This window comes from Pristiophorus japonicus, chromosome 12, assembly GCF_044704955.1.
Source record: "Pristiophorus japonicus isolate sPriJap1 chromosome 12, sPriJap1.hap1, whole genome shotgun sequence".
In the NCBI taxonomy this organism is placed as follows: domain Eukaryota; kingdom Metazoa; phylum Chordata; class Chondrichthyes; family Pristiophoridae; genus Pristiophorus; species Pristiophorus japonicus.
This window is the reverse complement of record NC_091988.1, coordinates 164,852,386-164,974,281: the sequence shown is the minus strand read 5'-3', so window position 1 is coordinate 164,974,281 and position 121,896 is coordinate 164,852,386. Positions and strand designations below refer to the sequence as shown.

Here is a 121,896-nt window from a genome sequence, read left to right as displayed (position 1 = left end):
TGAGAAGGAATTTCTTCTCCCAGAGGGTTGTGAATTTGTGGAATTCTCTGCCCAAGGAAGCAGTTGAGGCTAGCTCATTGAATGTATTCAAGTCACAGATAGATGGATTTTTAACCAATAAGGGAATTAAGGGTTACGGGGAGCGGGCGGGTAAGTGGAGCTGAGTCCATGGTCAGATCAGCCATGATCTTGCTAAATGGCGGAGCCGGCTCGAGGGGCTAGATGGCCTACTCCTGTTCTTAATTCGTATGTTCATATGCTAAGAGACTGCAGGGTGACTTGGACAGGTTAGGTGAGTGGACAAATGCATGGTCGATGCAGTATAATGTAGATAAGTGGATAAGAGGTTATCCACTTTGGTGGCAAAAACAGGAAGGCAGAATATTATCTGAATGGTGACAGATTAGGAAAAGGGGAAATGCAACGAGACTTGTGTGTCATGGTACATCAGTCATTGAAAGTTGGCATTCAGGTACAGCAGGCAGTAAAGAAGGCAAATGGCATGTTGGCATTCATTGCGAAAGGATTTGAGTTGAGGAGCAGAGAGGTCTTACTGCACTTGTACAGGGCCTTGGTGAGGCCACACCTTGAATATTGTGTACAGTTTTGGTGAGGAAGGACATTCTTGCTATTGAGGGAGTGCAGCGAAGGTTCACCAGACTGATTCCCGGGATGGCAGGACTGACATATGAAGAAAGACTGGATCGACTAGGCTTATATTCACTGGAATTTAGAAGAATGAGAGGGGATCTCATAGAAACATATAAAATTCTGATGGGATTGGACAGGAAGAATATTCCCAATGTTGGGGAAGTCCAGAACCAGTGGTCACAGTCTAAGGATAAGGGTTAAGCCATTTAAGACCGAGATAAGGAGAAACTTCTTCACTCAGAAAATTGTGAACCTGTGGAATTATCTACCACAGAGTTCGTTAGCTGTATTCAAAAGGGAGTTAGATGCGGCCCTTACGGCTAAAGGGATCAAGGGGTATGGAGAGAAAGCAGGAATGGGGTACTGAAGTTGCATGATCAGCCATAATCATATTGAATGGTGGTGTAGGCTCGAAGGGCTGAATAGCCTACTTCTGCACCTATTTTCTATGTTTCTATGTTTGCCCTCATCTGACGTCTACAGCAGGAGTTACTGCATACAGATTGGCTTCTTTTTTTTCCCATCTTTGACTCACAGATACTGATCTGTTAGTTATCAGCAAATGTAACAAAGACCAAAGGTCAAACCAGGGACCTTCCTGGTTGGTATGGCTCACTACTATGCCAGAAAGTGCATTTACATATTAAGCCACCTGACACACAGTCTTGTTTCTTTTCTTAACCACAAAATGTTTTCAGATCTGGTCATGCTTTCTAAAATGTGGATGTTCATGTGCTGTGCTGATCATAGCAATATTTTATCTGCTGGAAGATTCTATCATCTGACTCATCTTGGACTAACTGTTCTTTTCTACTTCATGCATGCATACCTTAAATAACAAAACAACTTATCCTGCCAGACATCTACACCTATAATAAAGCTATGCATACTATTTAAACCCATTGTTATAGAGGTCTATTGTACCATAGATTTTATCTCACACGGTGTAATCGACACTCCAAGATGGTATGTTATCTCCCTGGTGCAAGTGTCAGGGATGTCTTGGAGTGGCTGCAGGGCATTCCCAAGGGGGAAGGTGAACAGCCAGTTGTCATGGTGCATATAGGTAGCAACAACATAGGTAAAAAATGGGATGAGCGCCTACAAGCTGAATTTAGGGAGCTAGGAGTTAAATTAAAAAGTAGGACATCAAAGGTAGTAATCTCAGGATTGTTACCAGTGCCACATGCTAGTCAGAGTAGAAATAGCAGGATAGTTAAGATGAATGCGTAGCTTGAGGAATGGTGCAAGAGGGAGGGATTCAAATTCCTGGGACATTGGAACCGGTTCTGGGGGAGGTGGGACCAGTACAAACCGGATGGCCTGCACCTGGGCAGGACCGGAACCAATGTCCAAGGGGGAGCATTTGCTAGTGCTGTTGGGGAAGGTTTAAACTAATATGGCAGGGGGATGGGAATCTATGCCAGGAGACAGAGGTAAGTAAAATGGGGGCAGAAGCAAAAGGTAGAAAAGAGATAAGGAAAAGCAGAGAAATCAAAGGCAAAAATCAAAAAGGGCCACATTACAACATAATACTAAAAGAACAAAGAGTGTTAAAAAAAAACAAGCCTGAAGGCTCTGTGTCTCAATGCGAGGAGCATTCGTAATAAGTTGGATGAATTAACTGCGCAGATAGCTGTTAACGGATATGATGTAATTGGGATTACGGAGACATGGCTCCAGGGTGATCAAGGCTGGGAACTCAACATCCAGGGGTATTCAATATTCAGGAAGGATAGACAGAAAGGAAAAGGAGGTGGGGTAGCATTGCTGGTTAAAGAGGAGATTAACACAATAGTAAGGAAGGACATTAGCGTGGATGAGGTGGAATGTGTATGCGTAGAGCTGCGGAACACCAAAGGGCAGAAAACGCTAGTGGGAGTTGTGCACAGGCCACCAAACATTGGTAGTGAGGTTGGGGATGGCATCAAACAGAAAATTAGAGATGCGTGCAATAAAGGTACAGCAGTTATCATGGGTGACTTTAATCTACATATAGATTGGGCTAACCAAACTGGTAGCAGTACGGTGGAGGAAGATTTCCTGGAGTGTATTAGGGATGTTTTCTAGACCAATATGTCGAGGAACCAACTAGAGAGCTGGCCATCCTCGACTGGATGCTGTATAATGAGAGAGGATTAATTAGCAACCTTGTTGTGTGAGGCCCCTTGGGGAAGAGTAACCATAATGTGGTAGAATTCTTCATTAATATGGAGAGTGACACAGTTAATTCAGAGACTCGGGTCCTGAACTTAAAGAAAGGTAACTTCGATGGTATGAGACGTGAATTGGCTAGGATAGACTGGCGAATGATACTTAAAGGGTTAACGGTGGATAGGCTTTGGCAGACATTTAAAGATCACATGGATGAACTTCAACAATTGTACATCCCTATCTGGTGTAAAATTAAAACGGGAAAGGTGGCTCAACCGTGGCTAACAAGGGAAATTAGGGATAGTGTTAAATCCAAGGAAGAGGCATATAAATTGGCCAGAAAAAGCAGCAAACCTGAGGACTGGAAGAAATTTAGAATTCAGCAGTGGTGAACAAAGGGTTTAATTAGGGCTGGGGAGTGGGGGGTGGGGGTGAGGGAGCGGGGAATAGAGTATGAGAGTAAGCTTGCAGGGAACATAAAAACTGACTGCAAACGCTTCTAAAGATATGTGAAGAGAAAAAGATTAGTGAAAACAAATGTAGATCCCTTGCAGTCAGAATCAGGTGAATTTATAATGGGGAACAAAGAAATGGCAGACCAATTGAACAAATACTTTGGTTCTGTCTTCACTAAGGAAGACACAAATAACCTTCCGGAAACACTAGGTGACCGAGGGTCTTGCGAGAATGAGGATCTGAAGGAAATCTTTATTAGTCAGGAAATTGTGTTAGGGAAATTGATGGGATTGAAGGCCAATAAATTTCTAGGGCCTGATAGTCTCATCCCAGAGTACTTAAGGAAATGGCCCTAGAAATAGTGGATGCATTGGTGGTCATTTTCCAACATTCTATCGACTCCGAATCAGTTCCTATGGATTGGAGGGTAGCTAATTTAACCCCACTTTTTAAAAAAGGAGGGAGAGAGAAAACAGGGAACTATAGACCGGTCAGCCTGACATTGGTAGTGGGGAACATGTTGGAATCAATTGTTAAAGATATAATAGCAGCGTATTTGGAAAGCAGTGACAGGATCGGTTCAAGTCAGCATGGATTTAGGAAAGTGAAATCATACTTGACAAATCTTCTAGAATTTTTTGAGGATGTAACTAGTAGAGTGGACAAGGAAGAACCAGTGGATGTGGCGTATTTGGACTTACAAAAGGCTTTAGAGAAGGTCCCACACAAGAGATTTGTGTGCAAAATTGACATGGATAGAGAATTGGCTGGCAGACAGGAAGCAAAGAGTCGGAATAAACGGGTCCTTTTCAGAATGGCAGGCAGTGACTAGTGGGGTACCGCAAGGTTCAGTGCTGGGACCCCAGCTATTTACAATATACATTAATAATTTAGACAAAGGAATTGAATGTAATATCTTCAAGTTTGAAGATGACACTAAGCTGGGTGGCAGTGTGAGCTGTGAGGAGGATGCTAAGAGGCTGCAGTGTGACTTGGACAGGTTAGGTGAGTGGGCAAATGCATGGCAGATGCAGTATAATGTGAATAAGTGGATAAGAGGTTATCCACTTTGGTGGCAAAAACAGGAATGCAGAATATTATCTGAATGGTGACAGATTAGGAAAAGGGGAAGTGCAACGAGACTTGTGTGTCATGGTACATCAGTCATTGAAAGTTGGCATGTAGGTACAGCAGGCGGTGAAGAAAGCAAATGGCACGTTGGCCTTCATAGCGAGAGGATTTGAGTATAGGAGCAGGGAGGCCTTACTGCAGTTGTACAGGGCCTTGGTGAGGCCACACCTTGAATATTGTGTACAGTTTTGGTCTTCTAATCTGAGGAAGGACATTCTTGCTATTGAGGGAATGCAGCGAAGGTTCACCAGACTAATTCTCGGGATGGCACGACTGACATATGAAGAAAGCCTGTATCGACTAGGCTTATATTCAGTGGAGTTTAGAAGAATGAGAGAGGATCTCATAGAAACATATAAAATTCTGACGGGATTGGACAGGTTTGATGCAGGAAGAATGTTCCCAATGTTGAGGAAGTCCAGAACCAGGGGTCACAGTCTAAGGATAAGGGGTAAGCCATTTAGCACCTAGATGAGGAGAAACTTCTTCACTCAGAGTGCTGTGAACCTGTGAAATTCTGTTCCACAGAAAGTTGTTGAGGCCAGTTCGTTAGATATATTGAAAAGGGAGTTAGATGTGGCCGTTATGGCTAGAGGGATCAAGGGGTATGGAGAGAAAGCAGGAATGGGGTACTGAAGTTGCATGATCAGCCATGATCATATTGAAAGGTGGTGCAGGCTTGAAGGGCCGTATGGCCTACTCCTGCACCTATTTTCTATGTTTCTATGTATAGGATGTCTCCTAACAACCTGTATGAATTTCAGAACTGTGGGATGTCTTTGTGTCATATAAGCATTCATCAGCAGGATATAACCACAAATATGCATACAACGTAATTAAATTCTACTGGCTGCCACACTACCATTGGTTGTTCCAGTCTATAATATAAAATTCAGCCAGTCCATTACAGTAGATGTATATATTGTTACAAATATTCATCACTTTCTTAGATTATCTTGTAACCCATGTACTATATATATGTAATACCTGCATTATACATGCACACACACACACACACACACACCATGATGTGACAGGTTGGAGGTTGCTGGGTCTCTTCCTGTTTCTGGTTCTGGTGCTGAGGCTGAGGCTGATGCTTTCACCCCTCGTTTCTCGCCCTTTCTTTTCTCTGTCATGGCGTCTCAGAATTCTCCTGCTTCAAACTGCAGCTGGTGGCCGATCTCAACAACAGAAAACGATGGTAAAAACAACGAGGGCGACCAAAGCAGCACCCCAGCTCAAGAACAGGCGGATTTTTTCTCTGATAAAAACGAAAAAGACAGCGATAGCATCGTCTTGTACCATTGGACCCAGTCGTTCAGCTCTCAGAAGGTAAACACTGCAATTCGCTTTAGGTGACCAGAGTGCACAACAATGGCAAATCGAAATGACTCGCAATACCTTTAAGGAGATTTATAAGGTTTTGTTTTGGCATTATTTCATAAACTTTAAAAACGTTTTGAAGACATAAGGAATTTGCTAGCATTTCTGAATGTTTCTAGCGGTGTGCCCTTCTTACAATCTGCAGATTTCGCCTGTTACTTTCATTAGATCCTATTGTTGCTTCATAGGGGACGGCGTGAAGGGTTTTTATTCCAGGCGGTGAAATCAATCAGTGAATTTTAATTGAGGAATGTAATTTCATTGTTGAGGGAAATACCGCAACAACGCCCACAAATATCTCAAAAAATACGGAATAATTTGGAGAGCATGTCATCACACACGGGAGGAATTGTGTACTATCACAGAGCTTCATAATGTAGACATATGTTTATTAATTCCCAAAATGATTTGTGTGTGTCTGTGGCATTTGGATGGTTATGCAAGTGTAACCAACATACGGTTAAAAGTATACGTGAAAAGAACGAGGCAAACACTTCAGTATATTTACTCGCTATAAAAAGGCAGCAGAATATATGGCATTGCACGCATCTCATTCCGTTTCGTTAAGTGACATTAGATCCTCCAGTGCAGGTTGATTCTGAATGTCATTCCATTATTTGAATTAAAGTGCAGAACTGGCAAACCCCCGCCGTGTTCATATCTGCTGTTTATGACATGGATGAGGGTTTCCTACTTCCGCTTGGCTTTTATTGGCTAACTGAAATACATTTAAATACGTCTTCTATAGTATTTGACGTGGTATTATAATATACAGGCAAATTGCTCTGGTGCCCTTGGTACTAGTGTAACTGTCATAAACCAAAACAGCCTGCACCCGTCAGAACTAAAAAGATGTTGTTTAAGATACTGAAATCAAGAATAGTTTCTGATCAGTAATACTGTGTTACAAGTTTTAGGAGGACTTTCATTTCCTTTTGAATGCGGTATGAACAAGTGCTTGTAATGGAGCAGAACCTGCATGATGAATCTAAAGTATCTTCGCGTCCAGTGTTGCAAATCTAATACACCTTCAGGTCCCAGCTAGAAAATTGATAACTCCCTTCGTCTTAAGTCACACGCTATTTCAAAGAGCAATGATGGTGCAAATAGACAAACCACGTGACATTTTCTTCATAAAATAACAATAGAAATTGGCAATCATTATTTCACATACGATTAAAACAATATGAATTAATCCAATTTCATATTCAGATATTGAACATGACCAGTTCTTATGATTTATGAGGTCACCTGAATCCCTTTGATTGGATTTCTGTCTTGTAATTCACAGCGAAGTATCACTGTACACAGTGTTTCCACCATTATGCAGTTCTCCAGCATATACATTAAAATTGTATTCTGCTCTATTGAAATTTGACCAAATATGTAAAAAAGAATTCTTGCCCTTAGTTTTTAATGACTCCCATCAATCAAATGTTGCAATGAATTCCTAGCTGGTAGAAATTCCTATATATAAACATATAAGAACATAAGAAATAGGAACAGGAGTAGGCCATATGGCCCCTCGAGCCTGCTCCACCATTCAATAAGATCATGGCTGATCTGATCACAGACTCAGCTCCACTTTCCTGCCCGCTCTCCATAACCCCTTATCCGCTTATTGTTTCAGAAACTGTCTATTTCTGTCTTAAATTTATTCAGTGTCCCAGCTTCCACAGCTCTCTGAGGCAGTGAATTCCACAGATTTACAACCCACTGAGAGAAGAAATTTCTCCTCATCTCTGTTTTAAATGGGCGGCCCCTTATTCTAAGATCATGCCGTCTAGTTCTAGTCTCCCCCATCAGTGGAAACATCATCTCTGCATCCACCCTGTCAAGCCCCCTCATAATCTTATACGTTTCGATAAGATCACCTCTCATTCTTCTGAATTCCAATGAGTCGAGGCCCAACCTACTCAATTTTTCCTCATAAGTCAACTCCCCCATCTCCGGAATCAACCTAGTGAACCTTCTCTGAACTGCCTCCAAAGCAAGTATATCCTTTCGTAAATATGGAAACCAAAACGGCACGCAGTACTCCAGGAGCAGCCTCACCAACACACTGTACAGCTGGAGCAAGACTTCCCTACTTTTATATTCCATCCCCTTTGCAATAAAGGCCAAGATTCCATTGGCCTTCTTGATCACTTGCTGTACCTGCATACTATCCTTTTGGGTTTCATGCACAAGCACCCCCAGGTCCCGCTGTACTGTAGCACTTTGCAATCTTTCTCCATTTAAATAATAACTTGCTCTTTGATTTATTTTCTGCCAAAGTGCATGACCTCACACTTTCCAACATTATATTCCATCTGCCAAATTTTTGCCCACTCACTTAGCCTGACTATGTCCTTTTGCAGATTTTTGAAACAATATATAAACAAGGTACTTTATCTTCTGCGTTTAAAAGTGCTTAAAACTATACTGTTATGTCAGACCATGGGATCATATTCCTTTAATATTGCACCTTTGTTGTCCAATGCCATTTTCTTATACTGCATCCATATAATTTATCTTCGCCAATGTACCCTTCATCTCTGCAGTCACTTGATCCTCATGCTAGACCTGAATTTTAAATTACTGTCACTTGTGCATGCATTGTCCCAAAACCAACTTGAAATCACACATATATCTCCACATCAAACCGGTCCTTCAATATTCTACATGTAACTTAAAATTAGCCTTATACTAAGTAAATATTTATTTTAGCAAAACTGTAGATTAAAATTGTTTCTCCAACATATTTTTTAACTTTTTAACTATTCATGTGTTTGCTGTATTTAAAAAAATACAACCTATACATAAATATTTTCCTGCTTCTAATATTATTCTGTAGTTGGAACCTTCAATGACCCACCAATTAATATTTTCAATTAACTTTTTGTATATATATATATATTTAATAATTTTCAAAGTTAATTTATCCCTCCTTTATTGGAATCCTGCGCACTCTTCCATTCCCGACTAAGAGGCCACAGTTCTTGCTCCTTTTGCCACCCTCATGACAGCCTCATGTTTTATGCTTTTTGAACTTTAGCATTACAACATACCAGCATGTGCCATTATATGTTTGATATGAGTTGTTAAAAAGTCCCTACTTATCTATTTGTATATTGGTCAGAAAAGTTGAGATGTAACGCCAGTGAGCAGTGTATATTAAGACAAAGATTTAGAGCAGTCTTAAATCAATTTACAGGTTATTAAGATTATGTAGATAGTAGACTTATGCAACAGTCTTATCTATGCTTGCTACTACAAGTTACAACAAAACCTCTGCCTTTCAAGGGTGGACAAGAGTGAGTAGCTTCTGAATCCAAGTGGCATGTTGTACTTTTCCAATCCAAACATGGTGGTAATTTTGAATGGCAATGTTGTCAAGTGTTCAGTTGCAGGTTCCATTTATCTATATTTGTAGCCCTGGAGTATACTTTCCAATGGCAGATAGATGCAAGATCAGTTTTTTGAATAAAATCCTGCTAGACAAACCAGATGCTTAAAATGGGTGACTGCTCAATTAAGGTGAACTGAAAGACATCCGTTATCCTTGAATAATGCTCCTGTCAAGACGTTACGCTGTTTATTTTCTTGAAAAGCTTCTGGAGCTAATTTAGTTGTAAACATTTCTTCCACCTTTATTCCAGCACAAACTGTTCCAGTAATACTATTTGAGGTATTGACCAAATGGGGAGAAATTACAACATGCTGCGGTGCAGAGGGACCTGGGGGTCCTTGTGCATAAATCCCAAAAAGTTAGTTTGCAGGTGCAGCAGGTAATCAGGAAGGCGAATGGAATGTTGGCCTTCATTGCGAGAGGGATGGAGTACAAAAGCAGGGAGGTCCTGCTGCAACTGTACAGGGTATTGGTGAGGTCGCACCTGGAGTACTGCGTGCAGTTTTGGTCACCTTACTTAAGGAAGGATATACTAGCTTTGGAGGGGGTACAGAGATGATTCACTAGGCTGATTCCGGAGATGAGGGGGTTACCTTATGATGATAGATTGAGTAGACTGGGTCTTTACTCGTTGGAGTTCAGAAGGATGAGGGGTGATCTGATAGAAACATTTAAAATAATGAAAGAGATAGACAAGATAGAGGCAGAGAGGTTGTTTCCACTGGTCGGGGAGACTAGAACTAGGGGGCACAGCCTCAAAATATGGGGGAGCCAATTTAAAACCAGTTGAGAAGGAATTTCTTCTCCCAGAGGGTTGTGAATCTGTGGAATTCTCTGCCCAAGGAAACAGTTGAGGCTAGCTCATTGAATGTATTCAAATCACAGATAGATAGATTTTTAACCAATAAGGGAATTAAGGGTTATGGGGAGCGGGCGGGTAAGTGGAGCTGAGTCCACGGCCAGATCAGCCATGATCTTGTTGAATGGCGGCGCCGGCTCGAGGGGCTAGATGGCCTACTCCTGTTCCTAATTCTTATGTTCTTATGTTCTTATGTTCAAACTGATTACTAATTTCCATTTTATCATCATTCTAATATTTGAATACAGAGGTATATACATATCAATAATAACAAGTTATTTCTATAAGCATAAACACTACCTAAGAATGAAGGACATACATTTAATGCTCAAGACATTGGTGGACCCATACGCTGCGCATATCATGGTAGAATGAATCTATGCTTGTGACTTTTAATCATTCTTGTCTATATTCTATCAAACTAGGCACTGATCCAAGTTTTGAGATTCAAAAAAAATTACATTCTAGAAATCTTAAATAAAAACAGAAAATTGCCAAAATATAGAAAAAAACTGATAGCATTTCTATAGCACCCTTCACAACCTCAGGATGCCCCAAAGCACTTTACAGTCAATTAAGTTCTTTCAAAGTGAAGTCACTGTTGTAATGTAGAAAATACGGTAACCAATTTGTGTACAGCAATGTACCGCAAACAGCAATGTGATAATGACCAGACATTCTGCTTTATTGTTGTTAGTTGAGAGATAAATATTGACCAGGACACCAGGGAGAACTCTCCAGCTCTTCTTTGAAATAGAGCCATGGGAGCTGAGAGATGGGGCTTCGGTTTAACATTTCATCTGAAAGACAGTGCAGCATTCTCTCGGTACTGTACTGAGTGTCAGCCTAGATTTTGTGCTCAAGTCTCTCGAGTGGGACTTATACCAACTAGCTTCTAACTCAGAGGCAAGAATTCTACCTACTGAGCCACAGCTGTCATGCTTACAGATGGGAGGATAGATCCTGACTGCTATGTGGCCATTACTGATAGCAGTACCATGATATTTGTAGATCATAACTTAAATATGGATGAGGGAAGCTAGTCATAATCGTAACTCATCCACCTTGTCTGACTAGTAAAAGAACATACAGTTCACCCTTTCCCATCATGTCAACCAAAGTATTTTGAAATAAATTAAGGTTTTCACCATCAATACCCTATCTGAAAGATGATTTTATATATTGATCACTCTTTTTGCAGGAAGAAATTCTTTCTGACATCAATCCTAAATTGTCTTTCCAACAGATTTAGCCTATGCCCATTTGCTGTATTGTCATGGTTTACCTTTAAGAAGTGCTCCTTTTCTATATCATCTAATATATACCCTTGTGATGTCCGCTCTTTGTCTCCTTTAAAGCTAAAGCATCCCAGTTTCCAAGACTCTTCTGCTAGCAATCAGCCTGTGGCTCTTCTTTGATCTGCCTCCAGGGCTTGAGTGCTTCCCTTGCATTTTGGTGACCCAAACTAGACATAGTTCTTGAGATGCTGTCAATACAGTTTTATAATGATTTCCCAGCTTCTACTTTACAACAACAACAACTTGTATTTATATAGCGCCTACTGATTTCGTTCAACAGTTTAATTAAATTAAATGGTTTCTTTATTTCTGCTCCACAGTTCTTTGATGTATCATCCCCAGATCCCTTTCAACTCTACCTTTAGCTAGTTGTACAGTACCTATAGTGTACACAGGACACCCATATTCCTTCAAATAATTAATACCGTACACATCTTGGATTTCAGACAGAAAGTGTCAGTTTGTCTGTCAACATTTAACTTATGTTTAATGAACCATTCTAGCCTTCAGCTTTGCTAAAATAAATAATTACTCTAAACCTAAAGGTCCAGCTGAAATCTGGTAAGGCACATCCTGCCCACAACTATTAGACTCTGGGCTAGTTAAAGAGACTAGTAAGAAATTAAGAATGTCAGCAGATCCAACAAGCCTTTAGATAGATGAACCCTAGCTACTTATCGTTTTACCATATTCTTCACTCCCTTCTCTTCAATGCTGTATTCACTATAATTGAAGTAACGGCAGAGAATACTTTAGGAAAAAGCATTGTAGGTTCACAAGTACTTTTGAAAATGTATCAAATCTGAATTTAAAATAAATACATTAAAATTGCAAGTTTCACTACTGGTTACTGTACTGTAATAGGTAAAACAGCACAATAAAATTGTATTTTAGAATGTACACCATATATATCTGCATAATTCAAAATAATATAGCTTCTTCTATGCAACTATGTTTACAGCTCAGTACATTTTAAATTGCGAATAGTAATTAAAAGATTTCATACGCTCTACATCACTGACTGTTCATTATTTATCATCGCAAATTCTTTTTTCCTGACTATATTAATGTTACATTTTGCACAGGTAATTATCTAGTTAAAATGCTACTGGCTATGTGTAAAACTTTCAAATAAAAGTGTAATGTCCCAAAAATTGGAATAAGTTTCTAATTTAGATTTTCATGAATTTATACCTCCTGCAAATACAACTTTAGTGTTTGTTCTTGAGAGGTGTGGAAGAAAAGTGATGCAAATTAATACAATGACAAACAAAATTGTGCTTTGAAGAAAGTAGATGACACAGTACTAAATGCATTTGGTGGGAATTATATCCACATATAAAAATAAAACTTTGGAACAGATTTTCAGCATAGCTATTAGTGTTGTGCCAATGAGCTAGATGACTATCTGATTAGTAATGAGATACAGGTGTAGAAGAATTTACGATCTAATACCCCAAATGGCACAATGGTTCCTGTGCTCCTGGGCTGGAGGATGGAGGGTGTGATGTCTGCAGAGGGTAGCCAGCCAACGTTGAATAGTAGAGATGTGGAGAGATAGATAATCTGGATTTAACTTCTGGGTCATTTTCCTTCAGGAGAAAAAATAGGCAGGATAGAATCCATAATATGACAACTTCTATATGGTCTACTCGGAACTCCTTCATGGCAAATGAGCCAAAGGTGGGCAGCGGAAACATTACAAAGATGTCCACAAAGCCTCCCTGATAAAGTGCAACATTCCCACTGACACCTGGGAATCCCTGGCCAAAGACTGCCCTAAGTAGTGGAAGTGCATCCGGGAGGGCACTGAGCACCTCGAGTCTCGTCGCCGAGAACATGCAGAAATCAAACGCAGGCAGCGGAAAGAGTATGCGGCAAACCAGTCCCACCCACCCCTTCCCTCAATGACTATCTGTCTCACCTGTGACAGAGACAGTGGTTCTCGTATTGGACTGTACAGCCACCTAAGAACTCATGTTAAGAGTGGAAGCAAGTCTTCCTCGATTCCGAGGGACTGCCTATGATGATGATGAATGTAATAAATTTAATAACATCGTAACATAAAAACAAGCAATGAGGCAATTGACCAGATAATTTGTTTTAGTGGTTTTGATTGAGGGATAACTATTGACCAGCATACTGCAAAAAATCCCCTGCTCTTCTTCAAATAGTACCATAGAATCTTTTAGTTCCACCTGAGAGTAGTTAAGGCTTCAATTTAACATTTCACTGAAAAACGGCACCTTCTATCAATGCAGGACTCCATCAGTACAGCACTGCTCAAGTCTCTGGTATGACCTTCTGATTTATACACAAGAGTGCTACCATTGAGCCAAGACTGGCTCGGATTAAAATACACTGAAGGCCTGAGCTGTGAGCTACCCCATCCTCACCAGTTTGAGTTCCAGTCTAGGTGTGGTCTCACCAGTGATATGTAAAGCTTTAACCATGAGACCATAAGAACATAAGAAATAGGAGCATGAGTAGGCCATTTTGCTCCTCGAGCCTATTCTGCCATTCAATAAGATCATGGCTGATCTGATCTTGGCCTCAACTTCACTTCCTTGCCCACTTCCCATAACCCTTTACTCCCTTTTCATTCAAAAACCTCTCTATCTCCATAACCATAACTTGTGTAAACTTATAAGGGCCAAATTTCAAGTCCAGTCAAAACAGAGCAGTATCTGATGTTATTCCTTGCTCAGGGAGTTGAGAAGAGAATAGAAACACTACGGGGGCAATTTTCAGGCAGGCTTGTAAATGGACAAGCAGCACATCTGTTTGTTTCAGGTGTAGGGCTGCTTAAATATGTTAATTGCAGTCCTACGCTGATTGTGGGACCCTGTCTGCAATTATTAGGTACAAATGGGGAGAACATGTGCTGTGCATGGTCCACCACTTGTACCAGGAAGGAAGTGACCGAACCGCGTTCCTTAAACTCACCACTCGTGGGCACTCAAGAACAGGCCAAGATTGGGGGAGGGGGGTGGCAAGAGGAGCAGGTGTACCATCTTGTACTTTATTTGGATGTAACCAACATAGATGCTTTCTGGGTCCCCTGAACTCTCATGGAGGCTGGTATAGAAAAACTCCTTTTCATGCACTTTCTCAATTCATCTGTTCCAGTACTACTAATGTCCTGTAAGCACTTCACATTCAGTCTGCTTTCCAGTGATTAATGGGAAATATTAGACTATTTTGGGGCGATGCTTAAAAATGAACTTGCTGTAAAAAGTAAATAAAAATTGTCCCTCCAAAAATTATTCCAAAAATATATAATAGATTTAATACAGAAAATCTGTAATAAAACTATGGTACTGGAGTACTAAAAAAACATATACACAGAACTTCCAACTTCGGCAGCAGTGTAAAACAGATGATATCAGATCAGCCACTTGTTGTATATCCCGCGTGATTTTCCTTTCTATTGAAAGGAATATCAAAACGTGTGGATAATGGGCAGCTAATCCGATATTGTCCATTTTGTATCCGGACTGAAGTTGGAAGTTCCACTCATAAAGATTATTCCTCTTCAAGAGCGTCATTGCACATGGAATACCCTGTGTGCCCAGACAATCGGCTTTTAAAAAATTGTTGCATTTATATAGCGCTTTTCACGATCATCAGATGTCTCAAAGCACTGTATAGCCAAATAAGTACTTTTGAAGTGTAGTCACTGTTGTAATGTAGGGCACATTGCAGCAGCTAAATTGCGCACAGCAAGCTCCCAAAAATAGGAATATGATAATGACTAGATAATCTTTATTATATTGTTGATGGATAAATATTGGCCAGGACACCGGGGCTAGTTCTCCTGCTCTTCTTCAAAATAGTGTCATGGGACACCCTCAGTAGTGCACTGGCATGTCAGCCTGGATTTTTGTGCTCAAGTCTCTGGAATGGGACTTGAACCCACAACCTTCTGACTCAGAAGTGAGAGCACTGAGCCACAGCTGACAATAAAGGCAAAAAGCACAGTCCCAATGGAAAAACTAGCAAATTGCACCATGTATTCATCCAAATATTTTTGTATGAAGTCTGGGTCCTAAATGAATCTATGGCATCAAATGTGCATAAGCACTCCAGTACACAAAGTGTAGTCAGGCAGAAAATTACTGACAGAAGGATTTGGACACAAAATGTAATTAAGGTTTGTTTTTCCCACATTTGGAACCGCTGCACCCATTATGTGCTTGCCCAACTGACACAGCTGTTCAGAAAATCTACTGTACACTCTACTGTTTGGGCTTTATATTCCAACATTCTATTAGTTTTTTTTTAATTGCTTGCCAAATTGCCTGGACCTTGAAAGTTAGACAACTATTACTCACAGGTCTTTTCTAAGTCTCCATGTGCTAATGTCATGTTATTAATATGTGCAATTCGAGGATTTAGGTTTGAATTCATAGACTGATGAGAGACAATGTTTGGCTTATGATCTTAAGTGAAGTTAGTTTGAGACCACGGTGCAAAGCTTTTTATAACTTGGCTCCAAATTGTCAGTTCCAATTAAATTGGCATTAAAGGATGCTTGCTGCGGGAAATGGAAATATCACATTAGTGTAGTTGAAGATGCTTTTCTGAGGTTTAGGCTAAGATATGTTGTTAGGGTGATGTAGAGAGAACAAACTTGCTTCACCTGTTTATCAGGCGCACAGCAGGTCCACAAACGGCCAATTTTTGTTGACGATCACACGTGACTGAAACGCACAGGAAATGCATTGGTCACCATGTTAGACCGTCAGCGGCAGGTCGGGGCCATAAAATAAGCGGCGAGCAGCGGCCATGGGCAGCGTGGAGGCCCCGACCTGCGAGAGACCGTCAGCGACAGGTCAGGGCCATAAAAGGAGTGGTGAGCGGCGGCCATGGGCAGCGTGGAGGCACGCCACTACAAGGTACAGCGTGAGCTGGTGCAGGAGGACGACAGCAGCAAAGAGTGACTTCAGCAAGGTCCAGGTCAGTGATTGGAGCGTGGGCAGATACAGCAAGAGGTTGGGGCAAAGGAGCTGTGAGAGACTGTGGAGGGATGTGATCGGGGCTCAGGGGAGGTGTGAGTTCGGGGCCAGGTACCCAGGAGCAGCATGGGCCAGCCCACACTGCGATATGTGTGTGCACTAGGTCCATGCAGCAGAGCAGATCTCCAGTTGTCTTGGTTAATCCTTGCCACTGGACCAAGAACTAGCTCTGTCAAGCCTGTGTGGTGGCTGGTGTGCAACGGCCACCACACATGAAAAAAATCCATGCACAGGCATCTTCCATCCTTGAGGATGTAGTTTGGGTTCTTTATTCGAAATACCTGTGAACTCATCCTTTTTTTGGCGTGGAAGCAAGTCATCCTCGTTTCGAGGGACCGCCTGTGACTGAGATAGGGCTTTCCTTAATTGTCCCAGGCTTCTACCTGAAACAAGCATTGGCCTATCTCCCAGTTCAGGCCCCTTTACCAAATTTACCAAGTGTTTGACCACAGTTTGCGTTGTGCATGCATTAGTCTTCTCAGGCCTCAAATCAGCCAAAACAACTGTTTTTAAAGGGACCGCTGTAGGCTGCTTCCAAAAAAATAAGCAAACTTAACTGAATGTGGAGCCAGGAGGAGCTGGTGTGACCAAGGTAATAACTGGTCAAACTAATTACATAAATCCCAAAACTCAGTAGTAGAATGTAGCAACATGCCCACTTGACTATTCAACTAGCGAGATATGGTAAAGATCTCTTGATTTTCAGAGTACTGTGAAACAATTTATTTTTACTTGACTTTACTTTCACAAATGTAGTGTGTCTATCTGTCTCAAAAAAAAAGCCCAAATGAATTGTGCCAGTAATAATCTTCCTGTGATGCACGCACTAGGTGCACAAATTAAAATGTGCAAAATTAAAAATGAGCTGCTTCCTACAAAAATTAACTCTGTGCATTGTTCCCAACGTATTATTTATCTCACAGTGAAATATGAAGAAGAATTTATGTCTGACACGTGTATTCTTTATTGGAATCAATGATGTGATAAGGAATTAGAGGTGGAAGCTGTACCCACAGAGGGACTGTAGTTCTGGAGGTCAAATCGAATCATTGGAACTACAAGTAGAAACGCTGAGATAAATCATACAGAGGTCATTGCATGGTCTCAAAAAACTTCAGTGGTTGCAGTCCTTTAAAAGCGTATATGCAAACCATAATGCTTCCCCCTCTCCCAAACCATTATCTCAGTATTGATTTACATTTGTTTGATATAATTGAAAAGTCATTTGAAAAGTGTTTCTTTATTGCAGGTCCGTCTACTGATTGCAGAGAAAGGTGTGCAATGTGATGAACGAGATGTTAGTTTACCATTAACTGAACACAAAGAGCCATGGTTTATGCGGCTGAACCTCGGTGAAGAAGTGCCAGTGCTGATCCATGGGGACAATATCATCAGTGATTACAACCAAATTATTGATTACCTAGAGAAGACCTTTGTAGGAGGTAATGTTTTATTATATCTCATATTACAAGAGTGTTTACATTTTAATTTTAGCCGTCGATAATATAAAATGCACAAGGAATCACCCATTGACTGTTGTTTACCTCTTCAATAGTATACATTTGAGAGCAATGGGAGAATTCATTTTTTGTTTATAATTTTATTTATGATCCCTTTTCTCCCAAACAAACTACTAACACCAGTAATGCTTGAATGGTTGTCCCCAACGATAGAACAATTCTTCTTTTAATTTATGTACAACAGAAAGTCAACCAGAATCTGTGAACTCATGGAATATAAATAAGCACAGATTCTATTTTTAAATTTTTGGGGTCCAATGTGAAGGGAAAATAGGCAAGCAGATTATTGTTATTATCAACGTGACCCAATGTACATAACATGCTTCCTTCGACAAGGTTTGTTTTTGGAAAGTAGGTCAGGATTGCAGTACTCTGACACTACCTGTGCCACTACAACTGGTATTTGTCTGAGATGGAGACTTTTACCCACTGCGTTTTAATCTACTACAACAACTTGCATTTACACAGCGCCTTTCGTATAGAAAATTGTCTCAAAGTACTTCACAGAGGCGTAAGGAAAATATGAACGGCAAGGTAAAGGAGGAGATATTAAGATGGGTGATTACAAGCTTGGTCGAAGATGTGAGGATTAAGGAGGGTCTCAAAAGCATAGTTAGAAATCATTAAGCTTTAAACACACAAATACTGTTAAGTGTCCTAGTGCTGTTTCCAAACATTCATGTTTTTTTATTCATTCCTGGGATGTGGGCATCGCCGACAAGGCCAGCATTTATTGCCCATCCCTAATTGCCCTCGAGAAGGTGGTGGTAGTAAGCCATTTTCTTGAACCACTGCAGTCCGCAGAACGGCAATATATTTCCAAGTCAGGATGGTGTGTAACGTGGAGCACTAGTACAAGTGATGGTGTTTCCGTGCATCTGCTGCCCTTGTGAAGAAAATAATGGCACGAAAGCGTGACAAATCCCCAGGGCCAGATGGTTTCCATCGCAGGATATTAAAGGAAGTAGGTGAGCACATTGCAGATGCCCTAACTATACTCTTCCAAAGTTCTCTAGATTCAGGAACTGTCCCATTAAATTGGAGAATTGTGCATGTCATGCTGCTTTTTAAGAATGGCGACAGGGGGAAACCAGGGCATTTTAGACCAGTTAGCCTAATATCTGTTGTCTGGAAATTGCCAGAGTCTATAATTAAGGATAGGGTGACTGAACACCTCAAAAATGTTAAGTTGATCAGAGAGAGCCAGCATGGTTTTGTGAAATGTAGGTCATGCCTGACAAATCTGATTGAATTTTTTGAAGAGGTGTCTAAAGTAGTGGACAGGGGAATATCTATGAATGTTATTTATATGGACTTTCAGAAGGCATTTGATAAAAGTCCCACATAAGAGATTGTTATCTAAGGTAGAAGCCCATGGAATTGAGGGCAGATTATTGACCTGGTTAGGAAATGGGCTGAGCGGCAGGAGACAGAGAGTAGGAATAATGGGTAGGTACTCAAATTGGCAGGATGTGACTAGTGGTGTCCCACAGGGATCTGTGTTAGGGCCTTAATTATTCACAATATTTATTAACAACTTAGATGATGTCATGGAAAGTCATATATCCAAATTTGCCAATGACACAAAGATAGGCAGCATTATAGGCAGTCTAGATGAAAGCATAAAATTACTAAGAGATATTGATAGATTAAGTGAATGGGCAAAACTGTGGCAAAAGGATTTCATTGTAAGCAAATGTGAGGTTATCCACTTTGGACCTAAAAAGGATAGAACAGGGTACTTTCTAAATGGTGAAAAGCTAAAAACAGTGGATGTCCATAGAGACTTGGGTGTTCAGGTACATAGATCATTAAAATGTCATGAACAGATGCAGAAAATAATCAAAAAGGCTAATGAAATGTTGGCCTTTATATCTAGAGGACTAGAGTGTAAGGTGGTAGAAGTTATGCTGCAGCTGTACAAAACCCTGGTTAGACCACACCTGGAGTACTGTGAGCAGTTCAGGGCATGATATATTGACCTTGGAGGGAGTGCAGCGTAGGTTTACCAGAATGATACCTGGACTTCAAAGGTTAAGTTACGAGGACAGATTACACAAATTCGGGTTGTATTCCCTCGAATTTAGAAGATTAAGGGGTGATGTGATTGAAGTTTTCAGCATATTAAGGGGAACAGATAGGTTAGATAGAGAAAAACTATTTCTGCTGGTTGGGGATTCTAGGACTAGGGAGCATAGTCTAAAAATTAGAGCCAGACTTTTGAGGAGTGAAATTAGGAATCATTTCTACACACAAAGGGTGGTAGAAGTTTGAAACTCTCCTCCGCAAAGGCAATTGATGCTAGATCAATTGTTAATTTTAAATTGGAGATTGATAGCTTTTTGTTAACCAAAGGTGTTAAGTGATATGGAGTTAGATCGCAGATCAGCCATGATCTCATTGAATTATAGGCCATTCAGCCCCACGAGTCTGTTCTATGCCTGTTCCTATGTTCTTCTAGGTGCTGGAGGTTGAGGGTTTGGGAAGTGCTGCTGAAGAAGCCTTGGCGAGTTGCTGTAGAGCCTCTTGTAGATAGTACACACTGCAGCCACAATGCGCCGGTGATGGAGGGAGTGAATGTTAAAGGTGGTAGATAGGGTGCCAATCAAGTAGGCTGCTTTATTCTGGATGGTGTCGAGCTTTTTGTGCGTTGTTGGAGCTGCACTCATCCAGGCAAGTGGAGAGTATCCCATCACACTCCTGACTTGTGCCTTTTAGATGGTAGCTTGGGCTAACCAAACTGGTAGCAATACAGTGGAGGAGGATTTCCTGGACTGTATTAGGGATGGTTTTCTAGACCAATATGTCAAGGAACTAACGAGAGGGCTGGCCATCCTAGACTAGGTGATGTGTAATGAGAAAGGACTAATTAGCAATCTTGTTGTACGAGGTTCCTTGGGGAAGAGTGACCATAATATGGTAGAATTCTTTATTAAGATGGAGAGTGACACAGTTAATTCAGAGACTAGGGTCCTGAACTTAAGGAAAGGTAACTTTGATGGTATGAGAAGTGAATTGGCTAGAATAGACTTGCGAATGATACTTAAAGGGTTGACGGTGGATAGGCAATGGCAAACATTTAAAGATCACATGGATGAACTTCAACAATTGTACATCCCTGTGGAGTAAAAATAAAACGGGAAAGGTGGCTCAACCATGGCTAACAAGGGAAATTAGGGATAGTGTTAAATCCAAGGACGAGGCATACAAATTGGCCAGAAAAAGCAGCAAATCTGAGGACTGGGAGGAATTTACAATTCAGCAGAGGAGGACAAAGGGTTTAATTAGGAGGGGGAAAATAGTGTACGAGAGGAAGCTTGCTGGGAACATAAAAACTGACTGCAAAAGCTTCTATAGATATGTGAAAAGAAAAAGATTAATGAAAACAAAAGTAGGTCCCTTGCAGTCAGAATCAGGTGAATTTATAATGGAGAACAATGAAATGGCAGACCAATTGAACAAATACTTTGCTTCTGGCTTCATGAAGGAAGACACAAATAACCTTCCGGAAATACTAGGGGACCGAGGTCTAGCGAGAAGGAGGAACTGAAGGAAATTCTTATTAGTCAGGAAATTGTGTTAGGGAAATTGATGGGATTGAAGGCCGATAAATCCCCAGGGCCTGAAATTCTGCATCCCAGAGTACTTAAGGAAGTGGCCCTAGAAATAGTGGATGCATTGGTGATCATTTTCCAACAGTCTATCGACTCTGGATCAGTTCCTTTGGACTGGAGGGTAACACCACTTTTTAAAAAAGGAGGGAGAGAGAATTATAGACCGGATAGCCTGACATCAGTAATTGGGAAAATGTTGGAATCAATTATTAAAGATGAAATAGCAGCGCATTTGGAAAGCAGGGACAGGATCAGTCCAAGTCAGCATGGGTTTATGAAAGGGAAATCATGCTTGACAAATCTTCTGGAATTTTTTGAGGGTGTAACCAGTAGAGTTGACAAGGGAGAACCAGTGGATGTGGTGTATTTGGACTTTCAAAAGGCTTTTGACAAGGTCCCACACAAGAGATTGGTGTGCAAAATCAAAGCACATGGTATTTGGGGTAATCTATTGAAAAGGATAGAGAACTGGCTGGCAGACAGGAAGCAGAGGGTCAGGATAAACGGGTCCTTTTCAGAATGGCACCCAATAGGGTGCCGCAGGGCTCAGTGCTGGGACTCCAGCTATTTACAATATACATCAATAATTTATATGAAGGAACTGAGTGTAATATCTCCAAGTTTGCAGATGACACTAAGCTGGGTGGCGTTGAGCTGTGAGGAGGATGCTAAGAGGCTGCAGGGTGACTTGGACAGGTTAGGTGAGTGGGCAAATGCATGGAATGCAGTATAATGTGGAAAAATGTGAGGTTATCCACTTTGGTGGCAAAAACATGAAAGCAGATTATCTGAATGGTGGCAGATTAGGAAAACGAGAGGTGGAACGAGACCTGGGTGTCATGGTACATCAGTCATTGAAAGTTGGCATGCAGGTACAGCAGGTGGTGAAGAGTACAGGAGCATAGGAGCATAGGAGCAGGGAGGTCTTACTGCAATTGTACAGGCCTTGGTGAGGCCTCACTTGGAATATTGTGTTCAGTTTTGGTCTCCTAATCTGAGGAAAGACGTTCTTGCTATTGAGAGAGTGCAGCGAAGGTTCACCAGACTGATTACCGGGATGGCATTTTTGACATATGAGGAGAGACTGGATCGATTGGGCCTGTTTTCACTGGAGTTTAGAAGAATGAGAGGGGATCTCATAGAAACATATAAAATTCTGACAGGACCGGACAGGTTAGATGCAGGAAGAATATTCCCGATGTTGGGGAAGTCTAGAACCAGGGGTCACAGTCTAAGGATAAGGGGTAAGCCATTTAGAACCAAGTTGAGGAGAAACTTCTTCACTCAGAGAGTTGTTAACCTGTGGAATTCTCTACCGCAGAGAGTTGTTGATGCCAGTTTATTAGATATCTTCAAGAGGGAGTTAGATATGACCCTTATGGCTAAAGGGATCAAGGGGTATGGAGAGAAAGCGGGAAAGGGAATACAGAGGTGAATGATCAACCATGATCTTATTGAATGGTGGTGCAGGCTCGAAAGGCCGAAGGGCCTACTCCTGCACCTATTTTCTATGTTTCTATGAAAGGCTTTGGGGAGTATTTATGTGGCCCATGCAGTTAAGTTTTTGGTTAATAGTGACCCTCAGGATGTTGATGGTGGAGGATTCAGCGATGGTAACACCCTTGAATGTCAAGGGGCGTTGGTTAGACTCTTGCTTGTTGGAGACTGTCACTACCTGGCACTTGTGTGATGAGAATGTTACTTGCCACTTATCAGCCCAAGCCTGAATGTTATTTAGGTTTGCTTCATGCGGGCATGGACTGCTCCATTATCTGAGGAGTTGCGAATGGAACTGAACACTGCAATCATCAGTGAACATCCCTACTTCCGACCTTGTGATGGAGGGAAGGTCATTGATGAAGCAGCTGAAGATGGTTGGGCCTAGGACACTGCCTTGAGGAACTCCAACAACCAACTGTTAAAACATCTGGGAATCAAACATTGGAGCCTTTCCATAACTCCAACAGAAGTGTGGTGGAATTACCATAAATTAGGCCAAGACCTGGCTACACCAGACCACTGCCTTTCCCGATGTTCCTCTATGCCTAATAAGGACTGGAATCTCTACCCCCATCCAAACAAGGTCATCAGTGTAGGAAGGGTTATGGCCGGGCGCAGGAATTCGCAGACTGAGAGTTCCCTTTTCCCGGCTTGGCATACATTTTGGCCCCCTCATGAGCTCTAAGGAGGTACTTGTTGATTTTTCCAGTGGCGGCAGGAGAGTGGGGGGGTTTCAACCTGGATCCAGACTGTTCGTTCCCAACATTTACATAAGGGTATTGCACCCTCACCCCCCTCCCCACACATCGATTTTCAAACACTTGATTTAGGGTATTCCAGTTCTTTGTGACTTTTGAAGTGGAAAAACAAACTCAAATACATTTGCTTGATAAAAACAAATGTAAATAACCTTCCAATATTAGAGTTCTCAAGAAACTTTTCATAAATCAAAACTACTTACTCATTTATTTTTAAATAGACAATATGAGAGGTCATTTTTCCGACTTCACATTGCTGGCGGTAAGGCTTGCCTGGGAGTGCATGTCGGAAATTTGAACCCACGTATTTCTGATATTCGCTCCTGCCAGTGAGGCTCACTGCCAGCTGTGTGACGTTGGCAATTTACTCCTATGGTATATGGTCAAAAAAAAACAAGGGACAGGGACTGTTTAAGGCCACAATGGAGTTTAATATCTTGTTGAATCACTAACTCAGTTCCTCAAATCACTTTTGAATTTTGAAACTGCTAAAGCTTTAGGTTCTAATCCTGATGTCTATTAAGAGCTCTGCCAGTAAGACTATCATAAAACAAACTACCCTCTCATCACCTTTAAATGGCTTATACAATGCAGCCCCCCTATAGGTGATCCTATTAACATCTTGTTTCAGGGAATACAGAAAAACAAAGTGGAGAAAAAAAGAACTGAACCACCTTTGAAACTGCAACATTTCACAGTTCAGTTCTTTACTATTTCTATTAGGCGAGCCAGGGCCACTGGCTGACTTGACCTCCTGAAGAACATTACTGTAGGATTTCTTTCACTTGAGTCCTTGAAAAATAAAAATCAATAGTTAGGAAGATGATTCTAACAAAAGCACGAAATGCCATCAGATATATGAATAGTATCACAGAACAAATAAATATTTTGTTTAAAGGACACAATTCTGTACGTACTTTAATTTAAATTGTTCAATCTTTGATGTGTCTGAGAAATGTTTTATTCAGTATAAAACTGGTCTTTGAACGTCTGCAGAGTTCAAGAGATATTCATCCAACAGGATAAAGAAAATAATTTAAAAATAACCAACCAGAACATATCAAAGTGTAAATACTTTTCAGTTAAATTATTTAGACGCACTTATCACTTATCATCATCTCCTGGAATAATTGTCTCACATTAATGGAGGTTAGGAATTAGGGTGTTGCAAAGGATGAGACATACTTTGTTAGGAAAGTTAAAGGATGATCTAATAGAGGTCCTCAGGGTATAGTGATAAAAGAAATAGTGATAGATTGTTTTCACTAAGATGGTAATAAGAGAGCATAAATTTAAGATAATGCCTGATTCCAGGCATTTTTTTTTAATTGTTCATGGGATGTGGGCGTTGATGGCGAGGCTAGCATTTATTGCCCATCCCTAATTGCCCCCGAGAAGGTGGTGGTGAGCCGATGCAGTCCGCGTGGTGAAGGTACTCCCACAGTGCTGTTAGGGAGTTCCAGGACTTTGATCCAGCGACGATGAAGGAACAGTGATACATTTCCAAGTCAGGATGGTGTGTGACTGGAGGGGAATTTGCAGGTGACGGTGCTCCCATGCGCTTAATGCCCTGGTCCTTCTAGGTGGTAGAGGTCGCGGGTTTGGGAGCTGCTGCCGAAGAAGCCGTGGCAAGTTGCTGCAATGCCTCCTCTCCCAATTTCCGGCTTCTTATTCCTGTCCATCCGGCCTCCTCTCTCGATCACTGATCCCCAGAACCCGCCCCCTCAATCCCTGGCCTCGCAATTCCTGAACCCAATCCCAACACTGATCCCAGGGACTCCAGGTCCTGATCCGACCCCCAGATCTGCACGTCTCTTTGCCGGCTGGCCCAATATTGGGTGCACCTCAGGCCTCACCATTCAAGCGCAGGGCACGCATCCTGTGCCGCTGCGCACCCAAAGGTGGAATTTCTAGGGCAATATTTTTTCTTCACTAGGTGCAATTTTACCTTTTATTGCCAGGTGAAAAACAGATGATCGTGAATCAGTAGCCTAACTTATACTTTGTATAATTTTCTTTTCCATTGATATCAATAATGCGTGTCAGCATTGAGACTTTAATTTTGAGAAACATGTCACCTTTACTTTGCCCTCTCGTTCTCCTTTCATAGAAACATAGAAAATAGGTGCAGGAGTAGGTCATTCAGCCCTTTGAGGTTGATCATGCAAGTTCAGTACCCCATTCCTGCTTTTTCTCCATACCCCTTGATCCCTTTAGCCGTATGGGCCACATTGAACTCCCTTTTGAATATATCTAATGAACCGGCCTCAACAAATTTCTGTGGCAGAGAATTCCACAGGTTCACAATTCTCTGAGTGAAGATGTTTCTCCTCATCTCAGTCCTAAATGGTTTACCCCTTATTCTTAGATTGTGACCCCTGGTTCTGGACTTCCCCAACATCGGGAACATTCTTCCTGCATCTAACCTGTCCAATCCCGTCAGAATTTTATGTTTCTATGAGGTCCCCTCTCATTCTTCTAAATTCCAGTGAATACAAGCCTAGTTGATCCAGTCTTTCTTCATATGTCAGTCCTGCCATCCCGGGAATCAGTCTGATGAACCTTCGCTGCATTCCCTCAATGGCAAGAATGTCCTTCCTCAGATTAGGAGACCAAAACTGTACACAATATTCAAGGTGTGGCCTCACCAAGGCCCTGTACAACTGCAATAAGACCTCCCTGCTCCTATACTCAAATCCTCTTGCTATGAAGGCCAACATGCCATTTGCCTTCTTCACCGCCTGCTGTACCTGCATGCCAACTTTCAATGACTGATGTACCATGACACCCAGGTCTCATTGCACCTCTCCTTTTCCTAATCTGTCACCATTCAGATAATTTTCTGCCTTCCTGTTTTTGCCACCAAAGTGGATAACCTCACATTTATCCACATTATACTGTATCTGCCATGCATTTGCCCACTCACCTAACCTGTCCAAGTCACCCTGCAGCCTCTTAGCATCCTCCTCAGAGCTCACACTGCCACCCAGCTTAGTGTCATCTGCAAACTTGGAGATATTACATTCAATTCCTTTGTCTAAATCACTAATGTATATTGTAAATAGCTGGGGTCCCAGCACTAAACCTTGCAGCACCCCACTAGTCACTGACTGCCATTCTGAAAAGGACCCATTTATTCCTACTCTTTGCTTCCTGTCTGCCAACCAGTTCTCTATCCACGTCAATACATTACCCCCAATACCATGTACTTTAAATTTGCACACTAATCTCTTATGTGGGACCTTGTCAAAAGCCTTTTGAAAGTCCAAATACACCAATCCACTGGTTCCATGGGGAAGGGATGCAAGTTTCCCCGGCAAACAAGGTTTCCATTACTTATCTGATGTGATGCATCAGTGCACAGAAGTTCTTGGAATCCCTTTCGGTTACGAAACACCTCCGGGTTTTGTAAAGGGGATTTCATGGCGATGTGCGTGCAGTCTATAGCTCCCTGCACCTTGGGGAAGTTTGCTATTCTCGAGAAACCCAAAGCCCTCCCGGTCTGTGCCTCCTTGGTCATAGGGAAGTTTATAAAGTCCATCGTGCGAGCGTAAAGGGCTTCAGTCACCTGTCGAATGGAGCAGTGTGTGGCGTGCTGAGATATACCACAAATGTCGCCAACCGAAGCCTGAAAGGATCCAGATGCGTAGAAGGATAGTGCCGCAGTAACCTTTACCTCAATGGGCAGTGCGGTCCTGATGCTGCTGGTAGGCTGCAGATCCCCCTTGATGAGTTGGCATATCTCATCAATGACCTCCTTCCGGAAGCACAGCTTCCCAAGACACGTGTTTTCAGAGAAGTTGAAGTAAGATTGCTTTTCCTTGTACCTTCGTTGGTTGTACATTCGCCTCCTCATTACTCTGCCACCTCTTCGATTGGTTCTTTCAGACGTTACACTCAATCCTTTCTTCCAAGTCGTTAATATTGAATGTAAACAGTTGGGATCCCAGTATTGATCCCCACTAGTTACTGATTGCCAACCTGAGAATGAACCTTTTATCCCGACTCTCTGTTTTCTGTTAGTTTAATAGTTTAAACAAATCTTTTTATTCATGAAGGTGAGTGATGTCAGTACTAAACACTCTGGGGGCCAATATAACATGGCTAGTACATCTCTTTATTCTACCTAATAACATCACTTAACAATAAACTCAGAAGAGTGCTCTGTGCAGTGGGAATTTTTCCACTTCCTGCACCAGCTATCCTTATTTCCTTTCTCGGTACATTCATATTTTTGTGCTGACTTTAGGAGAGGGACACTATAACCAGCTTTTCCCCACTTACACTTCCAGCTGATGCCATTCCAAATCAGGCACTGGGAAAAAGCAGAGTCCTCAAGTGTGGTAAAGCAGGCAGCAGCTTCTAAAACCCAAAAAGTAGTGGCTCTACATTGCAGTTAGAAGAGGGTAAGCTGTCAAGTTTATTATACCAACCACAGCTGATAGCAAATACATGGTTCAGTTGCTATCAGTCGCAATTTGTAAATGTAAAATCGTCTTCTGCTAATTGAAAGCAATCTATGGGCTGTTGTGTGCCCACTAGGTAATAGGTTGAGATTGACCAAAACATTTCACTTAGAGCCCTTCCAGCCATGCAGCACATCAGTCTGGACTGTGATTGAACCTAGATCTCAGAAGTGAACCCATATCACCAACCAACCCCCTGTCCCAGTATTTTTAAACATTTGAAAATATGGAACTGCACATCGTCAAAGTACTGCTGACTGCCAGACTTATGACTGGAATTGTTTTAGTTTGGATTCCAGGAAACCTATGAGCCTTCTCTTGGCATTTATACTACTAAATCCAGCTTCCTTCTACCAATGCCAGGCTCAAGCAACCTGGTCAGCAAGTCTGCCACTGGGAAAAGGGGGTTAGAGTTAGTGTAAACAATGGGACTACTCACAAATGGTGAAATCTGAAAACAGCACCAGGATAAAATCTGCTTTAAAAGGGTAAAAAATTTGCTACTGCTGCATTTGGGGATGGTAACACTCGCGAGGCATTGCGCTAGGCGCAGAAGTCTCTCCACGCACGAAAAACACCCCCGAAAAGAGTGCTAAAGGAAGCGTTCCACTCCCTTTCTGGGGCGTTAGCGAGGCGGACGTGTCGGGAGCGGGGCACAGCGCCATGCACTGGGCCGCGTAGCTCTGCCGTATAGGAGGGGTTCTTCCCTTAATTAAAGGGATGGGCCCAATCTGCAAACTCTGCAGCTAAAAAAGGGTCCTACTTGGACCACCGAGGAGCTGTGGTGCCATGCCAACAGCTCGGCGCTCAAGCAGAGTGCCGGGCTGACCGATCGTGGCACGGACCCTACATTCAAAGCGCCAACGGGGCGCAGGAAAAAGTCACATGAATTTTTTTCTAACTGCATCAGTCCTCCCCTTTAAATTGCACCCGGTGAGCGGCCGGCCACCCGGTTCGTGTCCCCTGACATTGTCGCTGTCATCGCCTGGCGCAGCTTTAGGGAACGATACCCAATTTAGGTTCCGGGGCGCTAACGTGGCATTGCGCACGGTGATGACATCACCATGCAGCGGAACGGGGCACTACGAGCTAGCGGGAGTTGTTAGCGGCGCAGTGCCCGGTTGCAAAGTTGTTTGCTCCCAGTTAGCACCTCCCACGGGAGGCACCAATAATCCAAATTTCTAGGCCAAAATGTTTTTTCAGTGTCAAATAATTTGTGCAATTTCTGTACAAAATTGCATTGTGTCTCATTACATAATTTGAGGAATGTTTTGTCATGTAATTATATTATACGGCCATGAAAAAAAAACATTTTTCAGTCTGCCCTTATACCTTGATTGGAAAATAGCTGTGGTAATGGTGGGGGAGGGTAAATCTGGCTTATTTCTGGGAACGGGAAGGCTACATACACAGCCAACTCAATAGAGGTCACATCAGGTCACATGATAACAAAATATTTAAATATATTCAGAATATGCATAACAAAGAATAACTAAGTTTAGGTAGTTCATTAACTGTTCAATAAAAAGGAAAATCCAGTTTCTAGTCTTCATGCTTTGATTTGCAATATTAATGGCAGTCATCGGTGGCTCTAAAGTAAAGGATTTTCTACCATGTGTCATGTTCATGAATAATATATCATTTTAATGACTACTCATAGTAGCTATCTCAGTACCAAGTGGCACATTCAGTACATTAGGAGAATTAGCCGTTTCTGTTAAAAATAATTACAGGCAACTCTCGATTATCCGGGGCCCTCGGGGATCGGGCTATTCCGGGTGAACGATTTTGTCGCTAGGGCGAGTGCAACTTGCCGAGAATGTTTGGGTCCCAAATTTATACAGTACTTTGATGCTTTTCTGCTTCTGTGCACTCCAGGATGGGATTGTCCACCTATTCATTTTAATATAAAGTGAAGAGACCCATGTTATACTGTGTCTACTTTTTCTTAAAATGGCCAGTCTTAAAGCTTCAACCGCTGGAGGTCGAATGAAACTCGGCTTTACTTACCCCCGAGGCGGCACTCTCAGTGATACTCCAGACTGCACATTCACCAAGATCAGAAAGCGGAAAGACGGCAGGGAAGGGAGGAAGAGTTGGATAAATCTTTTGCCCCTCTGAACTTGCTTCCAGTGTGATGATCTGGATAGTGCCCTAAAAGAGCGGGGTTGGGAACAATGCCTTCGATCTGATAACGTGAGGATGGGTCGCAGTATGAGCGGACAGACTGTCCAGGTCCAAGTTAATTTGATTGCTCTACAAGGATTCCTTTAAGGTCGAGACAGCATTATTATAAAATAAAGCCCTTCCTCTGTGTGTAGTGATAATGCTGTGTGTGTGTCAGCGCAGGACTGTGTGTGGGGTGGGTTTAATGGTCGTGTGCAGCCGTGCACGGGACAGAATCACAGTTTTTAAAAGTGCCGTTGCAGCGGGTTCTCCGTTAGATCCGTGTACGGACCATCGAGCGTTGCCTGTACTTAAAGAAGGAAAATCCAGTGGCAGCTTTTTTCCCTGTTTACCAAAAATGTCAATATTCTTACTGGCTGAGATTGTCGATTTCCCAGCCAGCTGAAGTGAGAGTCACTCTAGATCAGTGACTCTTATTTCAGTTTGAAGTCACAGCCCTTCATTTGTGTATGGAATCACTCCAGGATGCATGAAGGCATCAGCAGAGTAGAACAGGGAGACCTTAGTTGAAGATTTTCATGCTGTTAAGCACTTTGATGTTTTTACTAATATATCGGACAAAATTGTGCTGAGTATTATTTTCCTCTGTGAAATGGGGCAGTACTTTGAACAAAAGATACTTTCTGGGATATTATTAACCTTTCATTAGTTGCTTCCTGGTGGAAATTTGGGAAGAGAAAAATAGTTTTGTTCATTTTTAATTTCCAAAGCAATCACGCTAATTTGTGCACTAACCGTACTAATTTTCTGTTTTAAGTAGTGGATAGTACAGTAGGCTCCACTAATGACTTTTCATCATTGGACTCTGTGACTGGTTTCAGCCAAAAGGGATGAGTAGAATATCTGCTATTGTGAAAAAAATCTGAGGTAGTTTCAACCAAAGAATATAGATTCGCAGTACAAAACAGCTGAAGTCTAAAGCCACAGTCTCACTCAGTAAGGACACGTGGTTAATTAGTCTAAAAAATGGAATGATTCACACTGATGCAGTGATGCTTTTCTGAATTTCAGGTTAAGGGCCACATTGGAATAGAGTAGAAGGAACTGAATCTAAATCTAGCTGTGCAGCCTGATCTGGGAATCATAGAAACTTATAGGACAGAGGGAGGCTATTTGACCCGTCGTGCCTGTACTGGCGCTATGAAAGAGCAGTCGCGCTTAGTCCCATATCCCCGCTTTTTGTCCATAACCCTGTACATTTCTCATCCTCAAGTACCTGCCCCTTTTAAAATTATTTCTGGAAGCAGCTTCAACCACCTTTTCAGGTAGAGCATCCCAGATCACAACTCTCCGACTGAAAAGAATTCTCATCTCTCCTCTCGATCTTTTTCCAATGATTTTGAATCTAAGACCTCTGGAATGGTAGAATTCAGCTGAAGGTCATGCCCACAATTCCCTAAAATATGAGTTCATGATCTAAGCTAGGCTACAGGAACCACCAAAGAGACTCGAGTCATTTTTCTCCACACACGGGAAAAAAATAGGACAAATTAACCTACGTTACTTTTGGACACTTTCTAGGAGACAGTTAGAGGTTTTGACTGGAGCCTAGGAGCAGATCATCTGCAGACCTTCTTTGTGGAGAATGTGTATGGCACAAGGTTGTCACTCCTGATCACGATCCAACCACCCTTCTGAAAGTGCATGTATATGTTGGACGAGGTCAGGGTTAGCTTTGGCTCAAATAGAAATATTGGCCACCGGGATATGGTCCTGGAGGGCGATTGGTACCTGAGGAACAGTATCCCAACAAGAAACCATATCCCTTCAGGAGAGCAGAGAAGAAAATTGGTGAGGAGCATAGAAAATCTATACTATTACTTACATCAGAGCTATGTTGTTGGGAACCGCAGTGTTATTGAAGCTAAGGTTCTTCCTCAACATTGCAAGCATGTGTATGAGTTATCGCCACTAACTGAGTCTGATTTGTGGTAGTTCAGCAAGATGATGATCTGTGAAATTAATTTACATGCTTCCAGTTCTGCGTCGATTACTGTTTCTTTGTTGAAAAATGGTCTGGCAATCTCAAAAGCTTGTAAAAATGTTATTCATCTTAAGGTCAGTTGACTGCAAGGTATCAGGAAAGATATTATTTAAATAAAAGAATATAACTAACAAGCACCATGTAAAAAAGAACGAACTTGCATTTATATAGCACCTTTGACGACTTAAAGCGTTGTACAGCCAATTAAGTACTTTTGGAGGGCAGTCACTGTTGTAATGTGGGAAACCCGGCAGCCAATGTGCGCACAGCAAGCTCCCACAAACAGCAATGTGATAATGACCAGATAAACTGTTTTTAGTGATGTTGATTACAGGATACATATGTAATTTGACGAGAAGGAAGTTCTAAACTACATAGCCTTCAATGCACTGTCTGTTTTTAACTTAAAAAACGGGACACGCTGGTCAGCACAAGGCAGTAATGGCTGAAAGAACGGCTTTTGTGGAATGGGGGGATCACTTTATCCACCAGGCACAATAGCAGAGCAAGCGCTCCATCTCTGGGACTGAATTGTACACAACTATAAACCAGAGATAGGGTGCTTTCTCGGCTGCTATGGATGCTAGGTAATTAATTCTCCATTCCACAAAATCCGGGAACTGCACCGGTCATAGGATTCCCCACCATCCAGGAATGACCGATATTCTCACCAAATGGGGCGTGGGTCACCAGGGCGCTGCCTCCAGCAGCCCGGGAAATGGGAACTGGGGGAAAGATGGGGAATGGAGGCTCGGGAGAGATTGGGGCTGAGTGAAAGATGCATACTGGGAAACGGGGTCTCCGGGAGCGAAGGAGAAAAGGAAGAGAAGGGGATTAGGAGTCAGAAGATTGGGCTCAAGCGGGGGGTGGGGGTGGGCACCATCATTGTTTGCAGAGCCAGAAGCAGCAGCAACAACATAGAGTGGGAGCAGCACAGAGAAGAGCAGCTAGTAAAATGGAAGAACCAAGGGGGATGGGAGGAGGAAGGTTCTTAAACTGAGGGCTATCAGACCGTCGCATCCATCATCACATGTGGCGATTGAGGAAGAGACTAATAATTAATAACAACACAACTTGTATTTATATAGCGCCTTTAACGCAGTAAAAATGTCCCAAGGCACTTCACAGGAGCATTATAAAACAAAATTTGAAAGGGAAAGAAAGACTTGGATTTACATGGTGCCTTTCATGACCACCGGACGTCTCAAAGCGCTTTACAGCCAATGAAGTACTTTTGGAGTGTAGTCACTTATGTAGGGAAGAGGATCAATATCTAAAAAGGAGGAATATAAAAGGATCTGGAAGTTACAGGTGCTGTAATTTCTCGCTTTCCCCTCTTTGCCTGCTCATGGGTGACATCCTGGTTCTTGGAACTTCTTGCACAACAGCTACTGGTGAAAAACCACGAGCAAAAAATAGTGAAGTGCAGGGGGCCCAACCTTTGGAGGATAAATGCAATAACTTTTGTAATAGTCATGTGATCAGATGTCACATGATCATGCATCGCATGGTCAAATGTCATGTAGTGAGAACAGCACATGATCAAACCTCCAGGAATGCCTTCAACCAAAGTTGGTAACTCTAACCGGGCAGTCCTTCAAACTTCAGTCTGTCGAGCAGTACTGCATCTGACTTGAGGTGGTGGAATCCATTTTTCTCCATTCTTGTCAAATATTATCAGGAATTTCTCAGTTAAAATGCTAATTAGTGCACAGCAGAGGAGCTCAGATGCCGAGTGAATGCAACCACGCAGGAGGAAAAGCTCTGGTCAGACTGAGATCAACAGGCGCATCACGTGAGCCGAGCACTCAAGTCCCAACCAAACACATGTGAGAGCGGGGGAAAAGTAAAGCTGCGATTTGAGGGTCAAATCTCATGATGGTACTGATGAGCTGCTAACCTCCCCCTACCCACCCCTCCAGTACTTCAAACATTAGCAGCTGCAGCTCTCGGAGGGAGGGGGTCCAGACAGGGGTCTATGGAACATTAATCCCACCCAATTTGGCTGGGATCTCCCAGGCACTTCGACCCTACAGCAGGCGCCTCTCCCCATGCAGACTGCAAACATAGCAGATCCCAGGATCAGGACATCCTTTCAATGGAAAAGGATCCCAAGGTGGGAAGGAACTGAGAAACCCAAGGAACAGAAAATAAAACAAATCAAATCCCGCTGGCCGGGCTTCAGAATTAGGCACAATCCAGGTGGGTGGGAAAAAAGGAACACTGCAGGAGATGTAGACAATCCCTTGATATTTGGCTCATCCGGTTTACTGTACATACTGAGAATAAGGACATCTGCAAATAAAGGGCACCTGATGCAAGTCCCTTAGGTGTCCCTAATTTACAGATTCCACTGTAGTTGCATATATTTTGCTTTTGTTTTGACAAATGCATATTAAGTTTGTGTTTGGTCTCATCTCCTATATTGGGTAGTCAGTTAGCCCATCGATAAAAACAGAAAATGCTGGAAATCTCAGTGGGTCAGGCAGCATCTGTGGAGAAAAAAAAGAGTTAGTGTTTTAGATTCGACACAAAACATTAACTCTGTTTCTCTCTCCACAGATCTGCCTGATCCACTGAGATTTCCAGCATTTTCTGTTTTTATTTCAGATTCTAGCATCCGCAGTATTTTGCTTTATAATAGCAGAGAACTGCTTACAATACCCAACCTGAGGTTTGAGATCTGGACTTCACAGATAATGCAACACAATTACAACATCCTTACCAGTAGAATGAAAGAAGCCACACATTTTTTTAAATCAGCAAGTACAACAGAGTTTAATATAATAAAACTGTAAGGAATGAAGTAACCACTTACTCCCACGATGAATGATCTTTGAGGCATATTTGCCAATGGTCAGCCGACTGAAATACATTGAAGGATAGAGAAACGTTTCAGAAACTGATGGGATAATAGTATAGATCAGGTCTGCTGTATCTCAATCTACCGAGACATTCATGAGGTTCTAGTGATAACAATACCAATGTAAAATAAGCAAAAGTCTAAAGGGACAAAGTGTGTTAAAAAGACAAGCCTGAAGGCTCTGTGCCTCAATGCGAGGAGTATTCATAATAAGGTGGACAAATTAATTGCACAGGCAGCTATTAACGAATATGATATAATTGGGATTATGGAGACATGGCTAGAGGGTGACCAAGGCTGGGAACTCAACATCCAGGGGTATTCAATATTCAGGAAGGAGAGACAGAAAGGAAAAGGAGGTGAGGTAGCGTTGCTGGTTAAAGAAAAAATTAAGGCAATAGTAAGGAAGGACATTAGTTTGGATGATGTGGAATCTGTATGGGTAGAGCTGCGGAATACCAAAGGGCAGAAAACGCTAGTGGGAGTTGTGTACAGACCACCAAACAGTACTAGTGAGGTTGGGGACAGCATCAAACAAGAAATTAGGGATGCATGCAAGAAAGGTACAGCAGTTATCATGGGTGGCTTTAATCTACATATAGATTGGGCTAACCAAACTGGTAGCAATACGGTGGAGGAGGATTTCCTGGAGTATATTAGGGATAGTTTTCTAGAGCAATATGTTGAGGAACCAACTAGAGGGCTGGCCATCCTAGACTGCGTGTTGTGTAACAAGAAAGGACTAATTAGCAATCTTGTTGTGCGAGGCCCCTTGGGGAACAGTGAACATAATATGGTAGAATTCTTTATTAAGGTGGAGAGTGACAGAGTTAATTCAGAGACTAGGATCCTGAACTTAAGGAAAGGTAACTTCGATGGAATGAAACATGAATTGGCTAGAATAGACTGGCAAATGATACTTAAAGGGTTGATGGTGGATAGGCAATGGCAAACATTTAAAGATCACATGGATGAACTTCAACAATTGTACATCCCGGTCTGGAGTAAAAATAAAACGGGGAAGGTGGCTCAACCATGGCTAACAAGGGAAATTAGGGATAGTGTTAAATCCAAGGAAGAGGCATATAATTTGGCCAGAAAAAGCAGCAAACCTGAGAACTAGGAGAAATTTAGAATTCAGCAGAGGAGAACAAAGGGTTTATTAAGGAGGAGGAAAACAGAATATGAGAGGAGACTTGCTGGGAACATAAAAACTGACTGCAAAAGCTTCTATAGATATGTGAAGAGAAAAAGATTAGTGAAGACAAACATAGGTCCCTTGCAGTCAGAATCAGGTGAATTTAAAATGGGGAACAAAGAAATAGCAGACCAATTGAACAAATACTTTGGTTCTGTCTTCACGAAGGAAGACACAAATAACCTTCCGGAAGTACTAGGGGACTGAGGGTCTAGCGAGAAGGAGGAACTGAAGGAAATCCTTATTAGTCAGGAAATTGTATTAGGGAAATTGATGGGATTGAAGGCTGATAAATCCCCAGGGCCTGATAGTCTGCATCCCAGAGTATTTAAGGAAGTGGCCCTAGAAATAGTGGATGCATTGGTGATCATTTTCCAACAGTTTATCGACTTTGGATCAGTTCCTATGGACTGGAAGGTAGTTAATTTAACACCACCTTTTTAAAAAGGAGGGAGAGAGAAAACGGGGAATTATAGACCGGTGAGCCTGACATCAGTAGTGGGAAAAATGTTGGAATCAATTATTAAAGATGAAATAGCAGTGCATTTGGAAAGCAGTGACAGGATCGGTCCAAGTCAGCATGGATTTATGAAAGGGAAATCATGCTTGACAAGTCTTCTAGAATTTTTTGAGGATGTAACTAGTAGAATGGAGAAGGGAGAACAGTGGATGTGGAGTATTTGGATTTTCAAAAGGCTTTCGACAAGGTCCCACAGAAGAGATTGATGTGCAAAATTAAAGCACATGGTATTGGGGGTAATGTATTGACATGGATAGAGAACTAGTTGGCAGACAGGAAGTAGAGAGTCAGGATAAACGGGTCCTTTTCAGAATGGCAGGCAGTGACTAGTGGGGTGCTGCAGGACTCAGTGCTGGGACCCCAGCTATTAACAATATACATCAATGATTTAGATGAAGGAATTGAGAGTAATATCTCCAAGTTTGCAGATGACACTAAGCTGGGTGGCAGTGTGAGCTGTGAGAAGGATGCTAAGAGGCTTCAGTGTGACTTGGACAGGTTAGGTGAGTGGGTAAATGCATGGCAGATGCAGTATAATGTGGATAAATGTGAGGTTATCCACTTTGGTTGCAAAAACATGAAGGCAGAATATTATCTGAATGGCAGCAGATTAGGAAAAGGGGAGGTGCAATGAGACCTGGGTGTTATGGTACATCAGTCATTGAAGGTTGGCATGCAGGTGCAGCAGGCAGTGAAGAAGGCAAATGGCATGTTGGCCTTCATAGCTAGGGGATTTGAGCATAGGGGCAGCGAGGTCTTGCTGCAGCTGTACAGGAGTTTGGTGAGGCCTCACCTGGAATATTGTGTTAAATTTTGGTCTCCTAATCTGAGGAAGGACATTCTTGCTATTGAGGGAGTGCAGCGAAGGTTCACCAGACTGATTTCAGGGATGGCAGGACTGACATATGAGGAGAGACTGGATCGACTGGGTCTGTATTCACTGGAGTTTGGAAGAATGAGAGGGGATCTCATAGAAACATATAAAATTCTGACGGAACTGGACAAGTTAGATGCAGGAAGAATGTTCTCGATGTTGAGGGAGGCCAGAACCAGAGGACACAGTCTAAGGATAAGGGGTAAGCCATTTAGGACCGAGATGAGGAGAAACATCTTCACTCAGAGAGTTGTTAACCTGTGGAATTCTCTTCCGCAGAGAGTTGTTGATGCCAGTTCGTTAGATATATTCAAGAGGGAGTTGGACATGGCCCTTACGGCTAAAGGGATCAAGGGGTATGGAGAGAAACTAGGAAAGGGGTACTGAGGTGAATGATCAGTTCTGATGTTATTGAATGGCAGTGCAGGCTTGAAGGGCTAAATGGCCTACTCTTGCACCTATTTTCTATGTTTCTATGATGCAGAAAATTGGGAATCAATGCAGATTGAAGAGAAAGAAATGGGTACTTAAATAAAATAACAAGGACAAGGATTAACATAACACAGATAGAATAAAAGCAACAACTTATATTTATATAGCGCCTTTAAATGTAATAAAACATCACAAGGTGCTTCATAGGAGCATTATCAAAAAAAAGCACAAAAATGACTATTTGCAATGATGGCTTATGAATAAGTTATGCATTCACATGGCATTCCGCTTCCTTTTCTTTAGTAAAGACATTAACCCATTTAAAATCATATTAATGCCACTATTAAAATACAGGAATCTTACTGGAATGCAGTAAGCATTTGTACATTATTATAATGAGCAGGAATTTCTAGGCTCTAAACTAAATTTAGTATTAATAGCTACCCAATTGAAGAGGCTACAGTGATTGAGGACTGGCAGTGAGGACTCTTGCCAAAACAGGCAGATGCCTCATTAATATAATTAAATAGGGTGTGTATGACGCTAATATAATTTTAATGTCCACACAAGCGGTGACTGCGCAGAGCAAAGCACGCCCACTCGCACTGAATGGAACATGAGAAAGCAACAGCCCTCAAAGGGATCGCTGGAGGCTGCTCAGATAAGAATGCTCTTCCTGTGCCTCCACAAAAATCTTACCAGCCATTTTTATTTTCAGCCTCCTCCCGCTGATCATTCTGGACTGCTCTTTCAGGGTAAATACCGTATTTACCAGCCCCTCTCCTCCGAATGTGAACTGCATATCAACTTGTTTAGCGTGGGTCGCTTTCTGATTCAATATAAATGAGGCCCAATCATGAAAATGGCTTGAGCCTCCGGTGAGCTTTGTCAGGTGAACTCTCCCTGCTCATTGCACCGTCCAATGAATCGGGCCACTTGAAAATTGCGCCCAATTATTCAGGATGCCATTTGCTTTAAAAACATCATAGCTATTTCAAACAATGGCCTTTTTAGTGGGAATAACATATTTTTGTGGATAATTATTTATATTCTTAATTAGAAGATTGAATGGGTCTAGTTTAGTGGCAAATGTCAAATTTCCGATTCACAATTACTTTTCATAGGATGGCAACATCCTTTAGTGACATTTAAGTGAACTTGTTCTATTCAAGATTTGACACATGAATTTGAATTAGCCAGAAGTTGAAAATGGACCTGAATCCATTTCTTTGTTATCACTAATATTCCACTTGCATTTGATATGGACGTCATTCTCCATTTATAGTATTACAATTCCCAGTTTGCTCATGTTGCATGTATTTAGCTCCTTTTTATATTTTATCTCTCATTGTATGTTTTGGTCTAGCCCTTTTCCCATTGAGCTGACTGATCATTTTCTGTCCCTCTGTTCATTTTTTGTATGATTTGCCTTTGTTGTTAATAAATTCAATAGTTATTTAACAACTAAAGCCTATTGATGAATTCTTCTCAGATTGTGTACTTACTCTCTTCAAAGTGGAGTTTACCAACAAGATCAGAGTACAATGAAATGATTCAATGGATTTATATCATTATAAATTGGTGGATGGTTGCATTGTTTTACTTTATCACAGATGACAGTAGGTGAGTTAAATGAGTTGCGATAATACCATAAATGTTGTGAGAAACATTCAAATAGTTTATAGTCATCAGAAGCTCAAGAATGTTATCCCTGCTACATTTACAGTCTTTTTTTTCTTTTTGTGAATGTGCAATATCAACTTATACTGAATATTCTTGAATTTTACAGCTTGTTATTCATTGCTAAGTTTGGGTTCATTTTATGTTACGATTAAATAGTAACATAACTATTGGAACACAATCACATGAAACGAAGGGCAAGAAATAAATGTTCTGACACTACCATGCATGTTATTATTTTATATTTTGATGCAACTCAATACTACTGTTTACTCTACTTTATTGTAAGCTGGTTAATCAAGATTTCTGCTAAATTAATTGCTCATGTTCATTTAGGGACGGTCTTGTTCTCAAAACTTTGCTGTGTTCTGATTGTATCAGCTGTTGCTCAGTAGGTAGTACACTTGCCTCTGAGTCAGAAGATTGTGGGTTCAAGTCCCACTCCAGGGACTTGAGCACAAAAATGTAGGCTGACACTCCAGTCGGAGGTGCTGTCTTTCAGATGAGATGTTAAACCGAGGCCCCATCTGCTCTCTCAGATGGACATAAAAGATCCCATGGCACTATTTCGAAGAAGAGCAGGGGAGTTATCCCCAGTGTCCTGGCCAATATTTATCCCTCAATCGCCACAACAAAAAAACAGATTATCTGGTCATTATCACATTGCTGTTTGTGGGAGTTTGCTGTGTGTAATTGGCTGCCGCGTTTCCTACATTGAGACATGCGGTGGTTGTGAAAGGCGCTATATAAATGTAAGTCTTTCTTTCTTTCTAAACTTATTTACATGAAATTACTGATTATCATCCAGATCCCCACAACCCTCTGTATAAAGAAGCTCCACCCCCTCAAATCCCCTCTAAACCTTCCATCAACCACCTTAAAACTATGCCCCCTTGTTATAGACCCCTCCAGCAATGGAAATAGGACCTTACTGTCCACTATGTCCAGGCCCCTCAATATTTTGTACACCTCAATGAGGTCTCCTCTCAACCTCCTCTTTTCCAATGAGAATCAACCCAGCCTATCCAATCTGCCCTCATAACTAAAATTGTCCATTCCAGGCAGCATCCTAGTAAATCTCCTTTGCACCGTCTATAGTGCAATAAGGTCCTTCCTATAATACGGCGACTAGAACTGCATGCAGTACTCCAGCTGTGGCTTAACCAAAGTATTATACAATTTAAGCATAACCTCCCTGCTCTTATATTCCATGCCTCAGCCAATAAAGGCAAGCATTTCGTTTGCCTTCTTAACCACCTTATCCACCTGGCCTGCTACTTTCAGGGATCTGTGGACAAGCACTCCAAGGTCATAGAAACATAGAAGCATAGAAAATAGGTGCAGGAGTAGGCCATTCGGCCCTTCAAGCCTGCACGGCCATTCAATAAGATCATGGCTGATCATTCCCTCAGTACTCCTTTTCTGCTTTCTCTCCATACCCCTTGATCTCTTTAGCCGTAAGGGACATATCTAACTCCCTCTTGAATATATCCAATGAACTGACATCAATAACTCTCTGCAGCAGGGAATTCCACAGGTTAACAACTCTCTGAGTGAAGAAGTTTCTCCTCATCTCAGTCCTAAATGGCCTACCCCTTATCCTAAGACTATGTCCCCTGGTTCTGGACTTCCCCAACATCGGGAACAATCTTCCCGCATCTAACCTGTCCAGTCCCGTCAGAATTTTATGCGTTTCTATGAAATCCCCTCTCATCTTTCTAAACTCCAGTGAATAAAAGCCCAGTTGATCCAGTCACTCCTCATATGTCAGTCCAGCCATTTCTGGAATCAGTCTGGTGAATCTTCGCTGCACTCCCTGAATAGCAAGAACGTCCTTCTTCAGATTAGGAGACCAAAACTGAACACAATATTCCAGGTATGGCCCCACCAAGGCCCTATACAACTGCAGAAAGAACTCTCTGCTCCTATATTCAAATCCCCTAGCTATGAAGGCCAACATACCATTTGCCTTCTTCACCGCCTGCTGTACCTGCATGCCAACTTTCAATGACTGATGAACCATGACATCCAGGTCTCGTTGCACCTCCCCTTTTCCTAATCTGCCGCCATTCAGATAATATTCTGCCTTCATGTTTTTGCCCCCAAAATGCATCTGCCATGCATTTGCCCACTCACCTAATCTGTCCAAGTCACCCTGCAGCCTCTTAGCGTCCTCCTCACAGCTCACACCGCCACCCAGTTTAGTGTCATCTGCAAACTTGGAGATATTACACTCAATTCCTTCATCTAAATCGTTAATGTATATTACAAAGAGCCGGGGTCCCAGCACTGAACCCTGCGGCACTCCACTAGTCACTGCCTGCCATTCTGAAAAGGACTCGTGTATCCCGACTCTCTGCTTCCTATCTGCCAGCCAGTTCTCTATCCACATCAGTATATTACCCCCAATACCATGTGCTTTGATTTTGCACACCAATCTCTTGTGCGGGACCGTGTCAAAAGCCTTTTGAAAGTCCAAATACGCCACATCCACTGGTTCTCCCTTGTCCACTCTGCTAGTTATATCCTCAAAAAATTCCAGAAGATTCGTCAAGCATGATTTCCTTTTCATAAATCCATGCTGACTTGGATCGATCCTGTCACTGCTTTCCAAATGCGCTGCTATTTCATCCTTAATGATTGATTCCAACATTTTCCCCACAACTGATGTCAGGCTAACCGGTCTATAATTACCCGTTTTCTCTCTCCATTTTTTATAAAGTGGTGTTACATTAGCTACCCGCCAATCTGTAGGAACTGAGCCAGAATCGATAGACTGTTGGAAAATGATCACCATTGCATCCATTATTTCTAGGGCCACTTCCTTAAGTACTCTGGAATGCAGACTATCAGGCCCTGGGGATTTATCGGCCTTCAATCCCATCAATGTCCCTAACACAATTTCCTGCCTAATAAGGATATCCTTCAGTCCCTCCTTCTCACTAGACCCACTGTCACCTAGAACATTCGGAAGGTTATTTGTGTCTTCCTTCGTGAAGACAGAACTGAAGTATTTGTTCAATTGGTCTGCCATTTCTTTGTTCCCCATTATAAATTCACGTGAATCCGATTGCAAGGAACCTACGTTTGTCTCCACTAATCTTTTTCTCTTCACATATTTATAGAAGCTTTTGCAGTCAGTTTTTATGTTCCCTGCAAGCTTCCTCTCATACTCTATTTTCCTCTTCCTAATTAAACCCTTTGTTCTCCTCTGCTGAATTGTAAATTTTCCCAGTTCTCAGGTTTGCTGCTTTTTCTGGCCAATTTATATGCCTCTTCCTTGGATTTAACACTATCCCTAATTTCCCTTGTTAGCCATGGTTGAGCCACCTTCCCCGTTTTACTTTTACTCCAGACCGGGATGTACAATTGTTGAAGTTCATCCATATGATATTTAAATGTTTGCCATTGCTTGTCCAACGTCAACCCTTTAAGTATCATTTGCCAGTCTATTCGAGCCAATTCACGCCTCATACATCGAAGTTACCTTTCCTTAAGTTCAGGACCCTGGTTTCCGAATTAACGGTCACTCTCCATCTTAATAAAGAATTCTACCATATTATGGTCACTCTTCCCAAGGGGCCTCGCACAACAAGATTGCTAATTAGTCCCTTCTCATTACACATCACTCAGTCTTGGATGGCCAGCTCTCCAGTTGGTTCCTTGACATATTGGTCTAGAAAACCATCCCTAATATACTCTAGGAAATCCTCCTCCACCGTTTTGCTACCAGTTTGGTTAGCCCGATCAATATGTAGATTAAAGTCGTCCATGATAACTGCTGTACCTTTATTGCACACATCCCTTATTTCTTGTTTGATGCTGTCCCCAACCTCACTAGTACTGTTTGGTGGTCTGTACACAACTCCCACTAGCGTTTTCTGCCCTTTGGTATTCTGCAGCTCCACCCATACCGATTCCACATCATCCAGGCTAATGTCCCTCCTTACTATTGCATTAATTTCCTCTTTAACCAGCAACGCCACCCCGCCTCCTTTTCCTCTCTGTCTATCCTTCCTAAATGTTGAATACCCCTGGATGTTGAGATCCCAGCCTTGGTCACCCTGGAGCCATCTCTCCGTGATGCCAATTACATCATATCCGTTAACTGCTATCTCCGCAGTTAATTCGTCCACCTTATTCCGAATACTCCTCGCATTGAGGCACAAAGCCTTCAAGCTTGTCTTTTTAACACACTTTGCCCCTTTAGAATTTTGCTGTAATGTGGCCATTTTTGTTTTTTGCCTTGGGTTTCTCTGCCCTCCACTTTTACTATTCTCCTTTCTATCTTTTGCTTCTGCCTCCATTTTATTTCCCTCTGTCTCCCTGCATAGGTTCCCATCCCCCTGCCATGTTAGTTTAACTGCTCCCCAACAGCACTAGAAAACACTCCCCCGAGGACATTGGTTCCGGTCCTGCCAAGGTGCAGACCGTCCAGTTTGTACTGGTCCCACCTCCCCCAGATCCGGTTCCAATGTCCCATGAATTTGAATCCCTCCCTTCTGCACCACTCCTCATGCCACGTATTCATCTGAGCTATCCTGCAATTCCTACTCTGATTAGCACGTGGCACCTCATCCCGTTTTTTTACCTATAACGTTGGTACCTATATGCACCACGACAACTGGCTGTTCACCCTCCCTTTTCAGAATGTCCTGCACCCGCTCCGAATCATCCTTGACCCTTGCACCAGCGAGGCAACATACCATCCTGGAGTCTTGGTTGCGGCTGCAGAAACGCCTATCTATTCCCCTTACAATTGAATCCCCTATCAATATAGCTCTCCCACTCTATTTCCTGCCCTCCTGTGCAGCAGAGCCACTCACGGTGCCATGAACTTCGCTGCTGATGCCCTCCCCTGATGAGTCATCCCCCCCAGCAGTACCCAAAACGGTGTATCTGTTTTGCAGGGGGATGACCGCAGGGGACCCCTGCACTATATTCCTTGCAGTGCTCTTCCTGTTGGTCACCCATCCCCTATCTGGCTGTGTACCTTTAACCTGCGGTAAGACCAACTCCCTAAACGTGCTATTCACGTCATTCTCAGCATCGTGGATGCTCCCTTTGTTCATCTATATTATTAAGTGGCTTGCCGCCTAATGTGTATACTCTTTCCTTATTAGCCCTCCCAAAGTGCATCACCTCACACTTCTCTGAATTAAATTCCATTTGCCACTGCTCTGCCCACCTGACCAGTAGATTGATATCCTCCTGCAGTCCAATGACTTTCCTCTTCATTATCAACCACACAACCAATATTCAAATCTAAATCGTTGATATGTGCCATAGAAAGCAAGGGACCCAGTACTGAGCCCTGTGGCACCCCACTGGAAACATCCTTCCAGTCACAAAAACATCCATCAATCATTACCCTTTGCTTCCGACCTCCAAGCCAATTTTAGATCCAACTTGCCACTTTGCCCTGTATCCCATGGCCTTTAACCTTCATGACCAGTCTACCATCTGGGACCTTATCAAAAGCCTTGCTAAAGTCCATATATACTACATCGTATGCACTACCCTCATCGATCCTCTTGGTTACCTCCTCAAAAAATTCAATCAGGTTAATCAAACACGATCTTCCTTTAACAAATCTACACTGACTGTCCCTAATTTATCCTTGCCTTTCCAAGTGCAGATTTATCCTGTCTTTCAGGATTTTTTCCAATAATTTTCCCACCACTGAGGTTAGGCTATAATCGTTGTGCATCACTGCGCTAGCACCCTGGGCAGAACATTCGAGCATTTTGGCGGATTTAGCATCCGCCCGAAGACCCGTCTAGAAAAACCAGATGGACCCAGGCTCGAAAGGCGCCATGTTGAAAGCGAAGGAGAAAGCTGCACTTGTGAGTGATTAAAAGGATTGGGAGAAGAACGCTGCATTACAACATACTTTTGATTGTGAAGTTTGTGAGTTTCTAGGTTGTTTTATAACAGACATTTAAGGAAACTTTAAAAGATGGGGGCTATGCTAGGTCGGGAGCCATTCATCCTAGCTGCTATTGCCATATGTATGGCTTCAAGCTGGAAGAAGGCTTATTGTTGATTATTTGCAACGTAATTGAAGAGATCACAGACGTATGGGGAGGAGGCCTTACCCCCCCAAGAGTTTACAGGAACATCTCTCATACCTCCAGCTCTCTGAGGCACAGTGCGTTAGGAGGCTGCGCTTCCGAAAAAAAGTGCTGATAGAGATATGCCAGCTCATACGGACAGACCGACTGCCTACCAGTGGCAACAGGACTGCACTGCCCGAGGAGGTGAAAGTGACTGTGGCACTTGCCTTCTCTGCCTCCGGCTCCTTCCAGGCATCAGTGGGTGACATATGTTCCATCTTGCAGCATGCTACACTTTGCTGCATTCAGCAGGTACATACATAGGATGGACATCATAAAGCTCCCAATGACCAAGGAGACCCAAACTGAGAGGGCAATTTGCTGGCTTCCCCAAGGTTCAGGGTGCCATTGACTGTATGCATATCGCCCTGCAAGCATCTTTACGGAATGCAGAGGTTTTCCGAAACTGAAGGGGATTCCACTCCATGAACGTACAGATCATCTGTGACCATACTCAGCGCATCATGGCAATGAATGCCCAATATCCAGGAAGCATCCAAGATGCTTTCATCTTGCGTGAGAGCAGTGTCTCATGCATGTTCCAACGTTAACCAGGCCAGAGCTGGCTTTTCGGGGACAAAGGTTATGGCCTTCCCACCTGGCTAATGACCCACCTCCGGAACCCTCAGACAGAAGCTGAGCATCGCTATGATGAAAGCCATGCAGCCACACACAACATCGTCGAACAGACAATTGGAGTGCTCAAGCAGCGCTTCTGATGTCTGGACCACTCTGGAGGCTGCTTATAATACTCCCCTCAGCAGGTCTCTGAATTCATTGTGGTGTGCTGCATGCAACACAACTTAGCCATCATGAGGGGACAGGAATTGCCAATGGAGATTGCAGGATCACCTCAGGAGAAAGAGTAGGAGTGGGAGGAGGAAGACGAAGGAGGAGGAGCCTGGCAAGGAACCCATTCTACCACCACCACAACCACGTGGAGGCATCATGGAGATTTCGCTGCTGCAAAAGCTTTATGTCGGCAGCTCATAATTGAACACTTTGCTTGAAGAGTGAACGGCAGGTTTGAGTGTTGCCTGGCCACGCTATCCCACCATGTTGACTATTCCTCCTCTGATTCTGCAAATGAGACATTACACAGGAATGATTAAGGTGAACAAAAACATTTATTAAACATTGTAAACTTTGTAATCTTCATTATAAAACTTAAATAAAATAAAGGAGCTGCATCCAATAGTGTGATAATTCAAGAATATCAGAACATAATCCAGCATCAACAACATAATCCAGCAGTGTGATACTATAACATCAATTCCTGCCCCACTATTTTTCCCACTGTCTTTTGCCCCCCTTTCCTGCCTGCTGCTCCTAATCAAAGTGGCACCAAGACATACAGTAAGGTTGCCAGAGCGCTGCTGTGTTGGGGCAGGGGTGGTGGGGGGGGGGGAGGCGGGGGGGAAGAGAAGACAATGGAGACGCCATCTGGAGAAGCACTGGACCAGCTCATGGCTTGGAAGGCCTGGCTTTTGACTGGCTAGCCTTTTCATCGGCGTCGCCAGTCACAGGTGGTTTGGGTGACAACCATCGCTGATGTCTGGTTGCCGACTGAGTGGGGGGAGACGGAATGCGGTCATCCGGAGGAATGACACTACATCCCATATCCCTGGAGCCACTCATTCCTCAATCGCCGACAGGGCTGGCCCCTAGCAACCAGAGCACGATGTAAACGAACACCTTGCTGGCCTGCTTCGGAACCGTCACTTTCCCGTATGACAGTGGGGGACACAGAGTATGGCGGCAGACATGCACTGCATCACCTGCCCAAGCTGAAGCAGAGTTTGTGCCTGTGATGCACCATGTTCTGCAAGGATTCGCACCACACTCTCCGGGACTCCACCATCACTGCTGGAGGCCATCAGCCTTGTGTGGGCGTTGATGACCTCACTGACATCACGGCTTGCACTGATAATCTGCAACACTACCTCTGTAATCATCACTTTCAGACTGTCAATGCTCGCAGGAATCCTTCCCAAGACATCAAGGAGCTGATGGCTAATCTGGATGCTCTCCCTGGACATTCCCATCATGTCCAGTTCCAGACCGACTATGCTGACTCACCCTTCGGAGAGATGGCCTGCGGGATTCAACCCCAGCACTGCATTGCTGCACGCCACTGGTCCCAGGAGCCTCTATTTCATCGAACCCCAAGAACATCACGTCGTCCTTAGTGGAGCTGAGTGCCGGTGGCGGAGCAGGGGTCAATTGATGCTGCGCCGGAGTTGGCTCATCAGTATCCTCCTCTTTCTCCAGACAATGGCCTGATGTGGAGGGGTCCCTTGAGGGATGCGGCGCCTGTGTCTGGTCATCTGGAAGTAGAAAACAACAGATGAGTGGTTAGCTGCAGGGGAAGGTACAGGGTGACATGAGGAAGGTCACATAGCACAGGCTCATTTGAAAGACTGCCGCTACTCCATTAAATCTAGTCCAGAGACACTGCATCACATTGCCCCAACCTATCTTAGGGAGTGTGCGGGACTTACCCTCAGTATCTGAGCGGGGATCAACACTCCCAGTGGCAGCTGCCCAACCTGTGACGCCAATGATGTCTGCCACTCTGTCTTCAACGTCTGTGAGTGGCAGGGTCTGAAGCGGACCACCGCCTGTCCGCACCTGCTCGCAGTGATTATGAGATTTTTTCTGCAAAGATGAAAATGCGAATGGTTACAAAAGGGTCCATCTGCTCTTGTGGCACAGATAGCCACCAAAGCACTTCTGCCATACTGTCTGAATGTAATAAGAGTCCTCTGTTTAATGGCCTTGGAAGTTGCACATGGTTCATCAGGAGGACATCGAAGTGCGGAGCCATCTTATGAGATCTCAGAAAGCAATCTTAATAATGTGTAAAGATCATTCATGGCAAATAGGGTGCCGAACTAAGCCTACCTATGTATCATGCATTTTAGGAGGCAACCCACAGAGTGTTGAGAGACAGCAACAGCATGAGAACAAATAGTGCATCAGATTTATCCATGAAGTAATGAAGGAGTGCATGAATTAAAATGGTACTCACTCTGATGACACTGGTGAGATCGTTAAATTTCTTTCGGCACTGTATGCCAGTTCTGACCTCTGTCCGAGGCAGAGATCTCCTCAGCTATTTCTCTCCAAATCCTCTTAAATATGCATGGCAGTGGTCTAGAACCACTCCGAAGATGCAACTCCTGCCATTTCCATTCCACAGCCCCCACTAAAGCTTCATTAGCCTTGTTGCTAAATCGCCTGGCACGCTGACTGCAATCTTCCTCCTCCATCATCAATTTCAAAATGTGAAATGGCTGATTCAGCCCCGGGTGTACTGCCTGCGCAGGAAGTTACCGCGCCCTGCATTAGCGTTTGCGACAGGAAACCAGAAGGTGAAAGCACGCGGGAAAAAAAAGCACATGCGCAAGACGCAAATTGCGCCAAATTCGGAACTTTCGGCTCCGATGCACAGAATCTGTGGTGTAATGCCGGAGTTTACACTAACGCTCTTTGTAAACTTTCATTTGGCGAAAGCTGCTTGCTCTGACGTTAACGTTATCCCGGTGCTAAATTTTTCGCTCCGCCGCGAATTGCGCCCGGAAATGGTCAAAAACGCAAAAAAACGAAAATCCAGCCCAAGGAGTTTATTCATGTTATATTGGCCATGGGAAAAAGCCATAAACTGTAAAAATAGGCCAAAATGTAGTGAGCGCTTAGATAGCCAATTGTGTTTCATAGTGCACCTGACTGTTTCTATATGAAGATAGGATCCACATCTGAGAAACACTCTTGGCACTGGACTTCCTGAAAAATGAGCAAGTCAAAAAAACACAAAAATCATTTCAACATAATAGCCTAGAAATGACTAGATAATAGCAGACAAAGTAATGTCATTTAAGATGTTAGGCATCCATGCGCTAATATTTTACACAATAATTTCGAGATCAATGTGTAATTGAGTACAATCATATCTGTACAGGCTACGATAGGTCATGTTGCTTTACAAGTAAAAAGCATTAGGAAACAGCCGTAGTAAAAATCTACACTGAAGTCTCAATAGACTGTTGGTAATTGCATTTGACAACGAATTGCAATTTGATTTCTCATCCAAGGTAATTATAATTAATAGAAACAGATTATATTTGTAGTTTGATTGATTAGTGCAGTTATAAAGTAGGAAACAGTTTTATTTTGGTGTAGGTAAATATAGACTAAAGAAAATTTTCATTCAATGCATATATTCGGCAGTCATAATAAACAGGTAGCATGTATATTGTATCAATACACCTGAATATAAACATTGCAGTACATTGATATACATACCTTATATAATTTACATCAGTATGGAATGCAAAAGAATGATAGTTTTAATTTACAGTACTTTATTTGGAAATGTAACCTATTTAAATTAACATTGTGCCTTTAATGCAGTGTGCCTTTAAGTATAGCATACAAGCATGCATTAAATTTCACGGAGTGACTCCTGCCAATGAACAGCAAGTTACCGGAAACTACCGGAAGCTGCACAGAAGACATTCTGCTCATAACTGTGCTCCAGAATTAGCCACGCATCTAGCCAAGCTGTTCCAGTACAGCTACAACATTGGCATCTACCCGACAATGTGGAAAACTGCCCAGGTATGTCCTGTTCACAAAAAGCAGGACAAATTCAATCCAGCCAATTACCACCCCATCAGTCTCAATCATCAGCAAAGTGATGGAAGGCGTCATCGACAGTGCTATCAAGCGACACTTACTCACCAATAACCTGCTCACCAATGCTCAGTTTGAGTTCCACCAGAACCAGCTCCAGACCTCATTTCAGCCTTTGTCCAAACATGGACAAAAGCTGAATTCCAGAAGTGAAGTGAGAGTGACTGCCCTTGATATCAAGACAGCACTTGACCAAGTGCAGAGTTTTGTATGCAATACAGGTTCAAACTGAGTACTGTTTAACTAAGCAAGGTACAACCTTGGCTCTGCTTTATTTAGGCCCAAAAAGTGCCTGCATCTCAAAATGCCTGGCCTTTCATACCTGAGCAGCACCATGTGCGTGCTGCTCAGTGGCCTCCAACAATGACTCCATCTGGTGGCTACAAACAGAATGTACATACATGACATGTGACATCAAGGAGCCTTAGTAAAATTGAAGTTGATGGGAACCAGGGGGAAAACTCTCCACTGGTCGGAGTCATACATAGTACAAAGGAAAATGACTGTGGTTGTTGGAGATCAATCATCCCAACCCCAGGACATCGCTGCAGGAGTTCCTCAGGGCAGTGTCTTATGCCCAACCATCCTCAGCTGCTTCATCAATGATCTTCCCTCCATCATAAGGTCAGAAGTGAGGATGTTAGCTAATGATTGCACAGTGTTCAGTTCCATTCGCAACTCCTCAGAAAATGAAACAGTCCATGTCCACATGCAGCAAGACCTGGACGACATTCAGGTTTGGGCTGATAAGTGGAAAGTAACATTCGCGCTACACAAGTGTCAGGCAATGATTATCTCCAACAAGCAAGTCTAACCACCTCCCCTTGATATTCAACAGCATTATCATCACTGAATCTTTCACCATCAACATCCTGGTGGTTACCATTGACCAGAAACTTAACTGGACCACATAAATACTGTGGCAACAAGAGCAGGTTAGAGGCTGGGTATTCTGCTATGGGTGGCTCATCTCCTGACTCCCCAAAACCTATCCATCTACAAGGCACACGTCAGGAGTATGATGGAACACTGTCCACTTGCCTGGATGAGTGCAGCTCCAACAACACACAAAAAGCTTGACACCATCCAGGATAAAGCAGCCCACTTGATTGGCACCCTATCTGCCACCTTTAACATTCACTCCCTCCACCACTGGCATACCGTGGCTGTATTGTGCACCATCTACAAGATGCACTGCAGCAACGCGCCACGGCTTCTTTGGCAGCACCTCCCAAACCCGCGACCTCTAGCACCTAGAAGGACAAGAGCAGTAGACACATGGAAACATCACCACCTGCAAGCTCCCCTCCAAGTTACACGCCATCCTGACTTGCAAGAATATCGTCATTCCTTCATCGTCGCTGGGTCAAAATCCTGGAAATCCTTCCTTAACAGCACTGTGGAAGTACCATCATCACACGGACTGCAGCGGTTCAAGAAGGCGTGTTCAACACTATATTCTCAAGGGCAATTAGGGATGGGCAATAAATGCTGGCTTTGCCAGTGCTGCCTGCATCCCATAACGAATAAAAAACAAATAACTGTTGGTCACAAATTTTAAAAATATTGGCCCTGAAATTCCGTTTTGGCTTTCCCCCGGGCATTTTAGAGAAAAAATACACACCTACCTTAAGCTGGTGCCTATGTTGGACTTTCCGATGCTGAGGCCTCCTTCGACTGCGATTCGCAGTGCGTACACGTCGGCGCATGCGCAGGCCTCGAGCTGGAGTCACATGGCTCTGGGCAGCCAATCAGGTAAAATACCATAGTAATAGGAGTTCCGCAGGGTCCTAAACTCCTATTACTATGATTGTGATAGAGCCCGAAACACCCAAAATATTAAAAAAAAGAAAATAATTACATTACATTCATTTAAATTAAAGTTATTGACGTCTTAAAAAAAATAATTTCCTGATTTTTAGAAATTTTTTTTAAAATAAACTTTCCGTTTTGGGGAAGGTTTTTAAATGATAAAATATGTTTTCGTAACTTTATTTTTATATGTTTGTGTTTTTTTAAAAACACTTGCACCTGTAAAAGTAGGCTATGCGCCCTTGAGGACATTTGTATGCGTAACTATCGGAAATTTCCACTTACAAGTGTCCTCGCTCCCGAGATGCAGCCATCTGCCAAGCCAGAAACTTGACAGATCGGAAATGCGGTTTCCAGCGCATGCGCATTGCGCGCTGGAAACCGGCAATTCTGATGCCTTCCCGGGTCCGTAGGAACTCTGTACGGATCCGGTATCTCAGGGTCAATGTTGATGACAACAGATGGAGGATCTGAGAAGTGCTGAAGCACATCACGAATAAAGTTTTATTAATGTTACTAGGTTGGCTTAATGTTACTGGTGATTTTTCAGTTTAAGAACCGCTTAAACAACAAGGACAAACAACTTTTAAAAATAACCTCACAGTTCAAATTTTATTTAAAATTAACGGTTTTAACAGAATTCTCTAAATTCGCTTCTTTATTTCTCATTTTGGGAAATCTGGCGACAACAAATAAAAAAAACCCATTGGAACTGCGCATGTGCAACTTTGTCCGGTTCATTGGCAGCAGTTGCGTTTTAAATTTTAAAGCTGGGGAATTGTGGGACATCGATCTGAATTTCAGGCCCAGAGGCTTCTTTCGGACGAACGCCTCCGACCTGAGAATTTTACGAAATTACCTGATGGTCCCGGAGGCGCCTGCAATTCCCTTCTCTTCCTGCGCTTTGAAGCGTGCACCCGTCCTCAAGGTTCGAATGCAGACGGTGCAGTCACATGTGACTGCACAACCAGTTACAGTATTCTCATTAACAGCAATGAGAATTCCGTATCTATGAATTCTCATTGCTATGAGAAAAAAACTGAAACACATTAAACACAACATAAAAAATAAAAACACACCTCACATAATTAAATTTAATTGAAATTAAAGTTAATAAATGTGTTACAAAAAAATATATATTTTTCCGATTTAAAAAAAAAGTTTTGTAATTAGGGTTTAAAATAAACTTACTTTAGTGGGCAGGGTTTTTAAACATAAAAATGTGTTTTTAAATTTTATTTTTATATGTTTTTTATATAAACTCTTACGCTGGTAAAAGTAGGCTTTGCACCTGCTTTTACCAAGCGCAAGAGTTTTAAGGACATTCGCTGGGCAAGAAATGGGAAAATAGTGCAATCTTGCCCATACGAATGTCCTTGCTGCCGAGATACGTGCGATCTGTTAAGCCAGAATTTGACAGATCAGAAAAACTGGTATTTGGCACATGCGCATCGCGCGCAGGAAACTGGCTTTTGCAATGCCTTTCCGGGTCCGTACACACTCCGTACGAACCCGGGGAGGCCAGAATTTCAGGCCCATTGACTTTTCATAGAATCAAAGAAATTTATAGCATGGAAGGAGGCCCCTTCGGCCCATCGTGCCCACGCCGGCCGACCAAGAGCTATCCAGCCTAATCCCACTTTCCAGCCCTTGGTCCGTAGCCCTATAGGTTACAACATTTTAAGTGCACATCCAAGTATCTTTTAAATGTGGTGAGGGTTTCTGCCTCTACCACCCTTACAGGCAGTGAGTCCCAAATCCCCACCACCCTCTGGGTGAAGACATTTTCCCTCATATCTCCTTTATACATCCCCCCAATTACGTTAAATCTATGCCCCCTGGTTGTTGACCCCTCTGCCAAGGGAAACAGATCCTTCCAATCCACTCTATCCAGGTCCCTCATAATTCTATACACGGTAATCAGGTCTCCCCAAAGAAAACAGACCCAGCATCTCCAATCTTTCCTCATAGCCAAAATTCTCCAGTCCAGGCAACATTCTTGTAAATGTCCTCTGCACCCTTTCCAGGGCAATTACATCTTTCCTGTAATGCGGTAACCAGACTGCACACAGTACTCCAGCTGCGGCCTAACCAGTGTTTTATACAGTTCAAACATAATGTCCTTGCTCTTGTATTCCATGCCTCAACTAATAAAGGCAAGTATTCCATATGTCTTCTTAACCACCTTATTTACCTGGCCTACTACCTTCAGGGATCTGTGGACCTGCACTCCAAGGTCCAAGGTCCCTTTGTTCCTCGACACATTTCAGTGTCATACCATTTAATGTGTATTCCCCTTGCCTTGTTAGACCTCCCCAAATGCATTACCTCACACTTATCCGGATAAATTCCATTTGCCACTGTTCTTCCCACTTGACCAGTACATTATTTTTCTGCAGCCTGCAGTTTTCTTCTTCATTATCAATCACACAGTCTATTTTAGTGTCATCTGCAAACTTCTTAATCATATCCCCAACATTCAAGTCCAAGTCATTGATATATACCACAAAAAACAAGGGACCCAGCACTGAGCCCTGTGGAACCCCACTGGATACAGCCTTCCAGTCACAAAAATACCCATCAACCATTAGCCTTTGCTTCTTACCTCTAAGCCAATTTTGGATCCAACTTGCCACTTTGCCCTGGATCCCATGGGCTATTATTTTCGTGACCAGTCTGCTATATGGGACCTTATCAAAAGCTTTGCTAAAATCTATATACACTACATCATATGCACTGTCCTCATCGACCCTCCTTGTTACCTCCTCGAAAAATCCAATCAAGTTAGTCAAACACGTCCTTCCCTTAACAAATCCATGCTGATTTTCTTTGATTAATTCATGTCTTTCCAAATGAAGAATTTTACCTTTGTTATGTGTAGGTGTTTATTACATGAAATCTTTGTAGCTGTAATTCATTAGGCTCGTTAGGCTAGGCGGAGTGTTCTTATGTATGGGTGCATTGTCAAATTGCTATTAAATTGCTTTATGTTAAATAAGTTGTTTGATTGAAAGGATCATATTGTAACTACAAAGATACAATATACAATCCTGGATAAATTGAAGAGCCCAGGTTTTTTTTGGCTATGTCTGACATAAATTATTATTTCATCTGCAGAAAACTTCCCAAGATTAATTCCAGAAGCAGGGAGCCTTATTTATTCCAGAATGCAGCACTTTAAAGACCTGCTGGACTCACTCCCCATGGACGCCTATACTCACGGCTGCATTCTACATCCAGAATTGACCACAGAATCCATGATCCCAAAGTACGCCACAGCTGAAATCCGCAGTAAGTTGATGCACAAGCGCAAAGTGTGTAACACACTTTAGAACGGGGTTGACATTGTAACATCCAGGAACAGCAGCTGAGTAATGATGGCACTAGATTGGCAACTCAACTATCATTAGTTCAAATACCAATGGAGAAAGTTGTGAAATTGAATTCAATAAATTTGGTAATTAGTGGGCTAGCACCAGAAAATGACCATGAAAATGACCAAATTGTTGTAAAACCAACTGGTTCATTGCTATCCATCAGGGAAAGGAATCTGCCACCTTTTCCTGGTCTGACCTACATGCGCCTCAGTCCCACCATATATTGTTGACTCTTAATGCCCTCAAAGCAACAAAGGATCGGGAATAAATACTGTCTTGCCAGTATCTCCCACATCCCAAGAAAAAAATTAAAAAAACAAGAGTTCTTGCTATTATTAAATACTCTGATCAGCACAAAGCATCATTTAAGCCCACAATATCCTGGGAGCTGCTTCTGTTTCACCACTGCAAATTTGCCGGAAGTGCAGAGGAAACCTCATTTACATGTTTAAACAGAGTTTCCGCCAAAGCTATGGCAGCAGCTTTTAGAAAATTCCTAGCCTTGGAAACCAAAACACTTCTTGCGCAATGCCAAGACAAGTAAACACATTTGAGCATGCCATTTCTTATGTGGTGCTAGCTTATGTTAAAATACAGTGAACTACATCTAGAATAAATTTGAAATAGTCTTCATTTTAATTCTTTCATTACATATATTTAAGCACTGAATTGTCAAATTATGCTTCCTTAATGGATGTAGAAGGTTGACTTCAGGTCATTGAGTCATCTTTGATTATGATGTATCAATAATATTCATGCTGATGATTTGAGAGTCCTGAAGTTAACCTTCAACAAAAACTGAAAATAGGAATAACCCAGAAATAATAATGGCACATTGTACAAAAAACACTTACGTACGCATACACGCACATATTCTCAATAACTGTGAGGAGAAACTATCGGCTTCCTGCATGTTTTCCACAGCTTGAATACAAAGTAGTTTGACAAAGACAAAACAAAGTCACTGAACAGCATTTTGTTCTCAATACAATATGGTCAAGCTTTGAACTGTGGTTCTGGTACAATGTTCTGCACTTATTATAAATAAAGCAGTAGAATAGCTTATGCAGTTATCCCATCACAAACCATTTATTAATGTAGTGTACAATTTTTTTAGTTATCCCATTTCATTGGGAAAAAAATTAAAAACTAACATTGTTTCTTCTCCTTGTAACAGCCGGCCATCCTGGAAGTGATCCAGTTCAGGAAGTTGCAACTATAGTTTTGCTTCTCTCTCCTTCCACTCCCCTACTACTTAATGGTGGTTCTAGTTTACTATATGTTGATAATTGTGAAATTTTCAGCCTCTATACTTGTCCCTGTGTCCGGCCTTTGGAGGTACTAAAACTGTAAGACTAACCATTAAAGGATGGGCAGTCCTTATTCAGTTTATTTTGACAGTTTTACTACTCTCTAACTTTCATAGAGTTTTCTCTCCTTCCTAGACTCACTGGAGTGAGTAAGTATCTGGGCCCCACAAGGAAACCTTGGGCCTCTCCTATCCTGGGCTTCCCGCCCCCGATTGCGATGTCTGCCGAAACCCGCTCCACCCCTCACAAATCAACCTAATTTAGTGCCAGGTCTGTTCCTGCGAGTCTCTGGCGGTGGCCTTCTGTCGCCCAAAATCCCATGACACCAAACCCCCACCACCAATCTGGCATGAGTTAAAATGGACCCTGCCATTAGACATTAAACCAAAGTCCCACATGCTTGTTCAGAAGAACATAACAGATCCCATAGCACTATTCAAAGATGAGTAGGGAAGTTCTCCCATGTGTCCTTGGTAACATTTATTCCTGAATGAACATCAACAATAACAGATTAACCAGCCATTATCTCATTGTTATCTGTGGATCTTTGCTGTGTGAAAATTGGCTGCCTCATTCACCTACATAACAACTGTCAATACACTTCAAAAGTAATTAATTGACTGTAAAGCGCTTGGGGATTGTCTGAGGCTGTGAAAGTACTATATCAGTGCAGCTTCTCTCTTTTCTTTGTATGACTCATGCATAATTTTGTTTCAGACTAATTCTGAACACCATACACATTTAGAAGTCATCATTGGGCATCAGTTCTACAGATTTCTCAAATATTAAAGCTAAGCTTATAACACGACTGGAGTAAATACAATTATGCCAACAGACTCGTGTATAAACATCGGCCCCTACAAGTGATGTATAGTTACAGTATACAATAAATACACAAATATCACATGTAAACCACTGGAAATAAATCTTACAACATCAAGCACAACTGAAAATTGCACCATTACCTTCCAAGGATTTATCCTTGGCTCCCTTTTCCTCTTCACCTAAATGCTACCTCTTTCATAGAATCATAGAAGTTTACAACACAGAAGGAGGCCATTTCAGCCCATGTTGGCCGGCCAACAAGAGGCTATCCAGCCTAAACCCACTTTCCAGCCCTAGGTCCATAACCCTGCAGGTTACGGCACTTCAAATGCACATCCAAGTATTTTTTAAATGTGGTGAGGGTTTCTGCCTCTACCACCCTTTCAGCCAGTGAGTTCCAGATCCCCACCACCCTCTGGATGAAAACATTTCCCCTCAAAACCTTCTACAAATTACTTTAAATCTATGCCCCCTGGTTATTGACCCCTCTGCTAAGGGAAATAGGTCCTTCCTATTCACGCTATCTAGGCTCCTCATAATTTTATACACCTCAATGAGGTCTCCCCTCAGCCCCCTCTGTTCCAAGAAAAACAAACCCAGCCTATCCAATCTGTTCTCATAGCTAAGATTCTCCACTCCTCGCAAATCTCCTCTGTACCCTCTCTAATGCAATCACGTCTTTCCTATAATACAGCGACCAGAACAGCACGCGATATTCCAACTGTGGCCTAACCAATGTTTTATACAGTTCAAACATAATCCCCTGCTCTTTTATTCTATGCCTCGGCTAATAAAGGCAAGCATTCCGTATGCCTTCTCAACAACCTGATCAACCTAGCCTGCTACCTTCAGGAATGTGTGGACATGCACTCCAAGATCCCTTTGTTCCTCTATACTTATCAGTGTCCTACCATTTAATGTGTATTCCCTTTCCTTGTTAGCCCTTCCCAAATGCATTACTTCACACTTTTCCGGAGTAAATTCCATTTGCCACTGTTCTGCCCAGCTGATCAGTTGATATCTTCCTGCACTCCGCAGCTTTCTTCTTCATTATCAACCATATGGCCAATTTTTGTATCATCTGCAAATTTCTTAATCATACTCTCTACATTCAAATCTAAATCCTTGATATATACCAGAAAAAGCAAGGGACCTAGCACTGAGCCCTGTGGAACCCCACTGGATATAGCCAGCCTTCCAGTCACAAAAACACCCATTAATCATTACCCTTTGCTTCCTGCCTCTGAGCCAATTTTGGATCCAACTTGCCACTTTGCTTTGGATCCCATGGGCTTTTACTTTCGTAACCAGTCTGCCATTTGGGATCTTATTGAAAGCTTTACTAAAATCCATACACACTACACACTGCCTTCATCGACCCTCTTGGTTACCTCATTGAAAAATTTAATCAAGTTAGTCAGACATGACCTTCCCTTAACAAATCCGTGCTGACTGTCCTTGATTAATCCATGTCTTTCTAAATGAAGATTTATCCTGTCCTTTAGGATTTTTTCCAATAATTTTCCCAACACTGAAGTTAAGCTGATTGGCCTGTAATTACTTGGTCTTTCCCTTTCTCCCTTCTAAAACAAAGATACCACATTAGCAGTCCTCTGGCACCACACCTAAAGCCAGAGAGCATTGGAAAATGATGGTCAAAGCCTCTGCTATTACCACTTTTGCTTCGCTTAACATTTCATCCGGGCCTGGGGACTTATCCACTTTCAAAGCTGCTAAAACCCCTTTATACCTCTGTTTATTTCATGTAATATTTCACACTCCTCCTTCTTGATAGCAGTGTCTGCATCGCCCTTCTCTTTGTGACATCATCTGAAGATATGGGGTCAGCTTTCACACGTATACTGATAAAATCCAGCTCTAACTCCAGCAACTGTCTTGATCCAAACCTCCCTCCCACAGCTTCTGTGTTGTCAGACTGCTTGCCTGATATCCAATGTTGGATGCTCTGCAATTTCCTCCAGCTACACATTGGTAAGTTCAAAGCCATTGGGGGCAAAATTCAGCCTCCCGAAAAGGCCTCTTACCGTTGAAATGCGGCGGTCACGCAGCGGGGTCGAATGACCGCCACTAGCGAAATTCACCGAGGGTTTTTCTCCGCCCCACTGCTGCCGACCTGTCCTAAGTGCGTAATCAAAGCACGCACCGCTGATCTCCTGCACTTCCAGCCAAATTCACCATGAAAAATCTTTGATCCGCCGCGCAGTGACCCCGACAGATTTTTCTGTCGGTGCACCTTGTTGGAAGTGTGCGCAACATGGCAGCATGGCGGTTATTCAAGGAGAGGGCACAGTGCCATTTTTTTTTTGTCAGCCGACTGCCAGGTTGGGCCAACAATTATGCCCTCTGGTTCGGCCGGGTCGCCAACAGGCAGCCTGGCACCCCCACTTAGGTGCCAGTCCATTGGCCCAGCCAACCGAAGATTTAAAATGGCAAAGACTCTCCCCTTTAAGTGAAGGGTAGAGCCATGGTGATGCACGTGTCATGACGTCATCACCACTCCGCTGATGATTGACAGGGGCGGTGACTCCATCCCGCCTCCTATTCCGCCCCTCTTGTTGTCAATCTTCTGCTCACTGCCCCACTTCCGTCCCCATTATGACCGACTTCTGGTCTGCCTGAAAAAAAATGACAAAGAGCTAAATTTCGGAAAAGAGGCCACCTCATCCAGCGCGGTGGAAAAAGCATTTTAAAAATGGTAAATGTGCCAGGTTTCCGGTGGGTCTGAATTTCTACCCCATTGTCTTTGGCTTCCACCACAAATTCATACCCTTGCCACTGATTGCATCCGTCCTCCCCTGGTCACTTTCTCAGGTTGAACGCGACTGTTTGCAACCTCGGCCTCTTGTTCAAACCGGAGCCGATCTTCCAAACCTATAGCCTCTCCAGCAGTAAGGCTGCCAACTTCCATCTCTGTAGCAATGCATAGTTACACATATACCTTTGTTGCGAAAAGCCTCATCCATGCCTGTCACACTCGACTCAACTATTCCAATGCTCGCCTGGCCGGCCTTCCATCCAGCACTCTTCGTAAACTTCAGCTCATCCGAAACGCTCTGCTGCCCATAACCTATTCCGTGCTAAGTCCTGCTCGCCCATCACCCCTGTGTTTACCGACCTCCTGGTCTCCCAAAGTCTCAAATTTAAAATTCTCATTCTCATGTTTAAATCCATTCAAGGCTTTCCCTTTCCCTATCTCTGTAACCTTTTCCAGCACCACAACTTATCAAAACTCTCTAGGGGTGCATACGTCCTGCACCCCGATTGGGGGCGGTAACCAGCTGGCACCGGGACTGTGTGTCCGGCACAGAAGTCCCGCCGCTGAGTTCGGCTTACCACCGCTCAAAGGAACTGGAGCGCAATCTCGCTTGCTCCATGTCTTTGGGGGAGGTTACCAGGACACAACTGGGATGGTGAGGGAAGTGCTACGCAGATGCAACGAGTTCAATGCCCCTCCCCTTTGTTTAAAGGCGAGGGCTGCTGCGAATTTGCAAGGCCTCTGATGGCTCCCACTAGGCAACCAGGGTAGCGTGCGACTAGGCCTGCAGCCCGGCACTCAAAACAGAGTGCCGGGCTGCACGATGGCAGCCCGGACCACACTAGGGCCGCCATCATAGAGCCAACCCAAGAGTCAGCAATAAAAAAATGACAGCCTGGGGCACTGGCGCCCTCCCCTTTAAGGAGCTACGCGAGAGTGGATGTCAGCCAGCTTCGTGACCCATGAAGCTGGTGTTGACATCCGCTCATGCCAGCCTCGCAGCCTGTGGGGCAATTTCTCCCATGGGGCGTTAAGGCATCGGCACAGGGCGCTGAGGGGTCGCGGCGCATATTGATGACGTCATCGCCGGTTGTGCGGTGGCCTGGGGTTCTAACTGTATGGCACGGCGCTGCTGCAGTAATGTCTCTGCAAAGTCCCGGGAGCCGGTAGCGCCCCACCCTGGGCGAAAAGTCTCCTCCGCCCCATTTGCGCCCCCCGCAGGCATTAACGGGTCTATAAAAAGGGGCAATTTACTCCCTCTGTTCTTTAGATTCTGGCCTCCTGTGTATTTCCTCTCCCTTTGACCCACCATTGCCAGTCGTACTTTCAGAAGTCTAGGCAACCGCTCTGAGTTTCCCTCTCCAGTGCCCATTCCCCTTTTGTAACGTATTTGCTTCATGAGTTCTTTGCTTAAGAATTCATAGCAATACTTTGCTTTTAAGAACTAGTTGGTTTATTAGCAAAGATTTAATAATCACACTACACATTATCAGTTCATTCACCTGGCTCACCACCACCTGCCTCATTGTGGATTCCCTAAACCCAACTGGTTGGGTATTATTGAGTCTTGTGATCATATAACTGGCTCAGCCACTTCCAACTCAACAGTTCTACAAACTAGTGAGCCATACTCACAGGTGCATACATTATACCTCTCTACCTCCATCGCCTCCTTTCAGACCATCTTAAAAACACTTCGATCAAGTCTTTGCTCAGTGCCCATTTTTGTCTGATTCAGCTGTTTAGGACATTTTTTACGTTAAAGTTGCAATATAAATGCAAGTTGTTGTTAAAGGACACATAAGCCTCCACTGCTGTGGTCTCCTTAGCTTGCAATCTTTCATCATACAATCAGCAATGTGCGTTGCCAAGTTGGAACAGTGCACAGCTGAATAGTTAGCTCGAAACTAAGTGATTTGCGAGCGAACCAAGAGAAAAAGAGAGACAGCGAGAGAAAGAGAGGATGCACAAATAAGAGCTGTGAAAACACAATTTAATCCCCGAGTGAGGACTAGAGATGAGCAACATTATACAGGTCTCCATTTTGTGTAGCACGAGAGACACAAACTGTTAAAAATGGTTCTGTTTTTAAATTTTTATAATCCTTTGTCACAGGATTGATTATGGGTGCAGAGCACTTTAATACATCCTGTAATGGGAGTTTTTGCATTCAATCACAGGATGCAGTTAATGGAATCAATACGCTTTTGACTGCATGTTGTGTTGCAAGTTGAAAATAAATAGTTCCCCTTGTGGCTCAGTTGGTAAATGGCACTGCTTCAGGTGGAATAAAGCCACGCAGAACAACCAATCTCTGGTTCAAATCCTCATCCATATTGAGTTAGTTGCTCTCAACTGGGTCGGCAGTATGGATACAATTGGCCTCAGCACCTTGGGCTAGGGTAGGGAAGGGAAGAGAATAATCAGGCAGGGTTCCTAGTCACTATGTAGCAATTGCTATTGCAAAGTGCACATATTGGAGTAGGACATTTTTTATGCTTGATTTTGGAGCTTCCACTTGCATAGTTGAGTAATCTACTGCTAAATGTTACCTGGGCTCACACATGAGAATGGTCAGCAGCAGTTCAACTACACCCCATATGAGTCAGCAGATTCCGTCGAAGAGGGTAAAAAAAAACCCTGAGCTATAGGATTGCTTACTAAGTACATTTTTTTTTTGAGTCTCAATGATGGCTTGCGCTGGCCATCAGTACTGCCCCGCAAATGCATTTTTCTACCTTGCCAAGAATTAGGCTGCTCGTCTACTTGCCCAAATTCAAAATCCGTGCTCCTGACCACTGAGACTCCGCATTGCCAATGGAGCCTTGGTAAATTGGCCCTGTGAAATCTTCGGTACTGAAGATTTTTAGAGGAGATTTGAGGAGAATTTATTTCACTCGGAGGGTGGTGGGGGTCTGGGACCCACTGCCTGAAAGGTGGTAGAGGCAGAAACACTCATAGCATTTAAAAAGTACTTGGATATACACATGAAGGTCTGAAACCTGCAAGGCAATGGACCAAGAGCTGGAAAGTGGGATTAGGCTGGATAGCTCTTTGTCGGCCCGCACGGACACAATGGGCCAAATGGCCTACTTGTGTGCTGTAAATTTCTATGATGCTAAGATTCTATGAAATGAGCAATTCAGTAATCCTATGATGAAAGATTGACCTTGAAGTTGCCAACTCACCTCTACTCGATAAGTATAGAAAAATCTATGTTACAAACATTTGCCTCTTTGTGCTTGGGCAAGCAAAGAGAAAGAATGTGTGGTAAATCTCATGCAGCAATGAGCATCCTTAATAAGCATATTGAGTACCAGATATTTTTCTTATGATGCTTTTGAACTCTTGATTCTACAGAAGTATTCTAAAAATATCTGCATAAATCTAGTTGAATCTGTTAATGACATAACTCTTATTACTCTCCAAACTACCCGCAGGATATGTTCCCTAATTGAGACAGCCAACAGCTGTGGGATTGGGTTCTGCTGTTTTATATACACATCGCAAAATTCACAGCAAGTCCAGGTTGAGCTCTAATTATCACAGCCATCGAACGATATTTTGCTTGTCTATTACAGGTTGAACCTCTCCTATTCGAGACTCCCTTATCTGGCACCACCCCTCGTCCTGGACCATTCCCGGCTACCAGGTGGCGCATGCTCAGAATGCACTCCTACTCACCAATATAATTTCTCCTCAATCAGCTGCCTCCTCCTTGCCCTGCTGGAACTTCTGCTGCCACAGTCCTCGGGCCAGCCGCTCCTCCGCACAGCGCTCCCTCCAGGGAGTGGGGCCGATTCTTCTCAGCCCACCGACTCTTCTGGGCTCGCTGACTCTAAGGTTTGCCGACTCTTCGAGGCCTCCCAGGGCCCACCAACTCTTCCGAGGCTCGCCGGCTCTTCAGCGCCCCCTGCACACTGATTGTCTGTCAGACAGTCGGTCCAGCCAATCGGTGCACACACACACTTACCCCAGCAACTGCACTTAAAGGCGCAGTCCACCTAAACACGTGATCTCCCCTCATCCGGCAAAATCTCTCGTTCGGGACAGGCCAGTTCCCGAGGGTGCCGGATAAGAGAGGTTCAACCTGTACTATGCACCCTCCTGCCACTAGCATTCTAAAAATCTGTACGCTATTCCTCCTTATCAAAATGTATAAGATTATGAGGGGGCTTGACAAGGTGGATGCAGAGAGGATGTTTCCATTGATGGGGGAGACTAGAACTAGAGAGCATGATCTTAGAATAAGAGGCCGCCCATTTAAAACAGAGATGAGGAGAAATTTCTTCTCTCAGAGGATTGTAAATCTGTGGAATTCGCTGCCTCAGAGAGCTGTGAAAGCTGGAACATTGAATAAATTTAAGACAGAAATAAACAGTTTCTTAAATGATAAGGGGATAATGGGATATGGGGAATGGGCAGGGAAGTGGCATTATCAGATCAGCCATGATCTTATTGAATGGCGGAGCAGCCTCAAGGGGCCATATGGCCTACTCCTGTTCCTATTTCTTATGTTCTTATGTTCATAGTTATCAGAATTTTCCAATTTTATAAAGATTTGTCATTCTATTTTTGGAGAGGAGCTCTTTGTTTGTTTAACATGAATATCATCTCATTCCTTGCCAAGTTCATTCCTCTAGGCAGGTTATGTGTTCACATGCTTCATGGCATTCGGAAAGACCATGATTTCTCATTCATCTCTTTCAATGTGATGGTGGCTTTAACCAAAAATGGTCTCATTTTTATTTGTTTTTCTTCCATGCATATTTGGGAACAGTAATTGCTGTAGTTTACATTTTTGTCATGACTAAAAAGGCAATGGTTTAGATCCAGTGACACCTCTACTTGATTGTCTGATCGTATTTTTTGCATGGTTTTGTCATCATTTCTGGAGGGATTCTTTCCCTTCGAGTTTGGTTTTGCATTGGAAAATATTGTTGCCAAATTCCTCAGTGTTCCATAGACTCCTACTGAAACTCTCATGGGAGTCCATGGGATAGACTTTCCACTATGGTTGCTATCGCCCAAAAATGGGTGATATTTCCAGCCTTAGTGCTTTTTTTATTTTTCAGGATCGCTGGAATATCGCCCATTTTAAAAACTGCTAGTTTCACCTTTTTAATTTTAGCGATAGCCTTAGTAATGTGAAATGGGCCTTAGTGATATGTTGAGTCGTACAAGGCTGGTTTCCATAGCAACAGCCGTTCTGCGCATGTGCGTTTTTTTCAGGCAAAGAACTTTTCCCACAGAGGTTGACAGAGAGAACAGGGGACCTGGTCCCCATCAATAACATTACAGAACCTTTCTTTTATTCTAGCCCCTGTTGCTTTATAAAATAAAATCTGTCAGCCAACTGAGGTGAACTCCATTTCCTTCCTCATGGGATGACATACCTTTGTTCTGCTTCTACTTGTACAATGGACCAGAGGGGGAAAAGATACATGATTTATTAACAGCAAGTACTTGTATGTAACTTTTCTCATTTTATTCTCCCATCTCTATTCTGCAGCATGTGATTATTGATCAATACTAGTTGAGAAATTACAGGCCCCATCACTATAATTGTCCTTCATTTGTCCTCAACAAATACAAATGTGATTAGATTGGCAAGAGTCAAAAAGTCCCTTAAAATCACTCACAAATTGATTCTCCTGACAGATTTTTACGACAGATCCTCCCCGTAGTGCCGAGTAGTGCAGAGCTATTGCAGCTTTTCTTCAGTGTCTTTTTGGGCCAGCGATCATTTGGGCGAATTGTGGGTGAAATGCCGAAAATAGCGCTCGCCGATAATCTGGGCCATAATCGGGCGCACGTTTCCATTATAAGCACTATTCTCGACCTTGCACAAAGATGACGTCATTTTTTTAAAAAAAGTAGGCTGGACGATGCAGCTCATTCAGCATGCCGAAAGTTGGGCTGGCATTAAATGGGCCATAATCGGGCGCTCGTTTCCACTTTTTCAGCCAATATGGGTGATAGCCTGCATTTCAGCTCTTATATGGGTGCTAAATGGGCGATAAATGAGCCGAAAGTCTAGCCAGAGAATCATAGAATGGTTACAGCACAGAAGGCGGCCATTCGGCCTGTCAAGCCCATGCCGGCTCTCTACAAAAACCCTTCAGCCAGTCCCACTCCCCCGCTCTTTCCCCGTAGCCCAGCAATTTTTTTCTTTCAGGTACTTATCCAATTCCCTTTTGAAAACCACAAATGAGTCTGCCTCCATCACCCTTTCAGGCAGTGCATTCCAGATCCTAACCACTCGCTATATAAAAAGTTTTTCCTCATGTTTCTTTGGTTCTTTTGCCAATCACCTTAAATTTGTGTCCTCTGGTTCTTGACCCCTCTGCCAATGGGAACAGTTTTTCTCTCTATCTACTGTATCCAGACTCCTTGATTTTGAACACCTCTATCAAATCTCCTCTCAACCTTCTCTTCTCTAAAGAGAACAGCCCCAGCTTCTCCAGTCTATCCACATAACTGAAGTCCCTTATTCCTGGAATCATTCTCAAATATTTTCTGCACCCTCTCTAAGACTTTGGAAAAAGGCCAAGACTGATCCTGACCTTAGTTGGGAAATCCAGTTAACCTTATAAGGGGCAGAGCCTCTTCCCGTAAGACCAGCCATGTCAAAAGGAGCAGGACAGGGTGGGGTCTCTCTACACTGTGATTTCCTACTTTCCTGGCCATTAAGGGATCCATGTAAGCTTAAAATCTGGTATACCTGGTGAGTTGAGCCATACTGTCCTCTGTTGGGGGAAGGGTAGCCAGATTAGGGAAGTAGGCTGGATGCCCGATATGGGAACTAAAAGGGGGTCTGGGATGTGGGAGACTAGGCATGAGGGTAGTAGGCAGCAGAATTTTAGGCAGCATGTGGTAGTAGTGCTCAAGAGGCATGGGCACCAGTTGGTCCATGCATGGGAGGTGCTCTCCCACTTACCACACAAACTCTTTCAGGATCAGTGTTGCAGGGCATTGGTAGGCGCAATCCTGGTATTACTACTAAGATTGTGGGTTGATTGAGTTCATCTCAATCTCTGATTTCTCTCTGACCGATCTTACTTGCTTGTTCCAGGACTTTTCTTTTCCAAAGGATTCAACCAAGTAACATCTGCAGTACTTCCAGCTTAACAGCCTTACAAGTGAGTGCCATCAATGGTAGTCAATTTAAAGGAAAACCTCAAGATAATGATCTATAATAAGCCTTGCATTGGGGCTGCTTATGAAAACCGTAGTCCTGTAATAAAAGGATTATTTTATAGATTGTGCATTAACAAAGATTCATCTCCCTTGGCTCGCTTCCAGAGGCTCAAAGCTGATGTTGCTGTCTTCAGCTAAACACTCACATCTTCTCAACCTTTTGCATGGAGCTTACTTCTGCCACAATTAAGTTATCCATTCAGGACAGCTTTCAGAGCTATGTGTATATTTCAAAAAGTTTCATGATTTGTAAGGATCTCTCCAAGTTGGGAATTTTCTATTAGGTATATAATTTTTTTTACACGTTATTTTGTGACTAAACAGGACTTAAAATGTATTTTTTGCAGCTGAATATGTTCAGATCCAGTTGAATTTGATTGGATCTGACTGATTACCATGCATGAACATGGGTAAGGCCACCTTAGAGCCGTATCTTTATTATTTCCAATTATCATCTAGCTTCCATGACAAGTATGCATCTATCTGATTTTCTGGTTTGGTGGGGAGAAGGTAGTTTATGGAGAGATATCTAAACCTAGGTTGGACAGTGACAATTCTGCATACACTTTCTTGCTGGTGTAATAGAGGGCTTTGATCTGTGCTTTGATATGGGGAATATTTATACATTTTCTCCAGCACTATTTGTGGACTGATCGATCCGAATCTGGGAACTGAATCCCATCCCTGATAGCACAAGAATTAATATTTATCAGTTGTCCTTCAAAGTATTTATATTCTTTGGTGGAACATTTATGCATGTGTTTGAATATGGGGACAGATATTGTTTCAACCTTTATAAAGGTTCAAAATAGGTTTAAAACATTTATCAGCCTTTGCCAAAGCTGTAGGGGGGGGGGGGGTGTTGGAGGGAACAGTTAGGCTCAATAATCTGTACAAATACATGAGTGACACCTATGATGCTCTGTACTTGAGAACCTTGCCACTTGTAAACCCGATGCCCATTTTCCAGAGAGAAAATTATGAGCATGTGGGCCCTTTGCAAACTAGTTTGGTGCACCGGGGGACAGCTGACTGACTGAGATGGCATCTGTCACTAGTGGTAGCTTGGAAGGATCCTACAGCAAAGTTATCTAATTCAGTAGTGACCTTCACACCCATGGGAAGAGCCATTTCTATCATACAAGTTGTCTGCAGCTCAGCAGGAGAAGGCATAGCTAAGTGGCAGCCTCCTTTGGCAAGCAGAGATTAGGAGACAGATCTCCTCTGAGATGCCCAGGAAGGACTGTCTGGGCCCATTATTGTGAGTGACGGTACTGACAATACACATGTAATGTCAGACCTAAATTTGGTGTACTCTCACAAACCTGTCTTCCTCATCTAAAATTTGAATAACTTGTAATCCCCCCCCCCCCCCCCCCCCCAAACAATTGCTGTCTTTAGTACTTTGATTGCTGGACCTTCAAATGCAGAAGCAACTAGTAATATTGTTAAAAAAAGGGAAAATTAATCTTAAAAAGCAAAATTGGTGTCCTCCAAATTAAGAAAACGAATGTAAGGAATAAAATTTAACTGAGTATCAGTTCTTATTGAAACAAATATAAGGTTTGTAGCAACTTTTCCAAACCAATACCAGCTTTAAAAATCCAACTTTTTTGCAGGCCAGGCCTGTTAATTAGTCATCTGCCTACTCTGCATAGAATAAGTATGTGTCTTGGGTAGGGCTTGCCAAAAGAACGTGAAATTCAGCATGAGGCCTGATCTGCACATTACTATTCCAATTCATCATCATCATTGGCAGTCCCTCGGAATCGAGGAAGACTTGCTTCCACTCTAAACATGAGTCCTTAGGTAGCTGAACAGTCCAATACGAGAACCACAGTCCCTGTCACAGGTGGGGCAGTCATTGAGGCTCGTACCAGCCATTACCTCATTTTTTCTTTCCCTGCTCACTTTTTCCTACTGTCCTACCAATCTAGCACATGGGCCTGCGTGTCCAAACTCTCAAACCCCACTCACTACCAGCAGGGCTCTAAAATGTGGCTTTATTGCCATATTCCTGTGAAATCATGTGACTTTAAAAAAGGTACTAGTTCCTGTCAGTGTTCTAGGTAATCAAAGATATAAGAGCAGAAAATGCTCAGCAATCTGAAGTTCATGCTTCTTACAGTAATATTTATTTGAATACAAATATTTTATACAAACTCGAGTTTAACCCAAATTGTATGGCGAGAATATTATCCACTGACACGATCAGTTCTGCTTGATTTACAAAATTTCCAAGTCTAGCATTTTAAAAATGGATGAATTCTTGGTTTATTTAGAACCGTTCTGTATCCCTAAAGATTTTGGTTGAATTCTTGCCATTGCTGCACCTTTTATCAATACGTATTCAAACACCTGTCACTCCAGAGCAAAATAAACCAGGGCGCATTTCTGTGTCTCCTTTATAATTTCTTAATAATGAAACTGGAACTCAGCTTTATGGCATATTATGCCATTTCTGAGGCTCAATTCAAGGTGACAAAAAAAAAATGAAAAACAATCTTTAATCATTGATCTCAATCCATAATATGGATTGAAGGAAACATTAGGACAGGTGACCAAACGTTTAGTCAGAAATAGGTTTTAGCAGCAGCTTAAAAGATGAAAGAGAGGGAGAGGCAAATGGGTTTGGGAAGGGAATTCCAGAGCTTGGGGCCTAGACAGCTGGTGGCACAGCCACCAATGATGGGGGCGAAGGAACTGGGGGATGGAAAAGAGGCCAAGTTAGAGAAATGTAGAGATATCCAAGAGCTGCAGAGCTGAAGGCAGTTAGAGATATGGAGGGGTGAGGTTATGGAGGGATTTGGTCACAAGGATAAAATTTTTTAAATTGAGCTGTTGATGGACTGGGAGCACAAAGGTAATGTGTGACCGGGTCTTGGTGAGAGAGTTAGAATAATCCAAAACTCCACTGCCCATATTCTATCAACTACTTAACTGGAATTCACTGCCTGAAAGGGTGGTGGAGGCAGATTCAATTGGGGAGTTTAAAAGGGAATTGGCCAAGTACCTAAAGGAAGAAAAAATGCTGGGCTACGGGGAAAGGACAGGGGCGTGAGATTAGCTGAAGTGCTCTTGCAGAGAGCTGGCACAGACTTGATGGGCTGAATGGTTACAGGACAGAAGGAAGCCATTCTTTGGGCCCGAATTTGGTCAACCTACCACCCACTGCCGGCGAGTTTACTCGGCGCTCTCCCCTCCGAGCGAGTTTAGTGAGGCCCTCACGCTGGCGGTGTGAGAAGACCGCTGGTGAGCGTCTGCTGGTATGCGCCTGCGTGCAACACTGAAAAAAGTCCTCCCGCCCGAGATTCATCCGAGCGGTCCTCTGCTCCAGCAGGAGAAAAGACCGCCGCGCGGAAGCAGGTCTTACCTGAATGGTAGGTATGAAGACCTGCAAGAAAAGGTTAGTGATACGGTTTTGCTTTATTTCTTTTGCAGCAATTTTGTTTGATAGGCTCCTCTGAAGGATTTGTCATGTTTTGTTTTTTTGTTGAAGATTTATTTTTGCGCTCTCCCGTCCCTGGACCCGACTCTAGCCTCAGCGTTACTTTGCCGAGAATTGCATTTGCCGCCCAGAATCCGACCTATCACCGGTGCTGTCCAGAATCGGCATGTAACGCCTATTTTTTCCGCCGGTGTTTTTTTTCCGTTTTTTTCACCAAACTTCCATCCAAAGTACCGTCAGGATCTTAGCAGTCTTTTCGATGGTAAATGGGCGGAACTCAGGTTTGACCAAACTCGGGCCCAATGATTCTAACCAGAGCACTTGCAGCTTTGTGCTGCGTAAGATGCTTTTCAATGGTATGATGAAGGGATAGGAGGTAATGTGAAAGCAACATTAGTTGAACAAACTGGAATAGCACCAAATTCTGCAGCCTTTATGATTCTGCTCTGTTCTCATTTTGCATAAATTGATATTAGTCATTCATATTGTACAATATGGATGAGTATTCAAATTGCAACTGCAAATTCAATTCACACAGAATAATGCACATTTCATTTGAACATTACATAGTCAAATAAACTTCACTTAAATTATCTCTATTGCTTTTGAAAAAATTGCTAGAAGATTTTGCTTAAAAGCACAGCACTTGATATGATCCACTTAAAAAAGAAATGACGATAATGCAATCATTTAAGTTTGGTTGTTACAGTTTTCCGCAGAACAGTTACGATTTCAAACCTCGGCAGAACCTTCCTAATAAAATAGTAATGAAGAACCTGTTTTACTAGACCAAAAGCTGTACCTGCTAAGGGAATAATTTCTGATGCTTCAGTGTTCGGTTAAAACTTTTACTGCACTGTACAAGATATAATAGTTTGAAATCATATTTCTTTGTATTTCCTTCACACAGGACATTTAGTAAACACTGCTGCAGAACTGATGAAGCTTGACCAAGAACAACCTCAACTCACAGAGCCATATCTTTCGAAACAAAAAAAACTAATGGTAATACAAATTCAGTTTCCTTTCAACATGTTTCTAGAAACGAACCTGTCTTTTTTCACTAAGTTAAATACTTTTGGAGACAAGTTGCTGTAAGTCCCGAAATGGAATACTGTACTGTTTGAGCTCTGAACTTTGTGAAGACAAAACTATATTCCAGTAAGAGATTAAGGATTCCCCATCTTGTTTTTCTCCACAATTGAATCATCGTTGGGTGACCAGTTCTCTGAAAGTAAATGGGATATCTAGAAACCAGTAAAAATGAGGGAATTTCAGGTTATCTTCCAGTGTGTGTCAATTAGTAATACAAAATTACCTCACCTTTATCCAGAAACCTAAAATACATTATAGAGAATATAAATTTCAAACATCTGCAAGACAGACACATTATTACAACACATTGTTAAAACAATGACATAAAAACAGAAAGAGTTGGAAGCAGATCAGTCAGTATTTGAAACTAAAAGATGGGTGAAGGATTTGGTTGGGAAACTGGACCAATTCTGATGAAGGTTGCCACTTGAATTGTTAATCTATCTTTCTATTTCAGATGCTGCTTGTCCTATGGTGCTTTTCCAACATTTTCTGTTTTTATTTCTGATTTCCAGCATGTGAATATAGGAGAGTCACAATTGGAAGTGGCCCTAGAAATAATGGATGCATTGGTGATCATTTTCCAACAGTCTATCGACTTTGGATCAGTTCCTATGGACTGGAGGGTAGCTAATGTAACACCACTTTTTAAAAAAGGAGGGAGAGAGAAAATGGGTAATTATTGACCGGTTAGTTTGACATCAGTTGTGGATAGGAAGCAGAGAGTCAGGATAAATAGGTCCTCTTCAGAATGGCAGACAGTGACTAATGGAGTGCCGCAGGGATCAGTGCTGGGACCCCAGCTCTTTACAATATACATTAATGATTTAGATGAAGGAATTGAGTGTAATATCTCCAAGTTTGCAGATGACACTAAACTGGGTGGCAGTGTGAACTGTGAGGAGGGTGCTAAAAGGCTGCAGAGTGACTTGGACAGGTTAGGTGAGTGGGCAAATGCATGGCAGATGCAGTATAATGTGGATAAATGTGAGGTTATCCACTTTGGGGGCAAAAACACGAAGGCAGAATATTATCTGAATGGCGGCAGATTAGGAAAGGGGAAGGTGCAACGAGACCTGGGTGTCATGGTTCATCAGTCATTGAAAGTTGGTATGCAGGTACAGCAGGCGGTGAAGGCGGCAAATGGTATGTTGGCCTTCATAGCTAAGGGATTTGAGTATAGGAGCAGGGAGGTCTTACTGCAGTTGTACAAGGCCTTGGTGAGGCCTCACCTGGAATATTGTGTTCAGTTTTGGTCTCCTAATCTGAGGAAAGACGTTCTTGCTATTGAGAGAGTGCAGTGAAGGTTCACCAGACTGATTCCAGGGATGGCTGGACTGACATATGAGGAGAGACTGGATCAACTGAGCCTTTATATTCTGGAGTTTAGAAGGATGAGAGGAGATCTCATAGAAACTTACAAGATTCTGACGGAACTGGACAGGTTAGATGCGGGAAGAATGTTCCCCATGATGGGGAAGTCCAGAACCAGGGGATAGAGTCTTAGGATAAGGAGTAGGCTATTTAGGACTGAGATGAGGAGAAACTTCTTCACTCAGAAAGTTATTAACCTGTGGAATTCCCTGCCGCAGAGAGTTGTTGATGCCAGTTCATTGGATGTGTTCAAGAGGGAGTTAGATATGGCCCTTATGGCTAAAGGGATCAAGGGGTATGGAGAGAAAGCAGGAAAGGGGTACTGAGGGAATGATCAGTCATGATCTTATTGAATGGTGATGCAGGCTCGAAGGGCCGAATGGCCTACTCCTGCACCTATTTTCTATGCTTCTATGTTTCTATGAACCCAATGAGAAACTATTCCATTCTCCAGCACAGCCATTGATCCCTTTAATCACCAGTAAATTTACTTTGGTTCATTCCCACGTTTTTGTTTCGTTACTGCCTTGAGAATTTTGTCCCATATCTAGAACAACAAGATATGGTGGGGCCGAAATTGCCCCTCCCAATAAGGCCTCTGGCCGCCTGAAAGCGGCAGCCACAAGCAGCATGGAATGGCCGATGACTCTCCACGGAGGGGCCGCAAATTTGTAAATTGCCCTCGAGTTTTGGAGCGGTGCCCGGGATTCCTCCGCCCATTTTCCCGCTGTAGCGTGCACGCGCCAACCCCTTACCGACCGGCGGGGACCTCCTCATGAAATTGCCCCTCAGGAAATGGCCCCTTTCCCAGGATTCCCCCGCGGGAGCAGCCCCGCCACCAATTGGTGCCCCCGACAGCTTTTTGTGTCGGTGCACTCTGTGGTATGGCGGCTCGGCCGCCCTTAAAGGGAAAGGTGCACTGCGTGGCCGTGTTATTTTTTCTTGTCAGTCGACTGCCAGGTCGGCCTAACAATTATGCCCCTGGGTTCAGCCGGGCCGCCAACAGGGCTACCCTCCCTGGTAGCCCAGTGGACCTAACTTAAAAATATGCAGAGCTCGCAGCGTGAAGGGGACACACGTTGTGACACATCAGCGACATGTTGACACCATCAGCGCAGCGCCGATGACTGGTCGGGGCAGCGGACGCGATGCAAGGGCCCCCAGCCCAAAAAAACTTCAAAGTGTTGAATATCGACATGTTGCGGTGGAGAAAAACTTTAAAAAACAGAGGGTGCGCCCTGTTTTGGGCGGAGGGCAATTTCTGCCCCTATTAGTCAAGCATTATCTATTGCAAGGTAATCTGAGACAATGCATCATTACAAACGCATAAAAAATGATCATCCTAGTTTGTATTGAGGCTCAATCTTATTAACAATTTGATCATCTCTCCCAACCTTCAATAAGACCTACAGAAAAATTAGTTTCAGTGAAAGGTTATTGAAAGGAGAACAGTCATGATGAGATATCTAGAAGCCAGGAAGCCATGCTATATTTTGCAACTATTTTAAAAGTCATTTAAAGCTTTCTAAAAAATATTTAAAACTATAGGTATGTTCCAGAAAACAAATATGGAAAACTGAGCTCTCTCAGCTTAACTCAGATTAAGATCACTTCAGATTGGCTGCTGGTGCAATTTTTAAGACAGGATCACAAGCTTGCAGTCTTACTAACTACTATATTGTATATGGTAGAAGTCTGGTTTATCTACCTAGTGGAACAATGTGGAGTCTCTCTGAGACAGCAGGCCATTTCTCAACCTGTCACAAGATCAACACAAGGTGAAATGGCCATATCTCAACAAAATGGCATTGTACTCTGATAAATTACAATGGCCAAAACACATTAGAGTCTAGAAACTACTGTCACTAATGTTATCATGCAAGGTTTTTCATGTACATGCTGCCCCTTGGCGACATCAGCTGAAAACACAGCTTCAATTTCCACATGAACGCTGATGATGCCCAGCTCTACCTCACCTCCACTTCTCTCGACCCCTCCTCGGTCTCTAAATTGTCAGGCTGCTTGTCCGACATCCAGTTCTGGATGAGCAGAAATTTTCTCCAATTGAATATTGAGAAGACCGAAGCCATTGTTTTCAGTCCCCGCCATGAACTCCTTTCCCTAGTCACTGATTCCATCCCTCTCCCCAACTTGTCTGAGGCTGAAGCACACTGTTCGCAACCTTGGTGTCATATTTGACCCTGAAATGAACTTTCAACTACATATCCGCAGCGTTACAAAGACCGCCTATTTTCACTTCCGTGACATCGCCCATCTCCGCCCTTTCCTCAGCTCATCCGCTGCTGAAACCTGTTGTGCATCTGTAAAGCATGCACTCCCATGTTCCACCACCAGGGAGCTCATCCCCTGAAGTCCCAAGGGATCCCAGCATCCCTTGGGAGCACTGTATATAAGCCGGCCCCTAAGGCCTGTTCCTCACTCTGGAGTGTCTTATTAAAGACTGAGGTCACTGTTACTTTAACCTCTCTGTGTGCAGTCTCATCTGTGTTCGGAACACAATAAAACCCTCATCCATGCCTTTGTTACCTCTAGACTTGACTATTCCAATGCACTCCTGGCTGGCCTCCCACATTCTACCCTACGTAAAGTTGAGGTGATCCATAACTTGGCTGCCTGTGTCCTAACTCCCACCAAGTCCCGCTCACCCATCACTCCTGTGCTTGTTGACCTACATTGGCTCCCAGTTAAGCAGTGCCACAATTTCAAAATTTTCATCCTGGTTTTCAAATCCCTCCATGGCCTTTTGCCCCTCCCTAGCTCTAATCTCCTCCAGTCCCACAACCCCCGAGATGTCTGCGCTCCTCTAATTCTGCCCTGATTATAATCGCTGAACCATTGGTGGTCGTGCCTCCTGTTACCTATGCTCTAAGCTCTGGAATTCCCTGACGAAACCTCTCTGCCTCTCTTTCCTCCTTCAAGACGCATCTTAAAACCTACCTCTTTGACCAAGCTATTGGTCACCTGCCTTAATTTCTCCTTATGTGGCTTGGTGTCAAATTTTTTGTCTCATAATACTCCAATGAAGCACCTTGGGTCATTTCACTACGTTAAAGGTGCTATATAAATAAAGTTGTTGTTGTATCAAATTCCTTGCTGTGTTATTGTACAGTAAAATCCAGGCTTTTGTTACTGTTATGTGCTGTTCCTGTTAGGCCTTTGTGAAAAAGGATTGAATGGCGTGTCTTGACTTAAGGCATGACACATCTCTTGGGATTCTCAAGTCTGAATATCACTTATGAGTGGGCTGTTTATTTTTTTAAAGCTGCATAAGACTAATGAACAAAATTACTTGAAGATCCCATCTCATACAGTTAGAAGCTCTTACTTTGTCTAACATTACATAGTACATTTCATGAACATATGCATCGCTGACGTACTGATTTTATAACGTGAAGCTGGCATGTTGAGTTTTTTTTTAAAGTTTTAAAAAAAAAAAAAATTATTATTTATTTCTCCTGCTTTTAGTACTTTTCTTTTCTTCCCAGTGTCGTGCACTATTTTCCAGCTTCGAGAATAGGCGGGTGACCTCTTCCCCGCTGGCTGCCAATGTTACTAGTAAAATAGACTCGAGGAGGTACATTAAGAGCAATGTAGGTAGAGATATGTTGCTCTTTCTGACAAGGCAGCTTCCCTACTGATTGGTTGAGGTATGGAATTCAGAGAGAGTAGATCCAATTTGTGCATAAACCCAACTCTTTTAATGGCACACTTACGGTTTTTAAACCATTCAAACCACGATACAGCGGTCAAGGGTACTCACTAACTTTTGATCAAGTCCCAATCCCAAGTGTCCAGTTTAAGAACAACTCTAACTAACCCATAATAAAGCAACAATAGTTGCTTATTTTAAGCTTTGCATTTGTGCTATATTTTCAATCTTAAAAAGATAATACTTTAAAGTCCATGAATAGATCATTTTCTTGTTGTCATCTTTTCTGTTGTAACACTGAAGTTCCCATTAAACTGAACATTTAGAAACCTGAGGGTTGAAGATTTGAGTTGCTCTTTATGTGAAGGTCATTCAATAGACTGGTATATTGCTGACTCCATTCATAACACAAATCATTATCAGAAAAATCAGTGACAAGCAGGTACAATTTACTGGAATATGTCCTTTCAGTGGTCAGGGGGAGGGAAAGAGGGAGGTTAGGAAAGAGAGGGACCAAAATGTGTATTTGCTGCTTCTTATGGCACAAGAGTGATTTAATTTTGGATACTACTGCACAAAATAATCATAATTAATTTGACATTTTGATTGAAAGAATAAGGGGAAAAGGGAAAAAAACAAAAAAGATGGGGAATAATGTTTGGGCAAGACTAGTATTTGACTTTTTGTCTGCATCGGAGTGTGTTTCTTGTTCTGTATCTTTATCCATGTCTATGTGTAGCTGCCACAATGTGTAGAGATTTGTTTCTCTTGGATAATGACATTTAAAAAGAGAGAGATGCACTTTACTCTTTTTAAATCTATTGACAACATAAAACCTCCTTAAATCAGATAGGGAACAGATTAATGAAAGTTAATCAATAATTATTGGGTGTTACAAACACTGGAGAAACTTAAGATCTATGATTATTTCATATTGTCTGTATACTCAGAATACGCCCAATAGGTAGGTAAGCCCTCAGTTACAACTAATATTAAAATGTTCACCCCGGGGCCTGGCCTAAGTACTGCCTGTAAATAACACTTTACTGTCACTAAAAAACAGTTGAATATTCCATTATTCAACACTGAAATGGTATTTGACTGCACCAAACAATAGCTGAACATTCAACAACATTCAGAAGGTCCAAATATGTTAAAAATGGTAAGAAAAAGGAGTCAGCAGACGCATCATAAACCATTTTAACAAGATTTGACAACCGGACAGGAGAGCCAAATAATAAATTCTGTTTAAATATGAAGTGATAAACAAACATCAACCAGGAATGAAGCTAGAGATTTAACAGTTTTTAAGCAAGTATTGTGCCAGGAAAAAAAGGGGGAGGGGAGGAAAGAACCAGAGAGAAGGTCTGTAATAGTGTGGAGGGAAGGAGTGATTATATGACAAAGGGGATGATAGTGCAAGGCAAAAAGGGGTAGTAATGGGACAGATGAAAAAGATGGGTGTAGAGGAGCTCCGCTGTCCGGTAAAATGGGAGCTGTGGATATGATCTGAAGTTGTTGAAATCAATTTTGAATCCGGAAAGTTGTAAAGTGCCCAATTGAAAAATGAGGTGCTGTTCCTCGAGCTTCCTTTAACCTTCATTGAAGCAGTGCAGAAGGGTCAGAGCGGGAGTGGGACAAAGAATTAAAGGGGGCAAAATTTCCCTGCGTCCCGATTGGGGGTGGTAACCTTCTGAGCCAGGGACTTTTAGTGTCCGGCAGAGGTCCCACCCATTGCTGCCCCTCAAAAGAAACTGAGTGCAATCTTCCACGCTCCACTTCCTTTGGGGACGGTAACCGAAGTGCTACTTGGGCACTGAAGGAAGCGCTACACGGATGCTCCAGGTAGTGCTGATGCGCTTCAATGCCCCTCCCCTTGGATTAAAGGGGAGGGCCACTGCGCACTCTGCAAGGCCACTGATGGCCTCCACTAGGCCACCACAGGGCATCATGCGACTGGGCCAGCAGCCCGCCACCCAAGACAGAGTGCCAGGCTGCACGATGGCAGCCCAGACCACGCTAGGGCTGACATCTTTGAGCTGATCGAAAAGTCAGCCCACTAAAATAGTGGCAGCCTCAGGCGCTGGCGCCCTCCCCTTGAAGCACTGCCCTGAGAGCAGATGTCGGCCAGCTCAGCTTTGTGACCCACGGGGAAATTTCCCCCATAGGGCGTTAAGGGGTCAGCGTGGAGCCGTGAGGGGTTGCCACCCATGGCAATTTCCTGGGAGGCGGTAGCGCCCCCCTCCTCCGGGCAAAAAGTGTCTTAGCGTCCCCCGAAGGTGCTAACGGGGCTATAAAAAGGGGCAATTTCGCCCCATAACGTCAAGTACTGGAAGCTCAGGGTCACGCTTGCGGAGTGAACGGAGTTGTTCAGCAAAATGATCATCTAATCTGCGTTTGGTCTCCCCCATGTGAGCAGAGAATACATGGTCATTTGTGAGGTATAATAATACTGTACACTGCTCATTTATATTACCAGTTTCTGAATGCTAGATAATTGCTTGGACCTTGAACTCCAGATTTAGCAGCATCTATCAATATAAAGTTCAAACAAACTCTTTCGTAATATTAATATTTAATATGTTAAATCGGGATTAGCAGTGGCAGCAATATCAGGGGCAGGAAGGTATGTTACTGACTTAGGGTCCCAAAAGTGACTCGCAAAGACTCCATTTGGCCCATATTATAAATACGGTTGATACTGGCTCATAAATTTAGAAAGGTAAGTTTCTGTAACATTTATTCAGACACATAATTAGCAGTAATAGGAACTCATGGGATTAAAGTAACCCCATCTGCACTGTAAATTAATAATTGGATATAATGTGCAAGAAATTGTTTAAAATCAAGTCACTTAGGATCATTAAGGACTAGGAATTCCCTCTGGGGTTCTCCTGATTTACTGCCATACATTTAACAATTCCAGGCATCAATTCAGGTTTCTGCTGAAGTTAGGACGGCCAATCGGGAGAACCCCAAAGGAAATCCTCGGCCTTAGCGTACTTAGGGGGTGAATTTCTTCAGGGCTGCTCCTGCTCTATTGGTGTAACTTCATTAGAAATTGCATTTCCACCCATAAACAGGATTTCTGCTAAAGTTATGGTGGTACAGTGGGAATATCTCCAAGGAAATTCCTGGTGTTTATCTCTATGTGTCACTCTAATTGTTGTTAATTCCTAAAAGTGATGGTTTCTGAATGTAGTTTTTACAGTAGCTTTCTAATATAAATATCGGACCACATATTTGAACCACGTAATTTACAAACAAGTTGTACATTGAGTTTTGTAAGAGTTTTAATATATGTAGAGCAATATGGAGAGGTGAGAATAGCTGCCCTCAATATCAAAACAGCATCTCATCAAGTATGACACTAAGAGGCTATAATAAAACTAAGGTCAATAGCGGTCAAACGGTGTCCTCACTGTGAAGATGGGACTTCATCTCCACAATGACTGTGCAGTGGTCACTACTACCAATGCTGTCATGGACAGATGCATCTGCGATAGGTATATTGGTGAGGACAAAGTCAAGCAGGTTTTTTCCTTGTGTTGGTTCTCTCACCAACTGCTGCAGGCCCAGTCTGGCAGTTATATCCTTCAGAACTTGGCCAGCTCGGTCAGTAGTGGTGCTACCGAGCCACACTTGGTGATGGACATTAAAGTCCTCCACCCAGAGTACAGTCTGTGCCCTTGCTACTCTCAGTGTTTCTTCCAAATAGTGTTCAACATGGAGGAGTACTGATTCATCAGCTGAGGGAAGGCGATAGGTGGTAAATCAGAAGGAGGTTTCCTTGCCCATGCTTGACCTGAAGCCATGATACTTCATGGGTCCGGAGTCCAAAGGACTCCCAGGGCCACTCCCTCCCGACTGTATACCACTGTACCACCACCTCTGGTGGGAATGTCCTGCATTGGAACAGGACATAGCTAGGGATGGTGATGGAGGATTCAGTGACTATGACTGTCAGGCTGAGGAGGAATTTCTTCACTCAGAGGGTTGTGAATCTTTGGAATTCTCTGTCCCAGAGGGCTGTGGATGCGGAGTCACTAAATATATTCAAGGCTGAGATAAATGGATTTTTGGAGTCTAGGGGAATCAAGGGATATGGAGATCTGGCAGGAAAGTGGAGTTGAAGTCGATGATCAGCCATGATCTTATTGAATGGCGGAGCAGGTTTGAGGTGTCGTATAGCCTACTCCTGCGCTTATTTCTTATGTTCTTATATTGTTAGGACGTTGCTTGACTAGTCTGTGGGACAGCTCTCCCAATTTTGGCACGTCCCCAGATGTTCGTGAGGAAGACTTTGCAGGGTCAACTGGGCTAAGTATGCCATTGTCATGTCCATAGCGGTGCCGAATTCGATGCCGGGTGGTCTGTCTGGTTTTATTCTTATTATTCTTTTTTGTAGTGATTTGTTACAACTGAGTGACTTTCAGAGGACAGTTAAGAGTAAACCACATTGATGTGGGCTAGTCCAGTTCAGGACGGCAAATTTCCTTCCCCAAAGGGCATTAGTGAACCAAATGTATTTTTACAATCGTATAATTACTGATACTAGCTTTTTATTCCAGATTTATTTATTTAACTGAATTTAAATTCCCAGCTGCTGTAGTGGGATTGAACGCGCATCTCTGGATTACTAGTCCAGTAACATAACCACTATGCTACCTTTCCCGTTCCTGTATTTCTCTCCTTTACAATTTCTGCCACTAAGAAAGATCACAGCAGAAATGCCATAATTACACCATCACCTCCAAGTTCTCCTCTAAGTTGCATTTTCAATGTTGACATATATCACCATTCTTCATAGATTAAGAATTTCAGGAATTCCAGTAACAAACACCATTGTGGGAGCACCATCTCAGCACTGCAACAGTTCTAGAAGGCGGCCTACCACCACCTTCTCGGGGCAATTAGGGATGGCAATAAATGCAGCCTTGCTAGCATCATCCACACCGTGGGAACAAAAAAAAAAGCAAAAACTGCACATTTTGTTTAAAATACTTGGAAAGGTGGCCTGTGCAGATTACAAGTGATTATGATCTGGTCTCACTTTGCCAAGTCATTACTCAAGAATTTTCCACTGTGTGATACAGTGGTGAATCATATATTTAGGAATTTGTTTGCATCGTGCTACATGACATGCCTAATAAATGATCGTTGTTTAATCCAAGTATCAAGTTGTCCAAATATGTGCAAACTGTTGGAAAATGTTTCCTTCAAAAATATGATTCAATTTATTTTGCTATGAACTTGAACATAAACGACTTTGTATTTGAACCTTCCTTGTTGCTAATTTTGTGAAAGACAATTACTTCTTCTGTAATTGGAGAAGTTAAAGGTTACTTTACAGGAATCCAGTCTATTTCTAAATGACTGAGACCACCAGACAGAGGTGATGCCACATTATTTGTGCTGTGTAGTGGCTGCAGTATTACTGCAAGCAGTGCCAAGCTAAACTTTGAAACTTTTAACATTAAAATTTGAAAAGAACTCAGGAATTTCCCTGAAACACCAATACACTTCTAATAATAGAAAATAGCTCACTGTACCATTGGCAATTTCCAATGATAAAAACATCACCAGCAGTTTGAGGCCAGCAAGCAAAACTTCTTGTTGGTATGTATGGGTAGAGTGCCACTTTTCCCAGTTCAATAGCCACATCAGTTTGCAGGATAATTCCATACTGCCCACTCACTCCACTGACCACAATGACCACTATGAACAGTTCAGTTTTTACTAAATAAGGTTGAATCACAGTAACATCCTTTTTTTCCAAATTCTTCCTAGGCCAAGATATTGGACCATGATGATGTGAACAATCTGAAGAAAATTCTTAGTGAGTTAGGGAAAGTTTTAGATCAAGTGGAAGCAGAGCTTGAAGAGCGGAAACACGAACTTGCAGGTATGGAGGTGTCAAAAGGAAAATGTTTGCAGTGATACAGTAATATGTATTTGTGCAAAATAAAGTTTAAAATACATCTAGAATGGAAAATTGTAAAAGTTGTTACAAATTTACAAACAGCAGTGCTTCACTGAAATGTACTGTGGTATTCTGGCTGGTAATTATTTCACTGGTAAGACACTGTTTGCTTTCATTTCAACCAGACACCGCCACCACCCCCCCCCCCCCCACCCCCGCCGCCCCACAAACACACACATACACACACCTCATTTTGTAACCTGTTAAAAATACAATAAAAACATGCGTGTTCTTACAAACATACGACCAATGACAGACAGGAAAAGACGCACTGGTACATCCAGCTTGTCCCACACAACTGCGATGCCTTGCGCATCATTGTGGCCCGGATATTTCGGGGCCTATGATCGTGTATGTGGCGAGTACGCGGCCGTAAGTGCCCTACAAGTTCCGGGTTTCCGCCTGTGCTTGACAGATCCTCCGCATCCCCAAGAAATGGAGATTTGCTGGCGGAGAGTTGGGCATCCATAAAGTGGGATCCCCATAAGCATAATGGGGGTCCCCTTTCTAATTGGTTGGCTGGCCTACGTGATCCCAGGGGTGCTTGCGAATCGCGTGGGCCTTTACGCATGCGTACATGTAGAGACCCAGGAGCCACAAGTCTATAAACCTCTGGGACCATCAGGTAGGTTCGTATTTTTCTTGAAGTTCGGAGGCATTCGCCCACAGGAAACCTCCAATTGCAAATTGCAGGCCCATTATAGACACTCCCCACCCCACCTAAAAGCCATGTAATCTCCTGGGAGATCCTATGAGTGGAAATATACTCACTGCATCCGCCTTGTCGAGCCCTCTCATTATCTTATATGTTTCGATAAGATCATCCCTCATTCTTCTGAACGCCAATGAGTATAGACCCAACCTACCTTTGTAAGTCAATACCCTCATCTCCAGAATCAACCTAGTGAACTTTCTCTGAACTGCCTCCAATGCAAGTATATCCTTTCTTAAATACGGAGACAAAAACTGTGCACAGTACTCTAGGTGTGGCCTCACCAATACAGTTATAGCAGGACTTCTCTGCTTTTATACTAAATCTCCCTTGCAATAAAGGTCAACATTCCATTTGCCTTCCTAATTATTTGTTGTATGTGCATAACTTTTCGTGCTTCATGCACAAGGACACTGAGGTCCCTCTGTACTGCAGCGCTTTGCAATTTTTCTCCATTTAAAAAAATAATTTGCTTTTCTATTCTTTCTGCCAAAGTGCATAACCTCACATTTTCCCACATTATAGTCCATCTGCCAATTTTTTGCCCACTCACTTAGCCTGTCTACATCCATTTGCAGATTTTTTGTGACCTCACAATTTGCTTTCCCACCGATCTTTGTATCATCAGCAAACTTGTCTACATTTCACTCGGTCCCTTCATCCAAGTCATTAATGTAGATTGTAAATAGATGAGGCTCCAGCACCGATTCCTGTGGCACCCCACTATTTACTGTTTGCCACCGGAAAATGACCCATTTATCCTGACTCTCTGTTTTCTGTTAGTTAGCCATTCCTCAATTGATGCTAATATAGTGCCCCAACCCCATGAACTTTTAGCTTGTGCAGTAACCTTTTTTGTGGCATCTTATCGAATGCCTTCTGGAAATCCAAATACACCACATCCACTGGTTCCCCCTTATCCATCCACGTGTAGGCTGAGATTGGTCCAATAGATTATCGAAAGAAGTTGCGAGAGTTGGAAAGGACACAGACCTCTGGAGAGGTGTGATTGGCAGGGAAGGGGTAGGAATAATCAACTCCAATGGTACCCTCCACCTGACAAAATGCTTAGGACATGGTCTTCTCATAACCAACACCTTGTTTCATCAGAGACACAAGTACAAGGCCTCATGGAAACACCCCCATTCCAGGCACTGGCATCTGTTAGACTATGTCATCTATGACCGCAAGGATGCCCGCATCACCCACGCTATGACAGGAGCCGTTGACTGATGGACTGACCACTGCCTAATCCGCTCTGTTATTTCCATCAAAATAGCCTTAAAATGGCAACGGCAACAGAAACATTGCCACAGAAAAATCAATGCTGAAGCATTCAAAGACCTTGTAAAGAAAGCCCTATTCAGTCAACGCCTCACAACCAACCTGACGACTCCCAATGAACCGGAGCTGCAGAGTGTCCGTAGTGTCTGGTCTGCTCTTAAGTCCACCATAATTAGCACATGTGAAGAGACTCTTGGTCGAAAACCCGAAAACATCAAGACTGGTTCAATCAGAACAACCAGGAGATCCAGGAGCTAATAAACCGTAAACGCAAAGCATTCTTGAATTGGAAATATCATCACAACTCGAGGGAAAGAAAACAGATCACAGACAACTGAAGGCAGAGGTCCAACGAAAAAATCATGACCTAAAGAACAGACGGTGGTGCAAAGAGCACAGGAGATCCAGCAACTAGCCGACAATCATGACGTGCATAGATTTTTTAGCGGTCAAGCCCACTTACGGCCCAAGCACTCAAGGTCCTATCCCACTGAGAGCCAAGAACAGAGAGGTGCTCATCAAGGACAGAGAGGCAGTCAACTCCCGCTGGAAGGAGCACTTCAAAGATATCTTTAACCAAGACTCTGTCTTTGACACGAGTGTCCTCGACTCCATCTCACAGCATGCTCCACGCCACCATCTTGGCGCAATACCAGCCTGGCATAAAGTTGAAGAGGCCATCCGACACAGCTGAAAAACAAGGCCTCAAGAGAAGATGGAATCCCCGCCCAAGTACTAAACCATGGCGGAGAAGTACTCTTGGCACGAATCCATGACCTCATCTCTTTTATCTGGAAGGAGGCGAGTATGCCATAATCGTGACCATCTTCAAGAAAGGTGACAAGTCCGATTGTGGTAATTAGAGGAGTTTCCCTGCTGTCAGAGGGAAAATTATCGCAAGAATCCTCCTCAATTGTCTCCTCCCAGTGGCTGAAAAACTCCTCTCAGAGTCACAATGCAGATATGATTTTCACCGCGCGACAAATCCAAGAAAATGTAGGGAGCAGCATCAACCTCTGTACATAGCCTTCTTTGACCTCACAAAGGCCTTCGACTCTGTCAACCGAGAGGGATTATGGAGTGTCTTTCTCAAATTCAGCTGTCCTCAAAAATTTGTTACCATCCTCCGCCTATTTCACGATGACATGCAAGCCGTGATCCTTACCAATGGATCCATCACAGACCCAATACAAGTGCAGACTGGGGTCAAGCAAGGCTGTGTCATCGCACTAACGCTCTTCTCAATCTTGCTTGCTGCAATGCTTCATCTCACTTTTAACAAGCTCCCCATTGGAGAGGATTGAATCTATAGGACGAACGGTAAATTGTTCAACCTCCATCACCTCCAGTCGAGTACCAAAGTTGTTCCAACCTGTCATTGAGTATGCAGACAACGCTTGCATTTGTGCACACTCAAGAGGCCGAACTCCAAACCATCGTTGACATCTTCACTGAAGCGTACAGGACTGGGCCTTACATTAAACATCCGTAAGACAAAGGTTCTCTACCAACCTGCTCCCACCACACAGTACTGCCCATGATTATCAAGATCCATGACGTGGCCTTGGAGAGCGTGGACCACTTTCCATACCTTGGAAGCCTTTGGTCAGCGAGGACAGACATCGATGACGAAATCCAACACCACCTTCAGTGTGCCAGTGCAGCCTTCGGTTGCCTGAGGAAAAGAGTGTTTGAAGATCAAGATCTCAAACCTGGCATGAAGCTCATGGTCATTAAGATTTATGCTTTGAGACTTTTACTTTCACACCCAACTGACATTCATTTTGATTTAATCAAATCTGTCAGTGAAACGGTGATATTAAAGAGGTAGTGATACCCGCCCTCCTATATGCTTCAGAGACATGGACAACGTCATCTTCTTAGGCAGTCCCTCAGAGTCGAGGCACCTCAAAGCACTGGAGAAGTACCACCAATGCTGCCTCCGCAAAATCCTGCAAATCCATTGGCAGGATAGGCGTACCAACCTCAGTGTTCTATCTCAGGCCGACATCCCCAGCATCAAGGCATTGATCACGCTTAACCAGCTCCGATGGACGGGCCACGGACAGACTCTCGAAGCAAGCACTTTACTCTGGAGTTCCGCCACGGCAAGCGACCGTAGGAGGGCAGAGAAAAAGCTTCAAAGACACCCTCAAAGCTTCCTTGAAAAAATGTAACATCCCCACCCACTCTTGGGAATCCCTGGCCTAAGGCCTCTCAAAGTGGAGGAGAAGCATCCAAGAAGGTGAACACTTTTGAGTCTCTTCGTCGGGAGTATGCAGAAGCCAAGTACAAACAGCGGAAGGAGCATACGACAAATCAAACACCACACCCATCCATCACTTCTACCACCTTCTGCCCCACCTGTGACAGAGTTTGTAGATCCCGCATTGGACTCATCAGTCACCTTAGGACTCATGTTAATGTGGAAGCAAGTCATCCTCGGATCCGGGGGACTGCCTAAGAAGAGGAGATTAGCCAAATTCACAGGGTCAGTGCTCAGGGATGGGATGGGGAGGAGTTGATGGTAGGACTGGAAGAGATTACAGATATGGAGAGAATTAAACACAAAGCTGACATTTTGGGACAGAGCACCAACTTAGATCAGCAGCAATAGGTGAGCGGAACTTGATGTGGGTTAGAATATGGTCAGCAGAGTTTTTGATGAGTTGAAGTATAGGAGGCCAGCCAGGAGAGTGTTGGAATAGTTTAATTTGGAGGTGACAACACATGGATGAGTGCTTCAGACACAGATCAACTGAGGTAGGGGGTGAAGGTGTGTGATTTTAAAGAGGTGAAAGTAGACAGTCATTGTAATTGAGAGAAAAACTGTGTTTTCAGCTTATCTTAAGCTCAAAGAGGATGCCAAGTTTATCTGGTTCAGGTTGGGACTGTGGTCGGGAAAGGAATGGAGTTGGTAGCGAGGGTAGAGTTTGTAGTGAAGCCAAAAATGATGGCTTTGGTCTTCCCAATGTTTAGCTGGCAAAAACTACATCTCATCTAAGACTGGATGTTGGACAAGCAGTTTGAGAGATTAGAGGTAGCAGAGAGATTGAGGAAGGTAGTACTGAGCAATATTCCCTATAAACTGGAGCCCGTGCAACCGACTTTTCAATACAAAAAGCAAGCATGCACCGTATTTTGAATGGCCCGCAGCTGCAGGGCCAAACAAAATTAGAGGGAACACTGGTACTGAGGTAAATCTCATCATCATAGGCAGTCCCTCGAAGCAAGGATGACTTGCTTCCACACCAAAAAGGGATGAGTTCACAGGTGTTTCAATGAAGGACCTAATATTCCTTGTCCCGAACTACATCCTGAAGGGTGGAAGATGCCTGTGCGTGGTTTTTGTTAACGTCTGGTGGCCGTTGCACACCAGCCACCACACGGACTCGACAGAGCTAGGTCTTGGTCCAGCGGCAAGGATTACCCAAGATGACTGGAGACCGGCTCTGCTGCACAGACCTAGCATGCACACATATCGCAGTATGGGCTGGCCCATGCGGCCCCTGAGCCCTTGTCTCTTCTGGGCCCCAAACTCACGCCACTCCTGGGCCACAGTCACTTCTCGCTACAAACTCTTGCCGCTCTTTCACCCCTCCTGCTGTGCCTGCATTGCAATCTGCGACCTAGCTTCGCAGCAGTCGCCCTCCTGCAGCAGCACATGCTGCTCCCTGCTCGGAAATCGGCACAGTCCTAGCCTGCAAGACCATCAGCAGGCCGAGGCCATTGGAGAGAGCAGCGTGTGGCGGCATACCACTGCAGGTAAATCTAATCATCATGTGTAAGTTAACCCCATATCTGCAGATCATGACAAAGTGCAGCATGTATGTGACAAAGAGGGGGTCAGGGATGGATCCTTGGGGGACCCCGGAGGTGACAGGTGCAGGAGCAGTAAGAGAGGCCATTGCTAAAGCTGCCCTAGCTATGATTGGATGGAGAAGAGTTGAAACAACCGAGACATTCTTACCAAGCAGAATGATGGAGGAGGATGTGGCAGCCAATTAGGTTAAAGGTTGAAGAGATCAACAAGGATAAGGATGGGTAATGCACAACAACCGCAGAGAATGTCTAAAATGGAAATGTATTAGTGCTGCTGTTCCCACTCTTTTAAGGTGGAAAGAAATTCCACAAGAGATGTAGATCACCTCTGTATTACATTTGATCCAAGACAGAAGCCAGAGGGCTAACTTTGCAGCACTTGATAAACTAGGCACAAGAGCAGAAAAGTAACAAGTTCATGATTATGTATGTTTGATAACTAAAATATAAACTGCTTTTTGATTCATCAGCTGTACTGTAAATGCAGTTCATTATGGTTTAAAAGTGCCTTTTGCATTGAAACAGTATATAATAAATCACAACCCTGACAAATGAGTAAGCTCCAATCTACCACTGAGCATCTCATTCCCAATCCCTGGTTTTGGAATTAAGATTTGTTCTTTGAGACTTTTACTTTCACACCGAACTGACATTCATTTTGATTTAATCAAGTCTGTCGGTGACAGGAGTGTCATTTTCTTTTTAAACTTGGATGAGATTGACACCAAATTTGTTGAGAATTGAACACATCAGTTATTATTTAGGTTCATAAGAACATAAGAAATAGAAACAGGAGTAGACTATACAGCCACTCGAGCTTGCTCAGCCATTCAATATCATGGCTGATCTGATCATGGACTCAGCTCCACTTCCCGGCCCGCTCCCCATAACCCCTTATCGTTTAAGAAACTGTCTATTTCTATCTTAAATTTATTCAATGTCCCAGCTTCCACAGCTCTCTGTGGCAGCAAATTCCACAGATTTACAACAGAGAGAATAAATTTCTCATCTCAGTTTTAAATGGACGGCCCCTTATTCTAAGATCGTGCTCTCTAGTTCTAGTCTCCCCCATCAGTGGAAACATCCTCTCTGCATCCACCTTGTCAAGCCCCCTCATAATCTTATACATTTCGATAAGATCACCTCTCATTCTTCTGAATTCCAATGAGTAGAGGCCCAACGTACTCAACCTTTCCTCATAAGTCAAACCCCTCATCTCCAGAATCAACCTAGTGAACCTTCTCTGAACTGCCTCCAAAGCAAGTATATCCTTTCGTAAATATGGAAACCAAAGCTGCACGCAGTATTCCAGGTGTGGCCTCACCAATACTCTGTATGGCTGTAGCAAGCCTTCCCTGCTTTTATACTCCATCCCCTTTGCAATAAAGGCCAAGATTCCATTGGCCTTCCTGATCATCTGCTGTACTTGCATACTATCCTTTTGTGTTTCATGCACAAGTACCCCCAAGTCCCGCTGTACTGCGGCACTTTGCAATCTGTCTCCATTTAAATAATAACTTGCTCTTTGATTTTTTCACACTTTCCAACATTATACTCCATCTGCCAAATTTTTGCCCACTCACTTAGCCTATGTCCTTTTGCAGATTTATGATGTCCTCCTCACACATTCATCGTCAAAGAATATAGTTTATGCCTTTACATATTATCATTTCATTAAAAATTATTAAAAAGTTAAGCATTTTACAAGACTGTAATATTGAAAGTTGCAGTGCAAGATCTCATGCAAGACTTTGCATTCCTTTGTTTTCTAGGCAAAAATTGTGAAGCGTGGCTGTGCGGATCAGTTTTTACCTTAGCCGATATCTCCCTTGGAGCAACGTTACATCGCCTCAAGTTCTTGGGGCTCGCTAAAAAGTACTGGGGAAATGCAGACCGACCCAATTTGGAAGCATATTTTGAAAGAGTGCAGAAACGTACTGCATTTCGAAAGGTTTTAGGAGACATACACACCACATTGCTGTCAGCTGTTCTGCCCAATGCATTCCGCCTTGTGAAAAGAAAACCACCTTCTTTCTTTGGCGCCTCATTTTTAATGGGAACCCTAGGTGGAATGGGATATTTTGCTTACTGGTATCTCAAGAAAAAATATATGTAATAAGAGTAAATGTAATTCTGTGGTCTGTGTAATGTGTGATATTATGGAATGTTTAAAAAAATGTGAATAATTTCACTAGGTGAATTCTGTAGTACCGTTAACATTCCATGCCATAGGATGGTATATTATACAGCACATATACTTTAACTGTTGTTTCTTTTTTTAAATACATAGGTTTAGATTTCCCATACAAACTTCAGGCCAGAACTTCACTAAGCTGCATAAATACCACCAGAGTGTAAAGTGAATCAAGTGAGAGTTAGGAAATTGCATTGTATATTACATTCTAAAAGCTGACAATCCAGCAAAACCCCATCCTGTTGATAGAATTTTGAAATAAACAGGCTCTGGCGAGTTGGATTGACAGATTTAAAGCTAATTTTCATTAGACACATTACTGACTTCCACCAAGTCACTCTGCTCAATTCATTTTGTGATCAGATTTATACAAAACCACTCAAACAATCACGCAACCATTTTCTCTTGTTTTGCTCATTTAAAGTCTCAATACTGCTTTTGAGGCGTGCAAGTGGATCATTTTCAATCATATTTTAGACCAATACATTTTATTAAACCATTGAATGAATTGTGAACTCAATTCATACTGGAAGTGGATGAAGTTAACATTCATTATTGAGTAAACAAATTAAAGTGCACTTACTTGACGAAGAAATGCAAATTTATTTTGGAAAAATTGTCCACAGTCCTCATTTAGGGTTTCTTTTCGTCACTCTCTAGCTCAGAGGGAAGCTACACAATCTGCTCTCAGGCTTCTCCCAGTCTGTATTCAGTGATTTAAGAGATGGGCGATAATCGTCCATGTGAACTTTCCAGTTTTTCCTTTCTGTGGGGCCTACCTCCAGTTGCCAGTTCCACCCTACATCCCAGCTAAATTCAGGAGTTGACCACGTTGGGAGTTACATGTGTTGGTTTACTTTCCTTTGCTTACTTCTTGGTGCCATAATTTGCTAGATCAGTGTGCTGTTTCTTCAAGCCACTTTCCGGACATTTTCTTTCTCTCTCCCAGCCTTCCCCCATATATATCTGCTTCGCTCTCCTTCTGAAAGCAGCAACTCATGCTGGGGTATGGTTCTACATGCATCAGTGTCCCTCCATTGCCTCACCTGAATGGCCATTCTTAATGTGCAAGCGAAATAGCAAGTGTTGCAAGAATATTCAACCATGGGTTCATCACAGCCAAGTTTGATCTTGCATTCACTTGATGTCCACATATAATTATTAGGAGCAGAAACCCTGACTAAATAAGTCCAGAGATGCGGAGGCCAAACATGGTATCTGACCACTGCCCCAGAAAATAAAATCAGCTGCCAGCACAGATCATGGTTTAGACCTGGCAGCTTCCTGGTTTGCACAATGATGTACCACACCACACAATGCATTTACTTGATAAGCCATTGGGAGAGCTTAAGCCAAATGTCTCGATTTTTTTTTTAAGTTAAAAAATTACCAAGAATTATATCCAATCCCTGCCCACTTGGTATAGTGTACTTAATAAGGTGATTGCTTATAAGGCCACTCATAATGTCAAAGTCTAATTGGTGCAATATCTGTTTACTTGACATATAAAGGCAAGAAAGAAAGAATTGGATTATATAGCACCTTTCACAACCACCAGACATCTCAAAGTGCTTTACAGACAATGAAGTACATTGAAGCATCTACTGGTTCCATCTCCATTCTAATGTATTAAGTACAAAAACTAATGACCAATATGCAAAACTAACAGGCCAGCACACAAATTAAGTTGAAACAAGCCTGAATCAACTAATACAAAGCTGGTTAATGATAACTTATGTTTTAATAATCTCTATTACTTAATCAACATACATGCCCAGATTTAGGTAGTAAAAGTGTTGAACGTGTAGCTTCAGCAGCAATGAGACTAGAACTAGAGAATTTTTACAACTATTTCATGTTAGGTTAGTATCTTTCATAGCACCTCTAGATAAGAATCTTAAACTATTCCAGTTTTGTCCGTGATTTGTTTGTACAATCTGAAATCTGTCAACCTATGAATTAGTTTCATCCACAACAGCTGAGCATTCGCATCAGAGAAAAATGGTACATTCTTGAAATTTCTCAATGAGAAAAGAACATAGTGACGCACTGTGTAAGATAATGCTGATTAGTATTGTAACACTTATGTTCCCTTTGCAACACTACAGTTGTGGGCACAAGTGCTTGGATTATCACATTCATGTCAACAATCACAATTGCGATAGCTGTATTCATTCTCACCTAGACCACTGCTGGTCACATCACACCGACTAATAAGTCATCAGTGGGTGGATTGTCATTAGATGTGGAGGGATCAATTATTGTTTTCCCAGTTACTCAGCTGAGATGGTTATATAAAAAGGAAAAAGTTCTTGAGATTGAATAGTTAAGTCCTGATTAGAATCACAACATACCCAACCCTGATCAGTTCTTGAGATTTCAAATTATCACTTGAAAACATTATGTTGTGGTCTATTTTCTTATTCGGAAACCAAGAAAATCTTGGTGGAAGTACGGTCCTAGCCTTGTACATGACAGAAGCAGATCAATTCTGTATAGGTTTTAGAATATTGAATAATTTAAGCTAGCCCAATACCGTGATCTCCATATAAATTTGCCTCTGATAAAGATCCCAAGCAAGATGCTTTGGAAAACAAGTCATAGTATCTGCAAAGTTTGACTTTAATATAGATATCACTATACAATGGAGGAACAAGGACCTCGTCTTCAATGTTTACATCAGGAATGCAGCCTTCCTGACCACATAGCAGCCTTAAGATGTACACCATTAAACTGGATACCACTTTGAACCTTTATTAAATACCATATGCTCTACTGGATGGCAAATTTAATTTAAAAAATTGAACGTAATGAATCATCAATGTTTCAATTTGCTGGTAATTTCTCTTTCCATGGGGCAAAGCAGCAATGTTTAGGATCAAACAATGTAATTGCGTACTCAACAGGATAGTACTCAAACCACTTACCTAGTCAACAGATCTGCCATGAACACGCACTACTTTGTTAATAAAAATCTTTTTTGAATGGAAAGGTAGCAATTCAGTTTCAACTATTTTGCCCTGGAAGAAATATGTCTTTTATTAAAACAAAATACAAAGCAAGGGTAGAAGAGGAACGACATATGCCTCAGGAAAGAATATCAGGTTTAGAAGGTCAGAAATACATCTTAAAACTTGGTGCAAACTCAAAATATTCCTTATGGAGATAACTCTCTTCCAGCCTGCAAATGACTATGATTCTGGGTGTTAAAAAGTGAAATGGGGTAAGAGAGGAACATCCAGCAACATAAAATACTAGACAACAATCCTCAGTAGTTACTCTGGCAGATGCACTAGAGTTATCCATAGTTTAATAGTTGTAGTCTGTAATTTGTGGGATATTTTGCAAGTTCCAGGTGACAGCTTCAGTAATGTAAATGATCAGGTGTATTACATACATAACTTTTAAATATTAATGCTATGCATTAATACATTAAATATTAATGCAATGTAATTCTGCAACTGTAGAGTCAATGCATAACGACTAATACTTAATGTGTGCAAATATTAAAAAAGAGACTGTGATATTACTATCTTTCCTCCCACCCAAAAACCTTGAGATTCTGAATGGCAAACATGGTATCACAGTTTAACTTTGTACACAACTGGTTCTGAGAATAGCCATATTTTTAGCTTATGTGTTGCACGCAATTTGCATGTATCTAGGATTTAGATATTAATCCACGGAAAGTCACTGCAGGTAAATTCCATACCAACAATTTCACAATAGTAAAGGAATACTCAAATTAATTAAAACCATTTAAAAAGGTGCTCTGCTTTGGTTGAAATTTTTAATAATGCACCAAAATTCTCCAGTCAATTCCAAAACGTACATGCTACAAAAAAGTTTTAGGACCCCTACAATTGGAAAATACAGCTGCATTTTTCTTTAAAAAAAAAACACATTTAAGTTAATTGAGCATTTTTTTTAACATTTTACCTGTATATAGTAATGTACATTAACTAAATTCACATGTTAAGCATGCTTATTTTTTGCTTTGTGTAACCACAATTGCAATGGGTTTGGCAAATTCTCTGTCAGTTAAATCTGCCAAAAATCATTTTTAAAGTAGTAAGAGTAATAGTAACAGTTTCTAATATAGTCCTTAGCTTAAAAGTATTCAGAGTAACAGAATTACACATTTCAATCAATCTGCCATTAGTAAGTAACATGAGAAATATTTTCGCAAACTCTGCAGTTGATGGTCAGTACAAATATGAAGAAAAGGTGGAAACATCAAAGGAAAATTGCTGATTTACACTACAGATTATTTTGTGGGACTATCAGACTGGAATTTGCTACATTAATTTATAGAAATTGCATCCGTATTCATAGAGGAATTTATACTTAGGAAGTCTGGCCTGTGGTCATTGATTGAAGGACTTTTTTTTGTAATTATTGAAAAAGCTGAAATATAACAAACTAGCACTTGTTATTTATGATTGTTTATAGAATCCCGTGCCCATTCTCAGTTCCCCAACACAGGCCAGTGGATGTGAAACAATTATCAACATACCTGCAGTGCCAGTTTTCCTGCCAAATGTCCTTCATTACAACACAAAAAGAGGGTCATTCACAAAAAGCCCAGGATTGTAAGTCATGTCTAATTACCTGATCATGAAACCAGCAAGGTTTGGCCTAGATCTTGAACAAATGTTTTGATGATCGATATCAAGCATGACTAATTGCTAAAAGTTTCACTGAATGTACTGTACTACTAATGATATTCACCTTGCAAACATACTTCACTTCTGTTCAGGTACTGAATCGCAAATGATTTATAATAATATACTATGTATGGCAATATTATCGTTTGACTTTTTTTGATGACACGGTGAATAAATGAAAGGCCACCATATTTTGATAACTTCTAGGCATCAGCATTTATTAGCTTCCCACAATCCTTTTAGTTTCTTGCAATTGGTCAAATGATAATGATGTTAAGTGTTGTCATTTTTATTTCTGTCTTCCACCAGCACTGCTGCCTTATTTTATATTGTTCACTTAAGATAAAACATTTAATTAGCAGTAAGGCCTTAAATTAATATTTTACTCAATTCTCAGTTCCTTTCCATACAATATTATTCCAAACATATCTTCTTGTGCAGACTAATTTGGTAAAGGAAATGAGCTGAGGAGCAAAATGTTATATAAAATTCACTGTTTAAAAACTTGTATTTTGGTACTGTGGATTTTTAATATTAAAGCCGACCTGTATTTGCTCATTAGGCAAGTATCAAACCACAGCAATTGTATATACATGTCAAGCTACATAAGTGATCAGAAACTGCCATTTATGTTACTACAAAAACCTTGTGTGCAACTTGCAGTGACTAGACTTCAATTTCGCTCCACACACACACCAGAGTACATTGTGACAAATGCATAATGCCACTTTATCAAGCTGCACAGAAAGATATATTCATATTTAGAAAAATAAAATACATACCAATGCAGAGAATCAAATGCAAGCCAATATAGTTTTTTTTATGTCAGTTCCCTTTAAATTGGGAGGGAGGGGAATAGTACCTACAAAATTTTGTGATATCAGACAATCTCCTCTAGGTTAATTATAATTAGATTTTTCAAAACTATTTTAAGATGCAATCCCTTATATTTCCTCCAGCCATGCATATTTATCATTGTACTAGCCAGTTAGATGTCACAATTCTTACATAACCAAAAATGTACCTCAATATCTACTGTTAAAAACCTTTGAAAATGTGATACAATTGCTGCATTTCTGCAAAGCTAATGAGACTACCACAAACACTGTTTTAACAAAATAGATATGTATAAACAAAATAAATTCCATTCAAAACAGATTTCTTCTCTGTTAATAGATATAGGATTACTTGGCTGCTTTAATCTCCAATCCTTTTGCTTGATTGACCCCTGCCCTGAATTCACATCACTCTGCAACTTCTCCCTCATCCCTACCTTGCACCTGACTAATTTTCTACACGACAGCCACCTCCTTGTCCCTATACTTGCAAACATTGTGAACAGTTTCCATTTGTCCAACAGTGTTCCCCTCATCTTTCAAAATTGGTATCATCCCTCTCCTCAAAATGATCCTTTACATGATCCCTGATTCACTGTTAGTTTTTTTTATACTAAGTTTGAATTTTGAATTTCATCGGTCATTGTGGCTTCAGTGCCATTATATACATTTGGAGCAGAGACTGGATTTTTTTGAATAAGGTTTAGCTTCTTTCTAGAGCTAGGCCCTCAAGAATGTATTGCAAATTAGCTGTGTATTATAAATATAAGTGTGTGAAATTGTTTTTAATTCTTCATTCGAGTTAGTTGTTTGACCGATTTGACAGGAGTGGGACCGAGCTGGGAACTGGGGGATGCCGGTATAAGAAGTCGAAACGCCAAGCTGGGAACCAAACATGCAGGCCGAACCTGGAGATTGAAGATAGGTGACAAGAGTTCCAAGCGAGCAAATTATTGGCGGTTCACAAAGCTATGCTGGGCTATACGAATGGGTGCTAATGGAAGTTCAAGCTAACGCTGTCCAGGCTTTTAAGTTGGACAGACACAGAGGAATGGCAGCACAGGGAAACCTCATGGTGTGTGGAGTGCAATATGTTGGCCATGTTGGATCTTCAAAAATGGAGTCTCTGGAGTTGATGATTTCTGTGTTCAACAGCAACTTGAATTTATATAGCACCTTCAACATAGTAAAACGTCCCAGGGCGCTTCACAAGAACGATCAAACAAAATTTGATAGCAAGCCATATAAGGAAATATTTGGACAGGTGAATAAAAGCTTGGTGAAAGAGGTAGGTTTTAAGGAAGTGCCTGAAAAGGAGGAGAGAGATAGAGAGGCAGAGGGAAGGAATTCCAGATCTTAGGGCCTATGTACATAGAAACATAGAAAATAGGTGCAGGAGTAGGCCATTCGGCCCTTCGAGCCTGCATCACCATTCAATGAGTTCATGGCTGAACATGCAACTTCAGTACCCCATTCCTGCTTTCTCGCCATACCCCTTGATCCCCCTAGTAATAAGGACTACATCTAACTCCTTTTTGAATATATTTAGTGAATTGGCCTCAACAACTTTCTGTGGTAGAGAATTCCGCAGGTTCACCACTCTCTGGGTGAAGAAGTTTTTCCTCATCTCGGTCCTAAATGGCTTACCCCTTATCCTTAGACTGTGACCCCTGGTTCTGGACTTCCCCAACATTGGGAACATTCTTCCTGCATCTAACCTGTCTAAACCCATCAGAATTTTGTACGTTTCTATGAGATCCCCTTTCATTCTTCTGAACTCCAGTGAATACAAGCCCAGTTGATCCAATCTTTCTTGATATGTCAGTCCCGCCATCCCAGGAATCAGTCTGGTGAACCTTCGTTGCACTCCCTCAATAGCAAGAATGTCCTTCCTCAGGCTAGGAGACCAAAACTGTACACAATACTCCAGGTGTGGCCTCACCAAGGCCCTGTACAACTGTAGCAACACCTCCCTGTCCCTGTACTCAAATCCCCTCGCTATGAAGGCCAACATGCCATTTGCTTTCTTAATCACCTGCTGTACCTGCATGCCAACCTTCAATGACAGATGTACCATAACATCCATGTCTCGTTCCACCTCCCCTTTTCCTAATCTGTCACCATTCAGATAATAGTCTGTCTCTCTGTTTTTACCACCAAAGTGGATAACCTCACATTTATCCACATTATACTTCATCTGCCATGCATTTGCACACTCACCTAACCTGTCCAAGTCGCTCTGCAGCCTCATAGCATCCTCCTCGCAGCTCACACTGCCACTCAACTTAAGTGTCATCCGCAAATTTGGAGATACTACATTTAATCCCCTCGTCTAAATCATTAATGTACAATGTAAACAGCTGGGGCCCCAGCACAGAACCTTGCGGTACCCCACTAGTCACTGCCTGCCATTCTGAAAAGTACCCATTTACTCCTACTCTTTGCTTCCTGTCTGACAACCAGTTCTCAATTCATGTCAGTACACTACCCCCAATCCCATGTGCTTTAACTTTGCACATTAATCTCTTGTGTGGGACCTTGTCGAAAGCCTTCTGAAAGTCCAAATATACCACATCAACTGGTTCTCCCTTGTCCACTCTACTGGAAACATCCTCAAAAAATTCCAGAAGATTTGTCAAGCATGATTTCCCTTTCACAAATCCATGCTGACTTGGACCTATCATGTCACCTCTTTCCAAATGCGCTGCTATGACATCCTTAAGAATTGATTCCATCATTTTACCCACTACCGACGTCAGGCTGACCAGTCTATAATAACGTGTTTTCTCTCTCCTTTTTTAAAAAGTGGGGTTACATTGGCTACCCTCTACTCTAAAGGAATTGATCCAGAGTCTATGGAATGTTGGAAAATGACTGTCAATGCATCCGCTATTTCCAAGGCCACCTCCTTAAGTACTCTGGGATGCAATCCATCAGGGCCTGGGGATTTATCGGCCTTCAATCCCATCAATTTCCCCAACACAATTTCCTGACTAATAAGGATTTCCCTCAGTTCCTCCTTCTTGCTAGACCCTCTGACCTCTTTTATATCCGGAAGGTTGTTTGCGTCCTCCTTAGTGAATACCGAACCAAAATACTTGTTCAATTGGTCTGTCATTTCTTTGTTCCCCGTTATGACTTCCCGACTCTGACTGCAGAGGACCTACGTTTGTCTTCAGTAACCTTTTTCTCTTTACATATCTATAGAAACTTTTGCAGTCCGTCTTAATGTTCCCTGCAAGCTTCCTCTCATACTCTATTTTCCCTGCCCTAATCAAACCCTTTGTCCTCCTCTGCTGAGTTCTAAATTTCTCCAAGTCCCCGGGTTAACTGCTATTTCTGGCCAATTTGTATGCCACTTCCTTGGCTTTAATACTATCCCTGATTTCCCTTGATAGCCATGGTTGAGCCACCTTCCCTTTTTTATTTTTACACCAGACAGGGATGTACAATTGTTGTAATTCATCCATGTGGTCTCTAAATGTCTGCCATTGCCCATCCACTGTCAACCCCTTCAGTATCATTCGCCAATCTATCCCAGCCAATTCGCGCCTCATACCTTCAAAGTTACCCTTCTTTAAGTTCTGACCATGGTCTCTGAATTAACTGTATCATTCTCCATCCTAATGTAGAATTCCACCATATTATGGTCGCTCTTTCCCAAGGGGCCGCGCACAACGAGATTGCTAATTAATCCTCTCTCATTACACAACACCCAGTCTAAGATGGCCTCCCCCCTAGTTGGTTCCTCGACACATTGGTCTAAAAACCATCCCTTATGCACTCCAGGAAATCCTCCTCCACCGTATTGCTTCCAGTTTGGTTAGCCCAATCGATATGCATATTAAAGTCACCCATGATAACTGCTGCACCTTTATTGCATGCACCCCTAATTTCCTGTTTGATGCCCTCCCCAACATCACTACTACTGTTTGGAGGTCTGCACACAACTCCCACTAACGTTTTTTGCCCTTTGGTGTTCTGCAGCTCTACCCATATAGATTCCACATCATCCAAGCTAATGTCCTTCCTAACGAATGCATTAATCTCCTCTTTAACCAGCAATGCTACTCCACCTGCTTTTCCTTTTATTCTCTCCTGAAGGCACAACCACCAACAGTGGAGCAAAGAAAATTGGAGAATGCACAAGAGGCCAGAATTGGAGGAACGCAGATATCTCAGCTTGTTGCAGGGCTGGAGGAGGTTACAGAGATAGGGAGGGCCAAGGCCTTGGAAGAATTTGAAAACAAGGATGCGAATGTTAAAATTCAGACATTGCCAATGTAAGTCAGCGAGTACAGGGATGATAAATGAACGGGACTTGGCATGAACAAATTGGTCACAGCTCATATCAACAGGATAAAAGGTTTCTGGATTGCACTCTCCAAAATGAGCCGCTGGAATTGTCCAAAAGGCACATATTGGACAACTTATAAGGTGGATAGTGACACGGAAGAGGATGATCTTAAACAACATTGTGGCACCATGAAGCAAGCGACTGCCCAGGAGGAAACAAAGGCTGGTAGACTATACGAATGGAGTAGTTGTAACACATTCTAGTCAGGGGAACGGGCAACCTTTTTTATAGCTGTGACCGAATCCCATATGGTATATTGGTTCCCTTGTGCTGTGGTGAAGGAAATCACTGAACTGGTGGAAAAGCTTCTAAGAGAGGGAAAATAGCCAAAAGTCATGGACCAGGTTACAACCAATGACAGAGTTTGAACATTCTGAGGGAGTTTCCGGAATTAGCCACTAGATTGAAAAGCAAGATCGCAAGGGTGGTAATTTCTAAATTGCTTCCTGTGCCAAGCGCAAGTTAAGGAGAGGCAGATTAGGAAGGTTAACACATGGCTGCAAGGTTGCAGCAGGTGGGAAGGGTTCACATTGTTGCAGCATTGGAATAATTTATGAAACAAGTAAAGACTTTTCTTCTGGAGAGGGTAAATAGAGCAGAGCAAGGGAGGGGTGAAAAGTCTATTTTGAGATTAGAGATAGAGAGCAAGATTAATAAAGCTGTTATAGATAGAGGCAGAAGACTGAGAATGGGAGAGAGCTGGACCAATAAGGTAGGGAGAGCCAAAAGTACTGTTGTGGAAAAGGCAAGGTATATATTGTGATAGATGTAGCACACAAATCACTGACTCCACATGGTCTGGTGTTAATCTAACTGCTGTGACCTTAGTCCTTTATTGAACAGCTCAAGAGTGCTCTTCAGGTGTGGTGGGTAGCCTTTTATACTGCCTCGTGCAGGTACTTTCAGGTCTCTGACCACAGCGCCCTCTGTGGTGCACCATTGTACTTATCATACATTTAATGTACCAGAGCAATACACAACATCACTGCTCCCTCCCCCACCCAGTTCAAAAAGCCGTTACTAGAATCCCCTAAATCGAAAAACGCATTAGCCCATTGGTAATGTTGGTCGCGGATCCATGTCGCTGAATTTAAACACAGTGACCATTGAAATGTTACTTCTTGTCATAAATCCATCATCCTACATTCACATGGCACACTTAGGCTCGCTCTAGCTTTACGAAAGTCCAAAAGTCTTTGTGGGGACCGCAGTGGTGTGAGGCCCTTTTTAAGACGCCCGGGAGCATTTCCTTTTTAAGATGCCATCTTGTGGCTCCCACGAGGCTTCCGTTGGGCGCTGCCATCTTAGGTGTTCAGCTGGCCTAGAAAGAAGAAAAAAACACGGACGGAGGGAAAGGAAATTTTGGGGGAAAGGTTTCATGCATTTGTCCACAATCCTCTTCCTCTGGCGCTGATGCTGGACTTATTCGATGCTGGCGCTCTCAAACTCGGCGCGGAGTTTCGTTACAGCTCCCGCCGTGGCCGCCTCTCCCGCTGCCTCCGTGGCCGCCACCATCATGGCCGCTGCGTGGGTCCCCCGGCCACCGATGGACCGCAGCGCCCCGCCTGCCCACACCCCAGCAATGGGCCCGCACCTGTAGCCTTGTGGAGGCTGAGGCTGCAGGATTGCTTGGGGCCAGGGGTTCTGGGCGGCTGCTGCTGCAGCTCCAGCTCGGTTGCCGCTGCCCTTTGGAAACCCAGGGAGCAGCAGTCTGTGGGGGAGTGCAGAAGTCTTCCCAGCTCCCACGGACCTTTCTCATCCATCTTCTGCCGAGGAGCATCGGCCCATCGCCTGCAATGACCCATAAAGGTAAACCGTGCGTCTCGCCCCCGTGAGATACCTGTACATCTGCTCTGCCGAGAACAGGTATCAGCTCCTTGGTGTAAGTACGCAGCATTGCCTTAACCGGGACCAGCTTGGGTCGTGCAGCTGGGTTACCCCATAGTTTATCCGATCCCATATCCACTGCCATACTCACTGGGACTCCGTCAATTTTTACTTCCATTATCCATTATCACTGGGGGCGAATTGTCGGTGCACGTAAACAGTCCCAACACCTCATCTTCTTCTGCCTGCTCCTCACTGAACAGTGGATCATCCCCCATCCCCTCAGCCACATGGCGAGTCCCATTTCTTTTACACATACACTTTGAAGGTGGCCTTTAGTGAGGCAGGTATTGCACGTGTACTCCGCAAACCTGCACCGGTGAGCCCCACGGCTTCCTCCGCAGCGCCAGCATGGTGCTGCTTGATTGGCCCCCCTCAGCGGACTCTGAGTTCCAGGATCCCGAGGTCCGTGCTCTCTGCCCCGGGCAGAGCCACTTTCTGCAGTTTTGTCCATGGTGGCCTCTATCCTGTGAACAGTGCCTGCCGGGTTCGAGACTGTGTGGATCATTTGCTTTGTGCTGCACGTCGAGGCCCGGCTGATGGTGATGGCCTTTGTCAGGGTGACTGTGGGTTCTGTGGCTAGCAGCTTGTGAAGGAGGCCCTTATGGCCGATCCCCATGACGAAAACTTCCCGCAGCACCTCGTCCAGGTGTGTCCCAAAATCACACGGCGCCGTGAGTCTCCTGAGGTCCGCAGCATATTTGGTGACATCCTGACCCTCTGGTCTGCAGTGATGGTAAAATTTGTATTTGGCCATGAGGATGCTCTCCTTTGGTTTCAACTGGTCATGAATGAGTTCAATCAGCTCCTCATATGACTAGTCCCTGGCGCTCCCGGGTGCCAGCAAATCCCTGACAAGACAGTAAACCTCATCGCCATAACTGGAAAGCAATATCGCCTTACGCTTCTCTCTCAGTGCGTTAGTGTCCTCCGTCAGATCGTTTACTGTGAAGTAGTACTCGAGCCTTTCCGTAAAGGCCTCCCAATCAATGCCCATGGTAAAATCCTTTCGCGAGCCCAGAGCCATGGTTGCGTGGAATTCGTCTGCTTGCTTGTCACCAATGTGATGTATGTAGCACACAAATCGCTGACTCCACACGGTCTGGTGTTAATCTAACATCTGTGACCATAGTCCTTTATTGAACAGCTCCAGAGTGCTCTGCAGGTGTGGTGGGCAGCCTTTTATACTGCCTCGTGCAGGTACTTTCAGGTCTCCCACCACAGCGCCCGCTGTGGTGCACCATTGTACTTATCATACATTTAACGTACCAGAGCAATACACAACATATATAAAATAAAATTTAATGAAAAAATTCCCTGAGAGTGCAAGTGCAGGTAGACAAAATATTTTAAACAGACCTATAGCGTTTTATAAATAGGAGCATAGAGTATGAGAGTAAAGAACAATACATTTGTACAAAATATTGGTTAGTTAGATGACTGGGTGCAGTTTTTAATGCCCCAATATAGATAGGAAATTATAGTGTTGATTCACCAGGGATAGTAAAATATAGTTCTGAGGAGAGATGCGAGATCCTGGGACTATTTCCGCTGGAGCAAGGAAGGTAAAGAGGAAATTAAAGAGGTATTCAAAATTACAGTTTTGATGGAGTGAATAAGGCATGATTTCCTATGGTTACGGAGTCAGAAACATAGAAAATAGGTGCAGGAGTAGGCCATTCGGCCCTTCGAGCCTGCATCGTCATTCAATGAGTTCATGGCTGAACATGCAACTTCAGTACCCCGTTCCTGCTTTCTCGCCATACCCCTTGATCCCCCTAGTAATAAGGACTACATCTAACTCCTTTTTGAATATATTTAGTGAATTGGCCTCAACAACTTTCTGTGGTAAAGAATTCTGCAGGTTCACCACTCTCTGGGTGAAGAAGTTTTTCCTCATCTCGGTCCTAAATGGCTTACCCCTTATCCTTAGACTGTGACCCCTGGTTCTGGACTTCCCCAACATTGGGAACATTCTTCCTGCATCTAACCTGTCTAAACCCATCAGAATTTTGTACGTTTCTATGAGATCCCCTTTCATTCTTCTGAACTCCAGTGAATACAAGCCAGTTGATCCAATCTTTCTTGATATGTCAGTCCAAACATCCCGGGAATCAGTCTGGTGAACCTTCGCTGCACTCGCTCAATAGCAAGAATGTCCTTCCTCAGGTTAGGAGACCAAAACTGTACACAATACTCCAGGTGTGGCCTCACCAAGGCCCTGTACAACTGTAGCAACACCTCCCTGTCCCTGTACTCAAATCCCCTCGCTATGAAGGCCAACATGCCATTTGCTTTCTTAATCGCCTGCTGTACCTGCATGCCAACCTTCAATGACAGATGTACCATGACATCCATGTCTCGTTGCACCTCCCCTTTTCCTAATCTGTCACCATTCAGATAATAGTCTGTCTCTCTGTTTTTACCACCAAAGTGGATAACCTCACATTTATCCACATTATACTTCATCTGCCATGCATTTGCACACTCACCTAACCTGTCCAAGTCGCTCTGCAGCCTCATAGCATCCTCCTCGCAGCTCACACTGCCACCCAACTTAAGTGTCATCCGCAAATTTGGAGATACATTTAATCCCCTCGTCTAAATCATTAATGTACAATGTAAACAGCTGGGGCCCCAGCACAGAACCTTGCGGTACCCCACTAGTCACTGCCTGCCATTCTGAAAAGTACCCATTTACTCCTACTCTTTGCTTCCTGTCTGACAACCAGTTCTCAATTCATGTCAGTACACTACTCCCAATCCCATGTGCTTTAACTTTGCACATTAATCTCTTGTGTGGGATCTTGTCGAAAGCCTTCTGAAAGTCCAAATATACCACATCAACTGGTTCTCCCTTGTCCACTCTACTGGAAACATCCTCAAAAAATTCCAGAAGATTTGTCAAGCATGATTTCCCTTTCACAAATCCATGCTGACTTGGACCTATCATGTCACCTCTTTCCAAATGCGCTGCTATGACATCCTTAATAATTGATTCCATCATTTTACCCACTACCGATGTCAGGCTGACCGGTCCATAATTTCCTGTTTTCTCTCCCTCCTTTTTTAAAAAGTGGGGTTACATTGGCTACCCTCCACTCCATAGGAACTGATCCAGAGTCTATTGGAAAATGACTGTCAATGCATCCGCTATTTCCAAGGCCACCTCCTTAAGTACTCTGGGATGCAGGCCATCAGGCCCTGGCGATTTATCGGCCTTCAATCCCATCAATTTCCCCAACACAATTTCCCGAGTAATAAGGATTTCCCTTAGTTCCTCCTCCTTACTAGACCCTCTGACCCCTTTTATATCCTGAAGGTTGTTTGTGTCCTCCTTAGTGAATACGAACCAAAGTACTTGTTCAATTGGTCTGCCATTTCTTTGTTCCCCGTTAGGACTTCCCCTGATTCTGACTGCAGGGGACCTACGTTTGTCTTTACTAACCTTTTTCTCTTTACATATCTGTAGAAACTTTTGCAATCCGTCTTAATGTTCCCTGCAAGCTTCTTCTCGTACTCCATTTTTCCTGCCCTAATCAATCCCTTTGTCGTCCTCTGCTGAGTTCTAAATTTCTCCCAGTCCACGGGTTCGCTGCTATTTCTGGTCAATTTGTATGCCACTTCCTTGGCTTTAATACTATCCCTGATTTCCCTTGATAGCCACGGTTGAGCCAACTTCCCTTTTTTATTTTTACGCCAGACAGGAATGTACAATTGTTGTAGTTCATCCATGCGGTCTCTAAATGTCTGCCATTGCCCATCCACAGTCAACCCCTTTAGTATAATTCGCCAATCTATCCTAGCCAATTCACGCCTCATACCTTCAAAGTTACCCTTCTTTAAGTTCTGGACCATGGTCTCTGAATTAACTGTTTCATTCTCCATCCTAATGCAGAATTCCACCATATTATGGTCACTCTTCCCCAAGGGGCCTCACACAATAAGATTGCTAATTAATCCTCTCTCATTACACAACACCCAGTCTAAGATGGCCTCCCCCCTAGTTGATTCCTCGACATATTGGTCTAGAAAACCATCCCTTATGCACTCCAGAAAATCCTCCTCCACCGTATTGCTTCCAGTTTGGTTAGCCTAATCTATGTGCATATTAAAGTCACCCATTATAACTGCTGCACCCTTATTGCATGCACCCCTAATTTACTGTTTGATGCCCTCCCCAACATTACTACTACTGTTTGGAGGTCTGTACACAACTCCCACTAACGTTTTTTGCCCTTTGGTGTTCTGCAGATCTACCCATATAGATTCCACATCATCCAAGCTAATGTCCTTCCTAACTATTGCATTAATCTCCTCTTTAACCAGCAATGCTACCCCACCTCCTTTTCCTTTTATTCTATCCTTCCTGAATGTTGAATACCCCTGGATGTTGAGTTCCCAGCCCTGATCATCCTGGAGCCACGTCTCTGTAATCCCAATCACATCATATTTGTTAACATCTATTTGCACAGTTAAGTCATACACCTTATTATGGATACTCCTTGCATTAAGACACAAAGCCGTCAGGCTTGTTTTTTTAACACCCTTTGTCCTTTTAGAATTTTGCTGTACAGTGGCCCTTTTTGTTCTTTGCCTTGGGTTTCTCTGCCCTCCACTTTTCCTCATCTCCTTTCTGTCTTTTGCTTTTGTCTCCTTTTTGTTTCCCTCTGTCTCCCTGCATTGGTTCCCATCCCCCTGCCATATTACTTTAACTCCTCCCCAACAGCACTAGCAAACACTCCCCTAAGACATTGGTTCCGGTCCTGCCCAGGTGCAGACCGTCCGGTTTGTACTGGTCCCACCTCCCCCAGAACCGATTCCAATGCCCCAGGAATTTGATTCCCTCCCTGCTGCACCACTGCTCAAGCCACGTAGTCATCTGTGCTATCCTGCGATTCCTACTCTGACTAGCACGTGGCACTAGTAGCAATCCCGAGATTACTACTTTTGAGGTCCTACTTTTTAATTTAGCTCCTAAAATTCGTTTGAAGATTCATTAATTTAAATCACTAAAAATGAGAAGGGTTAAGAAAAATTTATTTTTGCAGAGTTTAAGCATGAATGCTCTGAAACGAGGAATGGTTGAAGTAGAGATCTATCAGAGATTTTGACAGACATAATGGGCTGAATTGTCTCCTCTGTGCTGCAAACATTTATGCCTCTATCACTCCCATGTCTAACCTTCCTTCCTCCCCAAAGTCCTTGTCCATGAGAATATAGATTTTGATGTGAGTCTGTCCAGGGTTTGGGGGCATATTTTTATTTGTTCCTGGGATGTGGGCGACACTGGCAAGGCCAGCATTTATTGCCCATCCCTAACTGCCCTGGAGAAGGTGATGGTGAGCCACTTCCTTGAACCACTGCAGTCTGAGTGGTGAGGGTACTTCAATGCTGTTAGGGAGGGAGTTCCAGGAATTTGACCCAGCGACGATGAAGAAACGGCACTATATTTCCAAGTTAGAATGATGCGTAACTTGGAGGGAAACTTGCAGATGATGGTGTTCCCATGTGCCTACTGCCCTTGTCCTTGTCCTTCTAGGTGGTAGAGGTCACAGGTTTGGGAGGTGCTGCTGAAGAAGCCTTGGAGAGTTGCTGCAGTGCATCTTGTAGATCATATACACTGCAGGAACCTGTGGTGGAGGGAATGAATCTTTAACGTGGTGCATGGATGGGATGCCGATGAAGCGGACTGCTTTGTCCTGGATGGTGTTGAGCTTCTTGAATCCCAGATATAAAACATTTTTAAAATACTCTAAATAAAAAGTGCAAAATTATGCATTGAGTGTTTAAGAGCAGATTAGCCTTTCAGTCGCTATGTACTGCTTTGCGCGGCCTTGGACACCGTGGACCACAATCCATATCTCGGGAGCCTACTATCAACAAGAGCAGGCATCGACGAAGAGATCCAACACCGTCTCCAGAGCACCAGTGCAGCCTTCGGCCGCCTGAGAAAAAGTGTTTTTGAAGATCAGGCCCTCAAAACTGCCACCAAGCTCATGGTTTACAGGGCTGTAGTAATACGTGCCCTCCTGTATGGCTCAGAGACATGGACCATGTACAGCAGACACCTCAAGTTGCTGGAGAAATATCACCAACGATGTCTCCGCAAGATCCTACAAATCCCCTGGGAGGGTAGGCACACCAACATCAGCGTCCTCATCCAGGCTAACATCCCCAGCATTGAAGCACTGACCACACTCGATCAGCTCCGCTGGGCAGGCCACATAGTTCGCATGAGGCTCCCAAAGCAAGTGCTCTACTCAGAGCTGCTTCATGGCAAACAAGCCAAAAGGTGCAACGGAAATGCTACAAGGACACCCTCAAAGCCTCCCTGATAAAGTGCGACATCCCCACTGACACCTGGGAGTGCCTGGCCCAGGACCACCCTAATTAGAGGAAGTCCATCCGGGAGGGCGCTGAGCTCGAGTCTCAATGCCGAGAGCATGCAGAAATCAAGCGCAGGCAGTGGAAATCGCGTGCTGTAAACCAGTGCCACCCACCCCTTCCCTCAACCTGTGAGAGTCTGTGGCTCTTGTATTGGACTGTTCAGCCACCAAAGAACTCACTTCAGGAGTGGAGGCAAGTCTTCCTCGAGGGACTGCCTATTATGATGATAATGACGACTGCTTTGCAATTTACAGTAATAGCTGCCACTTAACACCTAGATCCAACATCTGTCTTTTCACCTAGCTAGCTGTTAAGTGGAAACCGAGTGTTTAGTAGTTCTAAAATGAAATGGTGTCATCTGACACCAATTTTCTAATCCCCATACATTTCACACCATGCACAAATAGCAGATGTAAACTGCAAATTGTGAAATGCTTTAAAATTAATGAGCTGCGTATCAATGGGGATTAGAAAATTGGTATCACCTTACAGCACTGGACTCTGGACACCAGGCATCAGTACACCATGCATTAGTTCCAATACAGTTACAATGGGAAAACTGGAGAAAGAAAAGAAGAAAATGGCCAGCAAGAAATTGAGATACTGAATTCCAGTTTCCACAGCCATAGAGGACTAAGGGGCCTGAATAAAACCTGCGATCAACTCACCATAGACCATTCATGCATATCGGACAGCTCAACGACGGCATTTAAAAGTGGTGATGGGGAAGCAGATCTTCTGCATCCCTGTACTCGCATACCCAAAGCAAGGTGGTGGCTGTGAAGAAATAAAGATACATAATACTAACATTGACTAATAATTGTCTGCATCAACATTCAGCCATCCTGTGCATAGATTGGATGTTAGACTATTAATTCCATAAGTCTTTCCACTTTTCATACCTATAAAAGCTTATGCAGCATACCTTTTCAGATAGTGACCTCATCAAGAATTCTTTATTTTGTTAACGTTTCATTCTTACAGTATCAGCTGACGGGCAACTACTTAGTAAAATATCCCAAGGCGCGCCACACAGGAGTGTAAAAGACAATACCTTACATTAAGTCAAAGGAAGAGATATTAGGATGGGCGACTAAAAGCTTGGTCAAAGAGGAAGGTTTTAAATGGGTCTTAAAAGGAGGAGAGGGGGAGGAGTTTACGAAGGGAATGCTAGAGCTTAGGAACTAGATGGCTGAAAGCACAGCCACCAATGGTTGGGTGAAAGGAGTGGTGTATACACGAGGCTAGAGCTGGAGGAACAGAGTTCTTGGGAGGAGGTTACAGAACTAGGGTAAGAAATCCTCTTTTGATGCAACTGAAAAGACAGCAAAAAACACAATTAAAAATGTTAAATATTTTAATGGAAAAACACTTATGTACTGAATTCTGAACATGCAAAACTAAGATTTTGTGTCACAATTGCATGCTGTTGCTCTTCCTAGTGTTTCAAACTAGAAACCAAGTAGGTCAAAGACTTTCTCTAGATTCTGGGAGAAGCTTAAACAAGACATGGTATAATGTTAAAATTTAACTTGCATTAAAAACTGGTAATTTAAAGTATTACTTTTGCAATAAAAAGCAATGTCAAATTCTCAAACCATTATGTACATCTACTGTACTCAATTCAATTCACTAAATTCCTTTTCTTAAGCAGATTATACATTTCATTATGTACAGCTGAAACATTTCAGGATCTTTTCTTAATTCTATACACAAGTTGGTTAACAGCACCAATTTACAAAAAAAATCGTTCATTGTATTCAAAGCATTGAACAAACTGAATCAGATAAGATTTTATATTAAAAGTGTGTTTGATGTGAATAACATTGGCAAAAAAAGTGGTTGACGGAACAAATTGTGTGAACACTTTGGTTTAAATGCTGTATTTTCACTTTATAACATTACTCCAATCAATATAACAGTTCTTGATTGTTTCCCTCACCTGTCCACAGTGCTGTCAATAACTGCAACCATGCAACATATCTCTCTTAAAAATACAATACATACAGTTTGAGAGACAGATACACTACTGTCCTGGCAATTTGCTCGCAACATCTCAAAATAAAATTGCAGCACACCACACTTGGTTATAACATTATAAATTTCAACACTTTAGACACAAGAGGATCACTTCCTAAACCCACTAAACAATAGAAATATTGGGACACAAACAAGTTGCCAGTAGTCATCTCCAGAAACACTTGAAGGATGACTGCCTATCAACGTATTCTTAAGGTCAAATATTTGTAGCAATAGCATCACCAAGTATTTTAAGAGAGCCACAATAAAGGTAACAGTTTAAGCATCGTCTCAGCTGCTGAAAAACAGCTCCAGTTGCAGGAACAGATGCAGGCACTGTACAACAAATATTACTCCTCAACTCTGATTATACCATTACATAATTTAGTATTTATTTATAAATACAGAGCTGCTTTTAAAACAAAGGGAAGACTGAAAAATACAACCATCACACTTTAAGCAGCTGGTAAATGCTTCATTGAATTTTTATTAGCATGTTGGACCAATTTGCTTGACTTAAAAGTTTGAAAGCCAAGGCTAACTAAATGAAAGCATTATATTTTTGTTGAAAGTTACAATTAGCAGGCCTATGTACTGAAACTAAGTAATAGCAATTGCAACCAAAAGCAATTTGTCTGAATTCTTCTACTAATTGCCACCACTGAATAATCTTTCCCTGTACGTATTTGTATACAATTTTTTTTTAAATATCCAAAAAGCGTTGGAGCAATATAAAATTGTCAATGGAATTATTGATTACAGCTATTGCATGCACAGGATTATTTATTAAACTTCTATCACATGACAGAGCCAAAAGTTGAATTAAAGGATGCACGTATATTTTGCTAAAGATTATGCAACTGAGATAATGAAGGATGGGTTAAAAAAGATTTAAGATAAAAACTATGAAAAATAGGCAAATGAATATAATAGCAACCACCTTAATAATGAACTATTTGATTCTAAATAACAAATAAATATTGTGACGATCAAAACTTAAGCACTTGCCGATAGATGTTTAAACTTTGTGGGTGATAGAAGAACATTATATAATCAAGATCAAGGGAAGCACAATAATGGCCAGCATCTTCTGCAACAAAGATTCTAAATGCTACCAATTATTATTCCACAATTACACTTGGGCTACTATATGGCAACATATGCAGATATACTGTGAACTGCAGGTGCAATTTTTCCTTATTTAAAATATTGTTGCTTGAAAATCCTATTTGTTCCAGCAATCAAAATTCAAACTGATTTAGCAGGACACAGAAATTGAAATGTAATATTCTGCAAGCCATGAAACTCAACTTAAGTATCCACCCCCAGTATGGCACACAAAAAAGGCAAAGCGAGGAACAACTGAAAAGAAAATCCAATATAAAAAGTTCCTAACACAAGAACATTTTTTACCCCTATTCAGTTTATCCATTATTAGCATTCTCATGTGGAAACGGATTACATTACACTTCATCGCTGACGTTCAATATCAGCCCTTGCCTCTGCTCTCAGGCTGCACACCAAATGACCCAGGTCCATGTATGGAGAATACTGATTATTTGCATACACATTGTATTGCCAAACTACAAATCATAATCCTTACACTTAGAACTTGTAGACTTGATAGGTATTTTTCTTATTTGCCTGTAGTCAATATAAATTCTGCTCTTCATATTTGGAATATCTCTGATTACTATTCATTTTTGTTCCCAATTTCAAGTGGCAGTCCAGGAGAAAATGGCTTCTTGTACCAAAACCTGTATGTTCCATACCAGGCAGAAATTCCAAAAGCAGTTCCGATTATTTTATGAGGCATATCATGAAAATATACTGCAGTACATAAAAACATCCAAACCCATAACAGAAGCAAGGCATTTAACGCAATAAACAGTGACTTAATGATTGTAGCGGTAGCCTTTCCTGGCTTTTGCTCCACTCTGTGAAGTTCATTCATGACTGCTATTTCTTCTGTTATCATCAGTACACAGTATGACAATAAGAAGGAGTGTCCGGAGATATCGAAGCCAAGCCACAAATGGCCTTGTTTCCTGCAAGCATATCGGTTTTCAAATTTGTGGAGAACGGTCATGTTTTGGGATTCGTAGCACTCACCCGTGAAATTTTCAACAATGAGGAAGGTCCTCGTGCTAATAAACCAAACAGCAGTTCCTACCACACATGAAGTTATGCGACGTACTGCAAACAGAACATCCATTTGAACAAAGTAGTTTGAGATGAAAATAAAAGGAAGCAGCAGGCCCATGGTCCAACCCCATGAAAATTTGACAAAATACCTACAAAAAAAAATTAAAATAACTTTATTCCCAAGATAGTTCCTGAATTATCTTTCAAATATTTTCAATTCAGGGGCTACTGCAGCAGTAAATATCAAATTACTGATTTTCCTCATTGTACACCAACACTTAATATATAGCTCCATCAATTATAATTGAAAAATAGCAGGAGGTTACATAGATAGGGAGGGGCAAGGCCTGAAGAGATCTAAACACAAGGATAAAAATTTTAAATTTGAGGTGATGGGAGGCAGAAGCCAATGCAGGTCAGCAAGGACATGAGTGATGGGCGAGCAGGACTTGATGCAATAACGGCTGCAGACTTTTGGATGGGCACATGTTCATTGAGGGTGGAGGATGGGAAGCCATCCATGAGAGCATTGGAATAATCAAGTCTGGAGGTGACAAAAGCATGGGTGAGAGAGTGTCAGCAGCAGCTGAGCTGATTCAGGGGCAGAAATCGGCAATGTTACGTAGCTGGAAGAAGTTGGTCTTTGCGATGGAGAGGATAATGGATGGGAAACACAGCTCGGAGTCGAACAGCACTCTGAGGTCCTGAACAGTCTCATTCAGTAGTTGGGGAGGGGGATGGAATCAGTGGCATAGGTAGAGAGTGTGTGCAGAGGTCGAAGAAGATTGCTTCGGTCTTAACTACATTTAACTCAGAAAACTGCTGCTCATCGGAAGCAGGTCGGTTGGTCGGTCAAGCAATCTGACAAAAGAGGCAATGGAGGGGTCGAGATAGGTGGGGTAGAGGGAGTGCTGTGTGGCATCAGCATACACGTGGAAGCTGATCCCAAGTCTGCAGATGACGTTGCCAAGGGGCAACATGTAGATGAGGAAGAGGAAGTGGCCAAGGATAGATCCTTGGGGGGGGGGGGGGGGGGGGGGGGCTCCTGAGGTAACAATCCAGAGATGGGAATAGAAGCAATTGTTGGAGATGCTGTGCCTACAATCAGATAGGCAAGAGTGGAACCATGTGAGAGCAGTGTCACTGAGGAGGATGTTATAGTCGATCATGTCAAAGGTTGCAGAGAAGTCACCGACAACAGGGGATAATGCATCATGTTCATAATCACTGAGGATGTCATTTGAGACTTTGCTTAGGGCCAATTCAGCACTGTGTAGAGGCAGAAACCTGAATGCAGATGCTAAAGATGGGCATAGATTTGGGAGGCAACAAATAGTCAAGGATTTTGGAGTAGATTGCAAGGACTGTTGGGTGAAGGATAGCTTTTTTTCCTGAGAAGGTGCAATAACTATGGTTTTGAAAGGGAGGGGGTTAGGAGAGGGCACCATTTACAATGCGAGCTAGCATGAGAGCTGGAAAGGGAAGCTGGGTGATCAACAGTTTTAGTCTAGTTATTCTCCCCTGAAAACTCTCCACCTCACTCTCCTTCTTTAAGACACTCCTTAAAACTTACCTCTTTGACCAAGCTTTTGGTCATCTATCCTAATATATCCTTCTTTGGCTCAGTATCAATTTATGTCTGATTGCACTCCTGTGAAGTGCCTTGTGACATTTTACTACGTTAAAAGCACTATATGATTGCAAGTTGTTGTTAAATACACATGCACTATGCAACTACTCAAGTCAGGGAAAACAAATTGTTATTAACTTTGTGTGTAGATTTTCTTGGGAGTAGTGAAGCGAGGCAGAACCAGTTATTTGACAACGCATACCCAGCACTTTCTGCAACAAAAATCTTTCCGCAGGCACTGAAGACTCCAATAAGAAGAAACTTTCAACGGAGGTTTGAAACAGCGGTGCCCCACAGTTGTTGCTATATTCCCCCCTCTATTTTATATCAAATTAATATATTTTCTTTCAAGCACTATCTACCATGAATATATATTTATATTTTTACAGTGGAGATAAATTTCAGGAGCAATGTATGTGCCCACTCCACTATCCTCCACACTAATTCAGAGAGCAGTCCCTGTGGAATCTGTACGATCAGATGAATGTTCTTTAGATTGCTTTCCACCCAAACTAGGATTGTGGATAGTGCAAGTATGGATACTTGCTCCTCTCCTCAAGGCAAGGACTCATGCTGGGTGGCCATCTAACAGGTGCCAGCAGTAGTCCAAAACCTCACTCCTGGTTACAGATCCGAAACGTTAACTCTGTTTCTCTCCACAGATGCTGCCTGACCTGCTGAGATTTCCAGCATTTTCTGTTTTTACCTCACTCCTATAGCTGTCCTTCCCATGTGACCCGAGATAGTAATCATCAGTAGGCTATTCAATCATCGGGGCGAAGGAGCGGCGAGAGTTTTGTAGAGGGACGTGATCGGGGCCAAGAGGCTAGGGCCCTGGAGCAGCACGAGCCAGCTCACACTGCGATGTGTGCGCACACTAGGTCCGTGCAGCAGAGCAGGTCTCCAGTCGTTTTGGTTAACCCTTGCCACTGGACCAAGACCTAGCTCTGTCAAGCCCATATGGTGGCTGATGTGCAACGGTCACCACACGTAAAAAAAAAATCCAAGCACAGGCATCCTCCACCCTTCAAGATTTAGTTTGGGATCTGGAATATTAGGTCCTTCATTGAAACACCTGTGAACTTTTTGACGTAGAAGCAAGTCATCCTCGACTCGAGGGACTGCCTATGGTGATTCAATCATTGAGGGCATCACAGCTCAGCCTAATGTTCTCCTCTCCCGACAGCAAGTCAGGAGCAGGAACTCAGAAAATCACTTTGCAGGAACGTTAAAATGTAGTGTAAATGCTACAACCAGAACATTTTCTCCCACCAAGACCAGTTTAAAAACATTTGTAAGCGATTTCTGCCTGGCATCCACCCTGAACTTTTGTAAACTCCCATCTGCTTCGCGCTGGCGTCAGCTTGCTCCCTATTTCGGCTGCATTTGCTGCATAACTGGTTGTCAGCCTGCAGCACAGGCGGGGAAGCAAACTAGCGCGGCTGCAGCTTTAATGGGCCGGAGGCCTCTCTCTCTCTCTCTCTCTCTGTGTGTGCCCAGACATCCCGAGGCCTGTCAGTACTCACACGTTCAGCACATTGCGCCGGTTAGAGAAGTAGGACTCGGCCAGGGGCTGGGTGGCCTTGAGGAGGGAGCCGCCCAAGGTGATGAGGGCGAGCAGCAGCGCCAGGTGGCGGCGCAGCCAGGCCCCGTGAAGGGCACTCGCCAACCGCACACAGCTGTCCAACGACATCTTCATCCCGTCCGCTCGCACCCTCACCGGCCAGCCCCGCCCCCCGCACCGCATTGGTGGGAAATGCGCTGCCGGCGTGATGGACAGCTGAAGACCACGCCTCCTTAAAGGGGAAATAACAACAACTTGTAACAGACAACAACTACTTGTACTTATAGACAACAACAACTTGTATTTATATACAATAACAAGTATTTATATACAACAGCATAGTGAAACATCTCAAGACGCTTCACAGGAGTATTATGAGACAAAAAATTTGACACCATGTCACATAAGGAGAAATTAGGACAGGTGACCAAAAGTTTGGTCAAAGAGGTAGGTTTTAAGAAGCATCTTAAAGGAGGAAAGAGAGGCGGATAGGTTTAGACAGGGAATTCCAGAGCTTGGGGCCTAGACAGCAGAAGACACGGCCACTAATGGTGGGGCGATTAAAATCAAGGATGTTCAAAAGGCCAGAATAGACAGAACGCAGAGATCTAGGGGGATTATAGGGCTGGAGGAGATTAAAGAGATAAGGAGGGACGAGGCCATGGAGGGGTTTGAAAACAAGGATGAGAATTTTAAAATTGAGGCGTTGCTTAATTTAAAATACATGCAAAGTCATTGCTGCAACACACATCTCAACCAAGTGTTAGTCATGAACCTTCGAATACAATTTAGTGAAGATATTTGGACTGTACAGTGGACAGAGGAGGAGCTAAGGTCTTTTAAATAAACATATCTGCCAATGGGGAAAAAAGAAAGTTCTCCAAACAGACCTGAAATCAGCCAGGCAAGGCACTTAACAAAGTGACAGATAGGTAGGAAGACTTGGGATTCAATCAAATGCCCTCTTACAGGTTCTCTAGGTTTGGTCTGGAGCATCAGGCCCTGCCCACCACCCTACTACCCACCACTCACTGTGCAGGTGACATGTGATTCCAGGAATATTATCTTGTGTGCGTGTGTTAATCTAGATTGCACCAATTCAGGAGAACTTTACTGCTGGATTGCTGCTAAGGAATAATTACATTGTTCATAACTCTTGCATTTTGATGATGGGTATGTATCTGAAACGCTAACATTTGTTTTCTCTTATCAGATGCTGAAAAACCTGCTGTTTATTTCCAGCATTTCTGTTTTTATTTCTGGTAATACTGGTATCTTTTTCTGTGGTTCCAAACATTATTCTTTCTGCCTTCAGTCATGGGAATCTATTTGCTGAAGCTTTGATTCATGACTCCAATGACTAATTTCTAAAATAAAAAATATATAAGGAGGCTCTATTCTATGTGACCAGGAACAGGGTGCATAATTAAGAAGTAGAATTAAGTTTTAGATGAGTAGATTTTGCAGAAAAAAGAATTTAAAATAGGCTAATATGATGCTTATTTTCAAAAAGTCTGACAATATATACACAGGCGACTACAGACCTATAAAAAGATGGCTGCTTTAACACCCAAACCATTAAGGTCAATGTTACCCCCATGGTATTCATGCAGATTCTCGTTCCGACTATACAGCTTTTTGTTCTTTCAAACTTTAGCAACATTTATTTTCAATTTTGAACCATTAAATAGATTTTATAGGCTGTCACATTCACAATGACTGGAATCATCCATTTTGTCTCCATTGTATTTTCTGGGTTTGCAAATGGTTCTCCACATTTGTTGTGCTACAGGTATAATTACAGTAAAGTAGGTAGAATTAAGAACTTGAAAATAGATAGAACAGCCGGGCAGGATGATATCCACCCGAGGGTCACGGGGAGTTGGGACACATGCTATGCAAGCCCCTTGCCCATATTTTTAATAGCTCATTGCATTCTGGGATGGTTCCTGTAAACTGGAAGGAGACTAATGTAGTCCCCACCTTTACGAAAGGTGACAAGACGGGCCTGCGTCACTATGGGCCCATTAGTAATAGGAAAGATGCTTGAGGGAATCATCAGCAATGCAATATATGATTGCTTGGATAGAAAGGAACATATTAGGGACATCCAACATGGCTTCATAAAAAAGAGGTCACGTTTTACAAATCTGATTGTATTTTTTGAAGAATTCATGAAGATGGTGACCAAGGAAAGTCCAGTAGACATTGTCTACTTAGACTTTCAAAAAACTTGTGATAAGGTACTGTACAAGAGGCCTCTCCACAAGATCGAAGCCACTGGTATTACCAGTAATTTATTGAGCTAGATTGAGAACTGGCTGGAAGGATGTAGGCAAAAAATAGGTACAGATGGATTTGGATCTGTTTGGAGACCAGTGGTGTTCCGCAGGAATCGGTATTGGGACTGTTGCACTTTACTATTTTTATTAATGATCTAGATGTAGGTGTAGAGGGCACGATCTGCATGTGCAGATGATACTAAGATATGTGCGAGTGTTAGGGCTGTAGACGATGCTCGAAGGCTTCAGGCAGATCTTAATGTGCTTGAAATTAAGGTCGGAGGCTTCCTTCGTACGAACGCCTCCGACCTGAAAAAAATCTACGAAGCTACGTGTTGGTCTTGGAGAAATGTAAGATCCCAGTCGGAGGCCTAGATTCACTACGCAGCGCATGCGGACATGTCTTCGAGGGACGTAAGTCTAAGCTGGAGTCACGTAGACCTGGACAACCAATTACGATGCAGTATTCTCATTGATAATAATGGGAACTCCATTTGTATGAGTTCCCATTACTATCAATGAGAAAAAAACCCTAAAACACCCAAACACAGCATAATAAATAAATAAAACACCTCACATATTTAAAATTAATTGAAATTAACTATAATTAAATGTTTTAGAAAAATATATATTTTTTTGAATTTTTTTAAATGTGTTTTAATAGTGTTAAAAATAAACTTACCTTAATGGACAGGGTTTTCACTATACAAATATGTATTTAAATTTAATTTTTATATGTTTTAAAACCGTTACGCTGGTAAAAGTAGACTACATGCCTGCTTTCACCTGACATAAAAGTTTGAAGGACATTTGCTGGGCATGAGTTGGGCAAATAGCCCAATCTCTCCTGCGCGAATGTCCTTCTCCTGGGGATGCGGAGAATCTGTCAAGAGAAATCTTGTCAGATCGGAAAAGTCAGTTTTTGGCACATGCACATTGTACCCCGAAAACCGGCTTTTACATGGCCTCACCGGGTCCTAGCGCACTTTGTATGGACCCGGCGAAGCCGGAGTGTTAGCCCCAATGTGTTGGGAGATTGGGCTCTTGTCTGGCAAATTATGTTTAATTGGGAAAAGTGCAGTGTTATGCATGTGGACAGGTTGTATTCTCAACATAAATATACCTTTCAGGGATAAAAGAAGACGGAGAAAGAAAGAGATCTGGGCATTCTAGTGTAAACATCTCTAATGAGCAATGGTGTGAAACGATAGTTAGAATGAATAGAGTGTTGCGGTGCATTCATAGGACAACTGATTATAAGACAAGGCTGTTATGTTCAGAATAACTCCTGGGTGGGGTGGCTTGACCCATCCACCTCCACGGAGGTGTGTGGGGGACCTGACCCATCCACCTCCATAGCACGAACCTGGTATTGCAGTACTTCCAGGAACGGTGCAGTGGCTCTAGGCCTTTTGGCTAAGAGCATTGGCGCAGAGTGATCCTTGGCGTGTGCAAGGTGACCTCTGGCGTTTGTGATTTGACAAAGAATTGGAACGATTGGCTACGAATTTAAAAAAAAACTCCACAAGACTGTATATTGTAAGCTCAAACTGTTGTGACCTTGGACTCTTTAATGTAACTCCAGAGTGAGGAAGCAGCATGGTGGATTGCTTTTTATACCTGCTTGCCCAGGGTGTGCAGGTGACCCTTGGGTCTCCCACAGGTGTGCCTCCCGGTGGCAAATCTTAAACATTGAGAATGTTTACATATATAACATAATTCCCCCCAAAGTCTTAGGTACAAGTTGAGGCGATCTGGGGCTCTGGGTTCCCGGGTTGATCGCCAGAGTTGAAGTCCTGGCATGGGTCGGATCATTGCTGCACTTCAGTGTGGCTGGTTTAATCGGACTGTTGGGCATGGTAGGTTCACCCTTGTGGTTGACCGCGAGGTCGATTGCTGGTTGGGTGTGTGTGGGTGGATCATTGATGGTAATGTCCTCTTCAAACTGTTCTTGGTTGTCAGTGAACCGCAATTTGGTCTGATCCAAGTGCTTTCTGCACGTTTTTCCATTCAAAAGTTTGACAACAAACACTCTATTCCCCTCCTTGGCCAACACAGTGCCAGCAACCCATTTGGGACCATGACCGTATTTAAAAACAAACACAGGGTCATTAACCTCAATGTCATGCGTTACACATTATGCCGGTGACGCCGGGTTTCTACATGATCATTGAGATCTGGGTGGACTAAGGAGAGCCTGGTTTTGCGTGCTCTCTTCATTAGCAATTCTTCAGGGGGATCCCCGGGAAGCGAGTGGGGTCGCGTGCGGTAGTTGAGCAGAATCCGAGATAACCGGGTCTGCAGGGAACCGTTCGTCACGCGTTTCAAGTTCTCTTGGTGGTTTGGACTGTCCGTTCTGCTTGACCATTGGATGCGAGCTTAAACAATGCAGACCTGACATGCTTGATGCCATTGCAGGTCATGAACTCATTGAATTCCGAGCTGGTGAAACATGGTCCAATAGTCACTAACAAGGGCATCGAGCAAAC

General features: G+C 42.8%; 2 protein-coding genes across 6 annotated transcripts; one reads left to right on the top strand and one right to left on the bottom strand.

The window, feature by feature from the left end:
- Positions 1-5,526: 5,526 nt before the first annotated feature.
- Positions 5,527-91,552, top strand: gdap1l1 (ganglioside induced differentiation associated protein 1-like 1). Of its 5 annotated transcripts, XM_070896096.1 has the most exons (8): positions 5,527-5,724; positions 17,591-17,783; positions 25,317-25,332; positions 44,474-44,518; positions 55,691-55,851; positions 72,407-72,501; positions 83,426-83,540; positions 91,209-91,552. In XM_070896096.1, the coding sequence occupies exons 1-8, from the start codon at positions 5,527-5,529 to the stop codon at positions 91,550-91,552; spliced, it is 1,167 nt and encodes a 388-aa protein (XP_070752197.1). The 5 variants fall into 5 exon arrangements, with proteins under 5 accessions (XP_070752197.1, XP_070752199.1, XP_070752198.1 ...); XM_070896098.1 differs by lacking the exons at positions 25,317-25,332; positions 44,474-44,518 and adding an exon at positions 17,330-17,338 and having other exon boundaries at positions 55,678-55,851; XM_070896097.1 differs by lacking the exons at positions 25,317-25,332; positions 44,474-44,518 and having other exon boundaries at positions 55,678-55,851.
- A 20,082-nt stretch (positions 91,553-111,634) lies between these two features.
- fitm2 (fat storage inducing transmembrane protein 2) lies at positions 111,635-117,273 on the bottom strand. The gene is made up of 2 exons (XM_070896102.1): positions 117,088-117,273; positions 111,635-114,080 (listed from the first exon to the last, which is right to left on the bottom strand). The coding sequence occupies exons 1-2, from the start codon at positions 117,258-117,260 to the stop codon at positions 113,480-113,482; spliced, it is 774 nt and encodes a 257-aa protein (XP_070752203.1). The 5' UTR covers positions 117,261-117,273; the 3' UTR covers positions 111,635-113,479.
- Between the last annotated feature and the right edge of the window lie 4,623 nt (positions 117,274-121,896).

Coding starts and splice junctions, on each gene's coding strand:
- gdap1l1 (XM_070896096.1), top strand. CDS start 5,527: ATGGCGTCTCAGAATTCTCCTGCTTCAAACTGCAGCTGGTGGCCGATC. Junction 44,519..55,690: donor AGCACGTGGCACCTCATCCC/GTTTTTTTACCT, acceptor AAACTTCCCAAG/ATTAATTCCAGAAGCAGGGA. Junction 83,541..91,208: donor GCGGAAACACGAACTTGCAG/GTATGGAGGTGT, acceptor TTTGTTTTCTAG/GCAAAAATTGTGAAGCGTGG.
- fitm2 (XM_070896102.1), bottom strand. CDS start 117,260: ATGAAGATGTCGTTGGACAGCTGTGTGCGGTTGGCGAGTGCCCTTCAC. Junction 114,081..117,087: donor CGGCGCAATGTGCTGAACGT/GTGAGTACTGAC, acceptor TTTTTTTTGTAG/GTATTTTGTCAAATTTTCAT.